A 134,738-nucleotide genomic window follows, 5' to 3' on the forward strand; every position below is an offset into this window, starting at 1 on the left:
ATAATTGAAGGACTTGCCGAAGCAGAAAAATATAATTCTGTGTAAATTTATAAGATATTAAATTTATTAATGATATTGATCGGACTGCATGGATGTACAGACTGGCCTGGCTCTATACTGGTGACAGAGTCTCCTCAATTCTGCATCCAGCAATTTATATGATATAGACTGAGACGAAACTGCTAGTATTGAGTATACGACAAAAATGTATATATGATATTAAGGCAGGGTCTTTCAAATAGAATGGAAACGCGCTGTGTAAACCATTCTCGCTACAGGTATAACTCGGTAAAGTTTGCTATACGCAAATTATGTAAGTATTCAAGAAAATGGCGAAAATTAAATACAAGAGCAAAAATGAAAATTCTAACAATATGATGTTCTTTCAAAAGCTTTAAACTTGTTACAAAAGGATAAATATTTTTAGAAAATAATGCTTTTTAAAGCCTTATCTGTTGAAAACCATAGACCCAGATTAAGGCGACTGTTTAATGACTTTTTATCTTAATCAGTTTAGCAAATTCTATATTGCAAACGATCAAAATATACGATCATATAATCTGTCAAAAGTTATATACGGACTTTATAATACACAAACTATTCCTTATATATTTGAGGAAACATAAACATTTCACACCTATACTATATCACTATATTCCCGTCGGCCATGGCAAACCACCGTGTTGAAATTTGGATGAGCGTTAGACAAGGCATGGTGACGGGAAAGGCAAACGTGAAAAGTCGTGCTAGAAATTTAAATTAACAAAATAACGGTCACTGTAGTCAGTGTGCAATGGTAGCAATAGTCCATATCAAGACGGGATAAACGCTAACAAACAAAAACAAGAGCCCAGTTTGAACCGGGTGATGCTCCCCGAATAGGGTTTTGACACAGGAAAGTACACTTCTTGTAGTTTCAGAGTTATGTCCCTGACAAAGTTTAAATGTAAAAATGAAAAAAGGCAATAACTCCAACATAAGGAAAGGCAGTTACAGTTCTTGTGCACTGCACATCTACTTAATGAGGTCTATCTACCTACAAAGTTTCATGTTGATATCTCTTATAATTATCGAGTTATGTCTCAGACAAGATTTTTCTTAAAGGGGAGATAATTCACAAAAGGGGCAAAATAGAATTATGGTTCTTTGACAATGCACTCCGCCTCGATGTCCTCTACCAATGTGTGAATTTTAAACAAAATATCTCCAAGGGTTTTCAAGTTATGCTCCGGACAAGACAACAGACGGACAGACGGACAAGGCTGCGACCACATGCTCTCCCTTCGGGAAGCATACAAAACGTGACAGTACGTAAAAGGATGTAGGCCCGTAAAATCTGGAAAGGAATAATATCTGAAGTTGGTTTCCTATTTTGTCATGTTGTGCTCCGTTTTGTCACGGTTCTCACTACGACAGCGAATCTTACGGCGTGCGACATTTTGCAATATGGTATGTAAAAGTAACATTACATTATAGTTACGATCATCCAATGAAAATCATCGCAACAGACGAGTTGTTTTACACATGATTTTAGCATTTGTACAAGAAAAAAAAGAAAAATTACTTGAAGAGATAGTGTTTCACTTTCAGACTGTTCTTTAAACCCTTCTCGTTACAATTAAACATGTCTCGGTATAGTTTGCTATACGCAAATTATGTAAGTGTTCAAGAAAATGGCGAAAATTAAATACAAGAGCAAAAATGAAAATTCTAACAATATGATGTTCTTTCAAAAGCTTTAAACTTGTGACAAAAGGATAAATATTTTTAGAAAATAATGCTTTTTAAAGCCATATCTGTTGAAAAGCATAGACCCAGATTAAGGCGACTGTTTCATGAATTTTTATCTTGATCAGTTTAGCAAATTCTATATTGCAAACAATTATATACGATCATATAATCTGTCAAAAGTTATATACGGACTTTATAATACACAAACTATTCCTTATATATTTGAGGAAACATAAACATTTCACACCTATACTATATCACTATATTCCCGTCGGCCATGGCAAACCACCGTGTAGAAATTTGGATGAGCGTTAGACAAGGCATGGTGACGGGAAAGGCAAACGTGAAAAGACGTGCTAGAAATTTAAACTGACAAAATAACGGTCACTGTAGTCAGTGTGCAATAGTAGCAATAGTCCATATCAAGACGGGATAAACGCTAACAAACAAAAACAAGAGCCCAGTTTGAACCGGGTGATGCTCCCCGAATAGGGTTTTGACACAGGAAAGTACACCTCTTGTAGTTTCAGAGTTATGTCCCTGACAAAGTTTAAAATGTAAAAATGAAAAAAGGCAATAACTCAAAAATAAGGAAAGGCAGTTACAGTTCTTGTGCACTGCACATCTACTTAATGAGGTCTATCTACCTACACAGTTTCATGTTGAAATCTCTTATAATTATAGAGTTATGTCTCGAACAAGATTTTTTTCTTAAATGGGAGATAATTCAATTACAGGGCTAACCAGAGCTATGGTTCGTTTGCAATACACTTCTACCCAATGAGATCTATCGACCTACAAAGTTTCATGTTGACATCTCTGATAATTTTAGAGTAATATCCCGGACAAAGTTCAAAGTGTAAAAATAATTAAAGGGCAATAACTTCAAAATTTGGCAAAGCAGAGTTACAATTAATTCTTATGATTGTACTGCACATCTAATCATTGAGATCTATCTACCTACAAAGTTTCATGTTGATATCTCTTTTTTTTATCGAGTTATGTCTCACACAAGATTTTTCTTAAAGGGGAGATAATTCACAAAAGGGGCAAAATAGAGTTATGGTTCTTTGACACTGCACTCCGCCTCGATGTCCTCTACCAATGTGTGAATTTTAAACAAATTATCTCCAAGGGTTTTCAAGTTATGCTCCGGACAAGACAACGGACGGACAGACGGACAAGGCGGCGACCACATGCTCTGCTCTCCCTTCGGGAAGCATACAAAACGTGACAGTACGTAAAAGGATGTAGGCCCGTAAAATCTGGAAAGGAATAATATCTGAAGTTGGTTTCCTATTTTGTCATGTTGTGCTCCGTTTCGTCACGGTTCTCACTACGACAGCCAATCTTACGGCGTGTGACATTTTGCAATATGGTATGTAAAAGTAGCATTACATTATAGTTACGATCATCCAATGAAAATCATCGCAACAGACGAGTTGTTTTACATAAACTTATTTTACTGCTGTACAAAAATTCTTTACTTGGCTCATTTTCGAAGAAATTTAGGCTTACTATTATTTTCTAAGAAATTAAGGCTTACTATTGTTACAGTTTCTAACGATATTCAATATAGAGCAACAAGTTAAGGTAACTTGATAGCCAACCGACATACAAATCATACATTAAAGGTTTTAAAGTATCAGTCAAAAAGTTTGGAATGGGTGTAAAATAAAATATACAGTATCATTTTTTAAGTGACATTTATTCATGGTATTTTTGCGCTATGATCATGGAGGTGAAATAATATACAAAACAATGAGCAAATGTAACAGCGACCTCTCACTGCCAAGAGATGTCATTAATCAAACAAAAATATGTGTCTCACATGAGTGAATATAATTAATTAATTATACATGTATTATAATTCACTTTGGCTACACATTGTACTATCTTCAGAGAAAAAATATCAGCCCTGGATTTATCAGAGTGCAAAATTTCTTAAGGGTAAGGTATATTCCAAAGTGAGGTTGACCCAGAGGGGGAGGTTGGGGTGTCATGAATCAAAATTTTGCTGAATTTCACAAATTTTTGAGAGATTTTCAGTTTATATTCAAATATAAGAGGGTTCCTCTTACTAGCCATATCCAAGTGGTGACCACTAAACCCTGTCCCGTTCTCCACTGGATCAACAAATGATTATTTCAAACCAATGCAATGTATATAAGTACATAAAGATTCAAAACAAATAAAATATTCTCTCAACAACATATTCGATACAAATAATGTGAATATATTTACCAATTTTAAACATCTTGTACAAATGCTAAAATCATGTGTAAAAAATTATTAAAAATGGGGCGATTCTTACAGATCTCTTTTTTTTTAAAATACAATTTTCGTATAAATACGAGTCTATTTCCAAACTTTATGTTCTTGTGCCATACATAATATGTGGAATGTTACATTATAACATACACTTTAGAAGAAAAAAGAAACTGACAATATCTAAGTTACTTGTAGACACTTTTCTTCATTTATTACACTGTGCCTTACTACAATATTTAATTATTAAATTAGAGCTATTAACTTTTGTATGTATGTACGCGTTTGTCCCTGAAGAGTTTGAATGTTTTTGTTTTTTTACAAAATTAAGTTTATTTTAATATCCTGTTTGGTGGCAAATCCTGTATGTAGTACTAACATTCAAAGTTATGGGAATTCTCTTACACAAATCTACAATTTTCACACACTAGAATTAGTTGACAAACCATTCATAATTAGCTGATCACAACATACAATACAAACAGCCAAGATCACTTTAGTCCAATAATGTCAAATGTCATACTGTTACTAAGATTTTGGCTTGCTTGCGTGTATATCTGGTGTACTTAATCCATATTTCTGTTTCATTTTGTCAAGTTCTTCTTTCTTTTTATCTGCATCTATTTTCTTGAATGCCTGAAAAATAAACAAAACATTATGATAACACACTGTGTTTGACATACATTATTAAGTTATACACAATGCAAGTGTATCTAATTGCACCTGTAAGACTGTGCTTGAAGATAATCAGTAAGGAATTCCATACAGAAAAATGTCAAGGTTAAACAGAATTCAATGAAGACCAGATGCTTTATGTTAAAATATCCAGCATGTCATATGTCAAAAGACAGCAATCACAGCATGTGGGGCCATATGCAAGTGGTCAGTGAGTCTGGCTAATAATCTAAGCATTGCTGTCTTTGTGGGCTCAAACCCATCAAGGTCAAGCCATTACTTCTTTGAGCATGAAACTTCCCTCATTTTCATTTCTTAGTACTGGTTGGTCTGTGTGTATGTCTATGAGCCAGAAGCTTCCTACATGTACACTACCCTCCATAATTAAGTATACACTTATGAATAATATGCTTTTTGTCAAATTTTGCGCTAATAGCTAACATTATTTCAATTGTTTTGTCTTCATTCTGTAATGCAGGTAATCTTTATTAAAAGGGAGAGAATAAAAACACACCGTTTCACTGTTTTCAGACAAATTATGCGTTGATTTAAATTTGAGGCAATTCTTTTCAATTCACCAAGTTTTTTTAAAGTGAGATTTGTCAAAAACAAATTCAATCCAAATCATACAATCAACATGATCAATGCGTGAAATGACATAATATAACATTTTTGGACAAAAATCATCAATAGAACACAACAATAAAATGGTTCGTTTGACAGAAGAACAGCGGGTAGAATGTCTGGTCCGTCACCAACATGGAGAGAGAATCACTGCCATCGCAAGAGTCCTTGGAGTCACCAGGTAAGTGTCTTTTCTTAAGTTTTAACTCTTTTTTATGTCTTTACCAATTAAAATGAATGTCTTGACCAAGTTTTATAGAAATTGACCTGATATTTGTCTTAATATTTCTTGCAGGAAGACAATTTACAAGACATTGAAGCGCAAGAGAGAGACAGGACGACTGGCTGAAAGACCTCGTTCAGCGTGCCCTAGACTTTCAAATATGAGAGATGATTGAGCCATCATTAGACTCAGTCTCAGAGATCGTCAGGAGACTGTGCCTTCCCTCAGAGCTTCATGGGAGAGCTATGGAGTCTCAGCCAGCCTCACCACAGTAAGGCGTAGATTACAGGATGCTGGTTTACATGGACGGAAGGCAGTCAGGAAACCTCTGTTGACCCCGGTTCACCGGCAGAAGTGCATTGCCTTTGCTCAGAAGCATGTTGATTGGACTTGGGTTGACTGGAGTGCTGTTCTTTGGACAGATGAGTCCAGATTTACTCTGTTCCAAAATGATGGAAATGTGTTTGTCCGGGGCGAAGTTTTGAAAGGCTTCACAATGACTGTGTTGTGCCAACAGTGAAGTTTGGGGGTGGTGGAGTGACTGTGTGGGGTGCAATGTCATACAGAGGCCCAGGTTTTCTCCATACTATTCACGGTAACTTTAATGCACATGGATACATTGACATTTTGAACAATGTTGCAATCCCCTCTGCCCACTACCTTGGATATGGCGACTCCTACTTCTTCCAAGATGATGGGGCTCCATGTCACAGGGCCAGAATAGTCAATGTCTGAAAGCAGGAGCATGACATTACTGACATTGGACAGTGGCCACCACAAAGCCCTGAAATGCAGTGTTCGCGACTACAGATCAAGAAATCTTACCGATTTGGAAGCCAATTGAAGGGATGCTTGGGACAGAATACCTGTAGAGAGGTGTCAAAGACTTATAAGAAGCATGCCAGAGAGAATGATAGCTGTTATTGCTTCCAAAGGAGGCTATACACGTTATTGAAAATGAATTATTGGCAATGCTGCTTCATATCGTGAATTGGTATTTTGTATACAGACTTTTAAAAAAGTTCTTAATGTTGTTTAATGACCAAGTTCTTGTAATGCAGACTTTTATTTGTCAATGAATAACAAACAAACTTGATATTAAATGAATTAAATGCCAAATAAAATATTTGTTTAAGTTTAAGAGCTGTTTGTTTTTGCCTATTTTATGAAATATCACACTGTATACTTACTTTTGGAGGGTAGTGTATTATACAATCAAAATTTTTAAAAACAATAATAAACAATAATAAACTGCAAGAGTCTGAGGTTATACAATTTGCAATAACACCATACTGTAGCAAAAATGTTTCAATCTGCAATTTTAGTCCAAAGATTGGAAAACCTATTTTATTTTATTTTCAATTTAGAGTACATGGCCCAATGCTGACTATAAAACCATACAAAAAATGCATGTTGATTCACATACATTGTATTCAAAACAGTTCTTACCTTATTTGACTGATAGTAGAGGACAACAAGATATCTGTTACATACATTAAACCCTGACAAATGATCACAGGCATTTTTAGCATCAAAGATGTCTTCATACACCACAAAAGCTGTTCCTTTTGTATCTGGTGTATTTCCTCTGAAAACAATATATAAAAAGTTAATAATCAATAACATTCATAAGTAAATCAAACTATGGTCTACCTGTAATGTAAACATTCTGTATCAGAACTTGTTTACGTTTCCTGTTTGTATATCAGACAAAATATTTGCAAATAGCCATCCTGATCAGTGATGGCAAACCACACAAGTTTACTGTTTATCATATAACAAGGTTCCTTTATCTGTAGAAGTGTTAAAATTGCCACAGAGATGTTTACAAAGTGTGAACTATGAAAGTTTGCTTATAAAACTATTCTAATGTTGCTCTAACAAGCAATGTTAAGTTGACTTTATTCAACATTTCTTTTACTATTCAGAAAGATTTATTTGTACATGTATTTTCAGTCCAAACAAGCAGGGTTTTTTTTTTATAAATCACAGAAAAAAACTTACACTCTTATCTGTCTAATTGCACCATACTTGCCAAATATATCATACATTTCTTCTGCAGTGATTTTGTATGGTAAATTTCTGATGTATAAAATGCGGTTGACTTCTGGCGGAAGCCGCACCTGAAATTGAAATTATAATTAAAAAATTCACATAAATTCTCAATTTCAACACAATAAGACATTTTAAGAAGCATAAGTTGGTCAAGTGTGGTTAAGAATTTAAGATGTAGCCAACTCCATAATCCATTTCCTGATGTCACTGGAAAAAGTGGAATTCCTGCACATTTGTCAAACTGTTTTTTTTTTCCTCTACAACACAGACCATGCACTTTATAAGCAATATTTATACACACATCATAACGGATCAGAACATAGCTGAAGAAATGGTTTTATCATTACACTGACGATTACAGGATCTTACATGTGGTACAGGATAAACATTTACTCTCAGGTTAGTTGTTTTCACTGTGACATCACCTAATCGAGTCTACAACAAACTTGGATCGCGAGAAATGAGCAGAAAATGTTGAATTATTCCTACATTTTTAATTTTAAAAAGTTAACAGTGGTATTAGATGCAATTAGTTACGTTTATTGTTTATCAAAATGGTCTTTCGGATCGAAATGGCCCGAAAGACCATTTTGATATGTTGGCTTGTTTGAGGTAAATTATGATGGGGTGGGGAAAAGGGGTTTCATTCCTAGTGTTTATTTATACTATATAATATATATATAGGGGGTGTTTTTAGTATATTATCATTAATATTGTTTATTTGATAGCATCATCCTTCGAATTAGCACTGACTTGGAAAATCATGTGTTATATAAACATGAAAAAGGGGAATTAATTCTCACTAAAGTGACATTTTCCAAATATTTTTTTTCTGGTTATGTTATACATTATGCTCAATAAACAAATAAGTTTCAAAGAAATATCTTTATTATTTTTCTAGAAATTCAGGGCTCATCCGGAAGGGCGATTCAGGCGAAAACTTCGCCGTGTATATTTCCATTTCGCTCTCCCAATTGATCAAAGAGAAGTCAACATCGCCGATAAAATCTTAATTCCCAAAGACTAATTACTTGGCGATGTAAAGAGCAGAGATTGTATCCGCCCATTTGACGACTGCTAATTATCATTATCCAATCAGAGCGTCGCTTTTATACTACCTTCTACCTGTATGCAAAGCGATAGACCGCCTACTCTAAACAGTAAATAATGAGAGCATCGGCCCGAAACGGGTATAATTGCGTGACAGTTTTGCGATAGGCGATAATTATAGATTGTTTTTTCCCCGATCATCTAAACACGTGCAATATCTTCCCTAATTAATATACACGCGGTGTTTAACCCGAGTAATGGCGATGTGCAATGGGTTTTTCACGGCTATCACAAAACTGTTAGTCAATTAAAAATAATCAATTTCATTAATGATCAGCGACCGGATTAAAAACTTAATTATAGTTTTGAATGATTTCAGTCCGTTAACATGAATTAAAAATTGTTATGTCGCTCACATCATGGCTACAGGGCAAAATGCCCAAACCTAGCAGTAAAAGAAAAACTACGAATCATGATGGGCATGCTACATATCGGTCGTATATCATGTGTATATAACAACAAATTTTGTCAGGAAAGAAGTGTTCTTATAGTTTCAATATATATATTTGTTCTACTGTCATAAATATGACGCTCATATTAAGATTTATCAATATTGTAAATTTCAAAAGGCATTATTTATAAAGATATTACGAGTTAAACATTTCATGAAAATAAAGGGAGGTAATTAGACATTTATTTTCTATAATTTCTCAGTCAATTTTTTCAATAAGAAATGAACGTATGTAATTTTAGTGATCAAATATAATGTGCACAAATGTTTGCAGTACATATTTTACATATTCTTCGATGTTTGAAAATTGTTTTATAAGCATAATTATATGCACATAAATGTGACATTACAACATACAAGATCTTAAAAGAATTTCTGTAATCATTTTAACAGAACAGACAGATATTGTTCAGCAATATCCAATGCAACTTTATCTTCTAATAAAAGTGAGGAATGTATATAATAAAAAAATTAATTTATTCATCATACTTTTTTTACACATTATTATCAATCAATCTACATGAAAATAAATAAACAAATATTTAGAGAAAGCTTATAAATAGATTAATTGTGTTTATATTATAGTTAAAGGATGTATAGCCATGCATGTTAATGCATACACATTGGGTTCTTTCCCTTCTCCCTATTTTTCGCGAGGAAGTCACTTCTCCCTAAAATTTCCCCCCAGGATGAGCCCTGGAAATATGATTTTTTTATGTCATAAGCCCGATCGGGCATTTTCACCAGCCTGTTTAATGGAATCAGGGTCAGCTCGACCCTAAAACATACTTGGCCCTCGAGTCAGCTCGGCCCTATTCCAACTCTGCACGGGTCAACTTGGCCCATAATTATATATTACTGGTAATGATTACTTTTATAACTTTTGATATGTTTTCATCATAAGTCTCATGGTTTAACATTTTCACACTAACAGACCTCTACTCAAGGATATTGAAAAGTTTTATAGACGAAAGTACCAATTTGTATGTGAATTTGTAGAGAAAGAAAGAATTTACAATTTATACGCATGTTTTGCTACTCCAGATTTTTTGTAAAAAATATCGTTAAAACAGCATTGGTCTTATTAAAGAACAATTAGTATTAAATACAGTTACTGGGATCCTACATGTTTACCGGACAATCAGTTTTACCGGACAAAATCTATTCCTGTCAAATAAGACTTTATTTTTTGCTCTGATTCAAAAATCATCCGGTCTGAATCGTACACACACTTTCTATTTCAAAGTAAATAACAACAAAACCACTCTCAGGCAAATGTTGTTGATTCAGTTCTTTATTTACTTACATACCCTTTTGTTTACTAGATATTCCATGACCTGGTCATGCGAGGGCATAATCTGTTCTGCACAATTCCCTAATATTGAGGCCCTTAATGTGTTATTTTAGATAGGTTTTACTTTTAATTCTTCTCAACGTTACCTCAGGAGACAATCGTAACATATTTTAATGATAAAAAGTAATTCAAATTTTGTTAAAACAATATCTCGTTGTTGTCATTTACAAAGAAATGCAAATTAAAAAACATATAAGGAAACGGGTTACGTTTATTGAGTTAATAGTGTTAAGTTCAATTACACCCCTATATTGGCCTCTTCGTAACAAGCATGGCTGCCGCGTCTATTTTAGTGACATACTGGGTTTTTCCAGTATTTTAACATTGCCATTCAATAGTCGTAGTTTCCTTGCTTAATTTCAATTTAAGATCTAAAAATATTTTGAAACACAATGTCCGGTAAATTGAGTTGTTTAGACGATTTTTTCCTCTTTTAATGCCCTACTTTAAAGACACATTTCTACGGTCAGATGTTTAATTTTATGTTTGATTAAGGAATGTTTACGTATATTAAGAACCCACAATTATTTGGGTAAAATTTCATTCTTTTTTATTATCTTAAATAAAAGTTACAGCGAAGAAACATCATATTTTGTCCGGTAATATGTAGGATCCCAGTACATTTATTGTCACAAACATTCAATCTAAAAACTCTATTTATTGATCAATATTTAACATATATTTTCTTGATATCTCTTCTAAACATGCTTCACAAAGGGAAGTGGCTAGCCGTATGGGCCCGTACGGCTAGCCAAAAGTTCTAGCCGTACGTGAGTCACATACGACTAGCCTGGACACACTGTATTGGCTAGCCGTACGGCACTTTTCAAAATAATATGGAAGTCGAAAATGCATATGTTATTTTGTGTCTTTAAACGACGATTTTAATCAAATCTCTAAATTTGTCCTAGTGTGTTCACTTTAATAAAGATGCTCCGCAATTTTGCAAAAAAAAAATGAATACGAGTAAGCGTTGTATAATCTATCTTAATAAAATTAAGTGTCAAAGTTGCATGTTATAACGTCCTTAATTTTCATGCTTATGATTTGTATGAAAGATGAATTATTAAATCATTATTGTTAATTAAGCACATGGATCGAATAAATAATGATCGGAGGGGAATAAATAAATAAATGAAAAGAAAATTAAAAAAACGGTGAAAGGGAAAAATAATTTAATAATGCAAACTATCCTTAATGATGGACGATGAACAAACTTCTATACCGTCGGTATTTGACGCAATTATCATAGCCCGACAACAATTATTTTCGGTGTTTTTTTTTTTTTTTTTTTTTCAATTTAAAAATTAAACTTAATGAAACAAAAAATGATTATTATCAAAATTTTGTAAACTATTTCAATTGATGTTATTTAACTGCAACCAAACGCTATTTTTTCTCGACGTCTTGTGATGACAAAGTACGTACATTCTTTACTAGCTGTAGCCAACACGTCGATTAATCTCTAAAAAGTAAACATTCTTGACTAAAATCCTCGCTTAAAGTCATAATTAACATATGCACTTTCGCCTTCCATATATTTTTGAAAAGTGCCGTACGGCTAGCCAATACAGTGTGTCCTGGCTAGTCGTACGTGACTCACGTACGGCTAGAACTTTTGGCTAGCCGTACGGGCCCGTACGGCTAGCCACTTCCTTCACAAAGATAATTTCAAACAATACGTACAGGTACACTGCCAACTGATCATAAGTCTGAATAACTTTATAGTAATTTTCTCCTTAAAATTTTTATTAACTAAACAATCTAAACTATATGTTTTCAATAGAGGGCCGAGTTGACCCGTGCTGAGTTGGTATAGGGCCGAGTTGACCCTTTACCTGTTTAATGAGCGTCTAATGACCATGACTTAAAAGCATGTTTTATTCACTTGACGTATCAATCTCTCTTTTATTTAGAAGTTTTCAGCTGATAATCTACATTCAAAGACATCAAAACTTATAATATAAAGTATTTCTATCACAAAACAATATATAATAAACAAGAAATGATGTTTTTCTTACGTTTCCTTTTCTTCCCATCGCCATCTTGAAATTTTTATGTAGACTGTGTCATATTTGGAAAGATTGTTTATTTGAACGACAATTCATTTCAAAAGGCGGAAAGAAAATTTGAGCTTTTTGTGTAACTTTTATAATTTTAATAGGAATGCATTAAATCTTATTTTCGTAGCCGCGATCTTATTTTCGCGAAAATAGCTTATTTTCGGTATCCATCTAGGAAAAGGGCTTCAGTTTAAATTTAAAAAATAAAATAATGCAACATTTTGAAGAAATAAAGTTTAGAAAATATTTAAATTTTAATGCAGGTAAAGCTAATGTAATATGAAAAAGGCAAAGCCTCAAAGCGAGCTCGATGCACTTTTTACGTGAAATAGTATGAAATAATCGCTCAATTTTATTTCAAATGCAGTAACGAGTGCGTGTGACGTCACACGTACTGTGTTAAATATGGCTCCGCCCCTGTCGTGAAATGAATAACGAGTTTTGAAAACGTTGATAAAACTTTGTTTATTTTGTTTCACTCTATAATTTTTCAAGCGAAATAAAGATTATCTAAAGTGAAATAAATGTAAAACTTAAAACGTTTGCGACATTAAAATAGCGTACTTGATTTGTTTGTTTTGCACGTGCTGTTTGGCGCTACATTGTGACGTCAAGTAAACAATACTTTAAACGTCTGTACAGCGTTAACGACTGAATAAAAGATATTGGTGTTCGGATTCATTTTCTTAATTAGACCATTTTCTTTCATTCTAGATAGTTTTCACAACAAAATTCGACAAAAAATTGTTCTTATTTATCAAATTTTTCAAACAAAATGGCGCCTTCAATTATTATTTTTTTATACACAGCTTCCGTTATTCTGGTTCCCTGTCCAACTATGGTTCCCATAGACGTGCGCGGGTGACCAGTCTAGACATCCGTTTTCAGTCAGAATTCCTCAGTTTTTATCGTAATCCTTAAATTCGAAAGGTTGCGATGTGTCCAATTCGGTACTTTGGACGAAAGTTTTCAAAACCATCACTTAGCAGGTACTCGCGTTACCGTAAAGCTCGCTTTGCGAGCAGGCCCTTCGGGCCAGCTCGTCGAGCTCGCTATTAACATTAACGTTAATCAAAAATGTATATAGATCTGATTAATTCTAAATTTGTTGCTGTAGCCATTACCTTTCAAAACACTCAAAGAATAGTATTACATTTGTAGCATTAAAATTTGATCCGCTCCATGTTTGATCTATGTAGGTAATGTTAATCTCTGTTCAAACTAATAATTTATAATATATATGTAATAAAAACGGCTAAATTGAAAATGTTGTAGGTTCGTTTTGATTGATCCTGAATTTATATTAAATCACTGGTTCTCACAACAGCAACTATGTAGGTCACCGTTTATTTCTCATTAATCACGGAATTTAATTGCAATTAAAGTACGTGCATACATTGAGATGAAAATTATTCAGCAATCGAATACGTCATTTATTTCAAAGGCATCGGCTTTATTTCTATTTTATTTTTTTTTATCACGGTGACTTTTTAACATGTCTAACTAGTCATATTAACCAACAGCGTATGGTTATAATAAAGTATTGAAGAAGCTAAATCAATTACTCGTATTATCAGTCACAGACCCATTTACTAGATATTTAGGAGTATCCTGATTTGGGTGAGGTTTCATCACCGTAGGTCCAACAAGTCATTTTATTGCAAAGGTTTTTCAAAATAACCATGAACTATTCTACATTTGTGTAATTGAAAATTCTGGAAGAGGCTGATTCCTCGATGAGCTAATGGTTAATAATCGCTGAGTCGTTTCATGCTGTCCATGAGAGATAATAAAAGGCTCAACATCCATCATTTCTTTAACAGTGGTGTTCAATTCGCAAAATACGAAAAACAAGATCAACAAGAAAGGGCTACTTTCAATGTTTCAAGCATCCCCGAACACAACACAGCAACACAGGACCACCGGCATGGAGCACAGCATGACAGCAAACAGGACCAGCAATGGGGAAAATTTTAGACTTGATTTTGTGTATCTTCTTTGTTTTATCAAAATCACACTGTTTTCAATTTCTCTAATAAAATAGCTTTTCTGACGTACAACATGTCACTGCATGAGCTTCAAGGAATTAAAATTATCGTTTAACTGAAGTGATAGTGCCATGTCTGAATGTCATATTCTTTTTATCATTGTCTAATTTTATTTACCTAATAAATAACGTGCCAATTAGCCAGTCTATAGTCGACCGTTCTAAAACTTAACAGTTGAGAGAGGTAACGACTGAGGCAGTGTCACTCACTTCATTTGCTCTGCACTGTTGAAGTTCACTCCGCCTTAAATTCGTCGCTTGAAAACTGTAATGTTCTATCTCCAAATTTTCCAAAATCAAGTTAAATACACAATTTTGTCCAAAATGGACTGTTCTATCTCCTTGGCATGTTATATTAGTGCTTCACAGCTTCATAAATAAATTATAACGAAACCATCCTGTTCTATCTCCACAAATTTACTATGTCTTGATAAATAGACTGTTCTAACTTAGTGGACTAATCATATCATCGATAAATATCACGTGACCTGTGGGATATATGCAACATACTGTTCTAAATCCAAAATTATCGTATCAAAACATAGCATCAAATCACGTGATAGCAGGACACCCGCCATGTTGTACGAAACATATGAGTTAGATGGTTTGTTGTTTATTTAATATATTAATACTAAATATAAGTATTGAATGATATTATGTATTCATTTATTCCCTCCAATCATTGACATTTTAGTATTAAGTCCTGTAAATTCACTGCATGTAATTAAACAACAAGCAAAACTGATCATGATTTGAAAGTAATTTCGGATGTGTATTTTTGGATAGAAACAACTGTGATTATACAATTTCATCAAACAAATTTGTAAAAAAGAAAATTTGTTATATGTTCTAACGTTTCTTTAACATAAGGTACATTCTGTCTCAGAAACCAATTATTTATCTTTATAACAGACACATATTAGTTTAGAAAATTGACTGTACTCATTGCCAATATGAAACAAAAGCATAAGATGGTTTAGGTTACTGACCAATGTGGAATATTTTGGAAACTATAACAGAACTCCAAATATCAGGCTTTTGAGAGATTAAGATAAAAGCATTTCTGGGGCAAAAAAGGCCTTTAAGAAAATTTATAGATATTATACGTTTACATATAATATATGTTTTCGAATGCGTTAATGTTATATAACTAATAGATTGCTTTAAAGTAAACACATTTTATACCAAAGACAGAAGGAAGAAAAATATTCTTATACATATATTTTGTTTGTCTTGTAATTTGACTTTGAATTTCTAAATGAATATTTATATAGCATTATGTTTGTAATGTTTTTGTACACGAACAATTTTGAAATATGACATTTTTCAAATATAAGTCATGCCTGCTTCACCTTTAAGGTCTTTTCTATTAGATATGTTTTCATTGCCTATTTAAGTTATAGAAACATTTTTTTAACATACCTTCAATTATAAGAACTTCTTACCAACACAAACAGAATGTGTAAAGAGCATTACAAAATAATTACTACTATTTCATACTTTTGGAAGGAATTTGAATTTGACCATCTTTTGAATTTTCATTAAAAAAATCTTGAAAGATTTTTCCAGCATTCTAGAAAATTTGAAAGTTCTCTTTTCCCGTTTGCGGCTATAACTTTCTTTTCATAGACATTGAATCACTTTGAATGTGGCCAAAGTTATAAAAATAGATAAAATGTCTACAAAAATTATGTGGGTATTTTACCTTTATTTATTTAAATTATTTGTTTAAATGTCATTTAATAATGTAATGGATTTAGGGATTTTAATAAGATTTCGAATGTCATAGTTCATGTAGTTAGATACATATGGTCTAAGAAATAGTGTAGTGTCAAAGTCAACTAATTAAGGGATAATTAGCCGAGAGCATTTTTGGTAGCCTTTTAAAGATAAAACATACTGTTTTATATGCTATAAATCAATTTAACTTAAAAGACATAATGTTCTAAGTCACATTGAACACTCTGATTTTAACAATTTTTGAAAAAAAGTTACAAGGACCGTTCTATCTCCAAATGTTTTTTTAGGTTTTTAAGCGAGGAAAAATTAAAATCCACATATCTTTAACGATATTGAGATGTTCTCTCGACATCACGTTTAGTAGTTTTTAAATTTTCAAAATCCGACATTAAATAAAAAAGATATGCAATACTAAATCTTTACATGCTTTTTTCTCAAAAACAACAAATTGGCACTTAGAACAAAACGTTTTTCAAGCGACGAATTGTCACCAAATTTAGTATGATGCTTACTCTGTATGCTAGCATTTAGTCTTCGTTGACGGAGGGAAGGGAACCAGGACAACTATCATCAATATCACTTCTCTGCAACATTAGGACGAATCATTAAATTGCAAGTTACAAAGCCTAAGTCACGCTTACTATCAAAGAGGCGGTTCTCTCTCAATCGTAAAGAACGTACGCTTAGCTCACAGACCCGTAAGGCAAACATGCAATCTTGTGTTTAATCTTTTAGAAATAAGAAAACAATACGTCACTAAGAATTGATTATATTTATCTATTTATTCATAACTATTATTTGATATTACAGAAATATGTTTGATATTTGTAAAATAACAGAACAGTTCGTCCTCAAAATCATTCGATCATTATGCAATTCGCACCAATATTTAAATGGACATATTCTCGCCGCAACAAAGATATTTTTTTACCTCTGTCTTTGTCTTGAATTTATTTCAAGTATACCAATCATTTCAATTTTACTTGTTGTCCAATTTATTTTGATTCGATAAGACCTCGCAACAGACAAACGTGTCAGAATTTCAGACAAGGCATTACTTTGGGAATTTATGCATTAGGTTCTCCTTCTTCATAAAAATATGCAACGTAATTATTAAACAACGAACACATACCAAGAACATAGAGAAAAAAATGACTAGTGCTTCGGATATTCAACTGTAATAGAGAACGATTTTCGAGGCTGATTTTGTGCATTACCTGTGACTGTTCACATCATTTGGCAGCGTCTTTGATGTGCAGCATCAACATTAATTTTAACTTGTATATAATTGATTTGCTTAAAGATTTATACCTGGGCAAAAAACATTGAAAACAAAATTAATCAATTAGATATACACTTAATTAACTGACATTTGAAAGACTTTATCAATAAAAGCTTGTTTTTAGGAATAAAAGCTATTTCAAGCTGGCGGTATCTATCACATTACGCAGGAGAGTACTATTAAATGAGATAGTTCTTTTAAATATGCTGCATACATGTATATCTATAGTATTATTATTTCTTTCATATTTTACATTGGTGATCGATCGTTTTTTACATGTCAAGACATAACTTTTGTTCTCTGTAGGACGGAGCTATATCTTTCTTTTATAAAAATAATTCATTTGCGCTCAAAGTAGAAAAATTACGTCTTTCCTTTAATCCTTTCCATAAGAAAAAAACTTTACTCTAATTGATTTGCTTCAATAATTAAACTTAGGCAAAATGACATTCCAAACTAATCAATTGCAATGGATATTAACTGATTACCTTAACTGACATTTGAAGACATGAAGTTCAGTATTAAATTAGTGAGTATTCTGTATTCATCCCTCCAAATATTTTAATCTGTACATAACGTACCTTATTTGTTTATTTTGCATCTTAAACTACCTTTGCGCTTCATACAAAATAGAGCAGTCTCCCTATTTACCAACAAGAACATTGTATACACATCGGTCTCTCAAATATCGTCAACACAATGCCGACAAGAACCGTCAGAAACCGACATACGTACATTGTATCCATATATTTAATTTTATATAAAAACAACAACAACAAAAAAACACTTATCAAATATGAAAATATATATGTCCTGCATGTTTAACATATCATAAAAACGCATTTATATGCGTTTATTTGCAATATATAGGCTCCTGTCGGTAGACAGACTTTTCATTATTGGGACGCTTCACACCAAGACGATTTATACCAAGACCTTTCACTCCTTTTTTTGTGCCAAAATTTTTCTGATACTTTTTTTAAGAATGGGTAAATCAACAAAAATTAGATATATCATTTCTCCAAGAAACTTACTTTACAAATGATATTTTGGAAGATGCTAGAACAGATTTTAAAGATTATCAAATTTACAATGCATTTGGACCTACGACTCACTCAAAAGGTTGCACTATATTAGTTCGCAAAAATATGTGCATTGAATATAATGTCATAAATGATATAATTGACGAAGAGTTTGGGAGATCTGTGCTTTTAAATATTAACTTCTCGGGAACAGTTTTCACTTTTGTTAACATAAACGCACCAAATGACAAACGTTGTAGAAATAACTTTTTCGAACTTATTAACAATAAGATTGAAGAAGAATCATAAGGCTTAAAAATAATAGGAGGTGATTTTAATGATATGTACTCAACGAAACAGACTGGTATACTCATTCCAACTTACTTTGTCTCAGTACTTGAAGTTTTTATATCATAATTGTTAAAGTTTATTCACCTTTTTTGCTTGATTGGATCATCTAACATCATTTATTTATATCTTATTATCTGATTTAATATTATTTTACTATTGTTATATATTTAATACAAAACTTTTGGAGAAATTTTTGTTCCCAAGACCTTTTTATATGAGGCTGTTGTCTGAAAACAATATTAATGTCTAATAAACAACTGATTTGTAAACTGTTAATGCTTAAGTGCAATGTTTATACAACTGATTTAATAGTGATGTCAAACTGTTAGTTGATGGTGTCAGTGTTTATACAACTAATTAGGTGACAAAATTACTGTAAACACCACAATTACATAAGTTTGTTAAATGGCTACTGTTCAATAAATGGGTAAAGAAATTTAATTAAAAAGAATAATTGATTTTATACACATTTTTTTGCATTTCATAGTTTTAGACTTACAAAAAATACTACATATATCATGGAGCTAAATATAAGATTATATATCTGTGAATATATTTAATAAATTTTAATTTTTATGTTATTCTACTATCTTTGTTAATCTATTATAAATAGAATTTTCTCGTTAAAAAATAAAATTTTAGAAATTTGTCTTTCATTTAAACCTCTCATCATTCAACCCATAATTAAATGAGTAATCTTCTAATAATTTATCATATGTCCTCATTTAAACCAATATTAACATGAATAATTCAAAACACTGTTTAAACAGAATAAAATTCATTTTTCTGAGCAGATACTATACTATTTAGATTATATTATTTACACTTTCTGTAACATTTCATATTTTTTCTTCTTCTTCAAATTCATAAATTCTTATTAACAATACCCTCCATATCAATAAAAATCAAACAAGATATGTATTTTCCCCTTAATATTAAATGAAAAAAAAAATAGTTAACTTTCCTAAATTATTATAAACATTAAAAAAATGGGAACAAAGCGGTTATATAATTATAAATTGGGAGTGAAACGTTTAGGTATGAACAGTCTTGGGTATGAAATGCCTCAATAGGAGTGAAACGTCAAACATTAGTCTGGTTCCCGCCGTACTATAAAATTTGGAGAGAAAAGGGCAGGTAATCCAGACTAGTCAAACATTCGCTCTTGTCGGTTCTTGTCGGTAATTAGGGGTGATAGAGAAGCAGTCTTTTATTTATTTTAATCTCTAAACAATTTTAGAAAAAAATGTTATTATTTGTTCTGATTTGAAATTCATAGTATCGGAACGATTTTCGTATAAATATTTATAATATTTCTAAAACACAGAATATATAATGCTATCACCGTTTCATTTTATACCAAAATCTTATTGATTTTCGACTTCTTAGAGATTATACATGACATCATTCTGCCAGGTTGTTGACTTCATGAAATTTTGACGTCTCTGGAATTAAAACGTAATAAACATTATGTCGGCTCCTTTAAAGACAGAGGAAAGCTTTGAAGCTGCCCAAGGAAACAACGGTAAATTTGTTTTACGTGACAGGTTGTTGTTGTCAAATATTTGACATTGTCATAATTTTGTTGCAAGAAAAAAAAGTGGACGTGACGATGAGTCAAAAGAAATGCAATTATTGACGAACGTATGGTAGTCGAGTTTGGTCTGCGCGTTACTTTGCAACACATTTTTGGCGAGCACTGTCAACCGTTTTTAGCCTATACTTCGGACTAACTCTCCTTTGCCTCAGTTGCACAGAACATTGAACAGTTGGAAGGGCAGCACGAAATACCCAAATACACCCAAATATTGCCAAAATATACCCAAATATTGCCCAATGATACTAAAAATAAATGTTTTATACTAAAAAGTGATGTTTTAATCATCAATACAATATACACTTTCACTATGATATAATCAACCATACCCAAATATACATTTGCCTATCGTTGTGTTTTGAACCAAAATACAGTATATGTATCCTGGTGTACGTAGTTCCGACGCACCTAAGAAACAATCACTATTTACCGTAACAAAATAAGGTGACAACCAACAAATTACCTAAGCAGTGAAAAATTTATTCATTTCTTCATCTTTTACAACTTTTTTCATTAACTAAAAACTATCGTTAACACAAAAATAATCAAAATATGACAAGCATAGATTTCCAATATGGCGGATATGAGAGTACAGAGAAACGACGCATTTGATTGGTTTCTATATTTAATCTTAATATGAAAAAGGCAAAGCCTCAAAGCGAGCTCGATGTACTTTTTACGTGAAATAGTATGAAATAATCGCTCATTTTATTTCAAATGCAGTGACGAGTGCGTGTGACATCACACGTATTGTGTTAAATATGGCTCCGCCCCTGTCGCGAAATGAATAAAGAGTTTTGAAAACGTTGATAAAACTTTGTTTATTTTATTTCACTCTATAATTTTTCAAGCGAAATAAAGATTATTTAAAGTGAAATACATGTAAAACTTAAAACGTTTGCGACATTAAAATAGCGTACTTGATTTGTTTGTTTTGCACTTGCTGTTTGGCGCTACATTGTGACGTCACTTAAACAATACTTTAAACGTCTGTACAGCGTTAACGACTGAATAAAAGATATTGGTGTTCGGATTCATTTTCTTAGTTAGATCATTTTCTTTCATTCTAGATAGTTTTCACAACAAAATTTGACAAAAATTGTTTTTATTTATCAGATTTTTCAAACAAAATGGCGCCTTCGATTTTCATTTTTTATACTTTTATACACAGCTTCCGTTATTCTGGTTCCCTGTCCAATTATGGTTCCCATAGACGTGCGCGGGTGACCAGTCTACACATCCGTTTTCAGTCAGAATTCCTCAGTTTTTATCGTTATCTTTAAATTCGAAAGGTTGCGATGTGTCCAATTCGTTACTTTGGACGAAAGTTTTCAAAACCATCACTTAGCAGGTACTCGCGTTACCGTAAAGCTCGCTTTGCGAGCAGGCCCTTCGGGCCAGCTCGTCGAGCTCGCTACTAAAACGAAAGTACACTTCCTTTTCACTGCGAGAATGATGTACAGCAATTTTGTAAACAGCACGAAACATTTCAAGCACAAAAGTAAATAAATAAAAGATGACAATTATTTCAGTTAATCAGGATTTCAGTTTTTTGAGAAGACTAAATTCAAACATGCTTTACAATGATTACAGGTAGACCAAAACAACAAAGATAAAATCCGTTTTATTGCCCTACCACTCACAATTGTGCTAAAATATTTTCTTTCATTAGTAGGTGGCTTTTTACATGTCAGTGAGGTTTCTTTGTAGAAGAAAAAAAGAAGCAGGAGAGACAGTTTCAGATATAACAGGAACAGTGTCAGACTCAATGAGTGGCTCATTTTCAGGCAGGAAAGAAGGTTTAAATCCTGGTCCTGGCTGGATGCATGGCTTGGTCTTCTGACTGAGATTTCTCTTGCTGTAAATCAGTGAAAGGGAGAAGTTAGACTGTTTTTCAAAGGCTTTCTGAAAACAGACTGCAAAATCTTGGATAACAGTGCTTTATATTTAAATAGGCAATGAATTCAAGCTTACATATGTCATTATGTAATTTAGTGATTGACCTTCCAGAGGACCAGGGTCTTTCAAATATAATTTCTATTTGAAAGACCCTGACAAAACAGGTCTCTCAAAATTTATGTCCGCACCTATTGAAATGTTTTTCAAAGGCCTGAAACAACCTATAGATATACATGGGCTGTAGAACATTGCATGTATGAGCAAGTGAATAAGTAAAATAATCATTTCTTGTCTTGCCGATTGAACAATATTGAAATTGATGTGATATCTATGCTTATGATCATAAAATATAACAACTGGGCAAGATTCAGACCTTTCTTGAAGAAATCAGATGTGATTGGAGATAGAGCTTAAATCATATGCTTCAATCACTCTCTGAAACAGAACCATCTGTCACAGGAGTACTACCATTCAGCAATGCTGAATTCATGCCAGTAGCAGATATACAATTCAGCATATTGACAAGCAGTAATTATGTCTCCCTGCATTTTAAAAAAAATAGATAGCTGTTGTCATTGAAAGTGGTGAATAATTCCTGATCTTGACTTCAGGGATCTGTAAAAAATAACATAGATAATATTAATAATAAAGCAACATAACAAAAAAAGAACTTAATAGAATACACACTTTAATATATGTGCATCCATTAAGTCACACAATAATGAGCTAACGAGTACACCTTCCTACACAGTGAATTATATATTTGGTGGTCATATACCATGTCATAATACTATCTCATGGCTTTCTAAAAATAGCGGCGAGTTAGGGTGTCGGCTGTTCCGACTGTCATTTTATCAATTTTGAGAAAACTATAATTTCAAAATTATACAAAATTAGTAATAAGAAAAAACATCATTTTTAAGTGTTTTTATTAAAAAGTACGAAAAGATTACGTCAAAATCGCCAACTTTCCACATTTTCGCTGATAGAAATCACCGAAATGTTAACTTACAAAAAAGCGCGGGAATGACGTCACACGGAAACCCCAAAACGAAATTGAGGTCAAAACAAAAATGGCGTCGTAATTAAGATGCGTTGAAATAAAGTACTGGAGGATACTTAGCTCGAATTTAACCTTCTTGGCGACTAGCAATTTTTAGCTAGTGGACAAATTTTTAACTAGCAAAAAATGAATTCAACTAGCACTTTTTACGACAATAATTTTTAATTCCAAAATTGTTTAAACTTTTGTGTACATTCATTAATTGTTTAAATTATCATGTACCATAATAATTATAAATATTATTATAAATAACAATGTCTGGTCTGGATTATGTGCACAAAAATCGGCGCAAAATATTTTGGCAACATTTCCATCGTCATAGAGTTCAGAGCTCCAGATAATTTTTTTGGTCAAGGGGTTTTTACCCCTCAAAATTTAGAGTGAGGGGTAAAATGCAAATTCTGAAAAACTTAAGGGGTAAAATCTGTCAAAAAAGCATTTTGCATTTTTTATAAACAAATTAAACTTATTGTTTTGTTTGTTTGTTTATTTTCTTTTTTTAGAAAAAACTGTACAAATTAAATACTGATTTAATGTGAAACAATACAAAACATGCCATGTAAAGTCAGACTTCCAGAGTATACTGGAACTCAAGTTTAGGATACACAGCAAAATTATCAGGGCTTCCATTTTCAAAATTTGGACGTCAAAGACTTCAAAATCTCTGATATTGTAAGTCACATTTTATAGGTAAAGAAGGGAAAGTATTGATTTTCAGAAGTCAAGGAGTAAATGACTCCCAAACTTCCACTAGTGGAAGCTCTGAAATTATTTTATTTTCTAGGAGTCAATATTTTTCTTTCTTTATTTCTGTTGGCGTGAACCTTATCATGTACTCCATTTTGAACAATTATAGTTGAAATTAGAATTAAAGAAACATAAACAAGATTTTTTATATCTTTCCTTAAAAAAAATATTGGTCTGAGAGAAAATTGTGACTGGGTACGAAAATATCGAGTACAAAACTGCAGGTGAAAAACATGTTATTTTGTTCCAACAACAAAAGTAAAAGATATTAAAATATATTTTTGTTTATATTGAAGCATAAGCATGTCAATAGATGACTAAACAAACTTAATACTATGTTAGCTCCTACGATGATTATCTGGCATAAAGTTCATCAATAATTTCACAGGTTGATCTACGGGAGTTACCTCCCTTCTGTATTTCCTGCTACTTTCGTTTTTAACATGCGTTGTTGACAACAGAATTTTTAGTTTTCAATGCAATAAAATGGAAATATATGGTATTTTTATGCTCAAAACATTTTCTTTCTACATATCAAATGTTTACATTTCTATTCTTTCACGCATAAATTTTGACATACGAGCATATTTTCATTTTGTTGTGCGTAACTGTGACGCACGAATTTTGAAAGTGATGCGTATTTGAGATTTTCTATGCGTATTTTACGCTTATACGCACGCTATCTGGAGCTCTGAGAGTTCGTACGTAAGATTGACGTGCAGTTCTTTCTCCCATTTTTTAACGTTTTAACTGAAGGTCTGATTGTCTTTCTTTTGATAGACTGTGAATCATCTTCTGTACTCAAGAGTATTGTTATCGGAAGAAACATTTGCTTCAGTAAGTGGGAAGAAGTTCTTTATTTTTGTTTAGACATTTTATTCAGATCACGCTTGATTTCATTTACACGGACAAAATGACATTTGGACTGGTTTAAATTTGTGTATTTTTTTAAGCGAGGTTAAGTTACAGAAAATGAAACCAGACAGCAAGTGCGCGCATAGTTTATAACTCGGCTACCTGCGAATATTACGCCCCATTTTTATTTCAGATTTTCCTGACGAGCGTATTCCGTTTTTAGCTCGACTATTCGATAAGAATAAGTAGAGCTATTGTAGTCACCCGAGCGTCGGCGTCGGCGTAACCACTTATGTTAAAGTTTTTGTAATAGTTCAAATATTTTCAAAGTCCATTGACATATGGCTTTGAAACTTTGCACACTTGTTCACCATCATAACCCCAACCTGTAGACAGGAGGAGGTAACTCTATCAAGCATTTTACAGAATTATGCCCCTTTTTCGACTTAAAATTTGCGTTAAAGTTTTTGTAATACCTCAAATATTTTCAAAGTCCAATGACATATGGCTTTGAAACTTTGCACACTTGTTCACCATCATGACCCCAACATGTAGACAGGAGGAGGTAACTCTATCAAGCATTTTGACAGAATTATGCCCCTTTTTCGACTTAGAATTTGCGTTAAAGTTTTTGTAATACCTCAAATATTTTCAAAGTCCATTGACATATGGCTTTGAAACTTTGCACACTTGTTCACCATCATGACCCCAACATGTAGACAGGAGGAGGTAACTATATCAAGCATTTTACAGAATTATGCCCCTTTTTCGACTTAAAATTTGTGTTAAAGTTTTTGTAATACCTCAAATATTTTCAAAGTCCATTGACATATGGCTTTGAAACTTTGCACACTTGTTCACCATCATGACCCCAACATGTAGACAGGAGGAGGTAACTCTATCAAGCATTTTGACAGAATTATGCCCCTTTTTCGACTTAGAATTTGCGTTAAAGTTTTTGTAATACCTCAAATATTTTCAAAGTCCATTGACATATGGCTTTGAAACTTTGCACACTTGTTCACCATCATGACCCCAACATGTAGACAGGAGGAGGTAACTGTATCAAGCATTTTGACAGAATTATGACCCTTTTTTGACTTAGAATTTATGTTAAAGTTTTTGTAATAGTTCAAATATTTTCAAAGTCCATTGACATATGGCTTTCAAACTTTGCACACTTGTTCACCATCATGACCCCAACCTTTAAACAGGAGGAGGTAATTGTATCAAGCATTTTTTTTTACTATCCAAGCACTAAGAATAGTCGAGCGTTGCTGTCCTACCGACAGCTCTTGTTTCTTCAACTTGCAAAAAATTGCGAGTTGTCATAAATCTAACTCGCAAAATCATTTTTCAAAATAGCATTTTGCGAGTTTTGAGTGTTAAATTCGAGCCCTGATATGTACTCCATTAAAGCTATTATTCTTTAAAAATAACATGGACACTTGTATATGATATGAAATTTCAACAAAATTACACCTTAAAAATGTAAGTGTAGACAACAATTATCATATCTTGATTTAAAATTGCAAGTACATTCATATTAAAAGTACATATACACTGCCCTCCAAAAGTTCCTTGACATACAACATTTTTTAAGATTTTTTGGCTTTACTTATTTAAAACAAAGTTTTACATTATTTTTTATAACATTTATTTATACATTATACCCATATTTCAAGATATGAATACCTGAAATAAAAAAAATACATAACTCAACAAAAACAGAACATAACACCACTTTGCTAGATTTCATTTCATGGAAATCAACTTCTGTCAATATTTAGTGTAGCCACCATTAGCAGCTAAGACAGCCTGAACACGCCTAGGCATGCTATTCACTAGTCTCTCACAACGTTCCACTGCATTTTCCTCCCAACACTGCCTTACATTCATATCCAGTTCGTTAAGATTTGCACTTCGTCTTGTTTTAAGAGCTTTCTTGATGTCCCACCAAAGATTTTCAATCGGGTTCAAGTCTGGAGACTGAGGAGGCCACACTAAACTTCGAATTCCATTGGTATTCTTCCATTCTGTGACAATCCTTGCCCTATGACAAGGTGCGCCATCATCCTGGAGCCAGAAATTACCTCCATAGCCCGAGTAGTGGGCCGATGGCACAGCACTATTGCCAAGAATATCAATGTATCCAACGGCATTTTAGTTACCAGTAACTCTTGTGAGGAATGCAGTCCCGCGATACGACATGGCGCCCCACATCATGATCCCCCCTCCACCAAATATGAAAGTTGGCTTCACACAATCATCTCGAAGCTGCTCACCATGCCGCCTCCTGACGAAGGTTGGTCCATCACTCTGAAACATTGTGAACCTTGACTCATCAGTCCACAAAACTGCCGACCAATCAACCCGTGTCCACGTCGAATGCTCTCTGGCGAATGTTAATCTCAGATTTCTGTGCCTCTGGGTCAGCATAGGCTTTTTCTGGGCAACATGTCCAGTCAAACCAACATCTTTCAGTCGCCTACGGACAGTTAAAGTAGAGGAAGCTACACCAGCATGGTTCCATGATGCTGTAAATCCGGAACCGTCAGCCTCCTGTTTCTGCAGTGACTCGAATAAGACGGCGGTCATCACGAGCATTGGACAATCTGGGTCTACCAGATCTGGGCAGATCAGCATGGCTACCTTAGTTGTTGTACCTTGTCAGAGCAGCATACACAGAATGCCTGCAAGAAAATAAAAGAAATCTAAGTAAGACCAAGACAAACATTCAAACAATTCTCATTTCTAAGATTTCACAGCAAAAGAAATTACTTTGAAGTGAGGCAATAAAATGGAGTGAGAGAAAAAAAACTTACCTTGAGCACCCAATTTGGTCTGCAATGTCTTTGATATTGACGCCTTGATCACGTAAAACCTTGATGGTGACCCGCTGTTCTTGAGTTAAAGGTACCATGATGACAATGTTGAAATCTTTAATTTACGTTCTCTTATATCCAAATAATAAAATGTTATTTCATTAAGGTTATGAAAATGTGTCAAACTGGATGAATGTTTTATGGAAGAGATACTCTTTGCAATGATTTTGACCACCCTAAGAAAATACTTAATATTCTGACCCATCTTACTGTTTTACTAACTATAGTAGTTAAATTATTCTTAAAAAGGGAGATAATATGTAAATTATTATAATTTTAACCACTGAAGCATCTGTACTGATTTCCAAATAAAAATACTTAGGCAAAACAGTGAAAAAAAGGTGTGTGAAGGAATTTTTGGAGGGCAGTGTATAGTAGATAAGCAAATGTCACAACTTTATTTTCTTACAACATCTTCTGCCCATTTCAATGGACTGAATGAAAGTTATAACAGGCTAAGTCATATTATTTTATAAATATTTATTTATTTCTAATTCTAATCTATATTTTATACAAACAAAAATAAATATTGCTATATTTGGGTATTTCGTGCTGCCGCAGTTGAAGTGCAGTTATATCTAGTACTGAACATGTCTCACTCTTGTCAATAGATCTATATCAACATAAATAAAAGAATTCAAACAAGACTTTTCGCATGTGACACTTTCACTATTTTGTTAAAAGATATTTCTTTGTTACTTTTATTCATGAAAAGCTCGAAATTAACATATAAATTATGCTGACTTAATATCGTTGAAAGATTTTCTTGGGGTATGTCCAAGTATGGGTTTATGAGCATTTTCCATATGAAGTTGCTTTGTCAAGAAGAAAAAATATCTCAACACAAAGTCATATTAATACAAATTATAGGACAAGTGTCACCCTGGCTTTCCATACCCCTGATATTAAAATTTTAAACTTTGCAATATTTTGACGCTCTAACATTAGGGGCTGTCAGGGCAATAGGTGGAGCAATAGCTCATTTGGTTAGACAACTGACTGTCACTCCTGATGTCAGGGGTTTGATCCTGGGTAACACCCTTGGGACTTTTCAGAGACACTTCCAGTGTTATCCACCTACCTAGAGGTGTACTGGTATGAAATCAAGGTAATCCTCCCATGTATCAGTGCCATACAATTATGGACATGTAAAAGAACCAAGGGGTCTATTCAATAAGAGCTAGGGACTGGTTCCAGCATTGCTTTATATCTCATAGCTGTCTAAATTAAAGTCTAGAGTCATGTCTACATCCTTGCGAGGTGTTTGACATTAATGGAAGATAGTCAGTTATTGATGGAAAATTTTGTAACCTTATATCTCCATCACAGGTATAAACATACACACCTCGATGATTTTTTTAGGGCCACTAGCTTTGCAGGGCTAGTGACCCTCCAAATTTACTTGGCTGCCCTTCATAATATGCACTTGCCCTGCATTTTGACAGTTAAAGGGAAAGACAAGGTTAGAATAAAAACTTGATTTCAGAAAAAGAATACTATAAATAATAAATCTGCAAATTTTCTGCAGCCAAATAATAATATTAAACGAATGATAACGAAATTTAAATCGCTAAATCACCGATTTCTACAAATCAGTAGGCGCGGCCATGTTTGTGTATTGGCTTTTATAAAAACAGGTGCGCGTGATGTCATTTCCCCACATCTTTAGATTTATGATAAATCTAGTTGAATCGTAGCGAAATATTTATATAATAAAGTATTGACCAGACAATTTAATTTTCACAGGAGGTGTAGAGGAGATTTTTTTATGGTTCAAAATACGTAACAATTTCAAAAAAAAAAAATAAAAAATAAAGAAACAAATAAGAATCAACGTCTACCAATCGCACCACTTCAGGCCAGTGATGCTCGTTACACCAAACAATGCTATGTTCATTAAAGTCTCATCTTAATGTAATAAAACAATATTTCACAGAGTTAATAAATACACATTTATTATTTAACAAAGTTTCACAATCAAATAATGCAATTAAATAAACAAACGCACCAACGAATAATTGGCTGTTAATTATTGAACGGCGATAATTATCATTATTATAAAAATCCTACTAAAACGTGTTCTTAATAGTACATGTAATTAAATTTTTGCAGTTTGATCCTGACTTTCAAATTAAAAGATGTGAACATATGTTAGTAGTGATGTACACATTTCAAAAATATAAGCAACTCTTTTGAAAAATAAATTGTTAACATGTCTGTCAACGTATGATGCTGTGTGGTATTTATTTACATCGTAATCGTAGCCTAATATTAACTGCAGGCAAAACATTTTTATTGGCTGCTCAAAAATCTCATTTGCATAATTTATTCACACAATTGCTGGTTCTTACTACTTATGTCTAATAACTGTGCATTATCCATTAAAATTGTTCCTAATTTGCACCAAATGTTCCTGTCACACTGTGTACTAACGATTTTTATTGCTCCTTGTATGCCTCTGTGCTGACAGACCTTTTGATCATGCACAATGTTGCCCTGATTGGTTAATCACCCTTGTCAAATATTCTAATGACGAAATAGACATCTATTTTTTTACGCTTCGTCAGTGAACTGAATGACCTTAGGGGAAATTAAGTTCCGCACCTGTCAAGTTATACCATAAATTACAGCATTTCATAAAATAGCAACACATTTTTTTTCAGTTACCAATAATAATTTTAAATATTAAGTAGATTTATGATTTTTTGTTTTATTGGATTAAATTTACGGTAGTAGAAATGCGTATCTGTGTGGGAAAGGGATTGGGTAAGTAGATAACGTGGAAAAAAGCTATAGGGAACTGGATAAACATGAGAATATGCGTAATTACAGGGGAATGTCAATGGGCAACCTGTTGCGGTTGGAACCAGTTTTGACTGGGTGCCTAAATAACCGAACAGACAGTTTTGTTTTCATACGATATTAGTCTAGCTGCCGATTTTCCTGCGCCATTTTATTTTTAGCGTCAATGTCGGAAAATCGCGTCCTCAGCAGATCTCTGCATATTGGATTTAGTTGATATTTTACGCTGAGAAAAAGATACATGACCGGCGACGTACCCTATTCGGACAGCTTGTCTAGCGAAAATTAAGTACAAAATAAAAGGATATATCGTCAATTGAAGAAGTTTCTCAAAGTACCCAAATTAAATTGATGGTTTATCTTTGAAAACTAAGCAGTCATTGCTTAAATCATGTGGTGGGATCATCAGCAAGCTTGAAAATCGGACAAATGATAATTAATGCCGCGGCGTCTTCAATTAATTAATTAAAGCAATTCAGTTCCATATGATGTTTTCATAAATAAAAAATAATGTACGCAATAAGAGTATTTATTATAAGACTAATTATTATAAGTTCTTCATCAAGATATATTTCAGTTGTACCAGCGTGTACACCTTTACCGGAAGTGGGTATAACACGTCACAATCTCGGTCTCGTCTGTCTCGCGAGAATGACAGAACGCCAAAATGGGCCCATGAACTTATTTCTCAAGTAAAAAATAGTGTCTTAAGACACGAATTTCTCACTTATAGGGTTGATGTCAACAGAAAAACTGTCATGGTACCTCTTTTTAAATGATGAATATTTATATTAGACAGACATCAATCCATCCATTCCTATTCCTTTAAATTTTGTAAAAATCAAACAAAACACAAATTTTCTAATTACTGGTCCATATCGGTATAATTGGCATTATTCAATTACATATTGTTCACTTATGCTTATAACACTTTTATTCTTTTAAATTATATAATGTTCAACATAGCCTGTATACTTATTCCATTCAAATTTTAACACACTTGTCTCAGCTAAATTATCGACCTCATGGCTAAGTATAAAACATTACCGGATGCTTACAGCGATTTGTTTCCTTAAATTGCGAATGGGTAACCGTAACAGTTGTAAGAAAAATTATCCAAATTGTGAATTTTTTTCTTAAAAATCAGAGCTTTCGTTAATGAAAGTTAGGGAGTCATTAACTCCCTGATTTTGTCTTCCAAAATTTAATACTTTTTCTTCTTTACATCCAAAATCAGAGATTTTGCAGTCCCTGGCTTCCAAATTTTGAAACTTAATGGAAGCCCTGAAAATGTAAATTTACTCAAACTCTTTTTTCAGATATTTCACAAAGACTTTATCACTCTTTGAGGTCTATTACACTATAGCCGGATGTTATTATTTAGGAAATTTTCGACCCAGATAGTAAATCTATTTGTTTTTAGCTCACCTGTCACAAAGTGACAGGGTGAGCTTTTGTGATCACTTTTCGTCCGGCGTCCGTCCGTCGTCCGTCCGTCCGTAAACTTTTACTTTAAATGACATCTCCTCATAAACCACTAAGCCAATTTCATCCAAACTTCACAGGAATGTTCCTTTGGTGGTCACCTTTAAAAATTGTTCAAAGAATTTAATTCCATGCAGAACTCTGGTTGCCATGGCAACCGAAAGAAAAAACTTTAAATATCTTCTTTTAAAAAAACCATAAGAGCTAGAGCTTAGATATTTGGCATGAAACATCTTCTAGTGAGTGTCTACCAAGTTTGTTCAAATAAAAGCCCTGGGGTCTAAATTGGCCCGCCCCGTGGGGTCATTGATTTTCCCTATATGCATATAGTAAAAACTTAAAAAATCTTCTTTTAAAGAACCAAAAGAGCTAGAGCTAAGATATTTAGCATGAAATATGTTCTAATGGGTGTCTACCAAGTTTGTTCAAATAAAAGTCCTGGGGTCAAAATTGGCCCCGCCCCGGGGGGTCATTGATTTTCCCTATATGCATATAGTAAAAACTTAAAAAATCTTCTTTTAAAGAACTCAAAGAGCTATGGCTAAGATATTGAGCATCAAACATGTTCTTATAGGTGTCTACCAAGTTTGTTCAAATAAAAGCCCTGGGGTCAAAATTGGCCCGCCCCAGGGGGTCATTGATTTTCCCTATATGCACATAGTAAAAACTTAAAAAAATCTTCTTTTAAAGAACCAAAAGAGTTAGAGCTAAGATATTTAGCATGAAACATGTTCTAATAAGTGTCTACCAAGTTTGTTCAAATAAAAGTCCTGGGGTCAAAATTGGCCCCGCCCCGGGGGGTCATTGATTTTCCCTATATGCATATAGTAAAAACTTAAAAAATCTTCTTTTAAAGAACTCAAAGAGCTATGGCTAAGATATTTAGCATCAAACATGTTCTAATAGGTGTCTACCAAGTTTGTTCAAATAAAAGCCCTGGGGTCAAAATTGGGCCCGCCCCGGGGGGTCATTGATTTTCCCTATATGCATATAGTAAAAACTTAAAAAATCTTCTTTAAAAGAACTCAAAGAGCTAAGGCTAAGATATTGAGCATCAAACATGTTCTAATAGGTGTCTACCAAGTTTGTTCAAATAAAAGCCCTGGGGTCAAAATTGGCCCCGCCCCAGGGGGTCATTGATTTTCCCTATATGCATATAGTAAAAACTTAAAAAATCTTCTTTTAAAGAACCAAAAGAGTTAGAGCTAAGATATTTAGCATGAAACATGTTCTAATAAGTGTCTACCAAGTTTGTTCAAATAAAAGTCCTCGGGTCAAAATTGGCCCCGCCCTGGGGGGTCATTGATTTTCCCTATATGCATATAGTAAAAACTTAAAAAATCTTCTTTTAAAGAACTCAAAGAGCTATGGCTAAGATATTTAGCATCAAACATGTTCTAATAGGTGTCTACCAAGTTTGTTCAAATAAAAGCCCTGGGGTCAAAATTGGCACCGCCCCGGGGGTCATTGATTTTCCTTATATGTGTATAGCAAAAACTTAAAAAATCTTCTTTGAAAAAAAACCCAAATAGCTAGAGTTAAGATATTAAGCATGAAACATCTTTCAGTGAGTGTCTACAAAGTTTGTTCAAATAAAAGACCTGGGGTCAAAATTGGCCCCGCCCCGGGGGACATTGATTTTCTTTATCATGTGTATAGCAAAAACTTAAAATCTTCTTTGAAAAACCCAAATAGCTAGAGTTAAGATATTAAGCATGAAACATCTTCTAGTAAGTGTCTACAAAGTTTGTTCAAATAAAAGCCCTGGCCCGGCCCCAGGGGTGTCATTGTTTTTAACTATATGTGTATAGTAAAAACTTAAAAAAAATCTTCTTTTTAAAAGCACAATTAGCTAGAGCTTAGATGTTTAGCATGAAACATCTTCTTATGGGGGTCTACCAAGTTTGTGCAAATAAAAGCCCTTGGGTTAAATTAGCCATGCAACGTTGGGGGGGGGGGGGGTGGGGGGGCCTATATACCAGACTTCCCGAAATACGTCGGTCCGACGGACATGTCCGATAAATTTTGATCAGGTCCGACGAGTTTTTATTCCGGATCGGTCCGACTGTCCGGCTTTTATCCAAGCCGCATGTATACAAAATGGCGTCGCTAAAGGTGCCAAACCTCGGAAAAATAAAAAAACTACGTCAGAGGAACAGGCAAAACAGCAGTAAAAGGATAAAAAGAATAGACCTGAGACAAATTTAATGAATAATAGAAGCAAGATAGTGAATCGTTTGTGTATGATAGGGAGGAGATGATAATGCGCTGTAAGGAATGTGCCGATTTTTACGGCGAAAAAAATAAAAACAAAAAGTGTCTTAGAAATACAAACACAAGTCATTCTTTGATTTTGATCAATTTTATTTGGTCCGACAGATTTCGTTTCGGTCCGACAGATTTTCATGGTTTGTCAGACCGAATGTCTGACAGTTTTTTTCAACTTTCGGGAAGTCTGATATACAGGTGAGCGACCTCAGGGCCATCATGGCCCTCTTGTTTGCTGAAAGCACCAGTTGGCTCGTGCTAGGACATGTAAACTGTTTATACATAGTACAGGGATTTTTTTTTTTTGGCTTATTTTATAGCTGTTATTGGGTCATATTCCCAATTGAAAATAGTATATTATTTTCCCAATCCACAGGAAAAATTCCCAATTACAAAATAAAAATCTAAAATCTTTGCAAATAAGGCTTCTTCACTGTAATAGTGTTTAAATGATTGAAGATGCCATCATAGTAATTGTTTGCATCCATTTTAATCACTGTAAAATTTCAGTCATGCATTTTTCCCAATTTTTAACAAAACACCGCTGAAATTCCCAATTCCATGGGTATGGGTCGTATTCCCCAAATCCTGGAAAAAATCCCTGTTAGCAGTGTTCAATCTAGAGCGCGCCATTGCGACATTGACCCCCTGAAAAGACCGTCGGCGCAAAACAAATTCAACTGTGGGCCCGATGGGCGCACTCATAGAAAATGCCCTAAATGACATTAGAATGTTTTCTTAAACCTGATTAAGTACATAAAAAAAGTTTCTTGTAAATAATATTGATAAATACTAAATTAAAAACTGAAGTTTGTATAGAAAAACAAGAGCATGTTGGTAAGATAGTTTCCGCACTCGGTAACCTTTTTTAAACTTTGATCGCCGGGGTCTGTAAATACTATGTAGACTTGTTCTTTGTACCGTAACTATTACTTACTTTTGAGTCGCAGTTTTTATAAACAAAACAAATCGTCATATTACGAACACGCCTTCATCCAATTAAAAAAGTCTTGAAGATGGAGCTAATCAAACACAATTGGCTTAGGGAGTGTCTGACAATTGAGTAAATAAACTTTGATTGGTCTTAAACTCTTTGGCTGGTCGGTGCTAAAACATTGTGCATATCAGACATCTTAAGCGTGACGTAAAAACTGCTGCCCTGACAAAAGATCAAAGGTACCGGTATGTCAATATACATTGTCTTAGCACCTGTTGACACTTTGTTTTTCGCTTGGATATATTGAGAAGGGTAAATGTTTTTAGCGACTGTTGTAAGTTTATATTCTTCATCAACAAAGCTAATTGGGAAATATGATTTTCTTTTATATATCGGGCGCTGATTAAAATAACTTAGCATTATTATCAAATATCCCTGGTAACATTAAAATAAGATTCATATGTTTTTTTGAACATTATGTCATCGTTTCCTTACCAATCAGTTCTTAAAATTGAGCCTGTATCAACGCTAACAGAACTTTCAAAAATGGTCAAAATGATGTCATTTTTTTTAGTTAGTTGATTGTTTTGGAATTTTGCAACTGTTTTGCTCTATATTATGGTACGTGAACAAGTAACTTAAAAGATACAATACCTTATTTGAATTTGATGTTCTTTTAAGTGTGGTCCCCCATTTTTCTCAAATGACCCCCTTTTGAAAAGTTTGTGGGCCCAAAGGGCCCCCTGGGAATTTGTTCTAGATTGAACACTGCTGTTAGTATATAAAATTCTCTGGATTTTAATTGTCTTAGAATGGGACAATGCCGGTGTTTTTTTCTCTACTTTGGGAATGGTGCCGGTACCAGACTGATTGGGAAAAAATGCGTTATTTTGACTTGAATTGGGAATTTTTTTTTATGCATTTTTTCAGCTACAAATAAAATTAGTCATCATGAATAAAGATAGCTAACAGCGTAGAACTATTGTGTGGTGATTTAAATGAATATGTTCGATTTAAATGATTTCAGAGAAATCACTTGGCCTTGTGGAAATTTTGAAAACCATTTTGGGAATTTAAACATTGGAAATTGGGAATTTTAATGTCTATTTTGTATTGGGAACAGTACCGTTTTAGGGTAGGAAAAAAAACACTGAATGCAATATTTCTATCATTTGAAACACTGTAAAAAATTTAATAGAATATTGCATAAATGTAGGAAAACTGGTTAAAATATATTTTTACTTAATGGTTACATTTTAAACACAATTTATGCTTTTCTCCCATATTTCGTGCATTTTTCCTGTCTTATATTTGGAACTGTTATTTTTTAATAATTTTTAGTTTGGAACTAAAAATTAATTTTAAGTCGTTTTGAATAAAAAATCCTGGAACAATTATGATTATCTAAGCTAGAATTAATATTTAAGCGGTTACAAGCCATGTGACGAGTGCTGCCTTAATCTACACTGTTTTCTATTCAATTAATATATACAGAGGGAAATTCTACCTAAAAATAATGAATTGTTATGAAAGACAAGTTAATTTAAGATATATAACACAAGAAAGATTAAAGAGTACTGGTTGGGGACCACCAAAGCCGGACGGCCCTTGAAATGTTTAATTTAGTATTTTCTTTGTTCAGTGGTTGTCAGTCACTTTTTATCAACAATAAACGCATGTTTCTTCTCAAATTAAGTAAATAATTTTATTTCAACCTCCATAAATGGTAATATTTTAATGTCTATATTTCAAGAATGTTGACGTTGAAATTTGGGGGTCAATAAAGCAATGCCTGACCTCATATACCAGCTATAATCATTTGCAGAGTAAACAATAGATTATCCAAAACTTCAGCATTTGTTGCTGAAATATTGTATATTATGTTAAAAATCAAAACACCCAAGCTTTTATCTGAATTAAATCACATCATGTACATATCTGTCCGGACACATGGTACTGTAGTGTAGACACTTTAGGTGATTTTGATACCTTCCTTGTCAAGCCTCAGATATAAGTGTCAATACATTCAGAAATAAACAAACTAGTTTGTTAGTTAGGAGAAGTACTTAGCTGAAATGTGTTAAAAAATTTTATCTCTAGGTTAAAAATTATGAAATCTGTACGAAAAAATGTTCCTTGATGGTCCCCGACCAGTACTATTAATGGTATTTGCAGGGTTCAAACCGTTCAATGATAATAAGACAAAATATGTTTATGTGTAAATGAAATATTATTAGTTTGTTTTTTTTCTTTCCTGATTATTTTGACCTTGACCTTTTTGTAAACACATGTTGACTGTCCTCAATGTAACCCAATAACTGTTGCAGTAAGATATAGTAAATTTGATCTTTTTTGTGAGCAGATCAATAGTGTTTATAGACTGGTTAGTTTTATCTCATAACATGTTGAAATAATTGAATGGACTTGTCCAGCTTTCAGTTTTGGGACTGTCCATTATCAATAATGTGGATGTCAAGATGAATAAAGCTTAATGTGTTCTTCCTACCAGTAGGATAGTAGACTAATGTCTTTGGTTCAAGCTGGTTAATGATAAATAGATGTTATTCGGAACTCGGCAAATGTAGGTTTTTACATGTTAATCCCCAGTCAAACAAACTTTTACTGTTATAACTTCACGGTGCACTATCTGTCACAATAAAACTTATTAGACTTTATCGAAGCTGTAACTGTAAAAGTTTGTTTGTACCCCCGGATTAGCTGGAAAAACCCAAATATTCTTAATTCCCCAGTAAGTCTATTACCGCAAAGACAGGTGGTTGAGGCCATGGTATATATATATGTTTTTTCCTAGAAACTAGCAGAAAGTGAAAAATGAAAATGCTAAGGTAAAATAAAGTTGTAAAATACTATTATAGGGGTCATGAATGTGGAAAAGATTTATGGAAATGAGATATTTGGTATATTTGAATACCATGTGCTAAACAAAATGTATTTATATACATGCAAACAAATTTAAATGATTGACATTTACTTGCCTGTCAGCAATTTCTTGCTCAAGCCCCATAGTGCCGAATATGGCCTACACAATAAGCAAGTATTTAGTGTATGAAATAAAAGAAATAACAAAACTTGAAAAGCTATTGACTAGACTGAAATGGAAATATTTTGACAGATTAAAAATGAAAAAAAGTTATATACAAATATTAGCAGTTTGTGACTGGCTGCAACTTAATTAAACATTTAGATCTAGTATGATATTGTTATGAATGGTAGAGGTGCGCGGTTTAACCGGTATACCGGTAAACCACGGTCCGAGACATCTGCGGTACGTACCGCGGTACAGACCAGGAAAACCGGTACTTTTAGCTCTAATTTAAAGCAATTACAGATCCGTAAAATGTACTAAATTAAAAAACTTTTTCTGTTGTATACGTTAATGTTTCTTTGAGTTAATCTTTTTGCAAACAACTTTCGCCGACTATTATCATTCTTCGATATTTCTTAGCGAAAATTGAATGCTTTATCGAAAACCGCATGAAAGCCAGAATTGTCGACTTGCATGATTTCAGTTGAAGAAGAAGAATTGTCGACTTACATTTACTTGTCTAAATAACGCTTATTTGATACGAAAACTAATCGTAAAGATTGATAATTCATGAGGGCATTCCTTGCATAAAATTAGGGTGTTACTATTTTAAGTATTTATATAAATAGCGACCAATCAGGCTAGGGGTTTTCCTTACGTCACACACTTAGTGCATGCGAATGGCAATTAACTAATTATATAACGGCATAGAGTAATGTTCGTTCAACTAATGAATATTAATTAAGCAGTAACATGGTCAGCTGTTTTCTATGTGATAATTTTAATTTGCTTTTGGGGTACATGTTAGTTTTGGTTTTTGACACAGATTAATTGAATACTTAGCCCTTGCAATAAAAAAATTACAATAGCAGCTGGGACTCTGTTATAAAATTAACCGATAAATAAATATTTGTCATCGGCTAACGTGCATTTGACCTATTATTTCATTAATCAATAAGCAATAAAAACATTTTATTTTTCCATTTTAACTATATGCAATTTATATAACAGTTGTTAAATGTTGAAAGAGACCAATATGTAATAAAAAAAAACAAGAACTGATCCATGACCCAATTAATTTATGATTGTCAACATGCGAAAGTACCTGATTGAAAAAAGTTAAATGGTGCTTTGATTAATCTGTATTTTATAGATCTGCTTAAATTTAATATTTGAAATTCTATACCAGCCTACCTTGATACTTATTTTAGGGATAAAAATTAACCTATAGCATACAATGAAATTCGTGGTATACCGCGGTTTATACCGTGGTTTTTAGGAAAAAACCATGGTATACCCTGGTATTTTCTTTCTGGCGGTACCCAACTCTAATGAATGGCCTTGAATAAAACTATTCTGTAATCTTATGTGACCTTTGTGGAAAGGTCATTGACAAATACATTTATAATGTAAGATTAAATGAGATAGGCAATCAAAAAGAAATCACATGGTTGAATGATTTTGCTATTTTAAGGTTAACCCTTATCCTGCTGATTGGACAAGTTCAGCTTTGTCATTGGACCTGACCATCGTTGAATTTAGGGAGTTTTTTGATAAATTTGAATCACAATGATATTATTATGAAGATAATAGTAATATTGAAGAGTCTGGTCAGACTGCTTGAATATTTAGACTGGGCAGACTATATACAGGCTGGACAGTAACAGTAGTTTGTCAAATAAACTCAAATAAAAGATTTTTTATATTGTCTTGAAAGCCTCATGTGTCCAGATGACCAAAAATTAATATTGAAAAAACAAATCAAAATAAAGATAATGTACTGGGATTTTAAGAAAAGTAAAAATATTCAAGATTCAAGTAATCTTAAATATTATTTTGTGATTTGCAATATATCTATCAACATATTTCTACTGTGTGACTAAAACACAGAGCTATAATTTTGCATATTTTGATCTCTTTTCGGTGATTTATGTGGATTGTAAGTGCTGCCTGCAATTTGTAAATAACTTTCTTTGCTTACTTCACAATATTTTGCTTTAAAATTTTCATGAAAATTAGCATGAACCTGAAGGCATGCTGCTTTACACAAATTTTGTATAGGTTATCATAGATTTGCCTTTGTAGTATCTTTCTGCCACATATAATGATTGTACATGTATGTTTCTGAAGTCATGGTCACTCATTATAATAATAGGCTTTTCCTTCGTTAAAATTCTTAGATTATAATTTGGACCTGGTAAATAATTTTAATTGTAACAGTTTAATATATTTGAGCTGGCAAACTCTGGTTTACAAAATTTACTAGAAACTTGACATACTTGTCTTAAGTCTGTAGAGCAAAACATCAATTATTGATTCACTAGTGGATGTGTCAGAGGTTATCATTATTACTTATTATAATTAAGGTGTGCACAAGGAAGTTCAATATTCATTAGTCCAGGGAAGAACTTTTCAATTTTATATCAAAACACATGACCTCCCTTTTATAAAATTTTAAAACCTTTATAAAAATCTTGTATTTATCCCAGCATTGAAAAGTCACCTATTCACGTGTACAGGTACAGGTAAATCAAAATTGTTATGTGACAGTTTATCTATATATCAGTGACGGAAGACATTACATCACTGTGTTTGCATTGTACACAGTGCAATATTTACTGTGATAATATAATATTAGTTACATTACATACATGTACACATAATTAACAATATTTTACAGTGACTACTGTGTTAGTAAGGTCGATCATTGGACATAGATAAATGATGTGTGGTATTTGAGGACAGTTTGTTCGAAATCGGTGTAGGAAAAGTTATTCTGTAGATAAAATATGCATGTTTAAAATGACATGTAATTGGAATTAATTTAACATCGTATGTGTGACCAATTTTGCAAGTTTCATTTTTGGAACATTAAGAATTTACGTTAAGAAAATAAAATAAAATGGAAATGTTTTAATGAATTGAAAAGTATGATGAATACATATAGGTTTTAACGTACATTGTGCTTTTAAAGTTTTATCTGCGAAGGAATGGGTCTATTCATACAGTTTTACCCATAGAATTTTCTAAATTTGTTTTAAAAGGTTTTAAATTATATATAGTTATTTATACTAGAAGTGTGTTAATGCACAGCATAGGAATTTCAGTTGATTTGTGTTGTAAGAATGAGCTCCCTCACAGAATCGGATGAGGACCTGTTTTACACACCTAAGATTAGTTCACCTGGAAACTTTCGTAGATATTTGGATATATCTCGGTCTGATTCCCTGTCTGAAGATGACATAGGGAACCATTCTGGTAATGAAGGGTTTATTGATGATGAACTCTTTCCAGATACCAGTCTGCCTGAAGCAGGTGTGTTATTGAAGCAATTTCGAAATCTTTTTTTTTTGAGTTTTAACAGGCTGATGCCATCACTTGTGATTACTTGTTTAATGTCATTACTCGTAGATCATAATTTATTGATCAGCTGTACAATATAACCATACTCTATATAATTGCTGTAATTTAATATTTTTATTCTGAAATACTGAAAATCACCTATTCAATTTTTAGTACTTTCATTCCAAAGGGTAATGGCTCAAAGTGTTGTATTTGTGATATTTTTTGTGTAAATTTAAAATTGCATGTTCACTTAATAAATTTTTTTGCGGTACATGTGTAACAATGTCTCAAAAATTAATTGGTACTGAACTAGTGGTCACATTCACAGAGCTGGCATTAATGATATTTTGTGTACATAAATAACCAGTATAGATTCTGTACAAACTACCATTTGCTTAAATCTGACTGGAAACTACTGTGATGGCTATTGATAATATTTTAGTAATTTGATAATGAATCCTTTAAACAAGTTTAAATGGACTGGTCTAACTTACTTAATTCAAATCAGGACAGTCCAGTAATTTTTTTTGGTTGATTTTGACCCCGAAATAAGGCCTCTTCACAATGCCAAAAACACATAAAAAATTCACAAAAATTTGTAAAAAATTCACAATTGGCAGGATTGCTTTTCAGTTCCAAATAAATAATGTACTGACAAATGACAATCTTGAGAATTTGATTGATATATTTAAGGGAATAAAAAGAAGAAAGCTGAAACTATGAATATAATTAATAAAATGGATGAATAAAGTGCCTACAGGTGATGATTTATTCTTGTTTATTTTTTCACAATTTGACAGATTATCGCGCTAAAAATTCACAATGGTTGTTGCGAAAAAAGTAAAAAAAAATCACTGCAGTCCTTTACACAAATTAATTAACTTATAGGTTAACATTCAAACTTGACAGCATTCACACCTTATTACATGAAGTATGTATCATTAAACCCCCCCCCCCACCTTCTTTTTATTACATTCAGTATTATGTACTTATCATCTGGTAGTGAATCATATTGATATGTTTGTTGATGCATTAAATCTTTCACCATGTATGATATCATTTCTTGTAGATTAGGCTACTTTTCCACCAATATTACATCTTTTCCCCTAATTTATGAAATCTTTTCCCTATTTATGATCATTTCCCATTTATAATAAACAGTTTTTCCCCACTACATGTATATGGTATGATAGGTTTACTTTTTGTACAGGTTAATATCATTTGGTTAATGTATTTACTTGGCAGTAGAAGATTTATATAAATGTTTATTTATCTTCCAGATTTGTACCCGGACTTAAGCTCACCTAACTTTGAGGGTGGCCAGGAAGTACATGGAGACCATGGAGAACCGGCTCAGCCAATACCCATGTCTGATGAACAAAAGAAAGAATTACAGGATGAACTTGAGAAGGTCAAATATCATTTATGAACTTTAAAGTAAAATTTGAAATCATCACTTAGAAATAATTACATGTAAATTGGGTCTGGACTTGTGACCACTTCTGTAAAAGTAGCATTCCCCCATCTCAAGTATGCACAAGTAGTCACTTGTTGAAATTTTGTTTCCCCTCTTTGTAAAACTTTAATTTGAAAGTAGTTTCATAACCATTTTCAACCATTTTAAGACTTTTATACCAGATATGTTGGTGGTACAGTATATGTATATGGAAAAAATGTGCCTAAATTTGAAATCTTTAAAATAAACAGAAAATAATTATCAAATGAAAAATTAAACTGATACATATGAATTATGATATGAAAATTGATCTTAATTTGCAGGTATTTTAAGCAGAAAGGACTTGGTATTTAAAAGTTTATTTCAGTATTTTAAGAAGAAAATCGGCGTTGAAAAAAAAAGGAAAAAAAATGAAAATAAATGAGAATGTTGTTTTTATAACTGGTAAGAAAACAAAAATATTTTTGGGTTACTTAAATGTAGTACCAACATAACTATATGAAGAAGTTATGACAGTGGCATGAACTAACATTACCATTTATGTCACTATTCATACAGGTTGAAGGCGAGATAGCCACGTTGAGGCAAGTTTTAGGTTCCAAAATTCGCTACTCTGCGGAGCTAAAGAGAAAGCTGGGTATCACACCCCTACAAGAGATGAAGAATGACTTCCAATTGGGAATTAAAACAATAAAAGATTCTACGCCGTAAGTAACATCAATCAAAATTGAAATATGTGTATGGAAGTTTTATTTGAAATATTAATGGTACCCCCAAAGCAGCATGGTTGAGGTTCCTGGCTGATAACTTGCCCATCATCTGAGCTGATGTGAATCATGCTAGAGAGTATAGAATTTTTTACCATAAACTAGCAGTTTCATCTAGATATCTGTATGTGGGTGGCCCTACCTATGTTACATCTTAGGGCTTAGATATTACAAGGGAGAATTCTTTCACCTGTATAGCTGAAGAGTTGTCACATGACTTTGATGAATGAGCTCTCTTTGCGTGGTTGTTTTCAAATGCTTTAAAGAGAGATTGGTGAGACAATTATATAAATCGCCATAATGACACTCGATTGTTTGACAGATATAGAAATGATGTTACTGACCGAAAATTGCAGAAAACTTGCTCATAATATATATTCCATAACATGTGCATTAACACAGAAGAACATTGATTGCCTCAATTTTAACATAGTTGAGATTGGTTTACATACACCAGGGTTTGTACAGTATTCAACTATTGATAAGTGCTTAAATTTGAGTTCCTTTCTTCAAAATTGTGTGAAGAAGGCCTTGAATGTCTCAGAGTCTGTATAAAACCTGTACAATAACAATAAAATTATATGCACTGATCTTTTTACTACAGAGTGCTTTCCAAGAAGCAATTAAATTACATTAGTAGTGAGAAAAATCAAACTTTGTTTGTACCCATTTAATTTTTGTACAATTGAAAATCATCCCCCATTCCTACATGTGCTGTGATTTTGGAAACAGTCTTGTCTCATACCAGTTCCATTGGCTGACATAAGAATGTATAGATATTTGTCTCTTGCACAGATATTAAGATACAAACAATTAGGCATAATTATAGTGTTTAAGCAGGTCACACAATCATATTATTCTTCCTGGGCAGATAACCTATGATACTGTACCGTTCTGTTTAAAGTAGGAAGGTTAGGGTGTTAATATAATTTTTAGATAAACTGTGTCATTTTACAAGACTTTGTATTGTAATACTTTTTAGCTCGACTATACGAAGTATATGGAGAGCTGTCCTACTCGCCCCGGCGTCGGCGTCCGCGTCCAGATTTTAGATTAAAGTTTTGGTGCAGTAAAATATTTTTCACTATAACTTTGTCATTTCTTAAGGTATCAACTTCAAACTTCAAATATATGTTCCTTATCATCAACCACATCTTATGTGACAAAGTTCATAACTCTAGCACCAATATTTTCAGATTTATCTCCCTTGAACTTAGAATTTTTCTTAAAAAAATACTATTTTTTTACTGTTACTTCTTTATTTCTTAAGGGATCAACCTCATACTTCAAATATATGTACCTTATCATCATCCCCATCTTATGTGACAAGGTTCATAACTCTAGCACCAATATTTTCAGATTTATCTCCCTTTGAACTTAGAATTTTCCTAAAAAGTACTATTTCTTACTGTTTCTTCTTTATTTCTTAAGGGATCAACCTCATACTTCAAATATATTTACGTTTTCATCATCCCCATCTTATGTGACAAGGTCCATAACTCTAGCACCAATATTGCAAGAATTATCTCCCAATAAACTTAGATTTTTTTTACTAGAAAAATGTTATTTTTATTATAACTTTTTTATTTTTAAAGGTATCTACCTCAAACTTCAAATACTTAATCCTTATCATCAATTACATTTTATTGTGACAATGTTTCATAACTCTTGAAGCAATATTTACACATTTATCTCTCTTTGAACTTAGGATTTTCTTTAAGAAATATAATAACTTCTTTTTTAAGGTATCTACTTCAAACTTCAAATATATATTACTTATTATTACACAAATGTTGTGTGACAAGGTCCATAACTCTAGCATGACTATTTCTAGAATTATTCCCCTTGATCTTTGGAATTAATGTTAACAAATATTATTTTTTTACTATAACTTAATACATAATTATACATAATTGATTTTTATACGTTTGAAAAAACGGGACGTATTATGGGAACGCCCCTGGCGGGCGGGCGGGCGGGCGGGCGGCGTCCAATTTTGTCCGGAGCATATCTCCTACATGTATGGAGGGATTTTAATGAAACTTCATATAAATGTTCACCACTATGAGGAGCAGTGTCGCGCACATGAACCAGGTCTCTAGGTCAAAGGTCAAGGTCACACTTAGAGCTCATTGAAAAATGCTTGTCCGGAGCAAAACTTCCACATGTATAGAGGGATTTCAATATAACTTGGCACAAATGTTCACCATTGTGAGGCGGAGTGTCGCGTGCAAGATTCAGGTCCTTGCGGCCAAGGTCAAGGTCACACATAGAGGTCAAAGTTCAGATAAAAATATGAAGATGTGTATATGGACCATTTAGTCATCATTTATTGAGGGATTGTAACACAAATGGTCATTATCAAAGACTATGGCTGTGATACATATAATTTAGGTCAATATATACAAGGTCAAGGTCACTAAAGATGATGAAATATCCAGATTTTTGTAAATAGAATTTAATCAAAGGGAGACAACAAAGTTATTACTTTGTTCATAAATGACTTACACAATTACTCCCCTTGATCTATTTTCACTTTCAATTCTCAAAAAATAGAATTTAATCAAAGGGCATGAAATAATCCTCTTTCTTGGACTTGAGTATGTTCTAAAGAATGTAACATTTATTTACACATGTTTCATTCATTGGTCAAGATTCTTAACTGTGATAACTATGGTGTTCTGTAGACTTTGTATTTGTTCATAAAGATCATACAGTAATTACCTTATCAAATGTAAATACTTTCTCATAGAAATTTAATTATATTTTAATTTTCAAGTAAATATCAGTTCAGCTCATTCAAAGATTAAGAATTGTAATGAAATGTATTTCCCTAGAATAAAATCTTAAATCAGAATTTTTTAGTTATTAAATTACATGTACTTTTTATACGCCCGTTTAAAAAAAAGATAAAAATATGAAGATGTGTATAGGGACGATTTAATCATCATTTATTGAGGGATTGTAACACAAATGGTCATTATAATGACTACGGATGTGACACATGTACTTTAGGTCAATATATGCAAGGTCAAGGTCACTAAAGATGGTGAAATATCCAGATTTTGTCTGGAGCATATCTCCTACATGTATGGAAGAATTTTTATAATACTTTATGGAAATGTTCACCACCATGATATGTATTGCTCCATGCATGGATCCAGGTCTCCAGGTCAAAGGTCAAGGTCACACTTAGAGCTCATTGAAAAACGCTTGTCCGGAGCAAAACTTCTACATTCATAGGGGGTTTTCAATATAACTTGGCACAAATGTTCACCATTGTGAGGCTGAGTGTCGCATGCAAAATTCAGATCCCTGCGACCAAAGTCAAGGTTACACATAGAGGTCAAAGTTCAGATAAAAATTTGAAGATGGTTATAGGGACCATTTAGTCATCATTTATTGATGGATTGTAGCACAAATGGTAACTATCATGACTACAGGTGTTACACATTTAATTTAGGTTAATATTTGCAAGGTCAAGGTCACTGGAGATGATTAAATATCCAGATGTTGTCCGGAGCATATTTTCTACATGCATGGAGGAATTTTAATGTTACTTTTATAGAAATTGTTTCACCACCATGAGACGTAGTGCCCTGCACATAAACCAAGTCTCTAGGTCAAAGGTGAAGGTCACAGTTAGAGCTCATAGAAAAAAACACTTGTCTGGAGCAAAACTTCTACATGCATAGAGGGATTTCAATATAATTTGGCACAAATGTTCATTATTGTGAGGCTGAGTGCCGTGCATAAAATTTTCAGGTCCCTGCGACCAAGGTCAAGGTCACACATTCTGTGCATATCTTCCCTATTGATTTGTTTTAAGGTTCATTTAACAACACAGTGCCAAGAAATAAAAACTTGCTTGCTAGATAACACTTATCCATAATGCCCCCATCTCCATCTAAAGCTTTTTCGTAAACGGGCGTATTTTGTGACTATGGCACCCTTGTTCTTTCATAGTTTTGTCCTCCTTACTGCGTCCAGTATTTTATTAGTCGAGCTTCGCTGTCTCCTGTGACAGCTCTTGTTAGTCCCCTACCGGTTTACCGGAGGGGACTTTAGGTTTACCCTCCGTCCGTCCGTCCGTCAGTCCGTCCGTCCACAAAAACTGGATCCCGCGATAAAGCAAAAAGTACTGAAAATATTTTAATGAAACTTGATATATGGATAGATGGCAGTAGGAGATTATGCATGTCCTTTTCTTTTCTTCCTGTGTTGAAAATTCTGGTTGCTATGGCAACAAATAGACTGAAAATATGGCAAATTTTACACACAACTGGATCCCGCAATAACGCAAAAAGTACTGAAAATATTTTTATGAAACTTGATATATGGATAGATGGCAGTATGGAGATTATGCACGTCTTTGTTCTTTTCTTCCTATGTTGAAAATTCTGGTTGCTATGGCAACAAATAGACTGAAAATATGGCAAATTTTACACATAACCTGGATCCAGTGATAACACAAAAAGTACTGAAAATATGTTTATGAAACTTGACATATGGGTATATGGCAGTATGGAAATTATGCACATCCTTTTCTTATCTTCCTATGTTGAAAATTCTGGTTGCTATGGCAACAAATAGACTGAATTTCAAGATTTATGATCCTAGTTTTTAAGTCTTTTTTCACTATAAGTTCTTTATTTCTTAAGGTATTTTCTTCAAACTTTAAATATAAGTTGCTTGTCATCAACCACATCATATGTGACAAGGTTTACAACTCTAGCACAAAATTTATCAGAATTACCTCCCTTGAACTTAAAATTTTCATGAAAAAACATTGTTTATTTAACTTCTTTTTCTGAATATATCTACTTCAAACTTCATATAAATGTTTCTTATTATCACTCAACATTTGTGAGTGTTCAATACTCTAACAAGACTATTTACAGTCTATAGACAGAATTATGCCCGTTTTGAACTTAGATTTTTTTTTTGAGAAATTTGTGTTTTTACTCAAACTTCTTCAATCATGATAGGATTTTAAAAATGTTATATTTTGATAACAGGGATGTTTAAAAAATATCTTAAGAGTGTCCTTCAGTCCGTCTGTCTGTACATAAAAACTGTTTCCTGTGATCACTTTTAAAGAACTTTTTCAACAAATTTACTTAAAATAGGAACATAAGTGAATGGCCAATGGCCCTTCAGAATTTTGCTTGGGCTCTTACCGGTAGGGGATTTATGGATTGCTTGCAATACTATGATAATTGCTTGTTTTAGAGTGTCCTCAGTCCGTCTGTCTGTCTGTTCATAAAAACTGTTTCCTGTGATCGCTTTTAAAGAACTTTCCAACAAATTTACTTAAAATAGAGAAAAATTGAAACATTAGTGAATGACCAATGGCCCTTCAGAATGTTGATGGGGTTCTAACCGGTAGGGGACTTATGGATTGCTTGCAATACTATGATAATTGCTTGTTTTTATTATTATTATTTCAAGAGACATTATTTGATATGATAGATAATTTGCTTTAATTTGTTTGTTCTGTGTATCTTTGTTTTTTGCAATTCTATTTTATTTCATCAGGATAGTAGCAATCATCATCAAAGTCTGTTTAGTCAGGCCAGCCTTAAGTTCCCTGACCTGGGCTGCGTTTCATGGAGAGTCCTAAGTCTTAAGTTTGTCTTAAGTTAAAAATTGTGACAATTTTGCGTTTCAAAGAAAGTCTTAAAAAAGGTCCTAACTTATGACTCCTAAATTTATGACCAAAAACAGTCCTAAGTCTAGGAGTGTTTAAAAGGTATCTTAAGATTGTCCTAAGTCAAAACCACTCCAAAATCAAACAACTTTTTGTTGAATTTTGTTTTGAAAACTATCTAGAATGATAGATAATGGTCTAACTAAGAAAATAAATCCGAACACCAATATCTTTAATTCAGTCATTAACGCTGTACAGACGTTTAAAGGTTTGTTTTACATGACGTCACAATGTAGCGCCAAATATCACGTGCAAAACAAGACGCGTCTATAAAATAATAATATTACTGCGCGCTGTACAATTGCAGTTGCGTAGCAAGCAAAGGGGTTGGTAACTATTTTTTTTTACTATAAAATTAAAATAAAATGGTTACTTTATCGTTTTTCGTGAAATATGGTATATATTTTCACTCAACATGATAAGAAGGCAATACATTACTTTTTAGCTCGACTTTTCTATGAAAAGGGGAGCTATCCTACTCGCCCCGGCGTCGGCGTCGGCGTTGGCGTCACACCTTGGTTAAGTTTTTCGTACCACCCCACTTTATTTCAGAAGTATTACAAGTATGGCTTTTGAAACTTACCATACTTGTTCACCATCATAACCTCCATCTACAGACAAGAGTACATAACTCTGTCAAGGTTTTTGACAGAATTATGGCCCTTTTTTGACTTAGAAAGTGTATTGAGCTTGGTTAAGTTTTTTGTACCACCTCACTTTATTTCAAAACCATTGGAGGTATTGCTTTGAAACTGACCATACTTGTTTACCATCACGACCTTCATCAACAGACAAGAGGACATAACTCTGTCAAGGTTTTTGACAGAATTATGCCCCTTTTTGACTTAGAAAATACATTGAATATGGGTAAAAATCCACTTATTGCCTTAACCCTTTGAGATATTGCTTTGAAACTTTTAATGCTATTTCACATCATTACCCCCATCTGTACGCAAGAGAAGGTAACTCTGTCAAGGATTTGTTTTAAAAATTAAGGCCTTTTATCGACTTAGAATCTTGGTTAAGTTTTTAGTACCAGTCCACTTTTTGACTGAACTGTTTGAGATATTAATTTGAAAGTTGGAATACTTGTTTACAATCATGATTCCCAAACATGTCCAGGAGAAGGTAATTCTGTCAAAGATTTTATTTGAATTATGGCCCTTAACTGTCAATGTTTTGTATTATAGGCAAGCACTAAAAAACTTAAAAAATCTAAAAAAATTCATTCCTATCCACTTGTTCACTTTACCATAAATTATGTCATAATAAAATAATTCTTCACTAAATATCTTAATGCTCATGGCCATTGTTCACTTTAAAAATACAGAGATTCTTGTATTGCCTTTTACTGCAAAAACTTTTTTTATTGGCAAGCAATAAAAAAGTCGAGCGCGCTGTCTTACGGACAGCTCTTGTTGTACTTGCTATAACAAATTACATAGTAAATCCAATCCGGGATTATGCGCGTGCCATTGTATTTTGTAACTTTTTTCAGGAGAGCGAATTGGTCATAAGTCTTAAGTTTAAGACAAAAGATAGGACAGTTACTTGAAACGGTCCTAAGTGCAAAAACTTTTTCTCCTAAAGTTGGTCATAAGTCCTAGGATTTAGGATTAACTTAGGACTCTCCATGAAACGCAGGCCAGGCTCTCTTCACTGTTTAACCTGCCTCATATTGTTCATATTTTAATATTTCTATCTTATCATTAAATATGCCAAATTTTAAGCATAACAAATTTATTCATTCAGCAGGATAAGGGTTAAGATTTAAAGTAAAAAGGTATTGCATACTGGTATCTGTTAATCTGCTAATGAACTACTCCATATTCAAAGCATGGCAAGTTCATTGCACAATTTCAGCAGAATAAAGGGTAAAAATCACAATCCATCCGACATGTTTATTTTGTCATCATTTTATCATTGAATGTTTTATATTCTTATCATTTCATTGTTCAATATATTTTTTTTTTTTTTTCGAATATTTTTGTGAGTATTTATTTTTGCACCGACAGATACCAAAAGACAAATGAAAAGCTTCATGATCTTAACGAGAAGTTACATCAATCCCCAGCGTAAGTTGCACCATGTAGCATGCTGTAGCAGGAATCTATGTGTGTAGTTTTTCTGTTTGTGTCTATTTTATTGTATTAAAGATCTCCTTCCCTGATACCTAGACAGGGCACTTGTTTTTGGCCTTTTCAGTACTAATATCCTATGAGTACATATATGTAATATAATATGTAAAGTTGAACTTTATTTGGTCCATACTGGAAATACCAAATTGCGGACATACAAGGGATATACCACATGGTGAACATACCACATGCCACATGGAAATGGTAACACATGGAAGTAAATGCACTATAAACTGTTCTCTCTCTCTTCATTTTCACAAATGAGCAGTAATCCTTAAACTCTTACCATGCTAAATATCTTAAATGGTGTTACCCAACTTTCAATCTTCACAAAACCATTCATTATTACTTTTAAAAAAATTTCAAAATAAATACATGTACTGACTAAATAGTGAACGAAAAGTGTAGACCATGATCAGATTGCAGATTTGTTGCATTTTCTTGGTCTGGACCGGCTGCATAGAATCAATTACCACAAGCAAGCTTATGGTTAATTTTGGACCTAATTAAGTGGAGACAAATTTTATGTTTTGATATATGATTTTTTTTTGCAAGGGTATAGTTATTTAGCCCAAAAGTGGGACAAGAATGTTCAAAAATTCTTCTCAAAATAGACTTTAAGATTTTAATTTTTGACGAAAAAAAGGAAGGCCTTGTGTAATATATTATAGAATTGTCTGTAATTATTTTTAAATGATATTGATCCTTTCGTATAGATTTGAATTTTAGGCATGTTTAAAATAATAATCTTAATAAGTGCCATGCAAGAAAGTTGTCTTGTTTACAAGTGTTGCCCCACATTTGTATTCACCAGCGATGTAACAAGATATGCACTTACTTACAACAAGATATATATATACAGTTTCTATACATGGCTAACTACATATTATTTTCAACATATATATATATATTGTGTATTGAACAAGCCAAATACAATATACTCATCACTGTAAGTGTCGATCTTTCCAGTGACATTGTATTAATTTTTCTATGTAAGGAAATTACATACATTGATGGAAATTTGATGGTGCTACTAGTACTAAAAAGCAATGATCATAAAAAATACATTTTTCTGAAGTAACACTCAAGAGGGATTCCTAATTTTCCTTGAATCCATAAGTTTTTTTTTCTTAAAAACCAACTTCAGAACAAGGACAGCAATATATATTATTATTATATTGTAATAAATATATTTGCAATCCAAAGTTCAATGTTAAATTAACAATACTAGATACATGTATGTTTGTTCATGACTAATGCAAATATGATGCTTTCCTCTTTGAGAAAACATGGAATGTCACTATATGACTTTAACCCTTGTCAGTGTAATTTTAAACCCAAGGGAAAAAATGAAAATCAATTTAAAAAAAAAATGAATAAAAAGAATTAGAAATTATTATAGAGGAAACATCTCACTACATTGCCAGACTGAATGTGTAGTATATAACTTGTACTCAGGATTTTATGTTTGCCGTTGTAATCACATAGAAAATCATATTCCATTCTGGTTCTCTAACCTGGAGTTACAATTTAAATGATTTCCTATTCCTTTATCTGTACGATCACTTAACTCAGTAGGTTTGTAATCTAGAGATGGCTTTGATCCAGTTGAGGCGCAAATTCACTGTGACAATTAATCTCTGATAACACTGATTTGTTTTCATTTGTAACATTGTGCTGTGAAGTTATTCTTTATCCTACATGAACATTCTATCTTTCGTATATGTAGTTATTATATAATACACTAATCACATGACTAACTTCTTGATAATATGATAGCCATCAGTCATTTATTTTCTGTTACTGTTTGCATTTTGGGCAATATTTTGTTTAAATTTTCTTGGACCTTGTTTATTTCTTAACCCTTACCCTGCTGATTTTTTATGCCCCCACAATGTGGGAGCATATAGCATTGCACTTGTCCGTCCGTCAGTCCGTCCGTACGTCCCGAAATCTTGTGAACGCAACTCCTCTTAAACCAGACGGCAGATTTTGCTTAAACTTACAGGGATGAACAACCTTAATGTGTAGATGGTGGTAAAGGAAGGAATTTTCGCTGCGGCCAAATTTAACAGAATTATGGCCCTTTGTTGATTTTTTCACTAGATACTATGTAGAAATTTTGTGAACGCAACTCCTCTTAAACCGGATGGCAGATTTTGCTTAAACTTACAGGGATAAACAACCTTAATGTGTAGATGGCAGTAGAGGAAGGAAGTTTGCTGCAACCAAATTTAACAGAATTTTGGCCCTTTGTTGATTTTTTCACTATATACTATGTAGAAATTTTGTGAACGCAACTCCTCTTAAACCGGATGGCAGATTTTGTTTAAACTTCCAGGGATTAACAACCTTAATGTGTAGATAGTAGTAAAGGAAGGAATTTTTGCTGCGACCAAATTTAAGAGAATTATGGCCCTTTCTTGATTTTTAGTTTTCAACTTGTGGCACATGTAGTCCAAAAAATATTTGACCTAGAGTCATAAGATTGACAAAACAGTGGCGTGTGGGGGCATCCGTGTCCTATGGACACATTTCTAGTTTGTAATGGACTTGACCTTTTCTGATTTAAGAACTATCCATTGTTAATTTAAGGGATAATTTCTAAAAACACAAATTTTAAGCATTGATTAGTTTAGAATCTGGTCAGGTTTTATGTAAGTGTTAATTGACATTACTCTATTATTGACTGTCATTATTGCTGCTACTTATACTTTTTGGGTATGAGATTACAGCATTTTGGTAGTGAAATACACCAGACAAACAATGGACTGTTCCAAATGCAAAGCTGGATAGATCCATTATATAAATAAAGTACATGTACAATGTATGACGAAAGTTGTGTTTAAAGTAGGTTCAATATAGATTTCTTTTATAGATGATGACAATAATGATGATTCAGCATATGATGGTGATTAAGTATTAGTGAAATAAACATTCTACATTAGCATCATGCTCCATGATATTGTTCTGCTGAGCAAGCAGTTTGCTGATTCACAATCTGATCTGCCTTCTCAAAACTATCCTGTCTCCCTACTTCATATTATATTTTGTTAAAGCACCATCCATTTATTGACTGATTTCCTTGAAATTGATGCATTATTTACCTTCAGATGGCCTTTACAGTTGAGTGGCAGTTTCAGGTCTATTATTTCATAGTAAAAAAAACAAGAAAGGGGATTCTGATCTTTCACCAGCAATGAAAATCAAAAAGAAATATATAAAAGTCATGAACCCAGTTATATTGAGCCTGTTTATGTGAGATAAAGAAAGAGCAAAATCTTGCATGCCCCTCCTGGCACTGTTCTATGCACTGTTCAATGTACATTTACAAAAATAAAATACAAAAGTATTTGAGACAATGATTCTGAAGGACACGAAAAATAATACAAGGTCATTGGGGCTAAAAATAGATTTTTCCTCATAATAAGGCAATGTTTAAGCTGGGTCAAGGCTACTTCATTGTGCATCTGTATGTGTTATAGAAGTTGAATTTTTTTTTTCTATTTCCAGATATCAGAAGACATCCGCAGCGGCTAAATCAGCAGCTGAGAAGACGTCTACAGTGGTGGCGGGTATTGGCTCGACTGTGTCTAGAAAATTAGGTGATTTAAGGTAAGGCGGCATGAACAAATCATCTGTATCAGTGTCTCCAATCAAGCATAAAATAATAGGTGCTCAAACCAAACAAACTTAATTTGAGCCACGCCATGAAAAAACCAACATAATGGGTTTGCGACCAGCATGGATCCAGACCAGCCTGCGCATCCGCGCAGTCTGATCAGGATCCATGCTGTTTGCTGTCAGTTTCTGTACTTGTTATAGGGTTTGTAAGCGAACAGCATGGATCCTGATCAGACTGCGCGGACGCGCAGGCTGGTCTGGATCCATGTTTGTCGCAAACCCATTATGTTGGTTATGTCGTGACACGGCTCATTTTATGGCATTAAATTACATGTATGACAAAATTTGCTTATATAATAAAGTTTTTAGCTTTTAAGTCTGTTAAAAATTAAACAGTAATAGTAGAGTACACACGCACAAACATACATATAAAGAATCGCCTTCACTAGGTTACAATCATCGTGGGAATTATCATTTAAAAATCCTCTCAAGGCTTGTAACATGTATTCATTATCTTCAATTTTACAGAAACTCTCAAACTTTCAAGTCTGTTGAAGGGAAGATGGAATCTGCCTACGCACAAGTCAAGGTATGTGATAGTGATAGAAATATTTAATTTGCAAAAACAGCAATGACCAGAAATGACCATTTCAGTCTTCTTTTTTTTTCATTTTTTTTTTCACAATGGTTACTGACCAGCATATAGTGAACATCACTCCCTCAGGTCTGATAAAGGCATGGGAATTCAGAAGAAATTTTATCCATGTACTGCCAAGTCATGTATTGGTTGTGTCCAAATCTCAATACTTGGAAGGACCTTTACTAAAGTGTGTAAATCCAAGAGTCCCAACTGTCCCCCAGTGGTGGAATAAACTAATGTAGTACACATTTTGACTAGAAGTTAACAGGAATCGTGCAGTGTGACGAAGTTCTATACTTCTGGCAGCTAAATATTAATAGATATATATATTGATATCTTAAAAGTAACAATGAAAAAATCCAAATTTGAAGTGAGACAAGTCCATTGCTTAAGTCCAGTAAGGTAGAGCTATAAGTCGAGGGTATAGAAATAAGATATCAAATATCAAATCTATGTGATTTTTTTTTTGTTCTAAGTGACTTTTTTTGTAGTTGTTTACTTTATAACCTTAGCATTAACCTATATTATAACCATTTGAGAGCCCTAGATTTTTTTATGATTTGCCTAATTCTTGTGGCTTATTATTATATATAATTGTATGTATACTGGATTGAAAGTTAACAAATATGTTTGTTTGTGTAGTCGTCACGTTCTATAGAGGGGCTGAAAGATCGCTTGGTGAGTTAGGTATTGTTCTGTAGCATGTTATTGTACACACATAATGCAATGCACTTGGTTCATTATTTGATTAACTCTATAGATACTTGTGATTTTTGAGTTTCCCATCCCCAGGGGTGTCATTTAAATTTTACTGAGACAGTGTCTATTTTGAATTTGAGGTGGACATCTACAAAAGAGTGTTTTCTAAGTTTTGAGGAGGACCAAAATGCATTTGAGACGGTCATTTTTGCCACCAGTGACCTCTTTATAACAAACCTGTATTCCACCAGTATGAAGTCAAACCAGCTTGTACGTCAATCTCTGCAGTTTAATTAGACTCTTTATTGTTGGATGCTCAAATTTCCCCTTTTCATATGAAAACCCTGTTAAAATAACAATTGACAGATCTGAGTCTAATTGGGACATGTTCAATATTTACAAATTTAGTGGAGAAAATAGTTTGTCATAAATTACAATAAAGTCTCTTCAGAGCAAAACTCATGATTGTTAAAAAAAAAAATTAAAAATCAAATCTTAAAAGGTTTTTATCAATTAGCCATCCTGTGGTACAAAATGTTCAAAACCATTCCTCTATTTGATAAAGCATTTTCCTGGACAGAATTTTATGTATAAAAGCTGTTGAAATTGTTGAGTAGAGTACCTGTATTATAAATGCGCCATCTAATGGGCAAAAAACTACCATTGTTTTCTTGGCTGTGAACATTTGCAGTCCAGCACCATGACTATGACTGAACATCTAATGGAAGAAAACAACAATATTTTATTCAGGAAACACTTTTATATAGCACCATTATAATTTATTTGTTGTATTATGTTACAGTATATTTGTTTTTATATTATTTTGTTAGATCATTTATTTACAGAGTTACAGCAAACTATAAAAGTTTTTTACTCATCCTGACTTTTTAGGATAGACAGAATTTTTAGCATGACTATTCGATAAGAATAAGTAGAGTTATTGTAGTCACCCGAGCGTCGGCGTAACCACTTATGTTAAAGTTTTTGTAATACCTCAAATATTTATAAAGTCCATTGACATTTGCACACTTGTTCACAATCATGACCCCAATCTGTAGACAGGAGGAGATAACTGTATCAAGCATTTTGACAGAATTATGCCCCTTTTTCGACTTAGAATTTACATTAAAGTTTGCATACCACCTCAGATATTTTCATATACTATTGACATCTGGCTTTGAAACAAGTTGAAATTTTATACTCTTCTTTTAGAGCATAATAGGACTCTCTTCAAGGCCTATAACAGTAACATGGATTTAAAGGAAAATTTGGCCCTTTTGTTAACTTAGAAAATTTTACATTATCAAGGCTCTTTTACTGTCAAGCACTAAGAATAGTCGAGCGTTACTGTCCTACCGACAGCTCTTGTTCTGGCACCTGATGGAGCCTCCAAATTTTATTGCCCATAGAACATATGATCTTGGAAAAACGCATCAAAATTTGCCAGTAGTATACTTCTATGATTCCATCCTAGTTTTGTTATGATTGCCAAAGCTAAAAATAGCATATATCTTCTGTTCAGTTTGGGTCCAGACCAATAGGCCATCCAAGTTAAGATTATTTGACTTTTTACTAGGTTTTCAGACAGAAAAAGCTGGTTACTCGATTTTTGTTTTGTATGTCAGTAGGTGAGTGGCTTGGTGTTAACAATTTTATCTGTAAGCAACTCCTTATACATTTCTCAAGGGATTTTAACCAAAATTTCTCAGAACTATTATTGTCAATAGAATTATGGCCCCTTGTTTTTAGCTCACCTGTCACAAAGTGACAGGGTGAGCTTTTGTGATGGCTTTTTGTCCGGCGTCCTTCCGTCCATTCCTGTTGTCCGTCCGTAAACTTTTACTTTAAATGACATCTCCTCATAAACCACTAAGCCAATTTCATCCAAACTTCACAGGAATGTTCCTTTGGTGGTCACCTTTAAAAATTGTTCAAAGAATTTAATTCCATGCAGAACTCTGGTTGCCATGGCAACCGAAAGAAAAAACTTAAAATATCTTCTCTTAAAAAACCCCAAGAGCTAGAGCTAAGATATTTAGCATGAAACATGTTCTAATTGGTATCTACCAAGTTTGTTCAAATAAAAGCCCTGGGGTCAAAATTGGCCCGCCCAGGGGGTCATTGATTTTCCTTCTATCTATATAGCAAAAACTTAAAAAATCTTCTTTGAAAAAACCCAAATAGCTGGAGTTTAGATATTAAGCATGAAACATCTTCTAGTGAGTGTCTACAAAGTTTGTTCAAATAAAAGCCCTGGGGTCAAAATTGGCCCCGCCCCGGGTGTTATTGATTTTCCTTATATTTGTATAGCAAAAACTTAAAAATCTTCTTTAAAAAAACCCAAATAGCTAGAGTTTAGATATTAAGCATGAAACATCTTCTAGTAATTGTCTACAAAGTTTGTTCAGTCAAAATTGGCCCCGCCCCAGGGGTGTCATTGGTTTTAACTATATGTGTATAGTAATAACTTATAAAATCTTTTAAAAAAACCCAATGAGCTAGAGCTTAGATGTTTAGCATGAAACATCTTCTTATGGGTGTCTACCAAGTTTGTTCAAATAAAAGAACTTGGGTTAAAATTGGCCCTGCCAAGGGGGATGGGGGCGGAGGAGGGGGGTAGATTGTTGTTTTTCATTATATGTGTGTAGTAAAAACTTAACATCGTGAAACATCTTCTAATGGGTGTCTTCCAAGTTTGTTTAAATAAAAGCCCTGGGGTTTAAACTGGCCCCGCTCCGGGTGCCTTTATACAGGTGAGCGACCTCAGGGCCATCATGGCCCTCTTGTTGTTAAGTATGTTACTTTGGTAGGAAACCTGGTTGTAAATATATCCTGTCACTTTTTCTACTTATATTAGCAGATATTGTTCATTTAGTTTTACTAACTGGTATTTCTTGAGTATATTTGCATGTGTTTATCTATTAAAAAAAATTCAAACATTTTTTTTTTGTTACTTAACTCTGTTTAATAAAATGATAATGAGTTGTTATTTATAAAGTTGTTTCCTGTCCAGATGTGGTTTTAATGTGAGCTTTTTTGTTGATTATAACTCATTTTGCTTCATGTGATATATTTTGATATGTTTGTTCAGAAAATGATAATTTGAGGGCTTGTTACCATATGAGTTAAACTGTCTTACACCTAGCATTCAAATATAGCATTATATTTTAACATTCTGAAAGTTTGTTATAAACGATTATTAGAACTAGTACATGTACATGAAAAAGTTAAAATTGTGATTTTAGTGGGAATTCATTTATGTTTGGTCTGATATTTCCACTGGTTTTATTCCTCTGAAGATAGTGACAACAAAGTCAGACCTCTTGCAAACATTCCAGTATCTGTGGTAGAATAATTAAGGCCACTGACATTGAATGAATTACCCTTTACCACTGTGGGTTAATATTAAAATACGAGTGATTTTGGATTCATTTGTGTAAAGAAATTGTTGTGTTTACTTTTAAACCTTACCCTACTAAGTATTTTGTATGGATATGTCAATGTGGATAAGACTTTTCATAACTTTTAGAAAAAAATTTTGAAATAAGAACAAACTAAATAATGCTAACAGTTTAGAACTGTACTTAAATTAGAAGCATATTCTTTTTGTTCCTAAACATTTTTTAGCTCGACTTTTTTTTTTTTGAAAAAAAAAGTAGAGGTATTGTTATAGTCAGGTCGGCGTTGCCGTTGCCGTTGCCGTTGCCATTGCCGTTGCCGTTGCCGTCCGAAAACTTGTACCTGGATCATAACTTTTTTATTTCTTGGTGTATTGTCTTCATACTTGGCCACAACAACCCTTGGGACAAGACCTTTCAGTAGACCACACTAACCTTGACCTTCATCCATAAATGACCTTGACCTTCAAGGTTAAAAGTCCAATTTTTGCCTGTTTATGCTGTTATTGGCTGTAACTTTGTTATTTTTGAATGGATTGTCTTCAAACTTGAACATAATAATCTTCAAGGATATCCCTTAAAAATAACCAGTCAGACCTTGACATTCAACTCATCAATGACCTTGACTTTGAAGGTCAAAATTATTGAAAATTTTCATTTTTTTGGCTATTATTGGCTGTAACTTTGTTATTTTTGAATGGATTGTCTTCAAACTTGAACATAATAATCTTCAAAGATAACTGTTAAAAATATACCGAAAGACCTTGACCTTCACTCATTAATGACATTGTCTTTGAAGGTCAAATTATTGAAATTTTCATTGTTTTGGCGGTAACTGACTGTAACTTTGCTATTTTTGAAGGGATAAACTTCATATTATAACAGAACCAGACCTTGTTGTTTATCAAACCCAAATTTGCTTGGGCTCTTTAATGACCTTGACCTTGAAGGTTATATTACTGAATTTTCTCAGATTGTGCATTTATTGGTGTGTGTGTATGTATAGTATATGTATTATATATATATATATAAATGTGTGTGTGTATATATATATATATATATATATATATATATATATATATCAAATAGATATATATGCATACATATTATATATATATATATATATACATATATATATATATATATGCATGTATATATATATATACACACACACAGATATATATATATATATATATATATATATATATATATATATATATATAAATTGCGTCATTTTTTCTATTTTTAGAAATTGCATCATTTTTTTCTATTTTTAGAAATTGCGTCATTTTTTTCTATTTTTAGAAATTGCGTCATTGTTGCTATTTTTAGAAATAGCTTCATTTTTTTTCTATTTTTAGAAATTGCGTCATTGTTGCTATTTTTAGAAATTGCGTCATTTTTTCTATTTTTAGAAATTGCGTCATTTTTTTTTCTATTTTTAGAAATTGCGTCATTGTTGCTATTTTTAGAATTTGCTGCTATTTTTAGAAATTGCGTCATTGTTGCTATTTTTAGAAATTGCGTCATTTTTTCTATTTTTAGAAATTGCGTCATTTTTTTATTTTTAGAAATTGCGTCATTTTTTTTCTATTTTTAGAAATTGCGTCATTTTTTCTATTTTTAGAAATTGCGTCATTTTTTTATTTTTAGAATTTGTTGCTATTTTTAGAAATTGCGTCATTTTTTCTATTTTTAGAAATTGCGTCATTGTTGCTATTTTTAGAAATTGTGTCATTTTTTCTATTTTTAGAAATTGCGTCATTGTTGCTATTTTTAGAAATTGCGTCATTTTTTCTATTTTTAGAAATTGCGTCATTGTTGCTATTTTTAGAAATTGCGTCATTTTTTCTATTTTTAGAAATTGTGTCATTTTTTTCTATTTTTAGTAATATGTCTTTGTTGCTATTTTTAGAATTTGTTGCTATTTTTAGAAATTGCGTCATTTTTTTCTATTTTTAGAAATTGCGTCATTGTTGCTATTTATAGAAATTGCGTCATTGTTGCTATTTTAAGAAATTGCGTCTTTTTTCTATTTTTAGAAATTGCGTCAATTTTTCTATTTTTAGAAATTGCATCATTGTTGCTATTTTTAGAAATTGTGTCACTTTTTTATTTTCAGAAATTATGTCATTTTTTTATTTTTAGAAATTATGTCATTTTTTTGTATTTTTAGAAATTGCGTCATTTTTTCTATTTTTAGAAATTGCGTCATGTTGCTATTTTAAGAAATTGCGTACTGTTGCTATTTTTAGAAATATGCTTAATATTTCTATTCATATATATACAAAATATATAAAGAAAACTAATGTGAAAAGACAGACCAACTAAATTTATAAAAAGGAAACGTTAATATATGTTCAAACCTTTCTATGTTTGCGTTTAGAAAAAGTAAAAAGTCGAGCGTTGCCCCCGCCCGGCGGTGGCTCTTGTTTTATTTTGTTAAGGTACAATATTTGTGTGTGTAACATAAGAAAGACATTCTATAACTCATTAAATAATCAACATTATGATTATGGAAACAGAAATAATTTTTCCTGGTTATAAATTTTATATAAATATCTCCTCAGATATAGCTTTATACCCTTTAACAGTCTCAAAAATCAAAGCAAAGGACAAGTCTACAATAAAAATTTGGTGGTGTTCAACATTTACATGACTGAAATATTTTTATTTTTCAGGCTAAAGTATCTGGTAGTAAGTCGGAAGGAAACTTCGAAGAAGCTTTACAAAGTGAGAAAGAAATGACCACAAATGGCTCGACAGGAACGCCGGAAACCGTGCCGGAGGAAAAAGTCCCATTGTAATCTGCGGATAATACAGACTGAACTATGGGACAAAAGGGGACAATGGTTTAATAGAGATCAATGTAGTGTAGATAACTTAAGTTGAACATTGTTCAAGTAAAAAAAAAAACAACTTCCATTATGTTTTAACATATTTTTATTTTTCGAAACAAAGAATTCGGATCATTAGTCCTTGTAAAAATGTAGGACTCTCAGTGTACATGTATGCCTCATCATCGTGTAGCCGTTTGTGTCGAACATCGTGTAAACTTATCTATCAATGTAAGGGATGTAACTGAATTGTTCATACAACTGATAATTTGTTTCTCTGAGGACTCATTACAACCAGATTTGAAATGGCTGCCAATTATTTTAAGCAATGGTCTTGGCTGTGATATCTCCTTTGTCAGTATTTTAACATGGCTTATATTTTTCATCTATGTAGGAAGTTTTGAAATCTATTTATACAATTAATTGAAGCTACTGGTATTATATAAATAGTTTTCAAAAATTCCTAGATTGATGACAAATAAAAGCCATATTAAGATACTGACACATGAGATACTATAGCCATGACCTTAGCTTAAAATAATCAGGGGCCATTTCAAATCTGGTTTGATAAATCCTCAGAATAGTATTCTTAATAGAAAAGACTTGGTGAACAAAAAAAATGAAATTGTATGATGAAAATTAAGATATTTCTTCTCTCAATTGTTTGTCAGTTAAGAACTCTTAAGAGTCTGATGTAGTTTTTGTTGCAATAAGTCAAGAGTGAAGAATTAAGACATAATATATTTTTCTCTGAAATTTTGTCAATATAAAAATGTTATGATGGTGTCAGTTACATCTCTGCATTGCCATAAATGTTTGCTAAGAATTCTGCAAAAGTTTCAACAATACTGGCAAAAAATGTATATTTTTATATTTATCAAGATATCTATACTTACTTTGCAAGCCTTTGGATAACAATAAGATGGGGAAAAATGATCTTAGTCAATTATGTAAGGAAGATAATTTTCTGATACAATTTCGTATTAACATCTCTATTTACACAAAAGAATAATTATTATAATTTTTTTGAAATGTTAAGTTATGGAATGGTCATTTAAAAAGATACAATTGTTAAGGACATCAAGGTTGTACTTAAAGCCTTCCTTTATTTGACCACCCATTACATTTTTAGGCTTTGAAATTGAAAAGTATGATGTTTCTTTTGAAACCTTCATATTTGGTTTGAAATGTGGAAAATTGTTTTACTACACAACAGAATTTACATTTTAAGTATTTCACCCATCTAAAATATATCTTGAAAGGACTTGTCATCTTTCAATCCGCACAAAACCATTCATCGTTCTAGGGAATATTTCAAAATAAGTATTGACACGATAGTAAACAATAAAGACCAAGATCAGAGGGCACTGATATGCTGGCTGATCATGGTCTGCATTGAAAGGAGTTACTTCCAGTAGGCTAAAGAATAATAAATGTTCCGTTGGTTGGTTTATTTATTTACAATTTTAAATTTAGTTGAACTAAAGCAGTTCTATTTGTTTCATTCTCCCATTTTTCGTGCATCTGATTTATGTTTATCTTTAATGCTAAGTGCTAGATAAATTATATTCTAAGATTTTTGTATATACTGGCTCATACATGTAAGAGGGTTTTTTAAGTGGTTTACTAAAGGTTTTACCGTACACCTAGTCCTTTAAGTGAATCATTATAGATATTAGGAAAATGCTTTTATTGAATGCAGAATACTGTAGATTTGATTGTAAAATTTAGACCCTGTCTTATATGTGGTCTGTCTTAATAAGTTATGAGCAAGTAAATACACAATAGGTCATGAAACAGGTAGTGTTATATATATATATTTATATACTGGCATTTTATGTTATGGGAATTTAATGTCCATAAATTATATGTGATATCATAAAGTTAAAGAGACCAAGATTTATTCAGTGTGAAAGTTTGTACATGCAGATCAATGCAAGAATTGTTTGTCTTTTCTTTTTATTTGCCTCTTTTTGTGTGTAGTTTTGTATTATGTGTCTCAGAAAATCACAGTATGTGAGTCAGTCATGTAGAATGGAATCTTACGGGGCTAAAAAACATTTTTGTTCAAACCAAGTCACTGTTAAAATTACAATACTTTGGTGATAAATTATTTTTGTAACAAGTTTAAAACTTGTCAATTACAAAATAATCACAGGTATCCAAGTGCTATGGTACCCTACTTGGTTGGTGTCTGCCTCTGAACCCAGGGATATAAAGAGGTTTGAGACCAAAACACTGCTCAACCCAAGGGTTGTTGGTTTGAGTTCTACTTTGGGAAATGGTCATATTTCATTCATATGACACCAGTACTGATAAGTTCTAGAGAGTAGACACAATTATATAAGTTGCAGAGACATGTGTAGCAGTCAGGCATAAATAAAAATGTTTAATTTATCTCTAACTCTTAAATTTGAGTTTCTAAATGAACAGTAAAATAGAAATACAATTTGTGTACTTTCTATAAAACGTGATGTCAGATATGTTTAATAGGTTTACATTGCAGTGCTATATGTCAGAGTGGAGTGGGTTTAATGATGTATGTTGAATTTATTTTATATATTTATTGTTTCCTTAGTCATTAATTGCATGATGAATTCCTGTGAAAAGAATATGTTACAACTAACTGATGTATATATCCTATATCATAGTGTATATCGTTTATTTCGTTACTGTCTTGTTTTTTTGTTAAGAAATATTACATTGGGTTTATATTTATTTTTTGTTAAAATCACAATTGGGCCTATGCTATACTATATACAATTCTTCTTTTTAAAAAAATGATATTGAAACATTTGTGCAATGTACATCTCATATTAAAATTTATCAAGTCTGCGTGTTGAAAAAGTAAAGAAATTATATAAAAAAAAAAAACGTATTTACCTTCATATAAGACGCCTTTTTATCTTCAATTTTGTGAGGTATATCAAAGACCTAGTCTTATATGTGGGTTTTAAAAATAATGTCAATATGAGAGCCAAGGGGCCTTAATTTAGGCATTTAAAACAATTTTTTCAGTGATCTCTTCAAGGCTGTGTTTAAAGATTTGACATTTTTTTAATGATTTTTTTATGACGTGAATATTTTGCCCAAAAAGTGTGGTTTAGAATTTGTTGCCAATTCAACACAGTTGTTGTGTTTTACGTATTGTTTACAAATGAAAATAGCCAAGTTGTTCAAAAGTTTAATTTGATGAGGAAAATAGAGGATGAGAAAAATAGAGGACAAGTTGTTAGACTGAAGGAAATATCAGTTCTTCATTATGTTTATAATACATAAAATTAGATAATTAATACATAATATAACATACTGGATATTAATTTGATATTGTCAATTTTTCTGTGGTTGATTTTTCTTTTATTTTTTAAGGCAATATGTATCAAATATCAGATTTTATTGCACATTTCTTTTATATAGTTTGTGAACCAGTCTTTGTAAAACAGTCTTGAACTGTAAGTTTTCTGATTGGTCAGTTAAAAAAAAAATTAAGCAGTCCGATATTATAGTTGATTTGATTGGTTACTTAATCAGCCAATGAATTTTTACAGAAAGCTAGACTAAAAAAAAAGTATTATCATCATTTTTGACAATAAAACATTCCATGACATTTAATGACTCCAGTAGCAAAGTAATTTTTATTTGATTAACAGAGTCTTTAGGGCAGTTAAAGTAAAATAAGTCAATATAAAGTGTCAAAACAACAGAACTTATGTGTGTTATTTCTACTTAGAACAATGCCATTCTTTCTAGTTAGGGTCTTCTTTAGGGTATATATAGCGTCAACAATACAAAGACAGGCTTCCAAATAATATTTAGAGGTTCTATAGTGTTTGAAAATAATACATTACTTTTTTCTATGTCACTTCAATATAGCATAGTGTTGGCATCTCTGATGTATACTTTAAACATTTTCTTGCCTTCTTTTCGCACCTGGTGCTGGGATACATTCATGTTGATAGAATACCACCTATGTTATAACTTGTTAACATTTCTTCCATTTATGTCAACATGCATTTGTTACTAGTTTCTGTAGATGTATATGTTTAATGTTTTAACAATTTTCATAACACATTAAAATGTTAATTTATATTTTCTTTATTGAGTGCTGTTAATTTACCAATCAATTGTAACTCTGTTCTGCACTCCACACAGAGCGTAGGGGATATATGAGCAATGATTTTCTACATTCTGTTATTCCCGACACTGCCAGGTCAGTCTGGTGATCTTGTATGACACAAATAAGTGTGAATACTCCCAGCACAATGGGGCATTAAGCAGGGATTCAACAATCTGACAATCTCCACATGGCCAGTTCTTTACAAGGGTTGATACTCCCATTAAGTCTTAGTGCCCGTTATATCCCCAGCATTGGCATGAGGGGCCAGAAATTTCAGAGTTACAATTGACTGGTGTGAAATAACAATGGTTCTGTTTGCACAATGTTTTTTATCATTAATTGTAAATCGATGGTTAAACAAAAGGTATATGAAATGTCAATCTGCACCTAATTTTGTGTGATTTAGACTTTAACCAAAATGCCTTAATCTTCTGTGGTATGTAATTTAGAAGATTTGTATCTTTATGTGCCACCTTCCTGAAAATTGGAGCATCGATTATTGAATCATAAAAACACCTGTAGATTTTTGAAGATTTCAATATTTAATGATGTCACTTACCACAAACATTGTGTTGCTATATGTTGCATTATAACTACAGTTAACATTCCTTATTAATATGTCAAGAAATTTCAATTCGCAAAGAGCTCAATTTAATCAATCACTAAAGTATTTAGACTTGATTAATAATAATATTGTTTACTGTTTCTATAAGTTATTCAGGACTTAGCTTTAAGTATGATTCTAGTGCAGAAAATCAATAGTGCCGATGTAACTTGTAACTGAACCAGAAAGAAAAAAAAAAAGAAATGTTTTTTGTTAAATTTTAAGTGTTAGATTTTTAAAAGTTCATTGACCAGAGTTAACGAGTTACTGTACAATGTAAGCATTTATTGATCTTGTTTTGCCGCTTTTCTGAAGTAAGTGATTGGTAAGTTTGAAAACCCAATTGTGCAATATTGCTTATAAATAAAGTAATTTCTTATAATGTAAGCATGTTTTGTTTTCATTCATAAGTTCCATTTGATTAAGTTAGTTAGGAACAACACATTGAGCAGTAATACGTGCTCCTCTTTGTCCCCAAAATCTTCCGTTTTCACTGGATGTCATTTCTCCCTAAAATTCAGAATACTTTATTCCATTTTGTTTGGCTTGTCATGGAGGACTGGACAAGGTAAATCTTGTCCACCAAAAGTGCAGTGCTCAAGAACTGTTCTTTCTTCTACATAATTTTAAAGATATACTGTGCTCATCCTTGAGTGAAATATTTAAATCAATAAATTTATTGAAAGCTCTAAAATTCTTACTGAATATGTCTAATTTGAATAAAAGAACGAATAAACTATGTATAGGAAGCTGTGTTCCTTATTACAGGTCAAGTAAGTTGGTAGTTTACTGCCAGTTTTTTTAATGACACTATATATTCATATTGTGACCACCTACAGTGTGTAGAATTTTAATCACAACATATTGACGTTGTGTGAAGTAAAAACATGTTTATATTTACAGAGACTGTGTAGCAAATGACTCTCAGGATTTCATGGCTAGTGAACACCCCGAGCAGTTATCATTATTTTCTAATATAAAATTTGAGCATATTACATCTTTAAAATTACTGCCCTATGTAATTTGAGAGTTGTGACACACAACTTTAACAGGGGAGGTATTAGCATGAAACTTTACAGTATATAAACAAGTCTACTTCCTGTTATCGAAAGTACGGTAAAGGTTAAAATATATAGGCCCAGTAAGGTCCAGTGATCGGAAGTAACATGTGCTTTTACTCACAAGAAGGGTACACATTGAATTATATAGGCTAACAAGACAGGGTACAGTGATTTTGTTTATATACTGTGAACTTGGGTTAAGTAGAAAGATTTCATAATACAGAGAATAGCCATGGAATCTCAACCGTTTTTGTTGTAGTTTCTGTCCATAGAAATTGTTCAAAGAACTGTAGCTTTCATAGTTATTGCACTGTGTTGGTATGTCATTTGTGAATTTAGTGCAGTGCACACAATTCAGTTTCACTCGTCTTACCCTCGCCACTTTCTTATACATTTCCACAACTCATAATAACATGTTCCAATACATTAATCCAATACCCTCCAAACGGAACTAAATACATGGGAGTATTTTCGCTTCATACAAACAAAAAACATCATTTCACATATAAAGATTATTTATTTCAATAGAAATACTAAATTTACACACATAATTCTAGCATAATTAACATACATAACTTTTAAACCTTGTCATACACCAACTTATTTCACAACAATCATAAATTAGAACAGAATAAATTTGGTTTCAATAAATCTTTGAAAAATATATTTAAACACAGCTAATGTGTACAAAAAAATCCTTATAAATGCATAGGTAATGGCGATATCTGTAATTATGATCCTTTCATATTTAAACTGTTTAACAAAAACATTAGATTTATAAACTGTCTTAAAGTTTGTCAAAAAATATTTAAAAAGGAAATACTAAAATATCAATTTACACATATTCTGAAATGGTCCTTCAAATCTAGCACATGGATTTCTTAACAATAAGTATACTTTGATATACGATGTTTTTTTATCTGTTCTCTTGTCTGAATGAAAGAAAATGGCTTTGGAATGCTTCATACAAAAAGAAACATCAAGAGATAAAAATTAAAACTTACGTCAAAACTTTATGACAACTGTAGAACAAAAACATTGCCATGTACTTTGGGAAACTTAATGACATTACATATTGCACCTAGTTAGCTTACTGTCCAATATCATTAAAATCATATTCTGTCCCTCCACTATCTTTTGCTAGGTCACAGGGAAGAGCAACAGACCAAACTATCTGATTTTAACGAGATTGCCTTCAATACATCAAGTATTGTGTTATCAAAAAAGAAAACATTCAAGTTTTGCTTTTCTTTAGCATTTATGCTAGGTAAATATCCGAAGTCTATATATATTTATGCCAATAGTGAGAAACAAAAAACAAGATGTTCCTAATACATAAAGCACTTTTTCTTAGTTATCTATTAGCATATAAATTAAACCAAAACAATATCCTGATACACATCTCAGAGAGGGTACTTACAAAACTGTCATGACAGGTATAGAATTACTCATTGATGAAGACATACACCAAGTCTGGACTAGTTAGTAGTAATATAACTTCTGGCATCTGATCTTGGTCTGCATATTTTGGTATTCAATAAATTGTAATTAAGGAAATTTTCCCTAAAATTGATGAATGGTTTTGTCCGGATTGAAAGATGGGCAAGTCCAATTAAGATATTCAGCAGGTTAAGGGGATACTGGATGAAATGATCAGAAAGAGCCAATTAGAATACTGCTTACCATGAAATTAATCCATGAATATTGACAACTTGAAATAAATTGATAATAAAAAATTGACAACTTCTATTGTAAAACCTTAACCAACATTAATTATGAGAAGCAGAACAAATGAACAATGCACTCTCTGTTTTCTGACTTTTTTCTTTATTTACAAGGTAATCTACCTATATATATATATCTTTGGACATCACTGTTTTTTTCTCTTAAATAGGACTATATTCATAATGAACAAGATCTCTGCTTTGTGTCAACTCTAAATGGTAACTTGCTATCTATGTTCCTATAAAAAAAATATTTTATTAACCTCCAAACTATATTACGGTAAAAAAATAATTGTAAAACAAAACTCATACAATTTGAGGAGCAACATTTCATATGACACAGAATATAAATGTATGTAACCAGAGACCTTGTACACATTGAATTCTTTCCATAATTTGATTAACAAACTAAACAAATAAACATCATTAAATATTCTTTAAACCATGGACCTTTACACATTCACTCCAGCTAGTAAATTCTCGTATTTCTAAGACTTCTCTCCTTTCCTGAAAAAAGAAATGAAATTGTTTTGTTTTTTTAAACAGTCTTAATTTTGAAACAAAATTTTTCAACATTCATGCATATCTTAACCCGACTAAAATTATTTCACTAAGTTCAACCTAGCAGCACAATCAGTATTGAGCAATGTATATAGACAAATCAAATCACTTTCTTACACATGACTAACATAACAGGTTTAAAGTATTTCCCAAATTCTTAGTTTTATTGTTAGCCGTAAATGTTTCCTTTTCTTAATTTTGCAAGTAACGTAATTAAAAGACTTCTAATTTTTCAAAAATCAGCAGAAAAGGGCATTTAAAATTAAAGTAGTCTTACTCTAATGCTTTCCAGCCAAAAAAATTTCTAACATCGGCCAATATCAAAACTTATTTGTCATTTCCGGAATGTTATTTTCACAATCTTCAGTATTCAATAATTTGTTTGCATTTATAATTGTAATTTACTACATAGCGATAAATGATAAGTGATTGTAATTAATTTAATGCCCAGGATTTTGAAAAAAGTAATCTTCCAGAAATAACCAATTTGTTACGATATTGGCTGTTAAATGTCTTTTGGCGGCAAAGCATTACAGTAAGACTACTTAATATAAACTAGAAATGTGTCCATAGGACACGGGTGCCCCCACCGCGCCACTGTTCTGTCAATCTTTTTACTAAGTCAAGGGAAATAACTCTACAAATACTGGATAAATCCACAAGCGAAACCCCAGGTGCAAATCTAAATATGCTGAGCAACCTGCCCATAAGGTTTAATGACTATGTCAAATCCTTTTTGAGTAACTTGCGACACAAGTTGAAAATTGTAAAAATTTTCTAAGTGAAGGGCAATAACTCTAAAAATACTAAATAAATCCAGACAAAAATACCTGGTGCACAACTGCACATGCTGATCAATATTCCTGTAAAGTTACATGACTCTAGGTCAAATACTTTTTGAGTTACGTGCGACACATGTTGAAAATTGCAAAATTTTACTAAGTCAAGGGCAATAACTCTGAAAACACTAAAAATATCCAGATGGAAATACCCAGATGCACAACTACACATGCTTATCAACATTCCTGTAGAGTTTCATGACTCTAGGTCAAATACTTTTTGAGTTACATGCGACACAAGTTGAAAATTGCAAAATTTTACTAAGTCAAGGGCAATAACTCTGAAAATACTAAAAATATCCAGACGAAAATACCCAGGTGCACAACTTCACATGCTGATCAACATTCCTGTAAAGTTTCATGACTCTAGGTCAAATACTTTTTGAGTTACGTGCGACACAAAAGTGAACGGACGGAAGGACAAGGGTAAATCTAAATGCCCGCCACTAACGTGGGGGCACAAAAAGAGCTGTGGCCTAGTGTTTAAGGAAACTGGCCGTCAACCCAGGGTTTGTGAGTTTGAGCCTACTGACACCAGTTTTAGTTTGTTTAAGGAAGTGAACTAGAGATTGGTTCAAATAAGATAATTTCACAATATATTACATATACTTGGAAACCCACTTCCAAGAAAAATTAATAAACTTGTTGAATTTTTTTAGTCTTAGACAAACTCCTAACCATTTCACACAGTAAATTGTGTACATACCTTCTTGCTGCTATACTGCTAAGTAATCTATTGCCAAATATAAATGTTGGAATTCCTAACAATCCGAGATATCTCAATGTATCAAACATGTTGAATGTTGTCCAGTACATGTAATATAGGCCAAACAATGCTGAAAACAAAACAAACAAAATAATTTCAGTCTTCCCTTGAAATTAAGAAACATGAAATACTCGACAAGTTCATTTAAGCAGCTAAGATTTTAGTATTTGGTCATTAATCACTTATCTGTTGAGTGGCTTGGCACTAAACTGCTGGCAAGGGAATGCCGATAATATCACTTCTAGCATTGAAATGGCAGCAGAAAGTTGTGTATAGTCATCTTACTAACTAATGCATGTAAGCTAAGCTGAGTATTCCAGCATTTATAATTCTATTATTCAAATATTTTGCCAAGTAATTCATTATACCAGAAAAATAACCTTCAACAAATTTAAAGAGCTCATCAAGCTTTCAACTTTGTTATGCTTGATTAAAGAATGCAAAGAAAATAGGTCAAGTGTACATACCACCAAGACAGACGTGGAAGCCAATAGCACTGACAGAGAATGGGAAGTTTGAGATATTTACTCCAATCTTCATCCACTGTAACAGAAATAAGTTTCATGAAATAAACATTAAATCATTCACCAAAGTATTTGGACAACATAGTTATGACAAGTTTATTACTATTGTAAAACTTCTCCTTTCTTGTAAATTCTATTGAAATTACCTTTAAATTTCTATTACTTACTTTTTAATGATATATTGGCCACCTTTTTCAGTTTGCTTTTAATTTTAATAGTCTCAGTGAAGGACATTTGCCACTTTGGTTGGGAACAGACCTCTCCCTTCAGTTTTCAACCAGCTGCAGTAAGTAGTATGAAGTCAGTAATCTAAACACCTCTGCCATGATGGCCCATGTATTGTTTACAAGTTATACATGTCTAATGTCAATAAACAAAGATATCATAAATCTCTATAATACACAGAGAACTTGCTATTTCCTATCATATGTGAATAAATTTCTTGATGAGAATATTAGTGGAAGTTAATTCTTGATAAAAAAAACATTTGTAAGTTTTTAAATATCATAAAAAAACCCCAGTAACAATGGTTAAACTAGACTGGTCTACTTACACAGATGAAGAGAATGGCAAATGGAACAAGAACCAGTCCAGTAAATGCCAGTGATACAGTCTTTGATGGTCTTTTCTCTGGCTCTCTGAACATATGCTGGAATACAACATAAAAGTCAATACAAATATTATAACAATATCTCCCTTAAAATTTTCAATTACATATGAAATATTTCCATAAAGCCCTAGCTAAGTCTAAAAGGGTGGCATTAACTTAAATTTTACCCAAAGTCCGAATGAGATTCAACTTAAACTCTACAGAAGAATTTTTTTGATACAAATATGTAAAAAAACTATTTGAAATGAAAGTCAAATTAAACTATCTAGGGTCCTTACAGATAAGTCTATACACTTATTTTTACAACCTTCATATCTGAAAGGCATCAATAGCTTTTAAAAACTGTAAATATGGAAAAAGAAATGATTCAATTTCTACAATACAAACATTTATTTCTTACCTTAATTTCTGGTTTCTTGGCGTACTGATCCACTTTCTTACCAGTGGCTGGCATTTCTTGGAATGTCAAAGCAACATCAGCCTAATGACAAAAACAACAATAAAACAATGCTCTATGTACAAAAAAAAAGATCTAAAACATTTGACGGCAAGCTGCAATAATAACAGACTCATAATAACAGGAAAATGCTAAGCAAGTCTGAAAATCTGCCAACTGTGGCTGGAGTTATATTGTTGGCTATGTAAATGCTTGATTCTACAGAAGCAGTCACTAATTATTATGTAAGCTATGTTTTGTATCATTTTCAAACATAAAATAGCCTCAGTATAGACTTTTATCCAACCTGGCTCAAAACTACTGTCATCATCAATGTAAGCATTCTATGGGTCAATTTTAATAATCAACAGTTCAAAATGGTGAATGCAGAACAAGCTTTGTTTAACTCAGTAAATATTAAACTTTCTCTACATACAAACAAGGCTTCAAAATATGTCAATTTAAAGCAAAATGTGATTAATAGAAGAATCATAACAAACTGTGAATTACTAAAGTAGTTCAGACATGACATTAATTGTTGATTTATTATGAAATACACTGATAAAAATATGCTTACCAGTTTCCATGAGATTGGATTTTCAATGACAGCATCTCCAACAATCAACTCAACATTGTATTTGCCAGATTTATAACCAAAATCTTTGGCACTTCCGCCAACATTCTGAAATGGTAGTAAAAAAAATTTTCACTTGGAATCTTAGCAATTGAATTGCATCAAAATATATGAAGAACTGAATCTTTACTCTATGAACCTGTCAGAGCATCGCCCTTTAAAAGACGAAAAATTTTATTGTTTTAAAGAGCAGAGCCTGTCTGAGGTTCAATTATCATAAAAAAATTTCTTTGGGGAATAAATAATACTGTTATTGTAAAGACTAGATTGCTCTACAGAGGGCTACACTGCTGAGGTTGCATTGTACTAATGAGAGCACAGAAAAAATTAATATATCAAGAGTTGCATTCTATTTATATTTAGAATGCTGTTTTCTTTAATGATAACAATATTGAAGTGTGAAGAGTCCACAAAATGGCCCCAGGAATAAATCAAGTTACCAATAATCAAGGATAATTTAAACAAATGTAAAAACCAAACAGTAATACATAACCAGATCCCAAACTTATTTCACATAGAATCGTGCCTCGGGCTAAAAGATTTCTTCTTTTTGGATTCCAAGTTTTAAGTTTTACAAATTTTGATGACACGAAGCATTTTGCCCAGATGCATTTTCCTTCAATTGTAAATTTCATGATCAAACTTTCTGATGGAAGTCCGTTTCGAAAGAGTGGTCTTTACTTCTCGGATACTGAATTCTGTTCCAAGACAAAAATACAAAATTTCAAGAAATGGTCGTAATAAAACATTATGCCGTATGTATCACAATAATTATATGTTAATATATGCTAAAATTTTCCCCAAGTTGGTTCGCAATTGAAATTTTCTCATAATGACAACCCAAACCCTTTAATTTAAATCTTTACCAAATCATACAAAATTAACTTTACCTGGCTGGTTTTGGAGCTGAACCTTGATCCTTATCAGCGACACCAATCTCGACACTTTCCACAGCTATCTGAGTAGTGACCTTGACAGTGACCGATGCCCCAGATGTACCAATGAGCCTACTGTCAGCTTTCTGGGCCTCTACACTAATAGTTACCTTATAGAAGCCACTGGAGGGTTTATTTGCCATGAAGTCCATCTCATACAGGGATCTACAGTTATAAATAGAAACATTTCTGTCTAAAATACACATTTAGCTGCAAGTGCGTCTAACTTAAGAATTCAATGATTGCAAATTTTCCTCTCAGGCTCTAACTAAAATATCACAGTTCTATAAATCAGACTTTAAAAACTAAGGAGTCTCGTGAAAAGTTGTATAAGTCTTACTATGCTGTAGCCTTAAGTGATTGGTCTTTGTCACCTGTATAGAGTCAGGGCAGGAAGTACATTTTACTACATTATAGCAGTCTGACCAGGCTCTAAACTGTTGGCTAACCAACTTACAATATTCATCTTGCTATCCCGAAACTTATAATAGAAGCTGGACAATCCTATTTAAGAAATTTAGAAGGTTAACAATTGAAAAAATAGTTGCCTCTTGTCGAATGGAAAACTTTGTGCATTAGTTCTTCTCCATACATGTTTATATATAGTTTGGCTAAAAAAGAAGTCAAGTTGAGTCACTTACTCTTCGTTTGTGGCCTTGAATTGTTTCTTGTTAACAACAACAGACTGGTCTCCAACATTCTTAGCACTATCAGCAGTAACTGTCAGTTTACCTAGACTGCCTCCCATTAAGTTGGTTACTCTAACCTGTCAAAGTTAATAAACACATTTAAAATATAAACTTATAACTCAACAATTCAAACTTACCAAATAACATTTATATTTCCAGCAATCCTGTAATTGCTAGTGGTGTTTTTAACCTGCATACGTCACCAGTACAGTCTGTATGTCAGTATAGCAGTGTTATTTGGCTAAATACTGTTGACTGCATGTTGATGATAAAATCCTGTTTATTAACAATGTCAAGTTTGAAATTCACAACTAATAAAGTCTGTATCACAAATTTACTACTTCATTGAGGTATTTTTTCCACTAGGTAATTAAATACAAACTATGACTTTACTGCCAGCAAAGAATTCCTAAAACAAAGTTCAGAAGTTACAAGTTTTATTAAAGCTCTTTATTTTACAAATTCTATCAATTATTTGGGAACAAAATTTAACATTAATGGTCAATAAGGTTAAAGTTTCATGAACATCAGACCAGTATTGTATCAGACACTCTTTTTTAAAAATAATTCATCTTGTTCTCTTTTTTTTATTTGTTTAATGAAATATGAATACATTAACTCCTCCGCTTTAAGATGGCTTTCTAAATTTTTACACAGTTTTCCTTTCATAAAAAGTATAAAATTTAACCCAATAGAGAATGTAGAAAATTGTCAAAACATACGTTCAAAATTTCCAACCACCAATAGATAAATTCCGAACTATGGCTTCGTTTAATTAACGACACCACCCCCCTGGGCCAAACCATGATCAAGATTACAGCACTGGCACATGGAAAACTGTAAATATGGTAAGAATTTTAACTTTTTTACTTTAATGGTACATAATTATATGATTTTTTGTTTACTCTTTAATGAATCACACGTATTATGTTTCAATGGTGAATTTTTGAGCTTTCATTATAGTAAAGAAAAGACCTTCAGGTGCCCAATTGTGGCATTCTCCTTGAAACTATGGACTGGCCTCCTTATTTGAAAATATTCCTCTTTCATCAATCTTAAAAACAAAAATCTTTGACGTCTATTTATAGCTACTGGAATACTATAAGCGAAAGAATTGTTAACATACAAATGGCATAGTTTTACCTTGTTATCAGTGAGTGTGTTGATGGCAGAGAGAAGAGCGTATGCAGATTTCAGTTGATGTACATGTTTACGGCTCATAAAGTAATTGGCAAACTTCAATACTTTATCCTGAAAAATATTATTAACAGACATCATAACAAACTTTTCATAGCAAATTTACAAACATGATTTTTAGATCCATGTACTCCAGTCAAGTAAAACAAACATTCTTATCAATTAAAGGCAGCCTTAAGTATCTTTATAGCCTTTAACATTCTTATGTTGGTGAAATAAAAAGTTCAATATTTTATTCAAGTGAAAATACATGTATGACACTTAGCATTGTTTACCATAAGGAGAAAATAAGCGTCTTAAAAATATTGGAAAACATTTCTTACATTCATCAAGGAAACCGTGAATTATTTATCTAACTGAATACTTTAGTTGCCTAACAGTCAAATCCTTTCTGATCTTTATTTTGGTTGATAAATCTTGTAAAACACTGGTGGGAGTTGCAAGAAAACCTCAATTTTTTCCATGTCAGCTACTAATAAGATACCAATGAACAGTTTTACTCAATTTTTATTTATATATTTTTTTGATAAATTTCTTTAATAGACCTTTCCTGCATTACACGTTACTAAATTAAATTTTTTTTTTTAAATGAATACATTGAAAACATAACACAAAGGACAGACGAAATATATCACTTGCTACTAAACCTATTATGTAGATAATTGTTAATTTCAGACTGACCTGAGATATAGTTGGAGCTTTGCCAACTTTTCCTGCTAGTTTATATGAGCTATCTACAACTGATGCAGATACAAATAGTCCACCTTCAAACTGTAATACAAAATAATATATTTACTTGAATATGTATATGAAGACAAAACATGAAAGCATGGTTGTAATTCTTTACACTCCATTCAATGTAACTATTCATCTTTTTAGTCAAGTTTTTTTTTCAGAAAAAAAAGCTTAGCAATATTCAGCCCGTGATTCTCCACTTAACATAAAAAAATTCTCAAAACATATAACAAACTATCTCCATGTAAGGCCTTTATATATATATATATACATTATATAAATTTAGAAATATTTACTATTTGATTGGTAAAGTTATAGGCTCAACAACAGGGAACAATCACTTTTATTAGATAGAGGATATTTGTTTAGTTCAGTGTAAGATCGGAATATATTTCACCGAGTGAGCACCAAAAGGTATATTTCACGAGTGGCGCAGCCACGAGTGAAATATGAACTTTTGGTGTTCACAAGGTGAAATATATTTCTATCTTACACTAAACTAAACAAATTTTCTTTTTATTATATGCAAAGAAACGTTTTAAAAAGACATTAAACCTAATACTGAATGAAAAGCGCGCTAAATAATAATACAACGTGACGTCATTTACGACGTCACGTCATTAAGTTGGTACCCAGTTCTGTGCACGCTGGTATTTCACTGAAACAACGTAAGGGGCTTAAATTCAAAAACAGTGAAATTATCAAAGTGGTAATTTCACTGTTTCAAACAGTGAAATTACCAGTTTTTATATCACTGATATATTTCAATAAACCACCGAAAAGCATGTAATAAAATACAATAATATAAAATAAATCTAAAATCTAAAATAAATACAAGACAACCATACACTGTAAATTGATTTCAGATTTTGAATAATTTTATTTCAACCTTCTACATTTCACTCTATATATAACTGCACATTTTTTACTTCACGTGAGTCTTTACAAATACCTTTCTAGCTTGTTTCAGAACTGCACTGTCACAACAATCTCCCTATTCAAACAACACAACAAATGTTATTTTTGCCAAAACAAACAGCAAATAAAAACATGAAATAACAATCTGTTTACCTGCAGATATTTGTCATCAACCTCATCAGCTTGGGCGACAACATCTTCTATCAGATCAAAATATTTGTTGAGATCTGTATTGAGCTCTGTGGCCACACGGAATGCATAGCTATGACTGTAAATGTAGAATATTATAATTGTTAAAAAAGACTGGAAAAAATAGGCAAAATGGCAATAGAAAACTGGAACACAAAATGATTACTTTAACCATACTCATTTAACATAATCAATTTCAAAGGTAGCCTATGAAAATTTAAGAGTAGACAGTGGTATAAAAAATACTCCTTAGCAACAATCATTTTTCCATGTTAAGCATACAGTAATTCTGCAATAGCAAGAGCTTATAACATGCAACAGGTGCTTACAGTGAGCACATTTTGATTTGAAATGAAAAGCACATGCACAGACACATAAATTCTGGGATGTTCTCTTCTCATTCCATTTTCATTTTTACTTTTTGGTAAAGGCTGGGGATAATCTGTTTCCATAGATTATGAATAGAGCTGAATTTTTTTGAAGTTAGAAATTGATTTGCCAGTTTCTATTTACCTCAATGGAGAATCGTCTTTCTTTAAAGCCTCTGTGAGAGCTGCCAAGACTTTCTTTCCATCAACTGAAAAAATACAACATCAATATAAATTATACTACTGACTGATATCCAAAAAGTATACTGATATGAATCCATTAAAGAACTAGAAATCATCCCAATGTGTCATCATGCCACGGATGCCCCTGTATGAAGCCAAAATTTCAGATGTTACAATATTTAGTATTTTTTTCATTTTAAGTTCAAAGCCCCTTAAACTTTTCAATGTTAACACAAATCATTTTTATACATTGTTGGAGGCACTGAAATTATTCAGTCTTAACCTTTTGTAAATTGCATATTGCATATTTGTAGCCAAAATAATGGCTACATACATTTCCACAAAAGTATGAGTGCTGAAACTGAAAATTCAAAATTTTTCCAACATTCAGGAAAGATAAGTTTGTCCAAAATCATTGAACCACGACCAAATTCAAACTTAAACTGCTTATTCCTAAGATGTATCTATATGTTAAATTTGAGTTGAATGTGTACAACCATTGGGGAGATAATGAACGGAAACTTAAAATTTCTGATTTTTTTTCAAAGTTCAAGAGGGATAACTCTGTCAGCTATCATCAAACCATGACCAAATTCGAAATTGACCAATGCATTCTTATGACATATCCATATCTTTAATTTGAGTTGAATATGTACAACTGTTGGGGAGATAATGAATGGGAAACTGAAAATTTTCTTTTTCCAAATTTTCCAAAGTTAAAGAGGCATAACTCTGCCAAAATTCATCAATGACAAAATTCAAACTTGACCTGTGCATTTCTTTCACATATCCATATGTCAAATTTGATTTGAACGTGTAATATCCTAGAGGAGATAATGAACTGAAACTAAAAATTTCATATTATTTTCAAAGTAACTCTGCCAAAAATCATCGAAGCATGACCAAATTCGAACTTGACCTGTATTTTCTCATGACATATCCATATATCAAGTTTGAGTTGAATGCGTTGTACCCATGGGGAGAATAATGAAAGGAAACTGAAAATTTCATATTATTTTCAAAGTAAAAGGGGCATAACTCTGCCAAAAATCATCAAACCACAGTGATTAATCTAGATGTGCGTCTTGCGTAAAATACGCATAAAAATCCAAAAAGACGCACAGTTTCAAAATATGTGCGTTCAATCTGACGCATGCAAATCAGGAAGTTTATAATCCAAAATATCACGATTAGTGATTTCTATGTACATATTGATTACTTTAATTTCATTAGTTGAATAATTTTTCAATTTCTTCAGTTGAATAATTTAATTTTCGATGATAACAGGTGCAAGACTAATCCCCCATTTGCTTGAAACGTTAAATCCCAAGCAATTGTTGCTTGTGATCGGTAACCGCCCATTATCGGCATTAGCCAATCAGAGCGTCCATTTTGCATGAGAGCGATTCGCCTACAATGGTGAAATATGCAGACATTGGCGCTAAAAAATAAGAAGGGCACAGGAAAATCGTCAGCAAATGGCCAAAGGCGCATCTAAAATCTGTCCCAGACTTATATTGTATGTTATTTAGTCATCCAGACAAAACTGGTACCAACAGCAACAGGTTACCCATTCCCCTGTAATTACGCATATTCTTGAGTTTATCCATTTCCCTATAGCATTTTTCCAAGTATCTACTTACCTAATCCCTTTCCCACCTTCTACTGCATTTATACTACCGTAAATTTAATCCAATAAAGCAAACAAAAAATCATTAATCTACTTAATATTTTAAATAATTATCGGTAACTGAAAAAAAGTGTTGCTATTTTAAGAAATGCTGTAAGTTACAGTATAATCTGACAGGTGTGTAATGATTTCCCCTAAGGTCACTCAAGTTCACGTGGAGTGTAAAAAAAAAATGTCTATTACGTCATCAGAATATTTGACAGGATGATTAACCAATCAGGGTAACATTGTGCATGACTTTTTTTCATGATCAAAAGGTCTGTCTGTGTATGCTTTCTACACAGAGGCATACAAGGAGCAATAAAAGTCGTCAGTATGTATACAGTGTGAGAGGGACATTTTGTGCAAATTACGAACAATTAAAATCGATAATGCACAGTATTAGACATAAGTAAGAAAATATAAATTACGCAAATTAGATTTTTGAGCAGCCAATAAAAATTGTTTTGCCTGCATTTAATATTAGCACCAACAATAACTTTTTTATGCACTTTAATTACTTAATCGCTTGTTATAATTTTTAAACATGCAAATCATGTCAAGGATCTGCTATTAAAAAGACGCATTTATTTTGCTACATGACTCATTGATTTTGCTACAGGACTCATTGTTTTCAAACATGTGCCTCATCCGACGCATTGTCAGGAATTTCTAGATAAATCACTGAAACCATGACCAAATTCAAACTTGACCTGTATTTTCTCATGACATATCCATATGGCAAATTTGAGTAGAATGTGTGCAACCGTTACTAAGATAATGAACAGAAACTGATGACGACGGAATGACGGAAGGACAGAATGATGGAACAGGGTAACACTATATGCCCCGGCCATTATATGGCGGGGCATATAAATAGAAATTTCTAATAACCGGGAAGAAGGCTAAACAGGAAGGTAAAACACTTGTCTTGTCATACAGTAACGAAAATTAAAAATTCAGTCCGCTCTAATCATATAAAGAAATAAACATCATTCAAACATTCATTTTACTTTTACCACTTTGGTTGTTGTTATGTTTGTTTGTTTCATTTTACGCCTTTTTCCAACAGTATTTCAGTCATATAGGTGGGTAGTTTCCTAACCATCGTTCCTGGAGTACTAGACTACCTTCCGCCGTGCTAAACTATCAAAGCATCTCCCGGGGATCGAACCCACGCCAGAGAGGTAACTGGATTAGAAGTCATCGACTCTAACCTCTGGACCACAGAGGTTGTGGTTATGAATTTGTCTCTTTTTTTCCCTCTCCTTAACATAATTTCCTTATTTCTTACTTGATAATTTAGCATTCTGTGAAAGTTGGTTGAAACTACTTGGATAATGTAGGATTTAAGCACACACCAGCATATATTCATTAATAAAACTGCTAGAGTTTTCAGTCAGAAGACCTGATAAGAAAGTCATTATCTGAACATAAATGACATTACCTGCAAGACCTAGATTTTTCAATGCGAAGTAAGCATAATAGATATCAGCAACACTGCTGTCCTCAGCAACTGCAGCGGTGAGAAGTTTTTCAGCATTTCCCGGGGAAAGTTTACATCCAGACAAAGCTTTGGCTGCTGAGGAGGCGTGGAACCAGGATGCTACGCTGTTGGCCTCTACAGATGAGGTCACAGATCTGCATACCTCCTGAAATGATTACAATAAAAAATATTCACATTTGCTTACATTTACAAAATTTCTTGATGCCTCTGTCACCAACTTCAAATTACTGGCCCTTTTCACTATGGTTTTGCTTACTGCTAGCTAGCTTACTGAAGAACTGAGGTGCTACTCATTAAAGTCGGAAAGTCACTTGTGTCAGCCAGAGCAATTAAATCAAACAAAACAAAATCAAATTTCTACTATTTTTTTTTTACTTTAACAATGTCAATAAAGAGATCTGTTATAACTAATACAAGATCAGCATACATGCATATTATATAAATTTACCTTCAAGGTTATCTGTCATAATTCAGGCATTCTTTGTATTCACATTATGCAGATAAAGCAAGAAAAGTCCAACTTATATGATGCATTTAGTGTGTCCAGAAGTCATTTAATTACCTGCTCCTTGGGAATTGTTGCTCCAAGCAGTTTAAGACCCAAGATGGAATAATGTGCATTGGCAGCATCAGTGTATGGTTGTGCTGATTCAAACACAGACCTCAATCTCTCTCTGTCCACAGTGGTCAGAAATGTGGACGGAGTCAGTGCCTGACCAACCACAGCCACAGCAAACAGATATAACACAACTGAACCTGAAATAAATGTAAGACAGTCGTGAATGTTGATGTTTTCTTCAGCTTTAACACTTAAACTTAACTAGTTAAGAGTTTAGTATAACCAGGGCCAGCAAAATCAAATGACCTATTGGCCAGATTGTCCCACAGCCTGTACGGACAAGTGAACATTTTCGACAAATTACTATATATGTAAATATCATACGGACAATTAAAAAATGCTTCACATAAAAACGGACAAGTCAGTCAAAATCAGATTTTGCCGACCCTGCTAACAGAAAATGAAAGATTATCAAAGACTTTTTTTCACAGATAGTGGAAGGTCCTTTCTCACTATATGTGAAAAATTACCCTCCTGGTTTAGACCCCGTGATCTCTAATTTCCATTGCCTGCTAGTCATAATCAGAATTGATTGTTAAGCAGTATAATGTAGATGGTAGATGTTCCAGGATATCATATAGCCACTATTTCTTCCCTTTGGAAATCCCAAATTATTCATCTGTCAAGCCAGTTTTATCACAGATTTAAAAATAAAGCTGTCTTTTTCACTTACAAAACCATCTGATTAGGTTCATTTTCAGTTTTATAGATAGCAATAGTAACTTTATCGGACATGGAAAGCAATTTCGGTACTTTTTACACGTGGCAACGCCAGATATACCGGCTCATTGTTATCGACAAAATGTTCGGAAATACAGCTTATCTATGACAAAAAATTTGAGCATTGCTAACATTATTGTTAGCTAAGAACTTTGCAATGAATAATACATGGAAAAACAGGTGAATAAGGCATTGTCAACTGTTTTAAATAACTGAGTTTCAAATACTCTACCTTTCGCCATTTTAGATAGGTCACTTCCGGGGACGTGTGACATCCGGGCAACTTGAAATGCGCTACGTAATAATTTTGTTTTGTTAAAAATCTAATAAGGCCGGAACACACTAATAGAGTTACCGTCTAAATTGAGAGAAGAAAGGATGTCAAGCATTTCTTTTACATTTCTATTTTTTATATTAACCGCACTCACTTTGTCTTGAAGTACACTTGTAAATGGTTTTCTCTCCAATTTATATAATCATAAGAAAACAATTCTGGTACCAGTCTCTGGATAGTTAAATTTGGCCTGTTCATAACAGCACGGATTTATATTACATCCGTGATAACAGCTAGACAATTTATTAAAGTGCAACATCTACTCCCCCTCCGCCCACCCCTCCTCCCACAGCACCTAGTTGAGTTTGCATTTCTTCTACTTCTACTTCTATGATGAACTCGTCTGTAAATCTGCTGTGCAGACATCAGCGACGAGTGGTGATGTGAATTGTGCTCCATAAAACGTGGGCTAAAAACCTGTCCCCCATGTGCGGCACCAGGCGTTCGAGTTAAAATAATGTGAAAACGTAGTGTGAAGTAAAATCCAAACATGTTTGTACACTATACACGATGTTTAATAATTTACACAAATACGTTAGACTGGACAGCAGTTTTAAAACTGTCCAGGTTGTCCACAGTTGTACGTGATGTTAGCTGGTAGGTTAGCTTATAGCTTCCAACTGGTACAGCCACCAATTACTTATGGTTGTACTTATTTTTTAATTGACACACTGCGCAAAATCGCAATATTTAGGTTTTCATCACACTAAAATTGTACATCTATGATACAATTTTAAAAATATACAAAAGGGTGTGATTAAACTTATTAAAATGGTGTGCCATTCTTTAAAAATGGATTATTTTTTGAATTTCCATTAACATGTTGTATATCTACATTTTACATTACATTTTAATATACTTATATTCGAGTAACCTTTTCAAGATCGTCTATAATTGTTTTAGGATAAGTAAAATAATACCACTATGTAATATAAATCCGTGATAATACTAAGTACTATGCATATAGCTCAAGTCTAAAACCCCTTAATGTAAAATAACTCAAAGTAACCGTTTGCTACTGTCACAGGATGATAAATTGAACCTTTGTTTACATATTAAGAAAGATTAATAACAATGCCAAAAAATTAAGGTACGTAGACTGAAGCCTAACTAGAATTATCGCTGAATGCGATTCATACCCCCACCAATGTCCTTGACAGAAGTGGTTTAAGGGAATAACTTTAGCGGCACAAATTCATAGACATAAAAAGTGAAAAAAAAGACGGGTAATCGTATAGGACTTTACACCTCCTGGATGTTTCAACCCTGGACGTTTCACCCTCAAAACTCTGGTCTTTTCACCTCCACTTTTTAAATTTGATAAATATATGAAATAAATATAGTAGTATACATATATATTGTCAAATCATGTTCGAAAAAGTTACAAATAACCTTTCATTTTCCCAATTGTACTAAAACAAATAAAAGTAGTGAAGTTAAGAAAATACATGTAGCATAATTATGTCAAAATGTAATTAAGAGTGGAAAACCTTTGCATACTGAGCTTACTTCTGACCCTCTATATATTATATAGTTTCAAGTGAATATCAGATTCTGTTCTAGTTTCAGAAACATTTAAGTATTAATGGTTATATCAGAACATTTTCTAAGCCCAAAAGGGGTATTACTTGTGTCATAATTCAATGGAATTGTATAATTTTTCGTCAACTGAGCTTGCTTGTAACCATTCATATAAATTTTAAGTTTCAAGTAAATATCTGTTCTGGTTTAAGAAATATTATAGTAAATAAATTTAAAGACATAAAGATCGACTTAACTGTGTCAAAATGCAATACAAAGTTATTCCCCCACTTTTTCAGTTTTGAAACTTGACCTGCATATCTTACTTGCGACACTTCCGTATATATTTGAAGTTTCAAATGTTATCTGTTCTAGTTTTAGAAATATTCAAGTACATGTTAAAATTTAAGAACATTTTCTAAGTCAATTTTTGACCTTCAAGTTTGGCCTTGACCTTAAGCTGGCACAAGTGTAAGATAGGTTCTACACATTGCCCTGTTGGGGTGAACATTTGAGTCAAGTTTGAAGAAAATCCTTCCATTAGTATAGAATTTATAGAGCGGACACGACATATTGTCTAGTATTGATTGTACGTTAATTTAAAGACTTTAAAAGGGAGCATAACTTTGTCAAAATGCAATACAGAGTATAAAACTTGACCTGCATATCTTAATTGTGGCACTACATTTATATTTTAAGTTTCAAGCAAATACCTGTGCTAGTTTCAAAAATATTCAAGTATATGTTAAGATATAAGAACATTTCTAAGTCATTTTTTTTTACCTTCAAGTGTGACCTTGACCTTAAGCCGACACAAAGGTAACATGGGTTCTGCACATAACCTTGTTGAGGTGAAAATTTGAGTAAAGTTTGAAGAAAATTCTTCCATTAGTATAGGATTTATAGAGCGGACACGATATATTGTCTAATATTTGATTGCTTAAAAGGGAGCATAACTTTGTCAAAATGCAATACAGAGTTATGAAACTTGGCCTTCATGTCTTAATTGAGGCACTACATATATATTTTAAGTTTCAAGCAAATACCTGAGCTAGTTTCAAAAATATTTAAATACATGTTAAAATTTAAGAATACTTTCTAAGTCAATTTTTGACCTTCAAGTGTGACCTTGACCTTAAGCCGCAAAAGGGTAACATGGGTTCTGCACATAACCTCGTTGAAGTGAACATTTGAGCCAAGATTGAAGAAAAACTTTCAATAAGTGAAGAACTTACAGAGCGAACATGACATACTGTCTAATATTTGATTGTTTGATATTTGACCTTCAATTGTGACCTTGACCTGACACATTGTCAACATGGGTTCTGCACATCCCCTTGTTGAGGTGAACATTTGAGCCAAGTTTGAAGAAAATCCTTCAATTGGTATAGGATTTTTAGAGCGGACATGATAATGGAGACGGACGGACGGACCGACACGACAAAGCGAATCCATTATAGCCCCACCCACATTTTGTGTTTGGGGCATAATCAATATAAGACAACCAAAACATAATATTTTCATGTGCCTTGATAGCGCTAGCCATTACCTAGCGCAATAGGCAGAGCATAGGTGTCAGTGTTATATTCGTACATTTACATGTTCTAATCACGATTATGTACAATTACATCTGAGCGTTTTTAAATATCTTTCTTATTTTCAAATAGTTTCAAATGCGTGGGATAGAATATTTTTGTACACATGTTGATATGCTATGGTGGCATATTTCTGCCACCAGATAACCATATAACTAACTAGTTGATTAAGAGGTTAACATTTATTTAATTCCTGTTATGATCTTTTATGTATTGAAAAAAAACTAGTTACGTAACTAGTTAACCACATAACTAACTAGTTAATTAAGAGGTTAACTAGTTACGTAACTAGTTAACCACATAACTAACTAGTTAATTAAGAGGTTAACTAGGTACGTAACTAGTTAACATCTTAATTAACTAGTTAGTTATATGGTTATCTGGTGGCAGAAATATGCCACCATTATATGCACTTTTGTAAAAAGTTTTAAGAAAACGTCAAACATATTAAAAATATAATGATAAAAGTGTGCTTATTATATTGATCCATATAACAATATTAGAATTATAAATATTATTTATATATTTTGTAATGGCAAAAATAATAATTTGATTTTTAAAATGAAATAAACAAGAACCGGTTGAACCGGGTGATGCTCCGCGAGAAGGTTTTGGACACAGGAAAGTATAAAAAAATGAACAAAGGGAAAAAAACTCCAAAATTAGGCAAGGTAGAGTTATGTTCTTTTGCACTGCACTTCTTTTCAATGAGATCTATCTATCTATAAAGTTTCCTGATGATATCTCTTATAGTTTCAGAGTTATGTCCCGGGTAAAATTCAAAGTGTAATAATGAACAAAGGGCAATAACTCCGAAATTAGACAAGGCTTTGTTTAGGTTCTTTAAGCATTGCAGTTCTATCCAATGATATCTTGCTACCTACAAAGTTTCATATTGATATATCTAATAGTTTAAGAGTTATGTCCCGGACAAAAGTCAAAAAGTAAAAATAAACAAAGGGCAATAACTTCAAAATAAGGCAAGGTAGAGTAATGATTCTTTAGCACTGCACTTCTACCCAATGAGACCTATCTATCTACAAAGTTTCATGTTGATATCTCTTATAATTTTAGAGTAATGTCCCGGACAAAGTTCAAAGTGTCAAAATGAACAAAGAGCAATAATTCCAAAAGAAGGCAAGACAGTGTAACAGTCCTTGTTTTCTGCAAACCTACTTAATGAGATCTAATTACCTACAAAGTTTCATCTTGATACCTCTTATAGTTTTAGAGTTATGTCCTGGACAAAGTTCAAAGTGTGAAAATAAACAAAGGGGAACAATTCAAAAATTAGGCAAGGCAGAGTTACGGTTCTTGTGCACTGCACACCTACTCAATGATATCTATCTGACTACAAAGTTTCATGTTGATACCTCTTATAGTTTTAGAGTTATGTTCTGGACAAAGTTCAAAGTGTAAAAATAAACAAAGGGGAATAATTCAAAAATAAGGCAAGGCAGAGTTACAGTTCTTATGCACTGCACACCTACTCAATGAAATCTATCTACCTACAAAGTTTCATGTTGATACCGCTTATAGTTTTAGAGTTATGTCCTGGACAAAGTTCAAAGTATAAAATAAACAAAGGGGGATAATTAAAAAATTAGGCAAGGCAGAGTTACGGTTCTTGTGCACTGCACACCTACTTAATGAGATCTATCTACCTACAAAGTTTCATGTTGATACCTCTTATACATTTAGAGTCATATCCCGGACAAAGTTCAAAATGTAAAAATAAACAAAGGAGGATTATTCAAAAATTAGGCAAGGCAGAGTTACGGTTCTTGTGCACTGCACACCCACTCAATGAGATCTATCTACCTACAAAGTTTCATGTTGATACCTCTTGTTGTTTCAAAGTTATGTCACGAACAAGTAAAGCGGACGGACGGACGGACGGATAGACGGACGGACGGACGGACATGGCGGCGACTATATGCTCCCCCGAAATTTTTCGCAAGAACGGAATATATTCAAACAAGACAAAGTAAATAAAAAGGGAGAAAAACTATAACAACATCATCATAATAACATGGCAGAGCGTAGGGTTCGAACCTACGAGTTCGAATTATTCAAAGTTACAGTGACGTTTATTTACCACCTGAGTCATTGCGATGGTGCACGCTCTTATTAGAATTGAACTATCTGTATAAATAGTTATTGACACTTTCAATCTCGAATAATATGCAGACTTATCCTTAAAATGGACTTTCCCAAGTACCGTTAAGCCCAAATTATCATCCCAGGACAAAACCTTCTAGAAATGTCCGACCTCTTCACATAGATTTGTGTACAGCTATTTAAACGCTTGCATGGACCACGTCTCCACGGCAATTAATTGAGCCCACTTCTGCAAGCGTTTCTTTACTTTATGATGGTGAAAATGTTATCTTTTAAACTTTTAATTAGTATGTCACTATCATCTTAACCCTTTACCTCATATAGACACGGCTTTTCGCTCCCCCTTTTTAGGCCTCAAACAGTGAAAAAATGCCCTATTTAGACCCCAAACACTGTTTTTCGTTCACTTTTTCGGCGCCGCCCCCTATCAAAAAAAAGTACATCAAGGGGTTGCCAGATAGGGGATGTGCTCCTTCTGTTTCTGGATTTTTAAAGGGGGCGGCAGCCCCTCTCATCTCCAAGAAAATTTTGAACAAGTGACAGGCTAATTATGGCCTCAGGTTGATCGTAAGGTTACCTGTAAGCAACGCTGGAAAGCCTTTTACTCTATCTCAATCCACTGAGAAGTTGCAGCACTTTGAAATCAGTTTTGATGGGAAAAATACAAAATAGTGATTTTGGCAATTTTGAGACGTCCCCCTATTGCCATGGTAACAGGAAATTAAAGATTGAGCATGCTGTTACAGAGGCTATGGTCCAGTCAACATTTGTGCCAAAGTTTCCTCAGTACTGAAGCATTTTTCATAGTTTCATAACGGTTTGAACTTGTAACAGAAGGCTTTTCAATGAAAACGACCATTTTTCACAATATGCTCATGCAGTAAAGGGTTAAATATAGGGAAGAAATACTATATAGATTTAACAAAGTCGAGATATCGTGTATATTATGTTACGACTACGTAATGCGCATGTTCAAATACATGTAGTATACTAGCTTCTCGATTTTAAACATAAAAAAATATTTTTGATGACAAGGAAGTTTTAAAAGGTATCAGGTAAACATTTTAAGTGGTTGAAAGGATAAAGATAGAAAAATAAACTATTATAGATCTGCTCTCCTACACAAAGGTACGTGAATTTTACATAAATTAATGTGTTGCAACAAAATTATAGTTTGGTTAGATTTTAGCACATACCATTACACTTGTGACATTATGTAAAAACATTTTAATTGACTTTCCCCTGTCTTCATTCGTTTATGATTGAAAATTAATCTTTAAATTCTTACTTTTATCATAATGGATATACGTGTACCTTCATATAGGTATGATTATTAAAGCAGCATGCCTCCAAATTAATGCTAATTTTCATGAAAATTTTGAATATATATTTAAAGTTAAGTATCGTGAAGTGAACAAAGAACGTTATTTGAGCCGCGTCATGACAAAACCAACATAATGGGTTTGAAACCAGCATGGATCCAGACCAGCCTGCGCATCCGCGCAGTCTGATCAGGATCCATGCTGTTCGCTTACAAACCCTATTACAAGTAGAGAAACTGATAGCGAACAGCATGGATCCTGATCAGACTGCGCGGATGCGCAGGCTGGTCTGGATCCATGCTGGTCGCAAACCCATTATGTTGGTTTTGTCATGACGCGGCTCATTTACACAGTGCAAACGGCTCCACGTATAGTACACCAAAAAGACATCAAAAAAATTAAGAATTGCCTTTACCTCGTTGAAAATCAGTCGTTGATCGCAAATAACATTTAAATTATTACCTGAGTATTGAATCTTTTTCGTTTATTAAAAAATCTTTCTACGTTTGATTTTCTTGAAATAGGTGGGCTCATCTGGAGGCATGCACATTTAAACCTTACTGGAACTGAAAGTGAGTAGTATAGAGCGTGTGAAGTTTTTATAGCCCTATATATGCCGTTAGTAGCTCCCTTTTGTATTTTAATATTAAAATCCCTTAAACTTGAATTGACTGTTTTAAAGTCAACTAAGTCAAGATTGATTAAGACTTAATTTGGCAGTCTGTTTATGCGGAAATGCCTCTTAAGTAAATACATGTATATAGAGATTTTATAATGAACCTCTATGACTCTATAAATATTATACACTTACACTATTTGGTAAGTAGAACATTTGATATACAATGTACTGATAAAAAGCAAGTTATTTTAAAATCTTGAGTAAACATCTACCTACGCGCGATGTCGCATGTCCGACTTTTTAGGTTTATTTTTTGCTTATTTGTTGATATATGAGATAAAAAAAAGAGGCTCTATATTCATAGATTTAATCTTATTAAACAAATATTGACATATAGGTAACTCTTTGATCACTGTTGTGTGGTCCATTTATCGTGCAAAAGGAGGTATATATAAATATTGTATAGTTGAGGCGAAACAACTATTTTTGTTTTAATTTAAGTTCATTGAAGAGCGATTACACACGTTTGTTCACTTATTTAAACATCCTTATGATTTTGTAAGTACAGAACTTAAGAATGTCTAAGTGTTATTTAAAATGTAACGAAAAACACGATAACATTGTAATTATCGAGAAAGGAGTAAATTGATATTTAAATTTCAATAATATTTAGCGAGTTTCGCAACGGTTATTTGTGTCAACCCAAGCATACTGTTTAATAGTATTTTATAATTTATGTGAATTTTATTACGTCTGGAGAACAGAAATTATATTATAGTGTATTATTATGTAATACATTGTATACAGCACTTGTATTTGAGACTCAGGTTTGACGATACTACTATATTCATTGAATGACAATATTTATTTAGAGTGTTCATTGTTATGGGATTTAGGACGCTAGTTTATTATTACACTGGTCTGTTTACAAACGACAGTGATAGATAACATTTTCTAAGTGATAGAAAGTATGGATATAATGTTTCAAAGTTTTAAAATTTATTAATTATTTTTTTTCCATTCAGCTCTAAAGTGCAAAGGATAACACATAATAACATTGACAAACTTTAATCATCATCATCATCATCATCATCATCGCCGCCGCCGCCGCCGTCAACGTCGTCGTCGTCATCATCATCATCATCATCACAATTATCATCATCATCGCCACCATTATCATCATCATGATCACCATTATAATTATCACCGTCATTATCGCCATCCTTATCATTATCATTATAATATTTATAAATATAATCATCATCATTGTCATCATCACCATTATCTTCACTACCACCACCATCATCATCATCTTCATTTTTCCTGCATATGAGAGGATTAAAGAAACGACATTTGCTTTATAATTTGAGCATGTTTCAATATAACATTAGGGCATAAGACAATTTTAAATGTTGTATCATTGGAGACCTTTCTGTTGAAGTTAAATCGTGTATACATATACATTTGTTGTACATGCACAGTGCGTTAACTGGAGTGCAGATATTAGTTACCCGCACTCCAGAGCATGCCCATTGATTGGCTCATTTTTGCTGGACTTTATTTATTGTGACGGCAAAGAATGGGAAAGCATAAAAGTATCATATTCAGATGCTCGTTCATTGGTTACTTTTTTTCTGGGGTTTCATATTGTGACAACAGGGAACGTGTTTTTATGTTTACAAAAGAGAAAGAACATCAAAACACTCGGAAATCTGATTAATACACGGGGGCTACGCCCCCTCGCACAAATCAGATAGCCTCGTGATTCGTTGCTCTTTCTATTACTTAATAAGATTGATATTATCTTATCATCGCGAAAAACTTCAATAATACAAGATTAACCAATTTTTTATAGTTCATGTTTTGTCTTTTTTATTGTTCATATAGGTAAAGGAAGACAAAAGTGAAAATGATTCATTCACCAAAGCTTGTTGATGTTGGTAGCGCTGAAAGATGTTTACAACATCCACATAACATTATTGTACACTACTGCACATCACATGACGAGGTCGGATGTTCCGAATGTACGTCCAAAAACCACAGCGCATGCGCTGTGGAGAGCGTTGACAGTATTGCTGTTGGGACAATTGATTCTGTAGAGTATAAACATCTGATTAAAGAGCTGACAGAAGTTAAACATCAAGCTGAAGAAAATGAAAAGGCGGCTTTAGATAATAAGCTAAAATCTGATAAATCTTTATCAAGCACCATGCTAGATGTGAGGACATTCAAGAATGATATTAATGCTCATTTAGATCAGATGGAAAAAGAAATAGAAAACCAAGCAAAAGATGCAAATGTTGAATATAAAATAGCAATGGATGAAAAGATATCTGAAAGTAAAAACGTACAAAAGAATGTAGAGAAATGTTTAAAGGAATTCAAGGACTTAGAAACAAAAGCTACGAGATTATTTATCAAGATTACTAGAAGAAAGATGGATCTTTTGAAATTCAGACATGACTCTGAAAGGTATAAACCAGCACCCGCGCAGTGCTTTTCATTTAAACCAAACGTACGCCTTTCAGATATATTTAGAACAAGTAACAATTTAGGAAAGCTAGAAATTGGTCAAGAATGTCAAGGGCTAGTTTCTGTTACAGATCCGACAGAAAAACTTACTGTTGTGGTTAATGAAAAGCAAACTAGACGTGGCACAAACAAACCAGTAGCACAGAAAGAATTATGTTCTGTAAATCAGGTTTTGAAGACTAATGAGGTGAATTCAGACTTTGGTACAGTCATGCGAGATAGCACAGAGAAAGAAAATTCGAAATATGATGTAGATACTAATTCAGAAACTAATTCAGTTGTGTTTGAAGACAATGGTGGACCAAATTTGCAAATAAATGCTGATGGTAAATTAATTGTCAAACTTTTTTCAGACAAGGAAGATTGTGATATATCAGGTATTGATATGATTTCTGACAACGAGCTGGTCCTCGCTGATTACAATAACAGGTCTGTTAAAGTTCTAGACATGATTAAGAATAAAATAACACACGAAATGAAGCTTGAATACCATCCGTATGATTTGACTGTACCGTGTACAAACACTGTTGCAGTGACCCTAACCAACACCATTCAGATAATCACAAAATCCCATCTTCTACGGTTAGGGGACAGTATCACAGTAGATGGAGAGTGCTATGGTATTACAAGTAGCCGCACAAAATACTTTGTGTCTTTCATTAAGCCTGTTCCTAAAGTGGCCATTTTGAATCACCAAGGAGATGTGTTGCAGACGTTTAGCAGTGATCACATCAAACGACTGGCGATTAAACGACCCCGGTATTTAGACATAAGTCCGGATGAAAAATACATCTATGTAACAGACTTTGGGAAGGACTGTATCATACAATTAAGCGCCTCTGGAGAGTTGATAAATACTTTTTCAGATGCATCCATATTAAATGGACCATATGGACTACATGTGGACGAGAGAGGATGTGTTTTGGTTTGTAACTATGGCAACGATAATATTTATGAATTTTCTGCGGATCTATCCAAGCACAGAATAGTTTTGTCAAAATCTGATGGAGTAGAGTCTCCGCAAGTAATATTCATGTGTAATAAGGAGGAGAAGTTGTATATTGCCTCCACCGACAGTGCTGATTGCAATGAAATACAAGTGTTTAGTCACTATGAATGCAGTAAATTGTAACACTGGCAAGTTGACCTTTCGTCGTGGAATGGCAGTGACTTTACCATTCGAATTTTAAACCCACAGTAAAGTCTCTTGTCACCGTCAGATAGCAAAACGCTCGCTATTTCGCCCGTAGATTATTTTCGGGTATGTTGGGACCAGAGCAAAACTTTCGTTTTGATCCACATTGGGGGATTAAAACAGGGAGTTATCCCCCCCCCCATCACACAAACTTATGTTGGGGACGGCATTACATATTAATGTGTCATAAATTTGCCATGTGCAATAGTGATAGGTTTTCTTCACAACCATGACGGATGCATAATTATAGAAATTAACAAGCTTTATTTCAATATAAATAAACTTTACTCTGATATCACATTTGTATTTAAGAATATTTATTTGTTTGTTTGATTTGGTTTTACGTCACACCGACACAGTATAGGTCATATGGCGACGTGGTGGAGGAAGACCTCAGATGCCCTTTTGTGTATTATTTCAGTCATGAACTGACACCTGAGTAGAACCGCCGATGTTCCATAAGCTAGCTGGATAGCTTCCTCACATGAAAGAGTCCAATATGTCCCTGTCGAGATTCAAACCCACAGTGTGAAGGGCAAGTGGTTTGAAGTCAACAACCTTAACCATTCAACCACGAACGCCCCCATTTGAGAACATTAAATAATTTCTAAGACAGAAATGCTTAGAAATTAACCATACGCCATGAAAGAACGATAACAGCAGCATTATGGTGCTGTTTTCATCTTTGATATTTTATAATTCAAATGGTCACTATTCAGAATGTAACATAATCTCACCTTTTAAATGTAAAATACTAGGTATTGATTACTTAAACTATAGTTTGAATTATTATTTGCCTATATTAACCAAACATATAGAAAGAGTAAAGAGGAATTGGCAAAATATCGGTCCGCTAACAGTAGGCTTGCATTAAAATGAAAACCAACAATTCAAATCCTTTGATTAACACTAGCAGAACTTTTTGACTTAATTCACTACAGCTTACTTTTAGTTTCAAGTTGGCCAAGGAAAGGTAAGACTAATAGCGCATTCTATGCAACCTATAATATGGTTAATTTGTTATGGTACAATTTTAATCAAATTTTAAACTTGTTTCCCACAGTTTAAAAATAAACAAAATGAAACGAACGTTTGTATCACAAAGCACATAATTGAGCCGCGTCACGACAAAACCAACATAATGGGTTTGCGACCAGCATGGATCCAGACCAGCCTGCGCATCCGCGCAGTCTGATCAGGATCCATGCTGTTCGCCATCAGTTTCTCTACTTGTTATAGGGTTTGTAAGCGAACAGCATGGATCCTGATCAGACTGCGCGGATGCGCAGGCTGGTCTGGATCCATGCTGGTCGCAAACCCATTATGTTGGTTTTGTCATGACACGGCTCATATGTATGGAAATTGTAATTGCAATAAATCACAAGGATTTAAGCCCAATTACCAAATCTAATATATATGTGTGGCATTAGGCATACATGTTTCGGCCAAGTATTCAACCGCCATATGGGACCCCGAATATACTTTCGTATTACTATTGAAAATCACAATAATAGGTTATGTGAAAATGAACCATTTAAAAATTGAGATAGCAAGTTTTAGTTTATCCAGTGCTTCAAGATAAGATTGTTATAGTTATACAAATGTTTGAGGATATATAAATGATACACAAGATAAGAAGACGACCTATATACTTCCCTACAAAGATAGTTAACTGGTCAATATTTTGTCACATATTATCTTTATGCTATAAAGAAATACGCCAATTCTTTTAAATTTAAATTGTCTAAAATAGAGAGAATAAGAATTCCCTCAGAAAGCACAAAACGGCAATAAAGAACATTCTATCAAAAAATAAAGTGAATTCCTAAAAAATGCATAAAGCTTTAAATAGCCCTTTCTCTGTTAGTAACGGGATGCTCAGAGGTACGCAAAGAACCACATAATATACATTGTGTAATAACCTCATTTCATAGTTAGGGTGAGGGATTAATATTTTGAGATTTGTTTACTCATTTAAATCCGTGCAATTGTCAACTGTCCTTTGGGATTACCGTCATATATTTGTACATTTCATACATATTTCTAACAAAAGGGATTATTTTCAACATACGAGACAAACTTTTGTTTCACAGTATAAATTGAAAAAAAAGTTAAATTTGTTGGCATATTTATACATATCTAACTCATATTTATCAATAATGAGTGGAAATATTGAAAGTGTTTTTGTTTGTTTAGCATTTACTATTTGTTTTATCGGTTGCATTAAAGGTATAGTGTTTTAGATAGTTTCATTAAAGAGTATGCGTGCATTTCCCCCATTTTTGATCAATTTTTATCCCACCAAAATCAAACTACATATTTTCTGATAAATAACCTACAAGTTAAATATTTCTCAGAAATTAATTTTGACATTCTGTTGGGATAAGTTTTATCATTCTAACAACTTACTGTTTAAACGCCTGTCTTTTTATTTCTTGGTAACGTTATTAATACGCCTTTACAGGGCACATGACACTCAAAAATATTCTATTGCATTGTACAATACAACCCTCAAAATAACATATACATCTTAATACAATATAATTACGATGTAATGACATATTTTGTACGCAGAACGCACATGCGCGAAATATAACTTCCGCTACTTTAAGAATCTCGTAAAGACCTATACAATATACCTTATCATATGATTAAGTAATATTTTTGGAGTTTAGATGTGACATCACTGGAATGTTATAGCTGCCAGTCAAAGAACACAGCCAACAGCTGCCAGGCTACCTCCTCGTGCGGACAAAACCAGGTATGTTTCAATCTTATGAATAAAATGTCCCCACTTTACTTGGGTACCTTAACATGTATACAAATCAATTAGTCATTCAAATTTAATCATTTTAGTATGAGCTCGGTAGAGCAACACCCTATGACGAGTTTTTGGTTGTTTTTTGGAAGTGTTGCTCTATAAAGGTTAAATTAATTGTGAATGTTTAATTTTGGAAGATATATAATTGTTGTTGTAAAGAGGTAATTGCTCTGAAGAGGATCACTCTGCGGGGGTTATACTATGAATCAATATAAAAAATTAGAAACAGAAAAAGTGCCCTGTTTTAAATTGCTCGACTATCTTTATCTTCTTTTTTTGGGTGGGTGGGTGATATCTGACAACCTCGATCAAATTCTATCAAAGGGTGGCACACATCAAAAGTGTACTTTTATTGTTTTGAGAATAATGCTTTGGTTACAGATTCAACTCACTTCCTGTAGTTACCACTTGTTCGTACTTGGGTTTATATAAAGCCTTGTCAGTAGTTTTAATAGTGTCCAGCTTTATTTGTCATCCAATGAAAACGATGTATTTCTTAAAAATAGAAGAACAAAAGTCGATACTATATCGAATTCCGTTCATAGTCGACTTCTATTTTTCATAGTATTTCATAGAACCTCATAGTGTCGTAATAAAGGCCAAATAAAGCTTGACACTAAGTATGTTAGTATTCATCCGCAGCTGTTCTACAGAAATTAGAAACATTCTTCTGTCGCTATCGCTCCCGTCGAAGTTTCTTATTTCTGTAGAACAGCACGGATGAACACTAATATGAGCAGCGTCATGACAAAGCCAACATAGTGGGTTTGCGACCAGCATGGATCCAGACCAGCCTGCACATCCGCGCAGTCTGATCAGGATCCATGCTGTTCGCTTACAAACCCTTTTACAAGTCGAGAAACTGATAGCGAACAGCATGGATCCTGATCAGACTGCGCGGAAGCACACCCACTATGTTGGTTTTGTCATGGCGCGGCTCATATATACTTAGAGGGCGATCAAACACCAGAACATCTCACTTTCTGAACGTATGTTAAATATTCTGTTAGGTGTGCATGCTACGACGAACAGTGAACAACCAAACTCAGGAAATACATTACGAGTCGAAATGCGAAGACAAAACTGTAAGTGTATTTCCAGTGTGGTACGTAATTTCTCATTGTTCAAATACGTAAACATCAATTGTTCAATGTGATTTGCTGAAGCATTTACTCAATAGAGCTCAACCTCCTGTCAAAATAATGAAACTATTACACAGCCAATCAACACAATCAACGAGCATTCTGTTGAGTGGACGCAAATTATAACGTCACAAGTGTAAGGATTTTTACCTTCATCACCGAAGCTATATAGATTTCACGAATCGTTCGGACTGATAGCAAGTACTTCCAGTTACACCGCGATACAACGTAGTTCTTCGGAACTTTATTTTTACTAAGTGTAATGCGACTTTTACACGATTTCTACAAAACATAAGCTATTTTTGTTCTCCTTTTGTTCATTGAATCCGTGTGTTTACTTCAGGATTGTGATTTGGAGCTTGATCGATACAAGGCAATTTTGAGCGCATTGGTTGGTAAGAAACGTGCTATGATGAAACAAATCGTAGCAGGTTCGTCTCCTGGCTCTCCAGTTAGACCAGTTTCTTTAATATGTCAGCCAATTCTTGTTTATTTAAACATTCGGTATCCATTTAAACTTGGTTGTGAAATAAGTTGTTACAACTTATATCAATCACATAATATTATAGACCAGTTGCGTTAATGTGTCAGTCGTTCTTTGTTTGGTTGATAGGACACATTTATGCTCGGTTGTGAAGCAAGTTCTTGCAACTCATTATTCTCGTTTTAGTCCGCTTCCTTAAACTAACCACTTCCAGGGATATAGATGCATAAAAATATATGGTCGCGACAAGAATATAGCTCAAACCAAAGCCCGCCTGATTTAGAGACCAGCCCCAATCGTCTCCATTCATAAGTCTCTTTGCAAGCCATTGACAAACTAACACTTTAAGTAAAGTCTTTTTTCGTTAAATAGTTGTTTGGTGATTGATTGATCGCCGATGACTAAGTCGATTCTTAACACATTGATGACTTTTTAAAATCATGTTAATCCAATACAGGTGATGTGTGTTTGATACAATGTTGTGACCAAGACCTTTGCAATAACGGATGCGTCATGTCATCGAATCTAAGCTACACAATGACGTCCAATCCGTTTGCGACTACAAAGATGATTCCTGCAAACCAAGCCCCAACAAATTCTCTTCAAAACATGACAGCACTTACCCAGAGTTCATCAGCTCTGACATCCTTGAATATTATTTTTCCAACAAAACCATCAAAAGCAATATCAACAGATGCGACTCCACCTAAAGTACCACGACTCCATCTGTAACCGTATCAACAACCGCTAGCAGTAGCAGCAGCAATGTTAACAGTGTTTCCAGCGGTAATACCGTCACAACTCCATATGTTCAGTCGTCACGTCAGCCCAGTGCTCCAGCAGTGTCGACAACGTCATGGCCACGTACGACAACTCGACAGAGCACTACAACAAAAGTCATCCAACACACAACAATGTCTAACACCCCACATCCACGCACAACATCTCCTGCAGCAGTAAGCCAGAGTGTTTCAACAAAAGACACTCAAAGTACTAGAATGACAGAGTCTGTCACCCCACTTACATATACAACAAAAATAGACAAGATCACAACGTCAAGTCCTATAAAAGGTAAATGCTTTAGTATAGCTCCAAAAGAATTACCGTAATATATTGCGCTCCGGGAAGTAAGATGTACGCTTGCAGTATTCCAAATGGTACCAATACTAAAACGCCGTTAGTAAGTTGGTAACTACCATTGATACTACTGGTTGGTATAACTGGCTAAGTGTATTTTATCCTATAATATATGCTATTAGCATGTTAATATTAATTAAAGCACTGGTACCAATTGTGATCAAAAGATACCAGCAGTCAACAAATGCTCATCAGATGGCTTTGCGACAATTTTTTTGGCAATCTTTCTTTTTAATAGGGATGAAACGAGGAAATAGTTTAAGGAACAAAAAAGAACATTCTGGACCCGCGTCCACAAAGAATAATGAGACGAGTAAAAATCAATATCAGGGAAAATGATTATGTTTATTCTTAATATTAAATATGTATTTAATATCAAATATAATCTTTTAAGTAGTCAACTTGAAATGGTATCATTATGTTTATGGCATGTTATTAAAAACTCATATTTACACAAGATATGATGATGAGCTAAAGGTATTTCAAGAACATCAAACTTAAAAAAATATAATAAATTTTAAGGAAAGTAAAAAAAATAAAGTAATAATTTACATGTTCTATGCGATTAATGATTTTGCAGTATTTTCACCATATTCTTAATACGTTACTTACACAGACAGGACTAGATTTTTGCATGTTTTGACATATTTTTTGAAATTTTCGTGGAGTAAAAGTGCCGTTTGTATTGTGTAAATATTTTGTTCACGTCACTTTTATTTTACTTTTATCCCAAAACAAGTTTGTTTCGTTGCAACTCAGCACTTTTTGTACATTTTGTATCATACCTTTTATTTTTTTAGCCTTATATCATTCATCAATATGAATTTCATTCAACAATAAAATCAGGGCAGCGTCGCCATTTTGAATGACGTCATAACTAGACTTGCATTTTGTTTTATTATTTTACAGAGTGTCCATATGGATTTGTGAAATTCGACACTTCTTGTTACTTATTTGGTAGACATGAAATGAGCTTCCACGACGCTCATGTAAGTTTTGACACTTTCATTTATTAATGATAGAAATTTAGGTCACAAGCGGTCATATAGATAAACTCAATGCAAGTTATCTGCAAATTAATTTAATATTTCGTCTTTTTTCTTCAGTTTTCCAATGTGAAACTTAAACTTATCTATTAAATGTACAACATTCCACCAAATAATAACAGAAATTCAACGGACAATCAATTTAATATAAAACGAATTCTATAGAAAAATGATTTATAATTTTGTGCAATTATTTTACAGTTATTCTGCGCCAAGCACAACTCGCATTTAGTCCATGTAGATTCTTCAAGGGAGAACAATTATTTGAAAAACCATTTTAAAACTATGCATAGAGGTATGTGTGTATGTGTAACCGGTACTGTTCCAACTAACTTACGTTCATTAACCCTTAGACTGTTTGAACCGGAAGTGTTTAACTTTTGCACCCAGTATAGACTACACTGAGGTCAAAAAGCATAGAGATATAAAATATGAATTTCTTACATAGATCACCTGAGGAACTTAAATCAGAAAGATATGTAAAAGATAATTAAGAAATATACGAAGAAATAAATTAATAATCGTATTTTTGCTCTATCCATAGCTCAAAAGCGTTGCAACGCTTTTCAATTTTTGGTCAATTTTTTACAAGTAGAACCATTATTCTGGAAAAACGAAGCGAGTGAATCATATTATATTTTGCACATAACTTATTGGTCTAGATCTACATCAAATGGAAAATCAATCTTGGAAAATTATTTCCAGTCCCTTCATGTCAATAAAACCCTCAGTGGAGTCCCTTTAACTCCATCCTGCACGTGCATGCGTGAAATTTGACCAGGCTTAATACTTTTGGAAGCTCAATTTCTGAATTTTTATACTTAAATCCCATTAACTTTGAATGGACTTCAGCAGGTTGAGTGAAAAATTTAATATGCAATATGAAACTCTTCAACCCTGTTAGCAATAAATGTCAGTGCATCTTGGTGGTGTAATTTCAGGATTTTATATCCTAATGGGCATCTCTGAGAATCAGCTTTTTTTATCTTTAAGAGTCACCTCCCCTTTTTGCATTTTGCCCAAATTTAAATAATAGAACTGTTGGGTGATGTTTTGTTTTCTCTTTTGTTTTCTGAAGTAGCGTATTACTGGTGGTATCTTTGTAATAGCTTGTTTCGATGCCAATTTATAATATACATTTATATCATTGAGTATCATCAATTCCATTTAATACAAATTCATGCAATAATGTACAATATTTTTAATCCGTTTTAGGTCCAATTCAATATTGGATAGGTATTACAGACGAAATAACGGAGAACGTGTGGCAATATTACGATTCCGGAAAAGTTGCAACATTTTATGACTGGTCCCCGGGAGAACCAGATGGTACCCAGGCATTTGACGGGAACGCTGTCGCAGACTGTGCCGTTTTCGATCCATATTTAGACTTTCAATGGAGAGATGAGGACTGTTCACCGTATCAAGTATCTGAACCAGTCTGTGAAATAAGGTACCAGCTGTAGTTTTCCAGGTTGTTATAATGACGTATGAGGTTCAAATTCATTTGTTTCTCCATGCTGTTTATTGCCATACCACGAACTTCCCAAATGCCTCCAGTTAAAATTCATGAAATCTAGCATACACACACGAAACACAAGTTCTACAATGGCTTATTGGATATACTTTTTGTTTCTTAATGAATTCAACAATGATTTCAAACTAACAAAATTTAGAATGTATAACAGTATAGAAATAACACTAGAGTCTGATTTCCACCTCTTGTCTTGTTCGCAAAACAATTGCATTGCATAACCCGCCTAGGAATACAAATTACTTTTCAAAAATAAATGGACAGTAGAAGTCGAACTTTCCATTCGACCCACGTTTTAAAACATATGTACCATTTACACCGAATTGCGCCTTTCAGTGTCAAAGTACAATCATAATACAGCAAATTAAACAATTTAATTTAACATAGATCTACAACATCGTCACCTTAATGCAGTAACGGGTTAACTTCTATTGAATTTTAATAGACTGAATTAATGTGACGAATATTATATATAGCCTATTTCACCATTCACTGTTAACTAAGCATCCTTAATACAGCCGAATTACTGAATGCACTATACAGCATTATGTATATACAACCAATTGCATTAAACAAGTAAAATGGTTTCCTGCAGGGAACATTTTTGATGATATAAAGATATTTCATTTAACTATCTTTAACATTGTTTGGGTGGGTGGATAAATAAACGTTTGTATCAGGAATATAGTTGACAATAATCGATCAATATAGAAGAAGGTCTTTGGAAACTAGTGACCCTGAATGACCGGAGAAGGTCGAACATAAAACAATTATTTCATTTTTAAGAAAATGATTAAATAGGCCTACCATTTTATGAATAATTCCGATCAAAAAAAAAAAAAAAAAAAAAAAGCAAAAAAAGCAAACACAAGTTTTCGCAGAAAACATCTCTATTTAATATGGCAGATGCCACTACGAATATTTTAATTTTGTAGATTTTCAGTATTAACAATTTATTGTTTGTAACATTTTGAGATACATATTAAAGAAACATTGATAATTTTCAAACACATCATTCAAGTTTTTCCACCTTAAACGGTATTATAATTATAGAAAATTAAAAATATCACGTAATAGTTTTTTGTTCTTAATTAGGTGTAATTCTGACTTATTCCCTAGAGGATTATCTGTAACGTACCGGCAAACGGTATTTAGCCAGGTTTTCGAAAAGGTCAATTAACCAATCATGTACGGTTTACAGATCACATGCTCCTCCATGTACCGAAAACAGGTCACGTGCTCCTCCATGCCTCAAAAGTTAAACGCGTACCAATACCCTGCGGTCTCCAGACCGCAGGGAATAATTGCCAATAAAATGTTCTCTTTTTTATATTTCGAGCATGAAAGAATCCGCTTAGTTTACAGTAATGAATAAAATTACTTTTAAGTATTGTATGCTTTCGGATCTGATATTTTTTCATTATTTATTATGTAAGTTATCATTTTATGTAACATGTTTGAGCCATTGTTTGAAATAAAATATGTTTCGAAAAAAAAATTGCATTATTGAAAGTCAGTAGATATTCATTAAGTTATCAATCGTACTATTAGTATCAACGTACATTTAATTAACTGTTTCGCAATGATAGTGTTTCACGACTTATCTTTCTGTTGTTTTTTTCCAGTCAGTAGGAGTTGTTGTTGTAGCACAGAAATGGACATTTCAGACATTATACGGGTACTTGTTTGTATTTACCCATTTATGTAATTATCTATTGTAATAAAGTTAGATCTTACGATGATCAGTAACTGTTTTGTACTATAATATCAGATATTCTGTATGGGAACGACGTGTGTCAGCTAGGTCTGAGAGTACTAAAATTTATATCATTAATAGCGTTCGTCGGCGTGTTTTACAGTTCAAGACCTTGCAGACGAATTAAATGGCTTCAGGCGGTGCTGGGGGGCGTTATGCACATTTCCATTATTCCTCATCAAACCCAGTCTGAAGATTTCCTTTTTTATTATGTTGTTTCCATGGCTTCCGAGAGATCACACCTTTGTTTCAGATTTGTTTTACAATGAATACAAAGACTATGTAGGGCATTACATTGTACTTTTTCCAATCCTGAGATGAAAAAAAATCCGATTCATACAAAATGTTAAAAACAACTTATTTCAGATAACCAGTAATAAAGCTTTCGGAGTCGCACTTTGTAAGAGTTTTTTTCCATAAAATTATTGTTTATATTATAAAATATGAAATGACAATGACATATTCATATAAATCATTCCTACATCAACTGTATTGGGAACTACACTTATGCCTATTGCAGGCAGAACAACCATTACAAACCAAGTGCAACTAAACAATATATTTTTCTACAAATGAATATTATGAAAAATACAAATATTACCGCTAAGTTGCTAATGAAATTGTCATGGTGTCTAATCGAAACAAATGGCATTATACACAAAACGTGAAAAGTCTTTTGAATAGAAACGAAACGTTTGTATATTGAAGGACATTTTAAGATACTAAAGTCTTGTTATCTTCTATTGAATAATAATATAACATCAACATCAATATCATCAACAACAGGTAGTATACAGTCAAGTAAATGGTTTTTTAATTCTACTCAAAGCGTGGTAAAGTTAAACTGATTATATACAAATTATACAAATACACCTGAAGAGGTATGTGTAAGCAGTATACTTAAAGACACGAATTCAGTATTATTTTATACTGATGATAATAGTACGATAACAAACCTAGAAACTTTGTTTGATTCGAAAACTTATAGATTAGACAGTACGTCGTTCAATATGAGTGCTAGTAATATTGATGCTAGGGCGGAGGCACAACCTATAATACCATCTAATGCAGATTTGATGAAATGTTTGATGAAAATACATGAAAGGTTTGATGGTATGGTAAAACGTTTAAGTACACTTGAATATCTTTAAAAAAAGTCGACAAATTTGAGCTTGAAATAAATAAAATGTGGAACTATGTTCAAGACCAGAATGTTGCCACAAATGAGAGAATTTTGAAGGTGGGGGAGATAACTGAAAGTGTTTATTTCAATCTTTGCGTATCAATGTCTCGAATTTTGGATCTAGAATCTCTAAATAAAATTTTTTACCATGACCTACTTTATCAAATGTCGTAAAGCATGCGTAATTACCTCGTATTTGGTAACATTCCCGAGGAGGCCCAGTCAGGTAAATCGGAGGAAACATAGAAAGTTTAGTAGATAAAATGAAGTTTGCTAAGGAGATGATTGCCCAAATTCAGTTTAAAAGAGTACACAGAACAGGTGAAAGGGTTGAAAGAAAGCATAGAAAAATTGTAGCAAAATTCACATTATTTAAGGAAAAAGAGCTAGTGAGAAAGTCATGGAAAGCACTTGAATTTTTTTTAAAACTTTTTATTTACATGAGCAATATCCAAAAGAGATTGCTGATAAAAGACGTTTATTAATGAAAAAGCGAAGGAGGCGAAAAGTGGGGGAAAGAGAGCGTGGGTGTCCTATGACACTCTCTACATAGACTGGCATGCACAAGAGGATGTAAAGGGATACAGTGGGGATGGTTTAAGTGTTTTGTCATGGAATGTTAATAGACTTACAAATATTAAAAAGAGTAGCAGGGATTTTGTAAATATTTACATCTAAAGACATTATATTTTTATATATCTTTATAAGAAACATGGACATCTAAAACAAGTAAAATAGACATTGATGGTTATACAACTCATAACTTACCGGTATATCGTAAATTTCAGCATCGCAGAGGTAAGCGATCTAGTGGGGGGGGGGGGGGTACAGCAATATAATTATTATAATCAACGGGCTGCAAGCTTTGTGGTATTTTCTGATCTGTATATCTGTATGTATTTTCCTGTATAAGTTTATTTTTATATACTATAATTTTTTACTATAACAGTTTGAGTTTGATACATACGGACTTTTGCACGACTAGAGTTGTATTAAAATTCACAAGTGTTCATTGTTTTTGACAGCCACACTTTATCCTTGCATATCGTAGCTACTTCCTTAATAAAAAAAGTTGCCTAGACTGTGATTTGAACCCAAGACCTCTCACACAATACACGAGCGCAGAGCGCGTTAGCCCTGCACCAAGGAGATGTTTAACGAAAACAGCCTGAATAAAATCAAATAATTCAAATTTTAGAATATCCATTCCCACAGATATATAGATATCATAATTAGCTCCAGGGTAATCCTTATAAGTTTCGAGGTATTTTGTTCACGATATACCTGTTGTTTAACATTGATGTAAATAATTTAGCGAAAAACAGTGTGACATGTACCTTTTCCACTACTCGAAAGTGTAATACGCTCTGAGGTATTCGGTAATCGACATCGCTAAAAATAACATTTGACAATTCTAGAAGCCAATGCTACTTTTAAACTTTGAATGTGTTATAATTTGTTTGATACTTGTAACAAAATAAAAATATTTCTTTCTTTTACATCGCTAGTTTTAAGCTGTTTTGAGAACTACTTGTTGTTAGGTTTGTCGTGAAGCTAGCTTCTGTGTCAGAAGTTGAATGTCAGCATTGAATTTTCTGATCTGAGATCAGAAAATACAAAAACTGTCTAAAAGATGGTATTCATATAGTTCGAAACCATTATGATACTGTATGGCTTAAGCTAGATAAGGATCTTTTCATGTTGTAAAAGATATTTATCTATGCGCAATATATTTATGGTGTGAAGCTTCGCCAGCTTATGATGTATCAATCTCCTACGCAGTGATCTCCCCTTATCAGTACAGAGATCTCTGCCATCACAAACATTGAAATATCCAAATTTGGATATTTATTTTTTTTAGCTTTTTAATTTATTTTTCATTATTTTGTGTACTTTTGATAATTTTTTGTTAAAATATAACGAACGTAGGTACAAAAAGTTAAAAATAAAACAGAAAGAGAAAAATGACGTTAGATTTTCTATGTAACGGTCGATATTTACATTTCTTGCATATCGGACTGGCGTTTCCGTGAGTTTTAACCATGCCGGAAATTTCATCTGGCATGGGGGGCGCCAGACGAGTCGCGTGCCAAACAACAACGTCATTTTAGCGCACTTTATGAATGAACCGCGTTAAAATGACGTCGTTTTAGAAGGGAAATATGTGCTTATGATGACGTCATTTCACTGTTGTTATTTAAGTTGTAAGTTCATACGCTATTGTAAGAAAATAGTTAGGGAGGAAATGACTTTAATTTCCATGATCATATATTATATTGAGGTAAACCATTTTAAATATGAAATAATATGGCAGAATATGCAAGAAAAAATATCTAACATATGTTTGCGGTTCGGATCGGAATATCCGTCCCTCGGGAACCCGCCCATGGGCGGGTCCCCTCGGGACGGATATTCCGGTCCGAACCGCAACATATGACAGATATTATTATTGAATTTCGACGTTACGTCATGTGACTTTCATCATCATGTGACGTCTGTGAAGGCAGTGATTACAATCCTGCCAAGGGAGGTAATCAGTGTGAGGAGTTTGATGATGTATGTAATGTAGATTTATTTGATCTCATTCAAAATGATGTGTTTGATTTTGAAAGTCAAGGGTCATGCTATTTTATCGGAGACTGGAATAGTCGTATTGGTCTAAGGAATTATCTTATTACATGTGATATGTACAAGAAAAGCATTGATGCAAAGCATCAAAGGGCGTCCAAGCAAGAAATGCAGCAAGTGAAGATGAACTAGTATACATATGATGACAAGATATTCTTATAAACTACCAGAAATGTATACCACTTATGAATGAGCGGACGAAAGACATTGTTCATTATGAACTTTGATTGGCATGCTAGAGATTAGAATATTACTTGTTATTTCTTTATGATCGTGGTTATTAATAGCAACGGATATACATGTATGCAATCATTTATAATCCATATGTGTAACGCATGATCAACACGTACCACACATTTGTCCCTTATTATGTACATGTTATCGCTATTAGCGAAGACCCCCTTAAGGTATCTGTTCACACTTTAAGTTAGTAAAAATATGACACTGGTTATATTACCATGTTGATCATGTTGAGCATAATTGTTTATTATACAATAATTGTAATATCTATTAATTTTAATTAAAAAAATACAAATTTTATGAATATTGTTTTCTTTTATTCTTTTTTGTGTTTTATGTGCTATTTTAATACTGAGTTTTTACTACTCTTTTTTATTAAAATTGTAAAATAAATTTTAAGAATTCAATTGTCATATTGACCGACGATTATAAGTCAAAGCTTAACTGGAAAAAGTCAGTAAATTATGGTTTATCTTTCAATATATAATATTGTTTATTCTTAAACCATGTACATGTACATTGTATTTTTCTTTATCATTTTTTAAATTATCGATCAATTGAATAATTCATAAAATCTAATTTGTAACTTTGAATAATTCCTCGGCATCTTTACTAAACACGGATAACAAATTGAATAATTAAATAAAATGTTTCAAAGTTGATAATGTCATTTTAATACCATAAAAAATGTACCTTTTTCTCAATTATTGTACATATCACGGATTTATATTACATATAAATCCGTGTACATATTTATTGTTTTTAATTAAATAAAATGTTTCAAAGTTGATAATGTCATTTTAATACCATAAAAAATGTACCTTTTTCTCAATTATTGTACATATCACGGATTTATATTACATATAAATCCGTGTACATATTTATTGTTTTTATCTCATATAGATAAAATGAAACATGCTATTGTTGTTTTTTTCTAATTGTAACGATATCAAACATCTACTCCAAAACCGGGAGAGACCGGACAATAAACGTGTGGTACTATTCGCCGGTCACTAGTAAATCCTGGTCAAAATAGACCGGGAGAGACCGGCATTTACCGATAGGAGTGATAAAAAGATATATCTATAAATAGGTTTTTGGAATATTTAGGTCATCAACTGATCATTCTAGGATACATGTACAACAATAACATACCATGACATGATAACCGACTGTGTACTACAAAATGATAAATAAAAAAACCCCGAAGAGCGCGATTTATTGACGGAAAAGGTTATTTCATTTGTAAATGTTTGCATTGCGAAAATTCATTGTAACATATCGCGACATTTCATTCTTATTTAATAATCAAGCACCCTCATACCGATCGGAATTTTCGGCTTTTATTATGACCGACTAAAAGGCTCGAGAAGTTGCTGTCGCCCTTTCACAAAATCTGATCTCATTCCATAAGAGCGCCGCGCTTCGGCGCGGACGCCAATAATAATTCAAGTCTGAGAAAAAAGTTTCTGTTCTGTTCTGCCAGAAACCCGAGCACGTCCCTTCTAGAATCATGCGTATGCAGTATACATTGCCGATAGCTTTGATATAAAGTAACAAGTGTAAATTTGAAAATTATTTATCGTTTCAAAATATTTACATTTGCAAATTTGATTTCTTACATATGGTGAATTAAAATGAAGTTAATTATTTGTATTTCTTATAATAAACCATCGCCACCCTAATAAAACATTCACGGCTATATTTGATGTAAACAAGTTAATTAGAAATTTTCTCGAGATTAAAGAACTCTGTTGACTAAGAGAAAGATGTATGGTCTGTGAAACATCACGTGGAAATACAGGGACAATGAATTGTTTAATGTTTATAACTGTAATATTTGAGGTTTATTATACGGCATGTTATCTCATGATGCGCTACACTTTTCAACTGCCGTGCCACACATGAACAAAAATCGTAAGTTGGTTGTATTTTTTATATTTATGCTAAAGTCAAAACCAAGCTTGATGCCGCTGTGGTTCACATTGAAGCTATTCTGCTATTTGACGGAAGGTTGGTGGCAGCTTTTGCCTGAAATTATTCTCGAAGGGGGCACCCGGGGTCTTAACAGTTATGGTAAAATGTTGACATATGACCTTGATAGTGTCTGTGCAAGTTGCATAAATTAATTCCTATTTAACCAGATCTGTGTGTGATCTGTGTGTGATCTTATTCAAAATACTTAACTTTTTAACGTATTTTTATCGTTAACATGCATTTATTAAACGTTATGAAAAATTCTTGCATATGCTAATAAAATTAATATACAAAAAATGATAACGACAAAATAGAAATGATATTTTAATATTTCTAACAAGGATTTATATATTTTTTTGTGTGCGCGTTTTTGAAAAATATAATGTCGCAATCTTCACACAAATATATAATGCTTATCATAAAACATATTTTCTAAATTTTGTAAACGTTATTTAAACGACGTTGAGTGGGCTGATTTAAAGATGGAACTTTTGTATAAAATCTTGGTATTACAGTGTGAATAGAAATGTAGAGCGTGGGACAACAGGCTTTGACTTTCTTTTAGCAAGTTAAAAAAGCACCTCAGCACCCAGCAAGTTTTCGTCTTCCCCGGGGGAATAGAAACGAGCCAAGAGCCTGCAACTTACTGATTAACCGTAATTCTTTTGTCGAATACAATATATATATATGCACATACGAGACGTTTTTATAAAGAAGTATTTTCATATTTATGTGCTGTTCGTTTTTTTAACATAAAGTTTATGTTCCATACTACATATTTGAAGCTATTTTTATTTTTTTCTCTCTCAAATCGACTAAACTCTTTGATCTTTTAAACATTTGTTAGAAATAGCAAGGGAAGCTGGAAATCGCTTAGGGCAGCTTAACAAATCATACGCCATCTGGCGCGTGCATACCAAGCAACGCAGACATTATTTATTCTGTCGAGAATTAGAAAATAACAATACATACATCAAATAGTTAAAATTCGTTTGCATATTTATATATTTCGTCAACTATATTATATTGAAATTAAAATTTTGAATATTTTAAACATTACATGGGTAGCGGGAAGATTTTTTTAAAATACAACATTACTTTATGTGGATTTTCACTAAGATAATCAAATTAAAGTGACAAACATGTACCATATATTTAAGATACAGAGTAAGTGTAGGTTCCGTACCGAATTAATTGAACAAGTTTAATGAAATTTTATTATGCAAACTTCGGACGAGCATGATATGTTTTTTTTATTTTCAACGAGTATAATTAATATAGTATTAAATCGTTACGAATATGATATTCAATTTATGACAACCCAAACTAAATACTACGGAGCCCCTAAGGTGACATTTTCGACACTTTTTCCCCGACATTTAATTCGTTTTTACGAAATATTATTTCGTAATTACGAAATATTAATTCGTAATTACGAAATAATAATTCGTTTTTACGAAATATTATTTCGTAATAACGAAATATTAATTCGTAAAAACGAAATGTTATTTCGTAATTACGAAATAATAATTCGTTTTTACGAAATATTAATTCGTTTTTACGAAATATTAATTCGTAATTACGAAATATTAATTCGTAATTACGAAATATTAATTCGTTTTTACGAAATATTATTTCGTAATTACGAAATATTAATTCGTTATTACGAAATATTAATTCGTAAAAACGAAATGTTATTTCGTAATTACGAAATAATAATTCGTTTTTACGAAATATGTACTCTTTTTCCCCATTGTGAAATACATGTTCCCATCAGCAATGTTTTAATTTTTGAGGTTATTAATTGTTTCTGGCATGTTTCTTTAAAAAGAAACATGTTTAAAGAAACATGCTATATTATTACTTTCTTTTATCATATACATTAGTTAAACTAAAGGGGGGGGGGCTCCAGATTTTCACTGATCTAATCAATTTAAAAAAGTATATTTCTTTACAAGTTATGTGATCATAAAAAACATAATATTTGATTTCAAAACTCATTGACAGAACGATGGATTTGAAGCACAGAACCCCCATTTTAACAAAAATTTTCCCACGGCTGTGGCGGCAACGCTATTGACAGCCGATTATTTTAATTTAAGTGTACATAAGTGTTAAGTTGTAAAACTTTGGGAGAGAAAAAATCACTATTTATATTGCTTTAACATGCCTTCTATTTAGTCAGGAACTTAGTGTTAAGTCCTTCTTTATAAATATTACCAAAACTCTTTTACACCCTAGAAAAAAATCGTTTTTACGAATTATTATTTCGTATTTACGAATTATTATTTCGTAATTACGAAATAACATTTCGTTTTTACGAATTATTATTTCGTATTTACGAATTATTATTTCGTAATTACGAAATAACATTTCGTTTTTACGAATTAATATTTCGTAATTACGAAATAATATTTCGTCAAAACGAATTAATATTTCATAAAAACGAATTAATATTTCGTAAAAACGAATTCATATTTCGTAATTACGAATTAATATTTCGTAAAAACGAATTAATATTTCGTAAAAACGAATTAATATTTCGTAATTACGAATTAATATTTCGTAGAAACGAATTAATATTTCGTAAAAACGAATTAATATTTCGTAATTACGAATTATTATTTCGTAAAAACGAATTAAGTTCCGGGAAAAAAAGTGTGGAAAATGTCACCTTAGGGGCTCCGTAAAATACAGTTCGCAGTCAAAACATTTTGTTTTCTATCGACGTGTTTTGACGTCTGTAACACAAACATTTTCTGTAACGTCTATATTCGCCATGTTTGTAGAACACATAAAGGGAGACACCGGCAAAATTTTCATTTCTTCGTTTTGATTTTTTTTATTCATTATTCTGTAAATGTCCTCAAAATAAACGCACTTAGTAGTCACAGGAACAAAACTTTTCTTCTCATGGCGGTTTCCTAACTAGACACACGCGAGTCAGGTTAGAGCGTTAAGATTTCACAATAGACCGTTTTACAATACCATTTTACATAGCAACGAATGTTGCATTTCGCGCATGCGCATTCTGCGTAGGGCAGAAAGCAATAACGATGTCTACAGTTTATCATACTTAAAGGCTTTAATAGATGCGATTTCATGTTATGTTACCCCAAAAAATATTAATTTTGGGATGATTTAAGGCGGGGTAAGTACTGAAAACGTGAATTTATTTTTTAAAAGATCTACGAAAATGTGCGGGAGTAAAAATTCAATGGTCAAAACGGGCACACACATGTCTTTGTTTAAGGTATCATAAGACTACTTTTCCATCAGTAATTTGAATTGAAACAGCAGGGTGTTAAAGATAACATTTTATTACCCCTGTATTACATAATATTACACTATTTGTATTGTACACTTCCTTTGAATAACTGGATTGGTCAGGCAGCAAGTGTCAAACAGATTGACACCCGAATGTTTGTTCATTCAACCTGGACGTTTAAATATCATGATATAGTTGATCTGATCCGAATAAACTCTGTTTCTTTTAAAAACAATATAAAATGGTGTTAATAATGTTCAAAATTCACATAACTATTAAAAAGCGTAGATTATTAAATTAGTTTCAGCCATCCAATATCCGAAAATGGAACATTCCCAGACAAGAATTTATAGTCCTTTTCAAAAAAATAAATGAAGTAACACACTATCACTATTGTCAACCCCGTTAAGCAAACAATCTGTCACGTGACCTCACAAGGTATTTTTGTTCAAATGTATTATTCGCTGTATGCTCACATGCTTGTAATCATTGCTTGAGCTAAATAAAGTTTATGTTGTTGTTGTTGTTGTTGATACTCTTATCAAAATGGTAATTTATGTAACTTTTAAATATACCGATCAATGTTTATGGATTTTGAGAAGAGAAAAATTGGGTGAGGTGCATTATTAAAAATAACATTAGCAGATAAAATGTGTGTTATATCTTTTCCAAACAACCCATCTTAACTTCTCAAGATTTTGAAAAAAAAAATTTAAAATCTATTTGTATGCCTTAATTTTTTCTGTTTGCATCACAGGCAAATCGGATCAAGGATAGAATCAGGTATATATTGGACACTAAAAATGCATCACCTGTTCTGATATTTTTTCTGAATGATAATTAATCTCGATTTCATGTTATATTATTTCTTTTGTTTTTAAATGAACTATTTCAACAGCAAATAAGTTGACTTTTCATTTGTTTATACATGTAGATATATTTCCGCATCTTCTTTATTAAATGATCTCAGTGTCAGGTCCATGATTAATTCTTAAACAAGTATCTTTTCCCTGCCCTTTTATGGCATTCTTCGCCACAAAGATATAAAGTCATCTTTTCTATACTTGTTGAAAGCTATTTTATATAATTTTCTACCGTTTACCTTGAACTAACTACTATATTTCTATGTAGAGTGAAGCATTTTCTGCCCTACGCAGATTGCGCATGCGTGAGGAAATTCTAATTCCGGTAGATTTTTCATAGCAACGGACCGCGTCGTAAAAGGTCTATAGTTGTCACAGGGAACTCTAGACACGTTAAAGAAAATGTCAAATGAAAGACTTAGACTTGATTCAATCATACAATATCCACAATATCTGCTATTGTAGCTCCCAGAGTTTGTTCAAGTTACATGACTTGTTTTAGACTGTCGACGTCTTAATCTTGTCCAATATGTATAATTATATTTACGTTTCAAACGTAAATTATATAAAATGTATACAAAAAATCATGCTGGGACTTTTAAAAAATGTCATTTAGCGTGATTTGAGAATATAAGATCATTTTAATATTTTTGTCATTAACTTGAGAATAAATGTAACTTTCTGACTACCTTGAACCAATGTATGACGTATATACTAGTACATTTGCTAAAATGGAAACTCCAGGGGCATATAGAATGGAGAACAAAGTCTTCTCAGAAACCAGGCATGTAACTGCTTCCACTGTATTAAATCAGTGTACACACTTTAAACGAACGACCGTTATGTGTTTTATAAATTATATAATATTTGTCTTTGAAATAAAACCCTCAAAGAATAATTTAATATATTATTTACATTTCTTGTCTTTGAAATTAATTAAACCATAAAAAGAGATAATTTACTCACCATTAGTTCAGTTGCTGAATTGTCGCTGAACATATGTGTCTAGACACACTAGGATTCTTCTGTTATAACAGTTATATTTTGTCCACAAAAATAATTGGATAAAATGAAATTTAAATCAAAGATTGTGATATTAATCTCGACTTTATTGTTTGTACTTCATATAATATCGTCGACTATCGTTCACTGGAAGAAATACGACTTTATACGTCCAAGTTTACCACTTATCTGCAAGTCAAACATGATTCTTTTCTCTGCTACCGTTCAACATCTGATGGAATGCAGCAAGATTTGTTTCACGCAACACAGCTGTCTCGTTAGCTTATTCAAACCGGACAGTCATGAATGTATTGGATGCCAGGAGTTTAGGATTTGGTATGTTGAGACTGCACCAACAATAAAGCATGCCATCAGACCACAGAAACGTGTAGGTAGGTGAAGTTTGATTGAATTGATTTTCTTCTGTTTATCTGTTGTGTTTTGTACAGCTTCATTTGTCAATTGTATTTAAAAAAAGAGAGAAAAATAAAATTATTACACCTTTACTGTCTATTGCTAAATTCTAATTGCTAGTTAAAAAAAAAAACAAAAAAAAAACACCAACAAAAAAAAAATCAACAAAAAACATGCCTCGCGGAAATCGACCGGACAACTGGTTGTTTGGGATAGGCCTTTGGTCCACATATTCACAGAAAACTCTCTAAACATGTACAAAATCGAATCCACAACGAAATCAGACAAATAGTGTTTTACCAGTTGGCTCAAGAATATGGTATATTTTTTAAACAAAAAATTATACACTTTATATAACATATAAACGACCATGCCACCCAGAAATCTCCCGGACAAATTGTTTGTGTTTGGGTTTTGGTCTTCATATTGTGTAAGGAAGACCTTCAAAACTAGTACAAAATGGAATCTGCAACGGAACCGGTCAATGTTGTTGTTGTTTTTTTTTAAATCAGAAATTAATAATTTTTTGTTTCTTGTTTCTTTTAAACAAATTTACAGTTTACAGTTTATATAAAGAAAGAACAATTGGCCGGTACAAAAAAATCAAACAACCAAACAATGCAGAATTCTATTGTTAGTTACAGAGGTTTTGTCCTCTTATTGTGCATGGAAGACCCACCAAACTAGTACGGGGTTAATTCGAAAATGTGATTTTTTTTTACATTTATATACTTTATAAAGTTTATATACAGAAATAATCAATCAAATGCTGTATTTTTAATATTGTCTCGAAAAATTATGTTTCCTTGAAAATAATTATTGTCTACACTTTATATACAGAAAAATAGCCTATACGAAAAACTACCATGCCACACGAAAATGTCCCGATATTGTTTTGGATAGGGCTTCGTTCTTCCTTTGGTGTCCAAGCTTGTACAACATCGATTCTGCAACGGAATCAGACAAATGGTGGTTTAACGTCTCGCTCACTTATATGGTGCTTTAGAGCAAATATAGAAATGATATAAAAAACTGTATAATTGCATTTTACTTAGGAGGATTGATCAAAAAGTTCTTGGCCCGATGTACTTCCGATAGTCAGATAACCCAACTAATGGTCTTACTTTTCAATAAAATTACCCTCTACATCAATGCGCTTTGCCCACCTGTGCTCAAACTTGTTTAACCCTTCAAAATAGAACTGTATATTTTGGTCCTCAAAGAACTTATTGACCGCCTCCATGACACCTTCATTGCTTCCAAAGCGTCTACAATGAAGCTTGGTTTTCAGTTTCGAAAATAGGTAGAAGTCAGATGGGAACAAGTCCGAAGAATATGGGGGATTCGGAAGAATTTCAAAGCCGCAGTCTGTTGCAGCAGCCATCGCAACTTGGGATGTGTGAGCTGGCGCATTGCCGTGCAGGAGATGAACGCCTTAAGTCAGTTTGTCACTCCTTTACGCGCGATTTCTTGACGCAGACGTCTCAATTCGTCAGCATAGTATGTACCGTTTATGGTACGACCTTGCTCAAGTCAATCATAATTATTTTCTGAATATCCCAAACAACTGAAGCCGTCATCTTCCCTGCTGATGGCACCCTCTTCAATATCTTCGGAGGGCGTGAGCCAGGGTGCTTCCACTGCATGCTCAGTTTTTTTTGTTTTAAATCTGGATCGAAGTGATAAACCCATGTTTCATCCTGAGTTACGATCCGCTAGATAAAATCAGGTTCATCGTCGTAGCGAGAAAAAAAAGATATATTGAAATGTCAGGCCTGGTCCGTTTCTGGTCGCCAGTCAACTTTCTGGGGACCCATCTAGTAGAAACCTTTGACATGCCATAGACATCAGTCAGAATTCCCTGAACTGAACCAAAGCGTATACCCACTTCCCTAGCAATGCTTCGCAGATCTCGCCTTCCGTCGTGCATGACCAGATCGTGCACAGCTTCGACAGTTTCATCGTTGGTGGCCTCTTTTGGCCTCTTAGACCGCTCATCATCTCCAATTCTCTCCCCGCCCTCTTAAATTCAGCAGCCCATTTTGTTCACAGTGCTGTAGGAAGGGGACTCCTTCCCAAGTGTATCCATGAAGTCTTCATTGGTTTCCTTGGGGGACATCCCTTTCTTACAGAGGTACTTAATGGCGGCTCTGATCTCAACTTTCTCCATTTGGTCTAAATGACACACCCCTCTACTGACCAAAGTGTGTTTTATGTTACTTAATGCCAAATTCCTCTAGTGACCAAAGTGTATTTTATGTTACTTAATGGCACACCCCTCTACTGACCAAAGTGTGTTTTATGTTACTTAATGACACACCCCTCTACTGACCAAAGTGTGTTTTATGTTATTTAATGTCACACCCCTCTACTGACCAAAGTGTGTTTTATGTTACTTAATGACACACCCCTCTACTGACCAAAGTTTGTTTTATGTTACTTAATGACACACGCCTCTACTGACCAAAGTGTGTTTTATGTTACTTAATGACGCACCCCTCTACTGACCAAAGTGTGTTTTACGTTACTTAATCCGTGTAAAACCGCGTGGTGTCACTCGGTCAGTAATCTTCAATAAGATATCGTTATCGATTAATCGTGTGTAAATGTCAGTGTAGTGGATAAAGGTATATTGGGCCGAGAACTTATTAATAATACCTCGTACAGTCAGAACAAATCGCCAGTCAGAACTGATCATTCCACTCGGTATTCTCCGGAAATAATGTTTGGGTTAGGGCTTTGGTCCCCAGATTGGGCAAAGAAGACATCCAAACTTGTAGAAAATCGAATCCGCAACGGAATCAAATATGGTGTTTTTAACGATTTGCTCTATCGAGAATGTGCTGTTTTGTGTGTATATTTTTGTTGTTGTTGTTTGATTGTTGTTGTTGATGTTGTTTTATATACAGAAAGAATTTTAACAGTAGAAATACGGAAAAAGAAAATACGCTTTTTTTCAATGAATATTTCTTGATATTTTATTTATTAATTAAGAAATAATATATCCCAAACTGTGATTTTATCGCTCAATAACATCACTGTTTGGAGTTCGGATGAGAGGAATTATATCACGAGGGCGTAGCCCGAGTGATATAATGATGCGCATCCGAACGACAAACAGTGATGTTATCAAGCAATAAAATCACCGATTTGGATATATAATTATTATTTCGATTCTAACACGACATCAACAAATAAATGCTGCCGTATCTGATATTTAGCTAAATTGCGTCTGATTTGTTTCCGTACTTATTGTCAGCGCGTCACATTTTTAGTGGTTACGTCACGTGTATAATGATTACGTCACATGTATAAATATAGAACGTCAAACAGTGATTTTATAGCATAATAACACACACTTTCAGTTCTTCTATGTTCAATAGGGAAAAATGCGAGTCGTGTTAGAATGTACAATAAATTTCATTATCTCTACCAAAAAGACAAAATATAACCGATTTTGTGCTATTATATTTGCTTTTTTGTTTCAATGCTCTCGAGGCATTTTCTATACTGTTCATATATAAAGTGTATGATTGACTGTAAATATGAAGATATATCGAAACGTTTAACATTACATTTTTTCATATGGTTATGATTATTTCTGGGGAGTGGTTAAGCAAAATGGCATACATTAAGATAAGATATACAAACAGAATTAAAGAAAAAATCCGAAACAAAATACTCAGCTGCCATAACTAGAAGGTTTAGTTATGATTTCGTTGGACACACACAGAGATTTACAAACAATGGTTGAAAAACAATACAACATCAAAATGAAAAACGTCACAAAACAAAATTTATAAATCTGTAAAAGGAATACAAGTGAGGTTTTACGCAAGCGTAAAATGGCTGCGAAGGAATTGGTTAAACGGAAAGGAATAAGTCAAATTTTACCTGAAGAAAATTGTGATGAATGTGAAATGATTTATCATATAGAAGAATCAAACTGTGATAGTTGTATTTGTACTTCCGTTCAAATCAAATACTAAATTACCTTAAACCTTCTAGGCCCTTAAATTAAACAGCAAATTATGGTAAAGTTATTTCTTTAATAACTAATATTGTTAAAGATATTTTGAGATCAAACAAATATTATTCGTGGAATGAACAAAAATGTAAATAACCAATGTTTTGCAATAAATTGAAAACAAAATGTTTAGCGTGTGCATGTGAATGTGTTTATTGCAATAATATTTAATACTCGCAAAATTTATCGTTTCATTCCTCAGTAAATCGTGCGTTTTTTTTCTCAAATAATGAAAGCAAGGGATTTGTCACTAATTCAATGTTCGTTGCTTAGTTTATTATTGATAACCCGATTAATTCATTAGAAATTAGATTTGTTTATTTTCATATCATTATTGCTTAGTGAGCGACTGTAAAGAAATTCTTGATGAATACCCGGAAGCAGAAAGTGGTTTTTATGAGATAAAACTATGGAGTTCTAACAAGACACTGATTGTGAATTGTGACATGGAAACTGACGGTGGCGGCTGGACGGTATGTAAAGTGTTGAATTAATGTAAACTTTGTCCAGCAAATATCGGGGGTTTATAGTTATTTTCTTTTGTTTTCTGTTTTGCGCAAACTATGATGCTCAGGTTTATAAATATGTGTTTCAGGTTGAAATTCCTAATCTTTTCGAATTTTAACATCTTGTAAATAAATAATTGAACCGAAACACTTTCCGTCATGCTAACTAGAATACGTACATGTATATATATAAATAAATGTATTTGTTTAAAGATGTACATCGCTATAGACTTCAATTTTTTTTCACAGAAAGTTAAAACGCACAGGCATATATTACGAATAGCGCAAAACTAAAAACAACATAAATTGTCTTTATATTTAAGTCTTAAAGTTTAAGTTTAGTCCTATCTTACAGTTTTGAAAAATATACATGATATTAATACATCACATGCCGTTCTTGCATATAAGACATGATTATCTACTGTTAACACTAGTGTTAGAAGAAACTTGTCTACTCTCTCGATGCAAGACAAGCCAAGTGTTGTAAATACGTGAAATCTGAACATCAAAAATGATTACTAAGGGGTTCAATAGTTCTATGAAATATCCGTGTTTCCGTCTCATATATAGGGTACAAGATAAAACTTGGAGTTGTGATGTGACTTGATACATCTTCCTGAATCATTTATCAATTTAAACTACGTAGTGTCAATTTCGTTGAACTCTTTGTAGATATTTCATAGGCGATTTGACGGGTCTGTTGACTTTTATCGAAACTTCACAGAGTATGAAAATGGGTTTGGAAACACGGGAGAAGAACTGTGGCTAGGTTTGATTTATGGTTCACTTTAGTATATACAGTTTAGATAAGTGAAATTATTTGCTAAAGTAAACGATGTATGTTATTATAAACAAAAATGAATTGTTTTTTTATATAGCTTGTACATTTATGATGTGAATAAGTGTAATACAATTATTGTTTGATCTAGCATTCATCTACTAAAATCACAGGCACGAGTATTGGACCTGGGATGAAAAAAACATGACCAGATTGATAATAAAACCTGTGTTCATCTTAGAAGTGTCAAAAACCAAAAAAAAATTGTAAAAAATGACCCCCTTTAAAATATACTATAAGTTAAGAGAAGGCCGGAAACTCCAGATTCGAGCCTACGAGCAAGGGAATTCATTTTCCCGAGCCGTTGTGAAAACAATTGGCCGGACAATTAAAAACGATATTTATCATAATTTCACGTTTGTATTAAGCTTCCAAATGAGACCGATCCCCCAAGTCTCTAGCCCTTCCCGTTCATGAAATCTATCAGAATCGAGCGAATTTCGTGCTAAAAATCCTTGGTAGACAGAATTGCGGCACAGCGATTCGGTACGTAAACATAGACTAATACATGTTTGTCAGCTGAGTATGGGTCAAAATCACTTGAATTTACTAAATAATATTACTAAATACATTAAGTTGGACCACTCACACCCGTCAGTAGCATCTAATACACGTTAAATTCGAATTTCAAACCTTTCCACGGTATTTAGATTCCTTTCAACGCCATTGTCAATCAGCTGTTCGATATTTTGTAACGAGTCTTCTGATTGGCCAATAGCAACGAAACCGCAACGTTTCACACAAGGATGCATAATGGCGTAGGAAGAGATTGAAAGACCTTGTAAATGTTTGAAACTCGAATCTCGTGTGTATCAGATGCTACTGACGGTTGTGAGTGGTCCAACTTAATGTATTTAGTAATATTATTTAGTAAATTCAAGTGATTTTGACCCGTACTCAGCTGACAAACATGTATTAGTCTATGTTTACGTACCGAATCGTTGTGCCGTAATTCTGTCTACCAAGGATTTTTAGCACGAATTCGCTCGTTTCCTGATAGATATTTCATGAACGGGAAGGGCTAGAGACTTGGTGTCGGTCTCATTTGGAAGCTTAATACAAACGTGAAATAGTGATAAAAGTCGTTTTTAATTGTCCGGCCAATTGTTTTCACAACGGCTCGGGAAATGAATCCCATGCTCGTAGGCTCGAATCTGGAGTTTCCGGCCTTCTCTTAACTTATAGTATATTTTAAAGGGGGTCATTTTTTACATTTTGTTTTTGTTTTTTTGACACTTTTAAGATGAACACAGGCTTTATTATCAATCTGGTCATATTTTTTCATCCCAGGTCCGATACTCGTGCCTGTGACTAAAATACGTATAGATGCTTCACGTTTTCAAAGTAATCTGGAAATCATCTTGCGTGTCAAGATATCCTTGTTTGTTAATGTTTCAGTTTTATTTTAAATCAGTTGTGACGATTTGGTAATTTGTGACATTTAATACAGGTACGAAGCGATACACTGTCTTGGTTTTATGTCTATATTATGATATGTTTGTAGTAGATATTGATATAATAAAATAGAAAACAATACTTCTAGATTCCATGACAAAACAAAATAATACGGCTCATATTTTAATACAGATTATGAGCATGTTTAATCTTATTTCATTTTATCCTTGCATTTAAAACAAAACTGTTGTTAATACTCATTTGGTGTCATTGATAAACAGCCCAATTTATTTATATAAAAAAATCGCCATGTATCAAATGAATCAGTTTGCATATCTGTAAGGGTTTTTGTGTGTGTCAAAATATGATTGTTTTGTTTCTTTTTAAGTTTTGTTTCTTTCGGTTTACATGTAGTTTTAAATTTCATCTTGACACTTTGGAACTCTCGATATTATCGCGATAGTTCCGCAGAGGTTGTATTTACAGTAATTTATGTTCCACTGGTTTACTTACCATAGGCCTGAAGTACATACAAGAACTAGCTGACCAAAGTCATACAGAACTTCGCATTGATATGACAAATTACCAGAACGTCACAGGCTATGAGACCTTTCTAGCTTTCAGGTTGACAGATGGAATAATGTTTAGACTCAGCATTGGGTTACGTAACGCATCAGGTACAGAACGAAATTATATGAGTGTTGATAGTTACAGTATGAAAGATAAAATGTACCAAACAAATATATCTTTGACTTACAAAGATTTTAATTGATACATAAAATTAAGCTTTGCATAAGCAACACAAAGTTCTGAAATAAATCAATTTTTTCCTCACCTATTTTGTAATATTACATAATATATATTTACCTCCGAGCATCAAACAACGAGTAGATACATATTTTAACAAATAAGATCAGCATTGCAAATGGAGCAATCTGTTTTAAAGTTTTGGTTAAATTATACATTTTTCTATGTCCAGCTATATGACTATCAGAAAATGTCAATAAATTACAACAGACTAAATGAGCCGCGACACGACAAAACCAACATAATGAGTTTGCGACCAGCATGGATCCAGACCAGTCCATCCGCGCTGTCTGATCAGGATCGCTTACAACCCTATTACAAGTAAAGAAACTGATAGCGAACAGCATGGATCCTGCAGACTGGCGGATCGCAGGGCTGGGGGAAAGGGGTGAAAATTAGGGTTTTGTGTAAAAGGGGCCAAATTGGTCAAAGTGAAAAGTTTTTTACCTTTTTAAAGACCTTTATACTTTTTTGAAAAAATTAAAAAAAAGTTTTAAAAAAATATACAGAAAAATTTATCATTAAATTGGGAGTGACCAGGGTTTTTTCCCTTTTTATTTTTGTGTTTTTTGATATTGAAGAAATTTTCCACGGGGGGTTTTAAAAAACTTGATTAAAAAGTTTCCCATAAGCCCAAATATTCTTGTTTTCAAAGGGTTTTGGGGACCTTCCTATTGAAAAGTGTCAGGGTTAAATTTGTATACAAAATACCTCACAGTCGTTAACTGGAGTGCGGGTTTAGTTAACCGCACTCCAGAACTTTCCATTGATTGCTCATTTTTTTTCTTGGGGGTTTTCATATTGTGACGGCAGAGAAAGGGAAAGCGACAGAAATGTCATATTCAGATGTTCGTTCATTGGTTCATTTTTGCCGGGGTTTCATATTGTGACAACAGGGAACGTGCTTTTATGTTTGACTATGATACAAAAGAGAAAGAACACCAAAACACTCGGCAATCTGATTAATACTCGGGAGCTACGCCCCCCTCGTACAAATCAGATAGCCTCGTGTTTCGGTGCTCTTTCTATTACGTGTCTGTGACGACATCAAATAAAATTTTGTTTGAGATATAACAGTTGTCTAACTGCTTTGATTAAAGTGCATTATGCATATCCATAAAATGAGTGAAATAATTGTTATACAAAATGTATTTAAAGCTGCAGTCTCACTTACATCCCGGCAGAGCCCCGGAAGATATCCGGGTTGGTCCGGGAACAACCGGAGTACATCCGTAATTTTGATGGCCGTTTTGGGTGAAAACGAGAACATCCGGGATTTCCTTGCAAAGGGGGGAATAAAAAAATTAATAATATCACCCCTGCTGAAAAAGGAAAATATAAGGGTTTTTCCGGGTCATCCCTTTCTGTGCCTGGGGAAGACCGGACCGGTGTTTAAAAATGGAAACCGTTTGCCCTGCCCGGGGCCCAAAACCGGGGGTGGGCCCCAAAGGGATGATATACCCTTTTGAGCTACGAAAAGATCCCCGATGAATCCAACAGAGCCCCGGGGAAAAAACGACCCGTTCCAAAGGAGGATTCCCCGGGGAGCCCCCCGGGGGGATGAGGGTGGAGCTACTGTTGATCCCTGTAAAGCCCCGACAAAGCCCGGTTCATTTCAAAAGAATCACGATACTTTGCGACGATTGCACTTGTTTGTATTAAAGCTGCACGCCTCCAGATGAGCAAAAATATCAAACCTGAGAAAAACGTACTAAGATTTTAGGAAAGGTATAATGATTCTTAATTCTAGTAATAATTTACATGTTATACTGCCCTCACACATACCTCGCGACCTTACTGCGTCCTTACTGCGACCTTGCTACGACCCAGGACGCAGCACAGTCGCCATGGACGCAGCAGGGACGCAGCGAGGTCGTAGCGAGGAACCCAAGGACGCACAAGGTCGCAGACCGTCGGCGACTGTTTTGAACATGCACAAAACAGTCGCAGAAACTCTGCGTTCTTGCTGAGTCCTGGTTAGGTCGCCGTGGGATCGCAGTGGAGTCGCCATAGTCGCAGCAGCATCGTAGTAAGGACGCAATAAGAACGCAATAGACGTAGTACACTCGTACTAAGGACGCCGTAGAGTCACCGATGAAATTACAAGAAATTGCTCGGAAATCTTTGGCGACGCTACTGCGTCCTTACTGCGACTATTGCGTCCTTACCACGTCCTTACTACATCCTTGGCGTTCTTGGTGCGACTTCAGTGCTGTTAGAACAGAAAATAAGAAGAAAAATTCTGCGATCTTACTACGTCCTTAGTGCATCCCATCTGCGTCCATTGCGACTCTACGGCGATTGTACTGCGACTATGGCGACCTTTGTACGGCTGCACTGCGTTTCTAGTGCGACCCTAATACGATTACCATTTTCATTAGACTTTTGCTTAAAAATCTAGAATTTCAGTTCGCTTTCAGCAGTCAGTGCTTTAACATCGGTGTGTGAAAATGGATAATGTAATACTGGCTCAATACATGATTCTTGTTCATGAGCAACATGATATTGACCATCAGCTTGTTTTAAGTGTGCTTAGACAAAGGAGAAGGGCCAGGCGGAGACGATATTGGGTGAGGCCATGGCTAGGGGAAGTACGGAGAGAACTGTTCGGCCACTACAGCCGTCTTGTACCTGAGCTTAGGCTGGAAGATCCTGCATCATTCCACAACTTCTTTCGTCTCCCACCACAAATGTTTGATGAACTGTTGTCTAGACTTCGCCCACATATCACAAAGCAGGATACGCGCTGGAGGAAAGCTATCGATCCGGGGACAAAGCTGGCAGTAACTCTGCGTCATCTGGCTTCTGGCGACCTTTACGCTAGCATGAAGTTTGACTTCCGGCCTTTATCCTTGTAGGTGGATAGCTTTTTGTTGTAAATTTGTGGGTTTTCTCTCAACCACTCGACCATGGATTCTTCATCTTCAGCTGTGAGGTCACTTCTCATCATCAACCTGGACTTATTGGCCTTTGAAGAACTGTAACACTGTTCACCACTGGTAGATTGAGTGTCCGACTCGGAGACTTGGTCTGATAGCGGTGCCGCTGTTTCAACAGACTGTGGACCACTAGAAGACTGTTTGTATGCGTCTCCGCCAGTGGATGAAGCCGCGATTTCTACACACTGTGAACCACTACCAAACTGCATATCTGAAGCGGCGACTGGGTCAACTTGTAGCACTTTAGAGACCCTCGCTCTTTTGCCTCGTCCGCCTCTCATCTTTGGAATAATATGGATGATTTAACTTAATACTTATTAAATATACGTCTTCACTCGTTGAAGGTCAGACTCAGAATGAAATTTACTGGTAAAAAGTATTGTTTTTTATAGACGTAGTAAGAACGTAGTAGGGTCGTCGTACAGTCGCAGGACAGTCGCCGGACAAACGCAATAGTCGTCGTAGAGTCGCCGTAAGGACGCAGAGAACATAGCACAGTCGCAGCTGGGTCGCCGATGATCGCCGTGGGGTCGCCTTGGGGACGCAATACAGTCGCAGTGGAAACGCCATGGACGTAGAAGGGTCGTATTGAGGACATAGAGAAAACGTACTGAACACAAGACTGCAGAGCCCCGGACCGTCTGCGAGAGAAATTTGGAAATTTGAAAGAAAACCAACGATTTTCGAAAGAAAAATGCTATTTTACTAGTTTTCAGGTCGCAGTAAGGTCGTGGTTTATGTGTGAGGGCAGCATTATGTGCGATTAATGACCGAATTTTCCAATATTTGTAACTATATTTCTACTGCGTTACTTACGCAGTAAGGGCTATTTTTGCATATTTAGACCTCTTTATACTAACTTACATAGGTTGTAAGTGCCTTGGATAATGTGTAAACTGCATTCTTTTGGTAACTTAAAATATCATACTGTTAAATACATTTTCAAATTTTCATACAAATTAGTATGAATCTGGAGGCACGTTTTAAAACCCTTCCCCATTTCCCTTCTGTCCAGTCTTGCATAAGGATTATTCAGAAAATCATCATGAATTACTGTTCTAGAACAAAAGATATTATATTAAATGAAAATAATGTATCAACGTTATCATTTTGCGCGTTTTAAATCCACCGGGGCTTTGTCGGGATCGTGCTAGGCTTTGCCGGAGCTTTGCCCGGATGACCGGGGCTCTGCCTTGGTCAACTGCGGCTCTAACGGCGTCATCCAGGAACGACCGGGAAAGCACCGGCATAAACCGGTGGTTAGTTTGGAATTACCGTAGTGCTGCCGGGGTAAGCGTGACCACAACAATAATTTCACCACGGATTGTCTCAGATCATCCCAGTCAATTACCGGTGGTACTGGGCTCTGCCTGGAATAAGTGAGACCGCAGTTTAAGACATGAAAGACGCAGACCATTTTAACTAAAAGCATTAAAGTTACTGTGTATTTTAGCAGCTTACAGTCTTAAGCATTACCGACTCACCTTTCTGTACTACTTTCTTGAATGCTCTTAATATACTAACATACGACCTGAACTAATAAGGACTATTTCCCAGTTATGCAATCCTTCCATCAATGTCATTCTTTTCGGTACCACTACGTTGCCTCATGATTTCAATGTATCAATCTTTAAATCAGTTCAAAGATATATCCGAGATACAAAACGCCTTTAGCGTACTTAAGATCAGAGATGTATAACCATATTGAATAGTTACTAGGTTATGCATCTTAGTTCCTCGTTATTGTTCCATCATTGTTTGTCCATTTCTTTCTCCCTAAATTTCACTTTTGTCTGTTTTCCTTAAGATTTCATTGTATATCTATTTAGCGTATCTGCTTATATACAACTTTAAGAAATCAAATAAGATTTTATTTTGTTGTATAAGAATTCTAAAATATCACTTTCAAATTGCCTTTTTTACAGTTTGCTTTATTTTTCAATCATTATTTTCTTTCTCATTTTGTTTATGTTTTAACTGTTTGCTCTTACAAATGTTACATTGTAAAATACTCGACTATCTTGTGAATATCTTTGAATATTTCGACTAACCACTGTGTATGATAATGTCATGAACTATGCTAACGTAAATTGTTACAACTGAGAGAGGACACTCATCAGCTTTATAGCTTTCTTCCCAATCCCAAAATGTATTTTGTAAATATTGTTCTCATGTTAAAGCAGAACGCCTCAAGATTCCTGCTAATTTTCATAAAAATTTTGAAAATGTATGAAAAACTAAAATAATGTGAAGCTGACAAAGAAAATAATATGCACATTGCAAACCGCACTTACAACTCATGTAAATTACCAAAAAGCGGTAAAAATGTGCAAAATTTGCTCTAGCGCTGTAAAAAATATAATGAAAACAAGATATGTTTGTAAAACATGTATGCCCCCTATCAGCAGCCAATTAGTCATGTGATAAGGTTATTATGCATGACTTCTGACCCTGAATGATCAAACAATTAATAAGGGTTATCAAGTATCTACTGGTCATGACCTTAACCTTTGACCCCTTGACCCAAAACTCAATAGGGGTCATCTGCTGGTCACAAACAATCATCATACAAAGTTTGAAGTTCCAAGGCCTAAGTGTTTTTAGTTAATTGATCAGAAACCGTTTTTACCTACAAGGTCAATGTGACCTTGACCTTTGACCCCTTGACCCCAAAATCAATAGGTCATCTGCTGGTCATGACCAATCACCATACCAAGTTTGAAGTTCCTAGGCCTAAGGGTTCTTTAGTTATTGATCGGAAACCGTTTTAACATACAAGGTCAATGTGACCTTGACCTTTGATCCCAAAATCAATAGGGGTCATCTGCTGCTCATGACCAATCACCATGCCAAGTTTGAAGTTCCTAGGCCGAAGCGTTCTTAAGTTATTGATCAGAAACCATTTTTACCTACAATGTCAATGTGACCTTGACCTTTGACCATAAAATCAATAGGGGTCATCTACTGGTCATGAACAATAACCATACCAAGTTTGAAGTTCCTAGGCCTAAGCGTTCTTTACTTATTGATCGGAAACCGTTTTTACCAACAAGGTCAATGTGACCTTGACCTTTGATCCCTTGACCCCAAAATCAAGAGGGGTCATGTACTGGTCATGACCAATCACCATATCAAGTTTGAAGTTCCTAGGCCTAAGGGTTCTTTCCTTATTGATCTGAAACCGTTTTACCTACAAGGTCAATGTGACCTTGACCTTTGATCCCTTAACCCCAAAATCAATAGGGGTCATCTGCTGGTCATAACCAATCACCATACCAAGTTTGAAGTTCCTAGGCCTAAGGGTTCTTTTGTTATTGATCAGAAACCGTTTTAACCCAAGAGGTCAATGTGACCTTGACCTTTGACCCCTTGACCCCAAAATCAATAGGGGTTATCTACTGATCATGACCAATCACCATACCAAGTTTGAAGTTCCTAGGCCTTGAAGTTCTTTAGTTATTGATTGGAAACCGTTTTTGCTTACAAGGTCAATGTCAACTTGACCTTTGACCCCTTGACCCCAAAATCAATAGGGGTCATTTACTGATCATGACCAATCACCATACCAAGTTTGAAGTTCCTAGGCCTTAAAGTTCTTTAGTTATTGATCGGAAACCGTTTTTGCTTTCAAGGTCAATGTGACCTGGACCTTTGACCCCTTGACCCCAAAATCAATAGGGGTCATCTACTGATCATGACCAATCACCATACCAAGTTTGAAGTTCCTAGGCCTTAAAGTTCTTTAGTTATTGATCGGAAACCGTTTTTGCTTACAAGGTCAATGTGACCTTGACCTTTGACCCCTTGACCCCAAAATCAATAGGGGTCATCTACTGGTCATGACCAATCACCATACCAAGTTTGAAGTTTCTAAGCCTAAGGGTTCTTTAGTTATCGCTCGGAAACCATTTGGTCTACGGACCGACGGACCGACGGACCGACAGACCGACGGACCGACGGACCGACAAGTGCAAAGCAATATACCCCCTTTTCTTCGAAATGGGGGCATAATTACTGAAAAATCGGCCATTTATTGCAAAAAATATGGAAATTACAGTCCTTTTACATTTCCTTATGTTCAATACATTTGTCTCAAGTTTGATTTTCTTGAAATATTTTGGCTCATCTGGAGGCATGCAGCTTTAAATGTTATGTTGAATAATTACGTTTTCACCAATTTTAACACTTGCCACATGGAAATAAGCCATTATCGTGAAATAAGTTATAAAGCGAAAGTAGTGATGCTGAGTACAAATTTGTCCTGTTACCAAGTGCAGACGTTGACACCATAGTACATAGCTCGATCTTACATGCAAAATAAAACATATCCTCTATTTCCTTCAAATTTTGCATAAAAGTTGCAACATGCCTTTATGTTGATCAATACGGAAAACCGGCATAATCACTAATATATCTCTGACATATTAATTAATTATTAGTTAATTCCTGGATCGAGCATAAACCTAAAAACAACACAAACATACTGCAGGTGATATAGATATATTCACAGTAGAGTGTATCACACTGGTTCCCAATATCTCACTGGTTAACATAAGATATAAAAGTTATGTACATGTAGTTATCTAATGAAATGTTAGTTTAATTTTTCATCAAATATTCTATTAATGTCCATTAAATGAATACATTAAGCAGTCTGATCAGGAACCATGCTGTTCGCTGTCAGTTTCTCTACTTGTAGCGAACAGCATGGATCCTGATCAGACTGCGCGGATGCTAGTCGCAAACACATTACGTTGGTTTTGTCGTGACGCAGCTCATATACTCCCCAGTGTCGTCTGATCACACTCTTTACTTTTCGTTATTCTGTCAGTATGTATTTTGAATTTTCCCCTAAAATGATGCATGATATTGTTTAGATTAAATGGTGGACAACTCCATTTTATATATATCTAGCCTTTTAAGAATTAGGTTTGTATTTATCATTAAAGCCAAGTAACATTCCGTTTAGTCAAATTCCAAGATGTTTGACATTCCAACCACATTTCCTCTGAATTTTTAACAAATTGGAATAGAATAAAAATTAAGCAGACGACTTGTCTCCAACACGTCAAAGGCTAACCAAAGCAATTCAAAGCCTAGACTCGTACATACAATTAATGGTATGTAGATATTTTACATTTATAAAATATTAAAGGGTAGCGAATTCCATATCCCTCTACATGCAAACTAAAATTACCAACCTTTTTTTCAGTTATTGTGTTCAGGTGCTGTACGCGTAATTATAGTAATGAACTACATGTATTTGTAACTTCAAATAAAAAATAAATAAAAAAAATAAAAACAAAAAAAAAAAATAGAAAAAAAATTAATAAAATAGGATTTATGCTCAATGTGTACCAGTCTCGTAAAAATAAGTAACACTTAGGTGTAAGTCGCCCCTATAGATACCCTTCCGGCTGCGATATCTAATCGTGTAGGTGGAACCAGGAACTAGAAAATCAATTCGTCAGTGCATTCAAGTAAAATTAAGTATCATAATACCGGTACATAACAAAGTTATGCTTCAGACAGATAATATGTATATAAACAGAAAATTAAAAAAAGGCATTAACTTCAAAATTATATGAAAGTAGCAGTGCCATTAACTTGAATGAACTCTATCACCCTATCGCGTTTCAACTTGATACATCAAGTAATTTATGAGTAATGATCCAAACAAATATTAAGTATGAAAAAAATACAAAGGGCAATAACTCTAAATTTATGCAAAAGAGGTTTATGATTCTTGAACACTGCTCTTCTGCTCTATGGGACGCATCCAATACTTTCTTTATATAAAATTATGCCCCGGACAAACAAAAGCCGAAAGTCGGGTTAGCGTTGACCAGCAGAAAAGGACAAGATTATTCTGTACAAGGAGGTGGAATATATACAATACATATTTAAAGTTCATTTAACATTGTAGTTTTATTAATAGCAAAACATGCCATTAATTCGATATTATTGTCATTTGTTACTTTCGATATCATTGTCATTGTTTATTTTTGATATCATTGCCATTGGTTACTTTTGATATCAATGTCATTGGTTAATTTCGATATCAATGTCGTTGGTTTCCATAGTGTTGTACCATATACATGTATATCAGTATGAAAAGCAAATCTGTTAGCTAAGAAATACATTCATTCCCTTTTAATTTAATGAAAAGAGTTTTATTAATGCCTTGGATTAATCTTATGTAACTGAAACTTAGAAATTTAAGAAAATATAGAACTTTATATGAACCGTTTTATTTTCACGCATGCTCTACTTGTTTTTTTTTTGTTTTTTGTTTTTTTATATGAACATTGACATAAATGGTATAAATCTACAAGGGGCTTTGTGTAATCAGATGAATGAACTTTTGAATGGTGATAAAATTCATACAAAATACATAAAATGGATGAAAAATTAAATAAAGTTTTTGTTTATGGTTTTGTTTTCCTTTTCCCTTTTTCCCAAAAAGCAATTTTTAAAAAAATTTTTTTAGAAAACCCCTTTTATTTGGTTTTTAAAAGGTTTTTTTGTTTCTTTAACCCAAAAAGCACTTTGTTGGTTTTGTGTTTTTTTTATTTTTTATTTTTTTGTGGGTGTTATTTTTGTTTTAAAATTGGGTTTTTACCTTTGGAAAAATGGTTAAACCAAAACAGCTCCTTTTTAAAAAAAAAGAAAATGAGTAAATTAAACCATTTT

The 134,738-nt window shown here is 33.3% G+C and overlaps 6 protein-coding genes across 14 annotated transcripts; 4 read left to right on the forward strand and 2 right to left on the reverse strand.

Annotated features, from left to right (window-relative positions):
- Positions 1–3,420: 3,420 nt before the first annotated feature.
- LOC132747382 (splicing factor 3B subunit 6-like) lies at positions 3,421–12,669 on the reverse strand. The gene is made up of 4 exons (XM_060736745.1): positions 12,513–12,669; positions 7,526–7,644; positions 6,971–7,109; positions 3,421–4,635 (listed from the first exon to the last, which is right to left on the reverse strand). Exons 1-4 carry the CDS (start codon positions 12,534–12,536, stop codon positions 4,528–4,530), a joined length of 390 nt encoding a protein of 129 aa, XP_060592728.1. The 5' UTR covers positions 12,537–12,669; the 3' UTR covers positions 3,421–4,527.
- Positions 12,670–20,361: 7,692 nt separating this feature from the next.
- Positions 20,362–68,302, forward strand: LOC132747383 (tumor protein D54-like). 4 transcript variants are annotated; one of them, XM_060736750.1, is made up of 8 exons: positions 20,362–20,521; positions 43,206–43,336; positions 43,940–44,088; positions 51,874–51,933; positions 55,510–55,611; positions 56,149–56,209; positions 56,903–56,938; positions 63,039–68,302. In XM_060736750.1, exons 1-8 carry the CDS (start codon positions 20,467–20,469, stop codon positions 63,162–63,164), a joined length of 720 nt encoding a protein of 239 aa, XP_060592733.1. In that variant the 5' UTR covers positions 20,362–20,466; the 3' UTR covers positions 63,165–68,302. The 4 variants fall into 4 exon arrangements, with proteins under 4 accessions (XP_060592733.1, XP_060592729.1, XP_060592732.1 ...); XM_060736746.1 differs by lacking the exon at positions 20,362–20,521 and adding an exon at positions 41,176–41,895; XM_060736749.1 differs by lacking the exons at positions 20,362–20,521; positions 51,874–51,933 and adding an exon at positions 41,186–41,895.
- Positions 68,303–69,473: 1,171 nt separating this feature from the next.
- Positions 69,474–85,172, reverse strand: LOC132747381 (dolichyl-diphosphooligosaccharide--protein glycosyltransferase subunit 2-like). Its single transcript, XM_060736744.1, has 17 exons — positions 85,032–85,172; positions 84,023–84,216; positions 83,401–83,605; positions 80,247–80,310; positions 79,698–79,812; positions 78,573–78,662; positions 77,838–77,945; positions 77,518–77,529; positions 76,647–76,771; positions 75,961–76,170; positions 75,714–75,768; positions 75,014–75,118; positions 74,401–74,481; positions 73,944–74,039; positions 73,334–73,409; positions 72,807–72,936; positions 69,474–71,207 (listed from the first exon to the last, which is right to left on the reverse strand). The coding sequence occupies exons 1-17, from the start codon at positions 85,072–85,074 to the stop codon at positions 71,189–71,191; spliced, it is 1,728 nt and encodes a 575-aa protein (XP_060592727.1). The 5' UTR covers positions 85,075–85,172; the 3' UTR covers positions 69,474–71,188.
- A 6,160-nt stretch (positions 85,173–91,332) lies between these two features.
- Positions 91,333–96,336, forward strand: LOC132747384 (uncharacterized). 5 transcript variants are annotated; one of them, XM_060736751.1, is made up of 2 exons: positions 91,333–91,498; positions 94,199–96,336. In XM_060736751.1, the coding sequence occupies exon 2, from the start codon at positions 94,221–94,223 to the stop codon at positions 95,973–95,975; it is 1,755 nt and encodes a 584-aa protein (XP_060592734.1). In that variant the 5' UTR covers positions 91,333–91,498; positions 94,199–94,220; the 3' UTR covers positions 95,976–96,336. The 5 variants fall into 5 exon arrangements, with proteins under 5 accessions (XP_060592734.1, XP_060592737.1, XP_060592736.1 ...); XM_060736754.1 differs by lacking the exon at positions 91,333–91,498 and adding an exon at positions 92,241–92,264; XM_060736753.1 differs by lacking the exon at positions 91,333–91,498 and adding an exon at positions 92,406–92,869.
- A 1,742-nt stretch (positions 96,337–98,078) lies between these two features.
- Positions 98,079–105,944, forward strand: LOC132747385 (C-type lectin domain family 10 member A-like). Of its 2 annotated transcripts, XM_060736757.1 has the most exons (9): positions 98,086–98,267; positions 98,714–98,799; positions 99,870–99,944; positions 100,345–100,432; positions 100,943–101,556; positions 102,532–102,611; positions 102,870–102,963; positions 103,884–104,121; positions 105,828–105,944. In XM_060736757.1, exons 5-9 carry the CDS (start codon positions 101,400–101,402, stop codon positions 105,832–105,834), a joined length of 576 nt encoding a protein of 191 aa, XP_060592740.1. In that variant the 5' UTR covers positions 98,086–98,267; positions 98,714–98,799; positions 99,870–99,944; positions 100,345–100,432; positions 100,943–101,399; the 3' UTR covers positions 105,835–105,944. The 2 variants fall into 2 exon arrangements, with proteins under 2 accessions (XP_060592739.1, XP_060592740.1); XM_060736756.1 differs by lacking the exons at positions 102,532–102,611; positions 102,870–102,963; positions 103,884–104,121; positions 105,828–105,944 and having other exon boundaries at positions 98,079–98,267; positions 100,943–101,391.
- A 10,744-nt stretch (positions 105,945–116,688) lies between these two features.
- Positions 116,689–124,976, forward strand: LOC132747387 (ficolin-3-like; the record flags this gene model as incomplete). Its single annotated transcript, XM_060736758.1, is given in 4 exon segments — positions 116,689–117,511; positions 121,903–122,033; positions 122,739–122,835; positions 124,818–124,976. Coding segments are annotated over 4 exon segments (712 nt in total), but the record flags the coding sequence as incomplete, so codon positions are not given.
- Between the last annotated feature and the right edge of the window lie 9,762 nt (positions 124,977–134,738).

Source organism: Ruditapes philippinarum, unplaced genomic scaffold (assembly GCF_026571515.1).
Source record: "Ruditapes philippinarum isolate M1 unplaced genomic scaffold, ASM2657151v2 ctg4056_1_1_1_1, whole genome shotgun sequence".
Classification (NCBI taxonomy): domain Eukaryota; kingdom Metazoa; phylum Mollusca; class Bivalvia; order Venerida; family Veneridae; genus Ruditapes; species Ruditapes philippinarum.

What these genes read in the sequence shown, in the direction of transcription:
- LOC132747382 (XM_060736745.1), bottom strand. Translation starts at nt 12,536, where the DNA reads ATGGCGATGGGAAGAAAAGGAAAC. An exon ending in GCAATTAGACAGATAAGAGT is followed by an intron (nt 7,110 to 7,525) that starts GTAAGTTTTTTT and finishes TATTGTTTTCAG; the next exon opens with AGGAAATACACCAGATACAA. An exon ending in TCTACTATCAGTCAAATAAG is followed by an intron (nt 4,636 to 6,970) that starts GTAAGAACTGTT and finishes TTTATTTTTCAG; the next exon opens with GCATTCAAGAAAATAGATGC.
- LOC132747383 (XM_060736746.1), top strand. Translation starts at nt 41,706, where the DNA reads ATGAGCTCCCTCACAGAATCGGATGAGGACCTGTTTTACACACCTAAG. An exon ending in TACAGGATGAACTTGAGAAG is followed by an intron (nt 43,337 to 43,939) that starts GTCAAATATCAT and finishes CTATTCATACAG; the next exon opens with GTTGAAGGCGAGATAGCCAC. An exon ending in CTGCCTACGCACAAGTCAAG is followed by an intron (nt 56,210 to 56,902) that starts GTATGTGATAGT and finishes TTGTTTGTGTAG; the next exon opens with TCGTCACGTTCTATAGAGGG.
- LOC132747381 (XM_060736744.1), bottom strand. Translation starts at nt 85,074, where the DNA reads ATGTCACACGTCCCCGGAAGTGACCTATCTAAAATGGCGAAAG. An exon ending in AAAGACGATTCTCCATTGAG is followed by an intron (nt 79,813 to 80,246) that starts GTAAATAGAAAC and finishes CTACATTTACAG; the next exon opens with TCATAGCTATGCATTCCGTG. An exon ending in TCAGCTCCAAAACCAGCCAG is followed by an intron (nt 75,769 to 75,960) that starts GTAAAGTTAATT and finishes GTCTTGGAACAG; the next exon opens with AATTCAGTATCCGAGAAGTA.
- LOC132747384 (XM_060736751.1), top strand. Translation starts at nt 94,221, where the DNA reads ATGATTCATTCACCAAAGCTTGTTGATGTTGGTAGCGCTGAAAGATGT.
- LOC132747385 (XM_060736756.1), top strand. Translation starts at nt 98,198, where the DNA reads ATGAGTGGAAATATTGAAAGTGTTTTTGTTTGTTTAGCATTTACTATT. An exon ending in CCTCGTGCGGACAAAACCAG is followed by an intron (nt 98,800 to 99,869) that starts GTATGTTTCAAT and finishes ATATTCTGTTAG; the next exon opens with GTGTGCATGCTACGACGAAC. An exon ending in CGAAATGCGAAGACAAAACT is followed by an intron (nt 99,945 to 100,344) that starts GTAAGTGTATTT and finishes TGTTTACTTCAG; the next exon opens with GATTGTGATTTGGAGCTTGA.